Here is a 144,179-nt window from a genome sequence, read left to right as displayed (position 1 = left end):
GGACACAGTACTCCAGGTGAGGTCTGACCAGAGCAGAATACAGTGGCACTATTACTTCCCTTGATCTAGATGCTATACTCCTATTGATGCAGCCCAGAATTGCATTGGCTTTTTAAGCTGCTGCGTCACACTGTTGGCTCATGTCAAGTTTGTGGTCAACCAAGACTCCTAGATCCTTTTCACATGTACTGCTCTCAAGCCAGGTGTCACCCATCTTGTATTTGTGCCTCTCATTTTTTTTGCCCAAGTGCAATACTTTACATTTCTCCCTGTTAAAATTCATCTTGTTTGTTTTGGCCCAGTTCTCTAATCTGTCAAGGTTGTTTTGAAGTGTGATCCTGTCCTCTGGGGTGTTAGCCACCCCTCCCAGTTTGGTGTCATCTGCAAATTTGATCAGGATCCCCTTGAGTCCATCATCCAAGTCGTTGATAAAGATGTTGAATAAGACCGGGCCCAAGACAGAACCCTGTGGCACCCCACTAGTCACTCTTCTCCAGGATGAAGAGGAACCATTGATGAGCACCCTTTGGGTTCGGTCAGTCAGCCAGTTACAAATCCACTGAGTGGCAGCATAGTCAAGACCGCATTTTACCAGCTTCTTTACAAGAATATCATGGGGCACCTTGTCAAATGCCTTGCTGAAATCAAGGTAGGCTACATCCACTGCGTTCCCTTCATCTACCAGGCTTGTAATTCTGTCAAAAAACGAGATCAGGTTAATCTGACATGACTTATTTTTCAGAATTCCATGCTGACTATTGGTGATCACAGCATTCCTTTCTAGGTGCTCACAGACTGTTTGCTTAATGATCTGCTCCAGAATCTTCCCTGGTATTGATGTCAGACTGACTGGGTGGTAATTATTTGGGTCCTCTCTTTCCCCCTTTTTGAAAATAGGGACAACATTTGCCCTCCACCAGTCTGCCGGGACTTCGCCTGTTCTCCAGGAATTCTCAAAGATGACTGCCAGTGGTTCTGAGATCACATCTGCCAGTTCTTTTAATACTCTTGGATGCAGTTCATCTGGCCCTGGAGACTTGAATACATCTAAACTAGCCAAGTATTCTTGTACTATCTCCTTGGTTATTCTGGGCTGTGTTTCCTCTGCTGAATCATTTGCTCCAAATTCTTCAGGTCGGACATTGTTTTCTTTATCGGAGAAGACTGAGGCAAAGAAGGCATTGAGGAGTTCAGCCCTTTCTGTGTCCCCTGTTTGCATTTCACCATCTTCTCCTCTGAGTGACCCCACTGTTTCTTTGTTCTTCCTTTTGCTACGAACATACCCATAAAAGCCTTTTTTGTTGCTTTTAACCTCTCTAGCAAGCCTGAGTTCATTCTGTGCTTTAGCTTTTCTGACTTTGTGTCTACACATGCTGGCTATTTGTTTGAATTCCTCTTTGGTGGTTTCCCCCCTTTTCCATTTTTTGTACACATCCTTTTTAAATCTTAACTCAGTTAAAAGTTCTTTAGATAGCCACCCTGGCTTCTTTGGGCACCTTCCATGTTTCCGTCTCATTGGTATTGCCTGAAGTTGTGCTTTTACTATCTCCCTCTTAACAAACTCCCAGCCATCATGAACTCCCTTTCCTTTTAGTATTACTGTCCATGGGATCTCACCCAGCACTTCCCTAAGTTTTATGAAGTCGGCTTTCTTAAAGTCAAGAAATTGAGTCCTAGTATGCTTGGCTGCTCCTTTCCGCTGTATAGTAAACTTCAGAAGAGCATGATCACTCGCGCCTAATGATCCTTCCACTTCTACCCCACTAACCAGGTCATCAACATTGGTTAGGACCAGATCTAAAATGGCTGTTCCTCTTGTTGCTTCTCCCACTTTCTGGACAATGAAGTTGTCTGCAAGGCCAGTGAGGAATCTGTTTGACCTTATGCTCTTGGCTGAGTTTGACATCCAACAAATATCCGGGTAATTGAAGCCCCCCATTACTACTATCTCCCTTCCTTTTGCATGCTTGGCCATCAGTTCCAGGAAGGCATCATCTATGTCCTCCGTTTGGCTTGGGGATCTATAGTAAACTCCCACAATGAGGTCACTGTTATTCTTCTCTCCCTTAATTTTGACCCAAATGCTCTCACTTTTGCTTTGAGGTTCTAAATCTTGGATCTCTTCACAGGTATACACATCCCTGACATATAACGCCACTCCTCCTCCTTTCTTGTCTGGTCCGTTTCTCTGAAATAGATTGTATCCCTCCATTATTACATTCCAATCGTGGGACTTATCCCACCAGGTTTCAGTGATGCCTATTATGTCATATTTAGTTTGCTGTACCAAGAGCTCAAGCTCATCTTGTTTATTTCCCATGCTTTGCGCATTAGTGTACAGACATTGAAGTCCATTAATCATTCCCCCGTGACTCTTATTTAAGGATTTTTTCCTCCCACCACTAGGTCTGCGTGCTGTTTGCTCCATTTGGTCTATGACATTTGGATGATCATCTTCATCAATTGATAGACTCCTACCTTCAGGAGCACTGTCTCCCTCCCCCACATTAGTCAGTTTAAAGCCCTCCTGATGAGGTTTCTGAGATTTTTGGCAAAAACATTCCTCCCAACCGTTGTGAGGTGCAGCCCATCGCTTGCCAGAAGTCCATCTTCAAGAAACTGCAGTCCGTGATCTAAGAATCCAAACCGTTCCTGTTTACACCATTTGCGAAGCCAGCTGTTCACTTCCACTATTTTTCCTTCTCTCCCTGGGCCACGTCGTTCAACTGGGAGGACAGATGAGATGACAATTTGTGCATTTAATTGTTTCAATTTCCTGCCCAGAGCCTCGTAGTCTCTTTTGATCTTCTGGAGGCTATTGCTTGCAGTGTCATTGGTTCCCACATGAACCAAGAGGAGGGGGTATTTGTCAGTGGGTTTTATGATTCCTTGCAGTCGTTCAGTTACATCTTGGATCTTAGCCCCGGGGAGACAGCACACTTCCCGAGACATCTTGTCAGGCCCACAGATCACTGCTTCTGTTCCCCTCAGTAGGGAATCCCCTATCACCACTACACGCCTCCTCTTAGGTTTGGTCGGGGTTCTTCCGTGAGCTGTCCATTCCAAGGTCGCCTGCACATTCCCTGAGGACTGACTTTGCTGCTCGTCTTCATATACCTGATCGACTGTAATGAGGGAGAGATCCTCAAATGGAGTCTGCTCTTCGTCTTCCATGCTAGGGGAGAGGACCTCAAAGCGATTGTGTATTTCTAAACAATCAGAGCGAACCCTGGGCCTCCTACTTCTTTGAGTCACGTTTCTCCATATATCTGGCTCCTGTGTTGGTGAACTAGCCTTCTCAGGGGAGTCCCCTGTCTCCTCCTTGGTGGAGACGGTGTGCTCTGTTGCTTCCAAGAAGAGCTCCAGCTCTCTAATTCTTTGGAGCATAGCTACACGTTCCTCCAGTTGCTGGACTTTGTCTTCTAAGAGGGCAATCAACATGCAATTGCTGCAGGTAAAGCTGCCTGCAACCTTTGGCAAGATGGCAAACATTGCGCAGGAACCGCAGACGACTGCAGCTGTTCCCTCCCCCTCCATCTTGAGAACGTGTCATTGGGGGTGGCTACAGCGGTCCTCCATCATAAAAAGCGTGAAGACAGGACAAATAACTCCCCCACAAAAAAACCCAACTCCCCCTCAAAAAAAACAAAACACTCTTACTACCTTCAAATCCACCCCTCCTCAAAACACACCTTTCCTGAGAGGCCTTTGGTACAATCCACACATTCCCATGTCCAACGATAACTTGAGCCTATAACAAAGCTATAAGCCCAGTTAACTGAAACAATAAGCTATTGACTCTCTGTTTGCCCCTGTTTTCACTTTCTTCATTCGCAAGCTCCTCACATACAGTCGTACCTTGGTTTTTGAACAGCTTAGTTCTTAAACATTTTGGCTCCCGAATGCTGCAAACCCGGAAGTGACTGCGAACTATTTTTGGAAGCCGAACATCCGATGGGGCTTCCACCGCTTCCAATTGGCTGCAGGAGCTTCCTTCAGCCAATCAGAAGCCGCACTTTGGTTTCTGAATGTTTTGGAAGTCGAACGGACTTCCAGAACGAATTCCATTTAACTTCCAAGGTATGACTATACTCAGTAAAGCACAAACACCAAGCACACCAATAGGTCTATATAAAGAATAAATAATGTTATGAGTCTGGTGGGGTCAGAGCTCAATGGACACAAAAGTCTGACCTGGTATAACAAGGGAGCCAACACACACAAGATACAATTCAGACTTTGCCACCCCTTTGAGCAGGGCTGTTGCAACCATAGCTCAGTTGGTGGAGCATGAGACTTTTAATCTCAAGGCTGTGGGTTCGAGCCCCACGTTGGGTGAAAGATTCCTCATGGTCTCTTCCAGTTCTATGAATCTATGATTCTGTGATTTACATCATAATTCATAATTTACATAATTCATAATTTACATCTATGATTCTGTGATTTACATCATAACTGATTTAAGTTGCCTTTATTTCACTGGGTCTATTCTAAGCATAGCTATGCCTGCATCCAACACTTAATTTCTAGAGCGTGTGTGGGAAACCTGTGGCCCCTCTAGATGTTGCAGGGACTACAACTCACTGCACCCCTCACCACTGGCCACACTTACTGAGGCTGATGGGAATTGGAGTCCAAGAGTATCTGGAGAGCCACAGGTTCCCCACCCCTGTCCTGGAGACCTTGAGTTTGGAATAAGAAGTGTCCACAAAAGCAAAAAACCAAGCGCAACCTGGCATGTCTCCCCAAAACAAGATTGCGACATGACAAGGTCAGAAATTTAACTGAAAAATGAACAGCTGGGGCATATGATATCTCCATGAATTTAATCCTGGTTTATCCCTTATAGAGATCAGACCATTCTGACCCTTGGCAAGGACTTAGATTCCTGAAGATTGTCCTCTCTCTCTCTCTCTCAAGCAATTTCTCTGATTAAAATAATAACTTGGGAAGAATACAGTTTTGTCATATGAAGAATATGGACCGCTTGTGTAGCGATGTCGTGGCTGTGCTAAGTGAAGTAGAGTCGTGTGTGCTCAGATTCTAACGTGGAAGAAACGAGTGCAGTCAGACATGCTGTGGGTTTGTCCATCTTCTTTTATAGAAAAAAAGGAAGCTTTAGAACTCAGCTCGCTGTAGTAAAAGTTGCAGTGTGCACTGCTCAGTCACCTTCACACAAAGATAATACTGAAAATAGCTGTACTTGCTCAAAACCCCACAAAATCAATGACTTCTTGTTAAGATCGGACTCACTCCTTGCTTAAAGTAAAGTGCCACGCTGGAGGGAAGGATCTCCTGATAAAAGTGGTGCCTCCAATCTTTAAACCCCGATTGATGTTGCCCCTCTTCTCCCTCCTGCTGCCTGTAGATAATCCAAGGGTGGTCATGACCTACATGCAGTAATCATTCTGCTAAATTCTTTGCTGTGCCCTCAGTTTAAGTTCAAATCCGTTCCTGATTACAAGACAGTTCTGAGAGTTACCAGGGGCTTACATTTAATCTTCAAGGAGCAGACATAGCTGAGAGATCCAAAAACCCTTCTGTTCACACTCTTCTACCTAGTTCGAACTAACTCAAAGCAGTCACATCCTAGTTCTAGTGCCTGCTGTTGATGTTCAATTTCATTGCACACACACAAGCCATTTAATCCACAAGCAACAAGAATATCTGTTATTTATCACCAGTGTCAACTCCTGTTCAAACATGTTCCCGGCTTGGTTTATATAAAAATACATCAAAACAATGAAATTTACAGATGTCATAGTCAATTCATTTCTGTACTGCATTTTTTTAAAAAAATAAGATTTTATTAAGACTTTCCATAATACTTTACAATAAAAAAACCAAACTAATCTAAACAAAAGTAAAAACAGAAAAACAAAGAAGTATACAAAGTCCTCTCTCATATGGACTGCATTTTCCACAAATACATTGGTGGGGGTTCTCATTAAAAAAAAAAAAGGCAGTCTAAATTCTGTAGAACAATGCAAAAGAATTACTAGGACACACTTTATGCAGGACTGACCTTGTATCAGGTCTGGAAGCTGAAGCTGGTGCAGAATGCAGAGGCCAGACTGCTCAAGGGAGCAGATCTCTGGCAACTCTGCTGTTGAGACAGCTGCACAGGTTGCTGATTCGTCAGTGGGTGAGTTTCAAGGTTCTTGTTTTAATTTACAAAGCCCTAAACAATTTGGGTCAAAAGTACCTCAAAGGCCACCTGATCCCCTTTGCTCCACCTCAGCCACTGATACCCTCAGATGGGGCACTGGCCGCTCTGGGTGGCTCCCAACAGAATATTAAAAACATGATAAAACATCAAGCATTTAGAAAATGTTGTTGTAGTCCAGCAACAGCTAAATTGCAACAGGAGCTCCACTGTTAAAGAAGTATAAAATTGCACCCTGGATGGTTTTGAGCAGTCCATTCAGCATCTAGAATTGTGTATTTTATGAAATATAGTAGAATTGTTTCAACTTTGTAGTGTTTCAATGATGTTGCTTTATCAATAATATTGGGTTTTGCCCCTCCCTGGGCTCTTTTGGGAGGAAGTTTCAATTGGAATAAAGATGGATGGATGGATGGATTGCATAAGTAAATGGACTGCGGTCTTGCATTTGCAAAAGCTGGTAGCCTGAATAAGGTTTTGGACTGGAGGAAAATGCAGAACATGCCTGACCACTGAAAATATGCTCGAGCAGACATTCCCACAACACATGCTCCTGGAAAAAATGCAAGCAAGGAAACCTGACATCCAGATTAGGCGAGGAGTCCGTTTATCTCTTACCCTACTTGGCTTGCTCAAGCTCTGCTGTGTTGCGGAAACTTCTCTGCCAAAGGAGATCAAAAGGTTTTTGGCACCGAAAAACCATTCAAGGAAATAAGTGGCTCAACAAGTACATCGTGAGTCATGTTGATTTATGTTCCGTGCGTGTTTGTTTTTGCAGGCTATTAAGCGAAGGAAAAATGATAACCGGCTACAGTACATCGATCACTGTATGGAACTGCACACAAAGGTAAGCACACGATTCTCAACACTATTTATCACCACCGCTGGAACGTTCACAAAATGTGAATTAAGTTCTCAAAAGGGAGGCCTCTCTTGTGTCATTGCGTGTTCCATTCTTTCTTTCTTTAAATGGGACAAGCCTTCAGATCACTTAAAAGCCAAGGCTCTGCATAAATGAAACCCCGGGGGTTGGCTGACATTGGTGAAATGAATCTGTCTGGCCACTCCTTCCAAGCCCATTTGTATTGTCACTCCGGTGCTATGGCAAGATTTCACTTACTGGCTAAGACCCCTTCTGTCATTAAGGCCACAAGTAAATGTTGCAGAGTGGAGTGATCCCTGTTCAGGATTTCACAATTCCATTCCCTCCTGCCTCACCCAGTTTTCCATCCTTGTCCCCATCAGTCTGTCAGAACTTCATGGCTAGTGTTCAGTTTTCATTGGACCGATTACTGAATTAACTCAGAAGGTGGTGGACTCTGCTTCCTTGGAAGTTGTTAAACAGAGGTTGGATGGCCATCTGCCAGAGATTCATAGAATCACAGAATTGCAGAGTTGGAAGAGACCCCGGGGGTCATCCAGTCCAACTCCCTGCAATGCAGGAATCTCAGCTAAAGCATCCATGACAGATGACCATCCAACCTCTGCTTAAAAACCTTCAAGGAAGTCCACCACCTTCCACTGAAGTCTATTCCACTGTCAGACACCTCTTACCATCAGAGAATTCTTCCAGATGTTTAGTTTGAATCTCCTTTCTTGTAACTTGAAGCCATTGGTTCAGGTCCTAGCCTCCAAGAAGGAGAAAAACAAACAAACAAACAAACAAACAAACAAACAAACAAACAAAATTATTTAGCTGTGATTGCTGCATTGCAAGGAGTTGGACAAGGTTACCCTTGAGATCCATTACAAGCATACAATTCTATGATTCTATTATTCTGGGGCACCCTTCTCCCTTAACTTTTTTCAACAACAACAACTTCCAAACCTGCTGATATCAGTTGACCTCTTGCACCACGGTGGCACAGTTCTGCAACAACACAATGTTGGCTTTTTAATGAACCATCATTCTTATTTGTTTTCAGGCTGGCTGCACCATCAGAAGTGTTGTGCCACACTTTCCAGAGCATCCCCCCCCCCCCACTTTCCTTATTGCAAAAGGTCCACTCTTCTGGCGGAAGCAGGTTGATTCCATCAACTATAACTGCACAACCTGAATTTGCCACCCGAAAATACTGACCATCTGAAAGTGCCCGCAAACTCACTAAAATTATTGTCCTTTTATACCCACCCACTCACCTGCTTCCTTCATATAGAGGAATGGAAGCAAAATAATATATATTCTGACCAGTTTCCAAATGCTCAACATTTCCTTTTAGGATATCAGGTCAAAGTGGGTGGGTGCATTTTGGTGGTGGTTGTTTTGTTGTTAATTAAGAATTTCCTGCTCAATGGACCTGATTTATACTATTTTTTTTCCAGAAGCGTGCATGGTGTTTGGAAGAATTCTGTTCTCTGAGTATTTCAGATATATCATGCTGAGCTACAGAAATTAAAATCCATTCCTCAGCAGTTCCAGTAACTGTTTATAAATAAAACTAAAAGAAATTTCATGGTAATTTATATAAGTTAATTAAATAGGCATACTTATTTATTGTACTTTCATATTCCTTTAAGGTTTTTTTTTTTAAGGTGCTTATCGAGAAAACAGAGGCAGAAGACCTGCAAAACTATTGAATAGGAACTGATTGAAATGCTAACATCCAAAGTCATAGAAGCTTTGCTACTTATATATTTATTTGTATTTTCAACATTTATATCCCATATCATAAACATAGATTTATATTCCCAGAGCAGTTAATAAAGTAGCTTAGCTGTGGGGAACCTTTGACCCTCAGATGCTGCTGAACTACAGCTCCCATCAGCCAGCATGGGCAATGGCCAGGGATGGGGAGAACTGTAGTTCAGCCATATCCGGAGCACCAAAGGTTCACCACAGCAGGACTATGTTATGGACTACAATTCCCATCATCCCTGACCTTTAGATCAACTGGCTGGGGCTGATTGAAGTTGTAGTCCACAACACCTGGAGGGCACCCATTGGCAACCCTTGCTTTAGAGATAAGAGAAAGTGGATGGGGTTCAATGTCATGTTATGCAGGTCTTTGCAAGCATTTCAGGGAAAGATCATATGTGTCATTGCAAGTTGAACTCTCCTTCCTTGGAGGTTTTTAAGCAGAGGTTGGATGGCTCATGGCTGACCTAGCTGAGATTCCTGCATTGCAGGGAGTTGGGCTAGACCACCCTCAGGTTCCCTTCCAACTCCACGATTCTATTATTATATTTTTCTATGTGTATATTGCTTTTTAGGGACACGGGTGGCGCTGTGGGTTAAACCACAGAGCCTAGGACTTGCCGATCAGAAGGTCGGCGGTTCAAATCCCCACGACGGGGTGAGCTGCCATTGCTCAGTCTCTGCTCCTGCCAACCTAGCAGTTCAAAAGCACATCAAAGTGCAAGTAGATAAATCCGGCGGGAAGGTAAACGGTGTTTCCATGTGCTGCTCTGGTTCGCCAGAAGCAGCTTAGTCATGCTGGCCACATGACCCGGAAGCTGTACGCCGGCTCCCTCGGCCAGTAAAGCGAGATGAGCGCCACAACCCCAGAGTCAGCCACGACTGGACCTAATGATCAGGGGTCCCTTTACCTTTACCTATATTGCTTTTTAATGAACAGTCTCCAAGTGATTTACCCTATACATAATGCAGCCAGACATATCAAAACACTGAACAAAATCAATACAGTAAAACACGTCTGAAGGACGCCAGGACCACATCCAAAGCATATGCAGTGGTACCTTGGTTCTTGAACTTAATCTGTTCTGGGAGTCTGTTCGACTCCCGGAACGGTTCGAAAACCAAAGCTCGGTTTCCGATTGGCTGCAGGAGCTTCCTGCACTCAAGCGGAAGGAAGCCACGTTGGACATCCAGCTTCCGAAAAACATTCACAAACTGGAACACTCACTTCCGAGTTTGCGATGTTCAGGAGCCGATTTGTTCGACAACAAAGGCATTTGACAGCCAAGGTACCACTGTATTGAATTCCACATTACACCACTTTACCAGTCATGGTGTCCTCCAAAGCATTCTGGGAAGTGTAGAATGGCTTTTCAATCTATCCCTCTTCCCAGGGAACTCTGGGAAGTTGTAGCTCTGTGAGGGGAACAGAGGTCTGCTAACAACTCCCAGAATTCTCTGGGGGAAACCTCGATGGTTAAAGCAGTATAATCACGCTTTTGATGTATGGGGTGGATTGCAGCCTATGAAGCCTGGATTCTGAAACAAAAGCCTGAGCTAGCGGATTTCTTGACTAGCTCAATATTTAATGTGGTCTGGTGTGATGAGGAGTGCAGGCAGACCAAGCAAGGAGAGCTGCCAGATACTGAAGGCTACCATAAAACCAAGCCAGATTATTATGCAGAGTTGTGAATACAAACAGCTGCTCATGAAGCAGCAGCAAATTACATTAGACGGTTATGGTCCAATTTAAAAATTGCAGCAGCTGAGAGCATTAAGTGGTGAGCCGTGTCCTTGCCCCCACCCAGCTAACTCTCTTTTCAAACTTATTTTGTTAGGAAGGAGGAAAGGTTAGGAACTACCAACAAAAGGCTGGCAGTGGCAGAAACGTCACCCATAATTTTCCTTGCTCCCCAGTAGCTATGGAAGCCTCTGTGCAAACTTAGGCCGTATTCACACCACATGTTCAAAGCACTAGGATACCACTTTTAACAGTCATGGCTCCCCCCGAAGAATTATGAGAGCTTTAGTTCGTTAAGGGTGGTGAGAGTTGTTACGAGGCCCCCTCACAGAGCTACAGTCCTCAGAGTGGCTTAACAATCAATTCCTCTTCATAAGGAACTCTGGGAATCACATTTCTGTGAGGGGAAAAGAGATCTGCTAACAACCCTTAACAAACCACAGCTCCCATAATTCTTTGGGGGAAGACATCACGGCTGTTTAAAGTGGTATCATAGTGCTTTAAATGTATGGCGTGACACATCCATTGCCACGAGGAATCCTGAGGAATATAGTTTTCCATTTAAACCTATAATTCAGCCTTTGCCATGACAACTCCCATTGATCCCAGTATCCCCCAACTCTCAGTAGCAAATTCCGCACGTGGGGTGAGAAAGGAAAGTCCTATTATGTGAGCAGAGGTTTGTTACGCTCTCACAATGGCAGTGTTGGATGCAAGCAAGCGTCTTGTTGCAGCCCTCAGCTCAGTTAGGGTTAGAGAGATGGGATGGTGTGCCACAGGCAAAAGCCATATATAGTGTTTGTTTGTGGTGTAGTGGTTAAGAGCGGTAGACTCGTAATCTGGTGAACCGGGTTTGATTCCCTGCTCCTCCACATGCAGCTGCTGGGTGACCTTGAGCTAGTCACACTTCTCTGAAGTCTCTCAGCCTCACTCACCTCACAGAATGTTTGTTGTGGGGGAGGAAGGGAAAGGAGATTGTTAGCTGGTTTGAGACTCCTTAGGGTAGAAATAAAGCGGGATATCAGATCCAAACTCTTCTTGTTTGTTTGTTTGTTTGTTTGTTTGTTTGTTTGTGACATCAAGTGTTATCTTTGGAGCCCACCCATAAGTGAAACTCTAACAGCTTGAAGATGAAGACAAAAGGGGTGATGACACTGTCTGCAACAAAATACACATTTTCTTTTCCAGTCAGGGCTGTGGCTTAGTGGTTGAGCATCTGCTTTGCATACACAGGGGTCCAGGTTTGATCTCTGGCCTCTTCAGGTAGTTCTGAGAGGAAAACCTAGATGAAATCCTGGAGAACCACTAGCCAATCAGAAAAGACAAAAGATGGACTAGTGATCTGACTCTGCAGTTTCTTATGCTCCTTATTCTATGTATGCCCTCACAAACCATGTTGGATTTGCAAGTAAGCATGAATCTAACTTGGTCATCCCAGGTCTTAAGGCATATGATGGGAAAATGCTTTCCAGCTAACTTGTGGGGATAAAACTGGGAAGTTTCCCAAGTCAGAGGATCTTTAAATACTGGAAAATATCTGAAAGTGGAACTCATGCCCTGTTGCAATGTGCATCTTCATGGCATGTTTGCTTTACTATTTTAAATGGATATGGATGGACTGGATATTGGCGCCAGGATACAATAAAAAGCAGAATAGCTGGATGCCTCATGGGGAAATAAAAAACCAGGCATTTGGTATTGATTTTCTAATTCTAAAAAATAGAGCTTGGATCAGGTGCATAAATATATTGAAAGCAGGCTCTTTGAATTCTAAGTTTGCCAAGATGCAGAATTAATCCAGAAACCATTATTCTCACCATCCCCCCCTCCCATTTCTTTACAGCATCTCATGAGCAACTTGTATGATCTGACATCTCCCTACTTCCTAAAGGCCTTCGTAGCATTACTATTTCAGGTAAAATTCTTCTAGATTCACATTTACAGTGGGACCTCGGGTTAAGTACTTAATTCGTTCCAGAGGTCCGTACTTAACCTGAAACTGTTCTTAACCAGAAGCACCACTTTAGCTAATGGGGCCTCCTGCTGCTGCCGCACCGCCGGAGCACGATTTCTCTTCTCATCCTGAAGCAAAGTTCTTAACCTGAAGCACTATTTCTGGGTTAGCAGAGTCTGTAACCTGATGTGTATGTAACCTGAAGCGTATGTAACCCGAGGTACCACTGTGTTTATTTGTGGATCTGGAGGGGTTGAACATGAACGTCATTGCCATTCTCAGTTGTGATATAACAGCTTGCCTTGAAAGATATTCCTGGTGGTTAGGCTGGCAGATGAGGATGATCTGGATAAAATAATCTACTTCTTGTCTAAGAGATGGAATATCTCACTGCTAGTTCAGTGGCAGCAGGTGTCTGTAAACTCAAATAAAGAATTTTGTTGAACCTGCCCAGGTGCCAATATCCTTGGGTGAGCACTTTCTCTCTGTTCCATCAACACCAGAGGCACAGTTCATGGTGACACAAAAGAGTGAGCCTTTTCTGTGGCTGCTCCCATATTATGGAATTCCCTCCCAAGAGAGATTAGACTGGCTTCCTCTTTGTTACCCTTCCACTGGCAGGCTAAGACCTTATTCAGAAAGGCCTTTGAAAATTAAGGTGCAGATGGTGCTGATCACTTGGTCTCTCTCAGGCCAAACTGCTTTCAACTGCTGGTTTTAAATGCTTTTTGATGCAAGAGAGAGGCATCATGGGTGAGTGGTTTCCATGTCTGAAAAATTGATCAATTGTCTACTCTGGATGGGGTTCCTCTTCCCCCGAAGGAGCAAGTTCGCAGTCTGAGGATGCTTCTGGATCCAGCTGTGTCATTGGAGGCTCCTAGGAGTCAGGGATCATTCTCTGTTCTATTATTATTTGAAGCACTGAGCCCTTTACCCACTCAAGAGCAGAATATGCACATGCAACAACTCACCAAACAATGAAATACTGTCCTGGCACAGTAATGTGTTCTGGATTTAGAGCACATTCTTCCGAGCTAATGATACATTTCTCTTCTCTTTATACATTTGAATTCCAACTATTTTGGTTGAATTATGGTCTTCATTTGGCAATGTGCTTTTGCAGATGAGCGATTCCCAGGCCTTGCATTAAAAGCTTTTAATCATTTTGCATGCTGGCAACAAGAGTGAGCTCCAGGGCTGTCCAGGGGCTTGGAGTATATTCAGCGTAACATAATCATGTTCAAATGAGAGAGTCCTTCCACAATCTGTTAAGGAGCAACTGGCCAAACAAAAACACTTTCATCTGACAGGGTTTCCTTCATTCCTATCTCAATTTCCCATTAAGCATTAATTCTAATGCCTCTTTTTGTAGCTATTATATTAACCTATCACAATAACGTATTATTCTTGTACCAGCTTGATAGCGGTATGAATAAATGATAGCAGCTTCGGAATTACCAAGCTGATGGGCTACTTTGAATAGCTGCAATGAAATATTTACTCCTATTGGCAGTAAAATAAAGCCAGAACGCTTCAAAACTAAAAACCAAGAAAGTGGAACCTCCTTGGAAGTAGAATGGTAAGTGTATGAAGCCAAACACTTCAATTTTATGGATGTTGAAACTACAATTATTTAATTATCATCCTTCATTCTTCTTTTTGAATGTGTTAGTTACTTGTTGCAAAAAAGATCTCCAAAAATGTGCAAAAGTAGTCGCTCCTGCAGGATGGCCACCAAGGATTGGAGAAAAAGACTGTCCATGCCTAATAACGATGATGACTGTGCTCTGCCTCCACAGTCATAGAATCATAAAATCTTAGAGTTGGAAGGGATCCAAGGGTCCTCTAGTCCTACCCCTTGCAATGCAGGAATCTCAGCTAAAGCATCCATGGCAGATGGCCATCCAACCTCTGCTTAAAAGCCTCCAAGGAAGGAGAGTCCATCACCTCTCATGGGAGTCCTTTCCACTGCTGAACAGCTCTTACTGTCAGAAAGTTTTTCTGAATGTTTAGTCGGAATCTCCTTTCTTATAACTTGAAGCCATTGGTTCGAGTCCTACCCTCCAGAGCAGGAGAAAATAAGCATGCTCCCTCTTCAGTATATCTGAAGGAGCATCTCCACCCCCACCGTTCTGCCCAGACACTGAGGTCCAGCACCCAGGGTCTTCTGGTGGTTCCCTCACTGTGAGAAGCCAAGTTACAGGGAATCAGGCAGAGGGCCTTCTTGGTAGTGGCACCTGCCCTTTGGAACACCCTCCCATCAGATGTCAAAGAGAACAACAACTACCAGACTTTTAGAAGACATCTGAAGGCAGCCCTGTTTAGGAAAGCTTTTAATGTTTGATGCATTACTGTATTTTAATATTTTGTTGAAAGCCACCCAGAGTGGCTAGGGAAGCCCAGCCAGATGGGCGGGGTATAAAAAAAATCTTATTCTTATTCTTATTCTTATTCTTATTCTTATTCTTATTCTTATTCTTATTCTTATTCTTATTCCATATGACAGCCCTTAAGGATATTTGAAGATGGCTATCATATCTCCTCTCTGACAAAGGCAGCAATGCTTCTGAATATCTGTTGCTGGAAACCAGAAAAAGGGGGAGGGCTCTCTTTCTCAGATCCATCTTACTGGTTTCCTACAGACTTCTTGTTGGCCACTGGGAGAACAGGACGCAGGACTAGATGGGTCACTGGCCTGATCCAACAGACTCTTATGTTCATAGATGTAAAAGGAGAGACATAAGTAAAAAAACATTATAATGTAAACACATTTACACAAAAAAACCACAAGCAATTCATTAAAAAAAAAATCACAAGGAGCGGCAGAAAAGCTTCACCAGGAAGCAATTAACAGCAAACATCATAGTCCATCAAAACCCTGGAAAGTGGGACTATCAGTTTTTATCTGGCATTGAGAAGATATCAGCGATGGCATCTGGCAGATCTCATTGGGGAGAGTGCTCCACAAATGGGGAGCCGCAAGTGAACAGAAAATGGCTTAACAGTATCAAGTAGGCCAGCTGCTTCACCTTTTCATTTCAACACACACAGAGATCTGTGCCCCTGTTTATCTGTAAAGACCTTAGCAGCCTTGAGAAATGATACTTTAAAACAGGTAAGAATCGCACGGCACTTTGAACACAGAAAAAGAATGACAGACTCAATGATTGAGCAAGACAAATTGACAAAAGCAAATACCATCTTCGGCTCAAGCAACTATCGCTCCGGGCTTTCGGTAAATAAATCTGCCTCGGATCTAGCAGTTTTAGGCAGTGTCGTGCTTACTGTTTTAGCTGCGTAGTTTTTAAATGATGTAGCTACTGTATTTTTATTATGCTGTGCATATAAACACAAAATCATCACCATCATCAATTCTGAGCCTCATATTCAAGGACTCTTTTGCAAGCGCAATTCCGAGGCCCTGAATCCAGTCACTGTTTTGCAAATTCACTTCGCTGAAAAGAGGGCTGTAACTCTTAGCTTACAGCAGAGCTCCATCTAGTGCTTAGTTGCTTTTGGAATTAAGGTTTAGCACACTGACATGTATTATTATTATTATTATTATTATTATTATTATTATTAAAAATAACACCTATTCTTGAAGCTATTACTGACCTTACATTTGCAGTGAGGCTCCAATTGCAAAATGGCCCGCTTAATATGCAATCATAGCTTCTAGGTCATGGCACAGTGATGGCCCTGTTTTATGTGACACAGTGGAAATGAGAAGATCATTGTAATGACGTAGACAAAGGGCCTCTTCTGAAAGTATTTAGGTTTAAATCTGGGCATTAAAAAATGCATTATACTTGTACACTATGGGTTTCCCTTCCCAAGAGAGTCAAAGAAGCTATCAGAAGCAAGAAGGCTTCCTCTAGAACATGGAACCCTTGTCCAAATGAGAACAAAAAAGAACACAAGCGAAAGAAATGCAAGCAGACAGAAAGTCATGTCATAAAAAAGAATTTGAAGAGTGCAAAAACTCTCTGAAGTATGTTGGGATCAGCAACAGTGATTGGGGCAACCAAGGGCAACCAGGAAGCTTTATTGTAACTGAGATTTGAACCTGGAACCTGCCATTCCAAATCCAGAAATCTGAGCACTGCTCCATGCCAGTGTAAGCAAATTATAATTATTATTATATGAATAATTATTCCTATCCTTATGTTAGGAGCCCAAAGACCTGTCCAGCACTCAGAATTCTGGAAACAATATTTAAACTTTTAACTTTTAAAACTAAGCTTGATGAATGTGTGGGGAGATATTTTACTTATTATTATTATTACTACGTTCATATCCTCCCTATTCCACCAAGTATCTAAGGGTGGCACATACAGTTCTCCTTCTCTCTAGTTTTATCATCACCACAACCCAGTGAGGTAAATTAGGCTGAGGGAGAGTGGCTCCATTGAGCTTCCTGAGTGAGTCTGGATTTGAACCCTGGTCTCCAGGTCCTAGCCCAGTACTACTCTAACAACTACACCACACTGTCTCTATTGTAAATATTAAATTAATGTTCCGTGGTTTATGGTGCAATTCTACATGTCTGTGCAGACATGAGTATATAGGATTGCAGCCTTAGCCCACAGAGCTGATGTCCCCATTGCTTTCTCCCTTTTAGAAAACTCAGAGATTATTTTTTTTTAGGCGTTTCAAGTGTAGTGATAGACACTGTCTATCTTGTTTTTTGCCTCAGGTATCTTTGAGCAATGTAGGGCCTTGATTTTCAAGGATTCTACACCATGCAAGGACCCAACCATTGGAGCCAACTCCTAGGAGCTGAGGTCCCTTCGCCACCCCCCCCCAAAAAAAAATTTGAAGAGGCTGGGCCACCCCAACTTTGATGGGCATTGCCATTCAAATGGTGTGTGTGTGGCACTGTGCTCAATTATGTACGGTGGGGGGCTTACCCCCCATATTTTATTCAAGTTGGCACCCCTGGACCCAAAACATTGAGAATATGCTGTCCACAGACAGCTTTCGGGATCAGGTGGCCAGCATGATTAAACTGTTTCTGCTGCAACTGAACACTGTAATGGAAGCCAGAGCACACGGAAATGCTGTTTACCTTCCCGTCGCAGTCGTACTTATTTATCCACTTGTGCTGGTGTGCTTTTGAACTGCTAGGATGACAGGAGCTGGGACAGAGCAATGGGAGCTCATTCTCTCTTGCAGATTTGAACTGCTGACCTTACGATCGGCAAGCCCAAGGGGCTCGGTGGTTTAGAAACCACACCGCCCCCTGTGTCCCTGTGCCTGAAGAGGACTCCATTTTGTCCTCATGTCCTTTTCTGTGCAAGTAACCATTTTCTGGGGTGCTTTCAGAGTGCCACTGTTTTCAGGTGGGATCCACATACCAGCAAATTCAGGTTGCACAATTATAGATGATCAGATGGTTTCATGCAAAAAACTTGTTTCCCCAAAAGGTCAGACTTTCCTGCCAAATAAGGAAAGTGAGGTGGGAACGTACAGTGGTACCTCAGGTTACAGATGCTTCAGGTTACAGACGCTTCAGGTTACAGACTCCGCTAACCCAGAAATAGTACCTCGATTAAGAACTTTGCTTCAGGATGAGAACAGAAATTGTGCAGCGACGGTGGCACGGCAGCAGCGGGAGGCCCCATTAGCTAAAGTGGTACCTCAGGTTAAGAACAGTTTCAGGTTAAGAATGGACCTCTGGAACAAATTAAGTTCTTAACCCGAGGTACCACTGTACTGGAAAACCTGGGACAACACTTGCTCTAACCTCTCCACAAGCAAATAAGAAATACTCCTTACATATAGCCAACACCATCTAACCTTCCAGCAAATGAATCAGGATGAATGCTCAATAAACAGGCTGTCTGGAAGCAGCCCATCAGTTCCACAGCCATTTCACTAAAACTTGCATCGGTTATTCTTCTGCATTTTAAGGGAGTATATTTTACTGGGGGGGGGGGGAGTGGAGAGAGGTAAGAAAAGGGGATTTATCTCTGACTTGTAAAAAAAGGAAACCAACGAGAAGTGCTTTGGATCCCAGTGAGGCTCATGCAGAAATGCTGTGCTATTTCATGAAAGCCGCTCTTGGTTCTTGCATTTGGAATATTTAGACTTCCAGGCAACACTCAGCTGCAAAGTATTTTGGCTTTTGGCAGGGTATACTCTTGTTCCAAACGCACATGTGAAATGCATTCCAGGGTAATCTTTGAGAGAAGTGGGCCAGATGGTAGCAGTCAGAAGTGACCCAATTCTTTTTTAAGCCTGCGCGTTTCAAATGAGGTACCCTGGGAAGGCTTGAGCTCTCTGCTCTGCCTTTCACACACAAATGCACACCATTTTAAGGCTGGTAAACAGCTGGTTTCTTGCCTTTTTTTAAGGTCACAGTAAAGGAAGAGAAAACACACACAAGATCAGAATGAAACCAACCACCAGGCCCTGAGGCCTTTGAGCTTGAAAGGTCTCCCAAATAACAGCTGGACACGAACGCCAGCAAGCAATCCCCAGACCGTTCGCAATTCACTTCCTGAAAGAGAAGGATCAAGGGGGCAGCTGTCAATTCTCCAGCAGTGCTGAGGAAAATAAATACTTTCATAGGGCTTTATTGAAAAAGGAAGCCCCCCCCCCTTTTAATGAAAAAGCCATGATGACTATCAGCTTGAGCTGCCATAAAAGTGTTGGACGGGGGGATTCTCTGAAGGGGAAACTCTGCTTCAAATGTGCCACACTTCCCTGCCTGCCTCTTCTCCCACTGCTGGAGCAACAGCCAGGTAAGGAGGAGTGAGGAGGTCTTTTCCAGTTTGGGTTGCAATCTGAGCTAGGCGAAACTTCTGGAACCATAATGCTCTCCTATGCCAAGGGGAGGAAAACTGAGTGACATCCCTATGCATAACCCAACCAGTTAGTCATGACTAGGGATGGCGGGAAAATCCAGTCCAGTATCCATTTAAAGCGGAATTTATTAAAAATCACATTTTCTGAAACAGTACGAGAACCAAAACACAGCTTTGAAATTTGCACTTCTTCGAATTTTGCGATGCAGTTCGCCAGCCAACCCATGTTTACAAAAGAAAGGATCTCCCCAAATAAGCACATCCATTCAGCTTCCACATGTCGAAGTTGTTGGGCACTAGCATTCAAGAGCCACCAGCAAGTGGAGGAAATCTGCTGCTGAGCATTAAAGAATCATAGAGGGCTGTGAGGATTTCAGCTGTTGCAGCTGGAGAGGGTGCACAGATAAGCTTGGGTGATGTCCTGCTGAGCATGTGGGATCTTTGCCTTGGGAAGCTGCATTAGTGCTATGAATGGAGGGATGGGGGATTTAAATATATATAAAAATTCCTTCCAGTAGCACCTTAGAGACCAACTAAGTTTGTTATTGGTATGAGCTTTCGTGTGCAGGCACACAAAAGCTCATATCAATAACAAACTCAGTTGGTCTCTAAGGTGCTACAGGAAGGAATTTTTTTATTTTGTTTCAACTACGGCAGGCCAGCATGGCTACCTACCTGTAACTATATATATATATGTTATTCTAAGGTAATGACCATTACTAACAACCCAGAGTTGCAGTAACAGGGTACAGTGGTACCTCGGGTTAAGTACTTAATTCGTTCCGGAGGTCCGTTCTTAACCTGAAACTGTTCTTAACCTGAAGCACCACTTTAGCTAATGGGGCCTCCTGCTGCTGCCGCGCCGGAGCACGATTTCTGCTCTCATCCTGAAGCAAAGTTCTTAACCCGAGGTACTATTTCTGGGTTAGTGGAGTCTGTAACCTGAAGCGTATGTAACCTGAAGCATATGTAACCCAAGATACCACTGTATTACATCATACTGTATACAAAGTGAACAAACAATAAATAACTAGTAAGAGGGGAAAATGGTAACAGGCCAATACAATTCAGGACATCCATATATCCCAACCTGTCATGGATGGTGAATGTTGGCCATCTAAGTCCGAAGCCTAAGAAATAAAATCCCTCCAGATGTGTTCTGGATCTCCCATCCCTCTGGAGTCATGAAACTGAGGTGTTATTTTTCCCCCTACAGTAGTCAAAGTCCATAAATTCTTATACCGCAAATACGGATCCACCCCACCCCCCACTTTTTTCATTGCTGGGCTACTGAAATCCTAGATGTGGAAAATTGGATTCATATCGTGTTCAAAGCCAAATTTATCACATTTGCACTCTACGGCGCAATTACGAGAACTGCAGGAGTAAAAGACCCCAGGTCTCAAATCTTAAGCCTGGAATCTTTCTGCTTAAATTTGCTGACAAGTGATGAATGGAAGGGAAGGGGGGAAGAGAACGCACACATGATGAAGGAATTGCAATGTTCTCTGAACTTTTTACTGCAAGCAAATTTTTGGAATGTAACTGCGGAGAACAAAACTGCAAGATAAGCTTTATCTGATGAGCTCAGAACATCTTTGTTCTTTGAAATGGCCTGCCTAAATTCCTTATCTGTAGCAGAACAATGCACAAGTATAAAAATAAATGTAAAAATGCCTGCTTCCTCAGAAGACTTGCTTAAGCAGGACACACTGCTAGTTTCCTGTCTGCTCCTCTCAGTAATATATTGCTTCAGCTGTTTTGCAACCCCAAAATAGTTATTGAAGATTGGTTTTCCTCTACAGAACCAGAAAATGGATCCTTCAAAATTTGCACTTATCTGAATGTTGCGATGCACTTATCTGAACATTGCAATACAGTTCTCCAACAAATGCAGTGTGTCCTCTTCCAGCTCATAGAGAGCAACAGGGATAATAATAATAATAATTTTTATTTATACCCCGCCCTCCCCAGCCAAGGCCGGGCTCAGAGTGGCTTACAAGCAATAATAAAAACAAGTTGAATGAATACAACTTAAAAACAAGATTAAAAGACAACATTAAAATATTGAAACATTAAAATATTAAAATGCAGCCTCATCACAGGAGGAGAAAGGAAAAAGAAAAAAAGAAAGAGGGGGAGGGAATCAAATTGGCTCCAAGCCAAAGGCCAGGCGGAACAACTCTGTCTTAGAGGCCTTGCGGAAAGAAATCAGATCCTGCACGGCCCTGGTCTCATGAGGCAGAGCGTTCCACCAGGCGCCAGTGTTGAAAAGGCCCTGGCTCTGGTTGAAGCTAATCTAACTTCCTTAGGGCCCGGGACCACTAGGGTGTTGCTATTTATGAACCTTGAGGCTCTCCGTGGGGCATACCGGAAGAGGCGGTCCCGTAGGTACGAGGGTCCTAAGCCATGAAGGGCTTTAAAGGTCAAAAGCAGCACCTTAAATCTGACTCTGTACTCCACCGGGAGCCAGTGCAGCTTGAAAAGCACTGGGTGAATATGCTCCCATGGCAGAGACCCCGTGAGGAGCCTTGCTGCAGCATTCTGCACCCGCTGGAGTTTCTGGGACAGCTTCAAGGGCAGCCATAGAGCGAATTACAGTAGTCAAGCCTGGAGGTGACCGTCGCATGGATCACTGTGGCCAGGTCGGGGCAGGAAAGGTAAGGGACCAACTGCTGGGATGGCAGAGCTCACATGTTCAAGCCCAGAACTTGTGTTGCACTTACTTGCAAGTGTAATGCCTGAATACGCCTAGACTTGCTGGATTTAACTGCAGCTTGCATTTGCCCTTATTCAAAAGAACAGTTGCTGCCTTTAGTATTATTGTTCACCGATTAATGATTTGGGAGCTGGCATTTCTTTCACTCCTTTAAATCAAGATCCATCTTCTTCCCACCTCTCTGTCCATGACTTAGTAAAGTCAAAGGAGAAGGCTGATGAAATCTGAATTCACTAATACTGCCAGTGAGCAGACTCTGAAGAGACCATTTTGTTATGTTCATCATATGGAATCAATATGGCAAATGGTAGCTCTCCCAAACATCCTCTCTTCGGGTGGGGAATTATAGGCCTCCAGCGCCAGGCAAGTTGTAGGCGCAGCGAACAACAAATCAATGCGGAGTTATGAAACGCCAACGCCGAGTCGATCAAAAAACCTGCAGCAATCGCACCGAGCATCTGATTTTCATTCTCATATTTATTATATGTAGTAAAATATGAATTTCAGGACAAGACCTGGCATGGAAAATCTGTAATGAAAACATGTGCATATGAAGTATGGGTAGTAGAGCATAGTCCAAGCTTGTCTCCTGTTCAGAATTGTGCAAAATTGCAGAGCAATAAAGAAAACAACCCCTATCTTCATAAAAGGACTATAGGTTATGGGGCATTGCAGATGAATTTTCTCTACAAGCTCTCTATAGCCGGATATAAAATAAATAAATATGTATATAGCTGTGGTCTATATTATTGTGTGCAAGCCACCTACCACCAATACTGCTTTTAGGGGGAAGAGTTATGGAGGAGCAAATGTAAGTGTTCCTGGATGGCACTGGATTATCTAGATTCACGCCTATCTGTGTTTAGCCCAGGTTTGGCCTTAGGAGTTTTGGAGCACAGAGCCATCAGCATGCTGACATGCAGCTCATACTTCCCCATAACATCTGAATTAGGATAGGCTGTACAAGCCCTGGAACAGCACCTTTATGCAGTGGATGAGGGCCAATAAGCAGAGTTTAAACCCTGGGAAGACAGGCACCTTTTGTGGGTGGTGGTGCTGGGGTTTTTGTGCCCAGAAGATCTGCTAGCTGCATGTTCTGGATGGGGCTGGATGTTGTCCTTTGAAGAAGGCAAAATCCTCTTTCCCTTGTGGTTGAGTCCTGCTAAGAGTTAAAAGCAGGCCTGTAAGTTATCAAGCTCTACAGGTCTTCCCAATCACTCTGGAGAAGCTTCTTTCTGAACTGATGGAATATTCTAAGCGCAGGGAGCCCACCCTGTAGTGCTGTGTACAGAGCACATCTTGCTGTAGGAAGAGAAGGGAGAGGGCATTTGACGTATTTTACGTTGGTGAAATACTAATGATTGGGTATCAGCTGTGGGTGAACCCCACATTACAAGGTGGACTGAAGCAATTCGGGGAAGGTTGTGTTGTTCCCGAGTCAGATCACACCATCAACAAGTCTTCTCCAGGCACACCAGGGACTCCATAAGCTTGAGGGCGGCTACATGGCCTTTAGCCCTCACATCTCAGCACCAGAGTTCACTACTGATATAGTTGGTAAACAAAAGATTATTTCATTTGGTCCATGCACGAGCCTCGGAAAGGGCAGTGAACAAGTTACCTCTTCTAAGAGCCGAGAACAGTGGTGCTTAGAGGAACCACAAAATGGCCACCCACTATTTCTTCCCACTTCCTGAAATATGCAGGAAACACATACCTAATGGCCAAGTTAACCTACCAACCACTCTGCTTCCAGACTGGATTTATTGCAATGTGGGGCTGCCTTTGAAGAGGACTCAACTTCAACTAGTCCAAAATGAGCTGGCCAGATTACTGGCTGGGAAGAGCTGCATCACTTGCCAGTTTGTACCTGTGCCCTATTCAAGGTGCTTGTGTTTGTGTTTAAGGTTCTAAAGGACTCAGGGCCCAAATACCTCAGCGACTTGACTCCTTGCCTACAGACCCCCTCACGTGTTAAGATTGACAGAGGCAGACCCCTTGAAAGCTCCACCATCTTCAGACGTTTGCAGGATCTGTGTGTGATGGCAACCAAGGAAAGAGCATACTCTGAGGCAGCTCCTAAGTGTCCCTCTCCACAGAGGTGTGTCTGCCATCTTCATTATGTAGCTTTCATCAGATGCTGAAAACATACTTTTGTTTCCCTGGCATTTTATCCGAGATATATATTATAGGACCCACCCTATTCTCAATTGTTGTACGTTTTAAATATTGTATTGCTAAAAATTGTTTAAACTTGCCCTGGGATCTCATGATGAAGGACAGCTAATACTACTGTTACTAGTAGTAGTATTTCTGCATTCATGAGGTACTATCGCAGCAGCATCTCCACATTCATACGTTGTTCAAGAGGTGTGGTTTCCCCACAGAAGTCAAACTGTATGGGACTCAGCCTGTATGTTATGCCACTTCACAAACATTGTGTCCACACGGCTCACTTTGTTTTTGGAGTTTTTCTGACCCATAAAATGATAGAAGACAAGGGATATATGTGGGAAAGCTGAAGGTAATTCCTAGGGCACCATGCTGTCTACAGACAGGCTTCTCCTGAGACCACTAACATTATTAGTCATTGATGAAAAACTTGGCAGTATTCTCCTTTTTTTGCACTTAGTGAGAAAATAACAGACAGAAACAGCAAATTTTCTGAAAATTTCATTTTCTTTAGAAATTGGCATATTGAGAGTATTTAAAATACTGCTGCTGGAAACCAGGAAGAGAGTCTGCAGAAGCCGCAAAGCTGATCTTGTTCCAAACTTATCTCAGCAAGTGTTCTTGCTGCAACCGACAGAGACTCCAAAATGGAGAGTGTGTGTACTGGAAATGGAGTTCTCCAACCAAGTGGAATGAAAAGCACTTCATGTTCCTTTGTTGCCGCATTATGTAAATAAAACCCAACTGTTCGTTGTTTACAGTTTCAGAGAACTGAAGTCTGAAAGCTGAGCACTAACCAAGATGAAGTTGCTTCTCCCTTTGCAGCATCTCAAACACACCCACCCACTACTTTTCTTCTGGCAATTAGGCAAAAATTCCAGTCAGGGCCTGAGACAAGGCACCACCTGAGGCGAGAGGGACAGCTGCCCTTCCTCACTCTCTCTCACATCCCTTTTTAAGTTTTGCTTCTGCTGCTGATGTGGCAAAAACATGCCTCTCCTTCCTCTCCGGCCTTGCTCTGAGAAAAAGAGAGTCAATCCTCAGAGAGAGGCATTCTGGGGGAAGTGGCTGGGGAGAGTGCCTGCACCACCCGCAATTTTCCAAGGTGGTTAGACACTCGCTTTTCAAACCGCTTAACCATTTTTAAAGGCCCCCTTCCCTTCCCCAGAGAGAAAATGGAGGCATGCTAAGGCAGCAGCAAAATGTTAGGAGCAAGGGAAGCGAGAGAGGTGGTGGCAGACGAGATACCTGACTGGGGTCCCAGGAAACAATAACTGCCCCCCCCCACTGCCTGATGCAATTATTTTGCCAAATGGCTCAGCTGGTTCTGTCTCTAGTTCAGGCATAAGCAAACTCGGACCTCCAGATGTTTTGGGACTACAACTCCCATCATCCCTAGCTAACAGGACCAGCGGCTAGGTATGATGGGAATTGTAGTCTCAAAACATCTGGAGGGCCAAGTTTGCCTATGCCTGCTCTAGTTCATGTCTTGATCATCTCCCACCTTGAGTAACACAAGCTTCTCTTTCATCTATTGTTTCACCTTTATGGGTCCCTGTTGTCATCATTATGTTAGAGCAACAGGTGGTGAAACACATTCTTCCTTAAACCCCAACACTCATTTCCTGTCTGTTCCTAAATGCAGCTCTCTTCTTGCCCCCCCTCCCCACTTTTCCACTCTTCTATTGCAATAGAACTTAGTAAAACCTCCAGATACAGTGGAAGTATACACCAGATTAAACAATTGAAGGCTATTGCCCGGTCCATTCTAGGGACATATGAATGGCATTCTGCAGTGTTTGTGCAAACGAACACAGTTGAGTGGAAGGAGAACATCAGCACCAAGGATGGGTGCAGCTTAGCAATGAACTTGGCCAGAGTGCCTGAGATAAAGGACCCCGGGAACCCCTTATCTGTGAGCAAATGCTTGCCTTTCCCCCATATAAAAAGTAGATTGGATCGTGGAAAGCGCTTATTCTTCAGAATGCCATAATCCGTTCTGCAGCTTCCCCATTCTTTAATGATTAAAGCCCAAGCAAAACATCTGTCACAAATAAAAGACTGAAACAATGAAGTCTCCTCAATCTCGCTTGGAATGTGAACGAGCAAACATCAAGCAATTAAATTCTGTTTTCCATTCAGCTGTTAACTCCTCCAATGCCAAGAAGCCATTGTTTTCAAAGCACTTTGTTGTAAAAAAAAGCAGATGCAATCGTATCTTTTGGTACATTAAGTTATAATCGCAAGGGATGGGGCTTCCATGTTCAAGAGCCTGTAAACATCCCCTTACCAAAATGCCAAGAAGTGGCCATTTCCAGATGAATCTGAAATTCCACAAGCATCTGGCGGAACTACATGGACCTTGGGTCTAGTCCAACACAACTAAGTCGCCACTGAAAGACCAGGCTGGTTGTGGCTCATGGGAACTGGAGTCCAAAAGCACCTTTGGGTGAGATGAGTACACAAAATCCCCCATCCCTGCTCTAGAACAAATGCAGTAGGAATGCTACCTAGTTCTAAAAGCTCATGTCATACTAATTTTAGTGAAACTGGGCTCCATTGGGCAACAATTCTGAACAAGCCAATTAGATAAATCACTGATATATTGCTCCTAATGTTAAAAAACACACAACTCGATTCAAATAAAACAAAACAACCACACCAAATGAGGTGAAAACTATGCACAATAATGTCTTCTTTTCAAAAAGTTGTCTTAAGATGTAACCTTATACGGTTGCTCTGAAAAAGGGTTTTACATGCAAAATTTATTGGGCACACCCCAGCCAATTGTTTCCTAGTCCCTTTTTTGACATTCCTTCTGGCTTGCTCCAGAGTTAAAAGCTGGTTGCTTGGGTGAAGCTATCCCAAAAATGCCTCTCCACCTACAGCAATCTACACAGAGCAGTGATTCCATACCACTAACATTCACTTTGGCCATTCCAAAGAAGAGTCTGTGGAAGACTTGCACTTCTTCTCCTGATGCCTGTGAATTAGTATGGGGATAAAAGGATGAACGCTCTCTCTGTGCAATGGTTGCACAGCTAGCCCACCTAAACTGGAACCAACATTTCAGGTGAGCAGAAGGTGGGTACTTAAAAACACGTGCAAGGTGCAGCCCCAAAGAGAAAAAAGTACCACGTTATTTTGATTCTTTTATTATTTTTTAAATCTTCAATTTTTTTTCTGCCATGAGACAGGAATGCATGATAGAAATGGCTCAAACATCTTCACATGACACTCTTTAAATCATATTTCATTCACAATTTCCCCCTAGAACATCTACAGTTAACATAATCCCACCCATTTCCATCCATTATCACAGATTAAATTATCCATTAAACAGTAGTTGCCAGCAATAGAAAGCTGTAAGGCTTTTTTTTTTTTTTTTTGCATAATAGAAAAACAACAACCCTCCTTTAGACTACAGCATGAGAAAAAAAAATCACGTTAACTCTCTCATTTTACATGGCAACCCCCAGGTAATAGATATTTTCAAAATGAAATGCATTGTTTCATGGTATTCACCGAGGATGAAAAAGAGTTATGCGTCCAATAAGCTTTGAAAAAAACATTACTACATAGTACTTTTTCACCATAAGTGTATTCCTTTTAAAGGAATCCATTACACTAGGATGGGAAACCTGTGGCCATTCACACATGGTTGAACTACAATTCCCATCATCCCTGGCTATTGGCCATGTTGGCTGGAGCTGATGGGAAAGTCCAAGAAACAGCTGGAGCAGCCCAGGTTCTCCATCTGTGCATTACACCTTGACACAACCATCTGCAATCGTCTGCCTTGCCCACTGACATTATTTGGCAAAGCAGCTAATCACACACAAGAGTTCTCCAACACCATTACTATTTAACAGCACAGTTTTAAAATAAAACGAACAGATAAATGGGTTGCTTGGAATCCACGCTTCTCTCCCGTTTGAAGAGAATTATTTTGAGGTTTTCCGGAATGGATGTAAACAAAGAGGAGATATATCTATCTATATATGTATATGCATACATACAAGTGTCCTTTGGGAGTTCATTTGAGTTCTCAATGTTACCAATGATGAATAGATACCTGATCTGCAGTAATTACTCCTGAGAAGATACTAGAAGGGAATGACAGTTCCGATGCACTTTGGAATGGCACAATCACGTAAACGCTTGCACACTTAAGACTTAACAAACTCATCCAAAGTTTCTAAAAACAATTCTAAAAACTAAACTCTAAGATATCAGCACAATAAAAAAGAAGATCCTATTAAATCAAAACATAAAACAACTAGGATTTTTTTTCCAGAAAACTTTTTTTTTAAATGTAGGAAACTCTAGGTAATTAAGAAAAACTTAGCCGACAGGATTTTTTTGTTTTTTTGTTTTTTTAAATGGTACTTTTCCAAATGCATAATAAAATGCCATGGTATCCCATAACTGGCCAGGGTCCAGCCGTCTCAGAGCTGCAAGATTTACAGCAACTGGGCAAGAGGAATAAAACAAGCACAAAAAAACTGTAGCACGCAGAAGAGAAAAAATCCAAAAATATCCTACATAATCCAAGTTAATGTGACATTTACATTAGAGCAATTAAAAAAGGAGGCTGTAAAAAACCCCATTTGAATTTTTCTGATTATGACGGTTTTTGTAAGCAATTGATTTGTTATGTTAATCCCAAGCACCAGATTTCATAACAATGATATTCCTCTAACATTGAGCCTCTTCGCGAGAGAATGAGCTGTATCGTCTGAAGGCCAAGTTTAACTTGAGAATCTGAACTTGTGTCATCATGCAATCAAGTCAGTTCACATCAAGGTCACAGTAGGTGTTCTTGAGTTTCAATATGTCTAGGCAAGTAGCTCCCTGGAAAAGATGTCCTACGGTGCCTGTCAATTAGAAAAACTACGTGAAGGTGGTTGTCTTAAAAGACCCAACTTAAAATCCATTGTCGGGGAAGGAGAAGTGTTCATTAACATGAGTTGCCTTAGAGTTAGCTAGCAGCACCCAGGTGGCTAGGAGGAATTAGTAGTGTTAGAAAATTGCATAGGTGTTAACAAAGAAGGCAGAGGGCATGATGCGCGATCGTGTTGTCCTCTTCGCTTCTTCCTCTCTTTTTAATATAAAAAAAGAAGGAAGAGCTCCCATCAAGAGCTTGCCGTTTTATTGGCTTTGCTGCACCCGGGTTGCATTATGCAGAAGGTATGACTTAGTCCTTCTGGTTGGTGTTAAAAAGTTATTTCACAGGAGGCTTCCCTCCGCCCCTCGGCATACAGCTGGAGCTAATTCCCCCTTCTCCTCTAGCCCCAGGCCATTTGCACCATGCCTCTTTCCAACGGCAATTTCAGAATTACATTTAATCTATGTTTACATCCTACTATCCTGACCAGCTCTTGAACGGAACTGCCAAGACGGGTCCTTACAATAGTTCCATGCAATGAAAACAGAAGATCGGACTAAAGGTCGTCAACTGAAACCCAACAACTTGGGTTGCTCCTAGACTGGAGATGCTTCCCCTTCCCTCTCCCCTTCTTGAACCCTACTCCCTTTTACAAAAGTATGCACACTGAGGGGAATTTTTTCTTCTTCTAAAAAGACCATCTTGAACTTGCAGTTGTTAAGACAACGGAGAGGTTTCCTGCTGGTCTTCCGTAATAGTGGATTCGCTCTGCTCCTCGCTTGTTTCGTTGGATGGTTCTTCACCATTTGGCTCTCCTGGATCCAGACTGCTCCCCTCACTTTGCTCCTCGCTCTGCTCTTCATTGGCTTCCACAGTCTGCTCCAGATTACTCTCCGAGGACGTCGGGGAACCGTCCGTTGCATTTTCGTTGGCTGCCATTCCGTCCAACGGCTGAGCGAGGGGAACGGGGGTACTCGGCTGCACAAAGCTTTCGCTGGCACTAGCGGGCACTTTGGCCGTGCCCATATCTACCGTGATGTCGTTGTGTGGCAGAGTTACTTTCTCCACAAGTCTCCATTGGATGATACTCATGTCTTTGCCTCCAGTTGAAATCAAGTGGCTATCGTTGTGAGTGAAGCTGACGTTAGTCACGTGGCTGCTGTGGGCGCTGTATTTATGACTTGGTGCCTGTTGAAACAAACCAGGAAATGACAGTCTGTGCTACTTGATGAGGATCAGAAGACCAATTGGAATAGCAGTTTCATGCCAGCATTTCAACACTGTGAATATACCCAGGAACAAAAATATGCTTCTTACAAGGCCAATCTAAGAATGTCCCAATTTAGGAGGAAAGTAGGGGTGACTCAGGGGAGATTTTCATAGTCTTGAGTTGGACAGTGCTGTTAACAAGGCATCTCAAGCTGGACTCCTTAGATTCCTGAGTCTGTGGACTTAGGTAAAGGTAAAGGCACCCCTGACCATTAGGTCCAGTCGTGACCGACTCTGGGGTTGTGCGCTCATCTCACTCTATAGGCCGAGGGAGCCAGCGTTTGTCTGCAGACAGCTTCCAGGTCATGTGGCCAGCATGACAAAGCCGCTTCTGGCGAACCAGAGCAGCACACGGAAACGCTGTTTAACTTCCCGCCGGAGCGGTACCTATTTATCTACTTGCGCTTTTGACGTGCTTTCAAACTGCTAGGTTGGCAGGAGTCTGTGGACTTACGTACCCCCAAAATGCTGCATTTTTTAAAAAAATGCAAAGTAAGGCCGACAAAGTTAATACTCTGAGCTCCAGGGGGACGTGGGTTGAGAGGCAAGGGGGATTTTTCATTTTGGACGACAGGTCTAGACTTAATCACACTGTATTATTTCCCCTGGACACTCTAAACCAGTGATTTGGGGAAGCAATGTTGAAACAATCCCCTCCCCCACCTCTCCCATGAAGCCAAATAGCTCTCTTCCCCACCCCCAGCAAAAACAGCTTGCATCCCAAACAAAAACTGGGTTGGGGGGCTAAAGTCCACTTGCACCAATGACCCTGGGAGCAAGAGAATATTTTTATGAGTGGGGAGGAAGGGAGCAGGGGGAGTTGGTGAGCCTTTAGATGTGATACTGGAATAAGTTTACTACCACTCCAGTATGAGCACACACATGGTTCCACACATGCATGTATCACCCTTGCCCCTAAAAATGTGTCATCTAGACATACCTTTGCCTTGGAGCAGGGATACTGAAATAGATGGACTTTACAAAAGTCATCAGCAACTGCGATCACCTTCCTGTTGTGGGACCTGATAAGAGCATTTATGTCTGTCCCGTCTGATCCTTCAGGCCACACTCCTTCAAATAGAGGAAAGCCAACAAATTAGGGTTGTCACCTGCTTGAAGAAATCTTTGCTGATTAGTCACATGAGTGAGCAAGGCAGTTCTGGAGAAAGAGGCACTGTTTAGATGGTGCACAGAATGGAATCCTGCAAGGGAAAGTGGCTGAAGGGTGGGGAAAATGGCCTAAATCACTGTGTGCAAAGAAAAAGTCGAGCAACCTACCCCTTCCACTACCAATTTCGGAAGCAGCTTCTTGAAAAAGAGGGTGGGAGAGGCCATTTTCTTCACACAGACACTTCTTTTTTGCAACATTAGCCTCTGTTGAAAAGCTGCATCCTTGCTTAAATAGTAGAGCTAAGAAAGTGCTCCACAGTTAACACTTAGCTTAGCTTTCCGGAGCACCCCTGATTTAAAATGCAAGAAGGGTCTTCTTTGCTACTCACCAAACACCTGAAATCCCAGTACACAAGTGTACGTCGTCCAATCGATATCCTTACACTCAGAACGATTCCTCATTAGTTTGCAGCCGGCTGGAATGTCCCCTTCAAAAAAAAATGCACAACCCTTATTGGAATCACATAAGCGGCATTTGTTTTAGCTGTTTCTGACATTAAGGGTGTTGCTTTTTCTTTCTTTCTTTGAACAAGCATCCAACTGCATCTTCTAGCATTTTTATAGCTTTAAGGGTATGAACTGAGAACTCATGGGTCTCTTGATGCTGCTGGAGTACGACTCCTGTCCCGGAAACCACTGGCTGTGCTGGTTGGGGGAGTTCAGCAACATCTGCAAGGCCACAAGTCTCCCACACCTGGCCTAAGGCAAGCCTGTCTTTCTCACATGGATATATAAACACTGGCTTACCAGCAGGGCTATACCAAATATTAGGGAGAGAATGTATACAAAGCTACATGCAGCTACCAGCCAAGTACCAGGGTCCCCAAGTATTCAACTTCACCCCATTTTTGGAAACGCAGGAGGTTAATGGAGACCCAGCAAGCTGCTACACTCTGCCGGTGTCCTGCCTTTGGGCAGGCCGAAGGGCCACGAAGCACGTGGCGTTCTAAGGAAAGAATGCTAAATAAATGCCAAGTAGCATTATTCCATTGCTAAAGTGAAGTTTTAAAATGCCAGCAGGTGTCTGCACCAGTAAGTGACACAGGGCTCTAATGAGGCAAGGGTGTGTGTTGTTTTTGAAGCCGAAAACCTGCTTCGTGACACATCACACACCAGCACCACTCTCCCCTATAAACTGTTAAACTGATTGATGTCCCTGCAGAGATGTAAGCTATATTTGGAAGCTCTGTTAGCAAGAAGCAGCTCTGAATAATATCAGAAGGTCAGGTTACAGAAGGTCACGCCAGTATCCCCTGTCAGCAAGCGTTTTGCACCAACAGCTTGACTTGCATCAGATCCCCCCCCCACCTTCCCGCCCCACTGCCTCCCATTATGAATGTTCAGGCACTCCTGTAGGCTGGAGGTAATTACAGCTTTGTACTCACAGTATAGTATTTCATAGTCTCCCGAGTTTGACATTATATACTTATTTTCTGGGGACCAGTCAAGGTGCGTAATATAGCTGGAATGTCCCTAAAACACACACAAACACACACAAAAAGAGAAAACAAGCAAGCTATCAAAATTCCGATCAGCAGAAAGAAGTATTTCCGCCTGCTTCGCTGTTTAATCCCCTTTTGATAAGTTCATAGAAACAAAATGTCACGACTGACTGTAGGAGTAATTTACCAAGTTCTATCGCTTCAGAGAACCCATTCATTTTGATGGAATGCACGTAGAAGCCCATGAATTGAACTTCATAGGGCCTTCTGATTGCACTCCACAGATACAAATGCTTAAGTTCTTCTGCCTGGTTATTATAGATAATTGGATTTTATGCTGTGTTAAAATTTCACCAAATCTTCAACAAAAGCAAGCTGATGGGATGCTAGAAGATATGCAGGAATGCAATGTAACAAAGGACTGTTTGAAGTGTGTGAAGCTAAATTTGTATCTGGCAAATGGTGAGAGAAAGAACAGCACCTTTCGTCTACAGCAGGTTTAGCTTTTGCTGCTTTGAAGTCTCCCCATGACCTGCTATAAGTAGCTATAAGTAGGTTCAGACCATGGTTTAGCCATGTGCTTAGGCTGTCCCTCCTTGTCCTCCTGCATCTCTGATTGCCCTTCTTACTTCTGACTCAGCGGACTCAGCTATACAGATGCAAATAAAACGTTTTAAGTGTGTTGTAAAGTGCAATATACAAATATTACACTAGATGGCGATGGTGAGCTATGGCGAATTCAATATATATTTCAAAACTTTTTTTAAAAAAGCATTTTCACAGTGGGTTTTTTTTATATGAGTGTAGATTCCACCAGTATCAAATCGTAATTTGCCAGCAGGTTAACATTTCAGCAAAACATAATTTGCCTGGTTCTCATGCAACGACAGATTATAATTTACTACTAAATAGGGAGCAAGAAGGGAAACACAGGGTTCATCCACATTATGCCAATCCATGGTCTGGTGTTACACATCTCAGCAGCCATTTACACATTGCAGCAGCCATTTCTGCAATTACTCCAGCTGCAGTTCAAGTGGAAATTGTTGCTGTGAGATTCATCTACGTATAGGCTGGTTCACAACCAAGATTTCCTCATGTGATTCAAAATGCAGGAAGATCTGTCAGGTAGAGGGGGGAAATAAGCAACTGGTTTATTTGAACTAGCTTTTAAAAATGTCCTCAAGTGGTTTGGAAGACATGCACCAGGGTTAAAAAGCAAAAGCTCTCTCTTTCTCTCCCTTCCCCGGCTCCTTTTCCTCATCCCGAATCTTTAAGATGCTGGAAGCTAGAACTGACATGGGGGGAGGTGCGGGGAGAGAGTTAGGACCACCATTTACTACATCCTGCCAGACATTTGGCAGCTGTAAACATTCCGAGGGGAGGCAGAGAATGGGTGGGTGGGGGGGCCAATTGGGAAGGGGCGCTCTGGAGTCGGAAAATCCCTTTGAGCCAGCAACTGCGATGGGAGAGGTCTGGACACCACATTGCTTCAATAGTTGAAATAGCAGAGTTTTGCATTCCGTTCAAAAGGAAAAAACCTCCCCTCGGCAGCGACCACAGTGAGAGACATATTACACTTCGCTTCTGATCTACTGTTCACATAGTGAGAGTAATCACTCCTGGCACCTTTGGCTAGTAAAACTGAGTGAGTGAACAGGGAAGCTCCCTTTCTCATCGCTAACGACAGTCTTCTTGGATACGACAAGGAGAGAGAGAGAGAGAGAGAGAGAGAGAGAAAATGTTAGGAGTTAAGAGTTGTTAGAGTCATTTATGTTGAACGGCCAGACAAGCTTACTCACATTCAAGTACAGTGGTACCTCAGGTTAAGTACTTAATTCATTCCGGAGGTCCGTTCTTAACCTGAAACTGTTCTTAACCTGAAGCCCCACTTTAGCTAATGGGGCCTCCTGCTGCTGCCACGCCGCCAGAGCACAATTTCTGTTCTCATCCTGAAGCAAAGTTATTAACCTGAAGCACTATTTCTCGGTTAGCGGAGTCTGTAACCTGAAGCGCATGTAACCTGAAGCATATGTAAGCCGAGGTACCACTGTATATATGAGCAGAAGCACTCTGAAGTCCTTTCTTACTGCGTGAAGGATGGGGACAAGCAGAGGTACGTAGCACATGCAAGAATGCTGGCGCAGGAATTGTGCATGCAGTCCTGCCCCCTCCACACTTTGAACCTTCGCATGCCCATAAAAATTCCAGAACATGCCTCTCACTCTGCATATATTGTATTATCATACCTATTTAGAGACCACTTCATGGTATAAAGCCATTGACAGCACACAGTAACGCCAAAGCACAAACTCTTAAGAACAATAAAACCATCCATACAGACTCTAAACAGAATGAAGCCATTTCATCAAACACAAAATAATTAGGACTCCACAATGTAAAGACTTTGCTAATACCAAGTTTCTGAAGCAACCACAGGGATACGGTGTCATCTTGTTACATAGTACAAGGACATAGGACATATGGATCTGCGCACAAATGCGTGCTGCACACAACGTGAAGGTAATATCTGAAGGCAGTGTATGGATACAATGCTGTCCTTCTACACAGAAGATACAGTTTAATGCACTAAGGCCATGTCTCCTTCTGGTGCTAGAAATATGAATTATGTACTACTGTAAGTATGGCGCAGTGTTAGAGAGCCCTGACGTCCTCCCTGCCATCTGGACAACATCTGTATGGGCTGACCTCAGGTTTGAACATGGAATGCAAAATTTTATTCTGAATAAGCACGCCAGTTTTCATTTAGATATCCGAGATTGCAAGGGAGATATCACATTGAAGTACATATTTTCCGGACTCCTTTCGGTTCAAAACACAGAAATCTTCAAACTTCCACTCCAATGCCCCATCTTCAAGGGAGATAGCACAGTGCATTGCATTTTGCATTTCCTTCTCCTGGGCGGTGGGTATGTTGAGCTGGTTGGTACCCAAACACGAGGCACACAAAAGAGCCCTAAACACACAGACCAAACCTATTCTGATCAGTGTTTGGAACCAAAGCAGGGATGAGCTAAGCTGAGGCAATTTTACCATGATTCAATATTCAAAATATGCACCCAAAACAATCCCTCTGAACAAGAAAACACTCTCAGAACTAGCAAGTGAAATAATGGAAACTGAAATTCCGGGAGCCTTTTAATTCATTTAAACCAGGAAGAACATAATGCACACCTTTTTTATGAACTGGCACCATTGGACTGTTTGTCTGAATGATTGTCCAAAGCATAGAACATGGGAAGCTGCCTTTAGCAAGTCAGACCTTTGGTCCATCTATCTCAGCACTGCCCACACTGACTAGAAGTGGCTCCCCAAGGTTTCAGAAAGGTGTCTCTCCCAGCCCCTACCTGGAGATGCCAGGGTACCTAAATTCAGGACCTCCTTGCATGCAAAGCATGCGTTCTGCCACTGGGCTGCAGCCCTTTTCCGAGGTGCACAGATCGCCCCACCTGTGACACCGTGTGGCGAAGCTTGGCCCTGATTCCATGTGTTGGAACAAGGGCCCCTGAAGAGGATTGCCTGCACAAGAGCAGCTGATTATGTGTAAGGAGTTAGGCAAAACAAGAGTATCCCGTATCTAAAGCAAGTCTGCACAACACTCAGCCAGCGAAGCTGAATATGGGCCACTGGCCAGCTACTTGATAATTTTGCTGTGTTTGCAGCCTCAGGCAGGCCACAGCACATGTGAGCGACATCAGAAGGCTCAGAGTCTGGGAGGTATGTTTTGGCTGCAACAATAACAGGGCAGAAAGGCAAGAGGGGGCAGCAGCCGTAGAGACCAGGCTGGGAAGGAATTCAAGGCAGATACTGGGGAAAGGGGTCACAGAAGGGACAAGGCTTGGGAAAGGATTAGCAAGTATTTAAACAACGGCAACCCTAAAGCAGGATCAGTGGTGGAGACTTTTGTATGAAAGACTGTCAAGAAATGCCGGGCATCTGTTTGATAAGTCCACTGGCATCCTTCTCTGGCTTTCTTTTTAGTCAGGTGCTGGGAATCTTTAGCTCGCCAGATGTTGCCAAACTACAACTCCCATGATCGTTGGCCAATGGCCATGCATATTAGGGCCGATGGGAGCTGTAGCATTTGGAGGCTGGGACCATGGAGGAAAAATAACAACCAAAGTAGTCTGGCAGTGAATGAGCGCCAATTCCTGACACACACCAGCCACCCCTTCTAGTTCCCACCATGTCAAAGTGGTTGTCGCCAGAGGTGCCAGTGTGACCTGCTATTTTATGACCTTTCTTGATGTCCTAAACAATGTCACTGTGATCTAGTGTCAGCCTACCAGTTTTGACTCTTGTTTCTCTTGGAAATAGCATCTACATAAGTACACCTAATACAGCACTGCAAGGGTAACATAGGATTAAAAATGACCAAAAATCAACCAAACAACCAGGGGAAAGAAAACTTGGAATTCTGTAACAGATGCGCCTGCGATGCATCGTTTGAATGTTTAACAACCATCGGTTCTTTTCACAAATAATTATGTTAAATTAGAAATTCCCCACAAGGGGGCAATAGATTCTACAGATACACAATCCTCACGCGCTGGAACAAGAGGATAAATGCTGTGCGATAAAAGTCCGCATCAACCATTGAAAGCAGCGTGAGTGAAAAGGTTATGTGCATTTCCTGTGTAACTTAGTGGAAGCCTGCCTTTTTGACAAGCTGGAGCCCTGGTCCCAGAGGATGGTCTGAAGGCACATGGTGCAGGAACCTTGCCGAAGCTAAGCAGATCTGCGTCTACTTAGTGCACGGACGGGAGACGACACAGATTGGAACCATATGCATGCTGCCTTGCATCGCTGAAGAAAGCAATTTGGTATTCCTTACTCTGACTAACTAAGGCTCTTCAGAATCTCAGGGGAGAGGCTGCAGCTCAGTGCTAAAGCTTTGCATGCAGAATGCTGCAGGTTCAGTCTCCTGCATGTACAGACAGGGCCAGGTAAGACCTTGTCCAAGACCCTGGAGAGCTGCTTGCAGTCACTGCAGACAAAACTGAGCTAGATGGATCAAAGTCTTGCGCTGTCTTATAAAGCTTTCCTATCCTTGAGTGACACTCCTTCCCTTAAAATTCACATGGCATTCCATCTTTGTAACTGGTAGTCACTGATCCAGAGTTAACTGTAATCTCTGACACCCATGTTCATAACAGTTAATGCACTTAAAAGAGCCCATATTGCATGGGAGGGAAGGACCCGTGCCACTGACCCAAACCACATGCTTCCCGCTTTTTAAAATGAGCACAGCTGAATTGCTACCTTCTGTAGCAACGTATGAAGGGAAAGAGCGGATGGGAAGACCCCAATTTTTCATTGCCTTTTAAAAACCAACACGAATCCTGAAGTTAGCGTGCTGCAATGGATCATGTTATGGTTTTGGATGTGGGTGCACAACATCAGTTCCTCCTACAAACTTTGTTGACATTTACCAGGTAGTGTGAGGGCTGTTTGCTCCCTGCCTGTTGAAATTGTGTGGGGTGTGGATTGTGACTCACAAAAAACCCTTTTGGCATCACAGTACCACAGTGAGCACTTATGGGAGCAGTCAGACTTAAAAAATAAAATAAAATAAAATAAAATGGAATTTGTCTAAGTGACAATTTGGGTTTTTTTGTGGGGGCAGAAGAAACTATTATGGGGGCCCATGTGTTGCAGGTTAGCCATGACTGCTCTAGAGATACATGCTACCCCACCACAGTTTTTAAAGGCATTATTAGGGTTCCTGATCAATATGTGAAAAATTCCACACTGGTTGCCATTATGTTGCATGCAAAATCCTTTTACTGTTACCAATTCATCCTGCATAGGAACTTACAGTGCACTTTCCATATCTACTGTACTTCCTTCCATTTTCTGTCACTGTGTAGAGGTAAATGAAGTTATCGTGGGATCCCACTGCAAGTAAGGTGCCATCTGCAATGAAAATCAGAAACAGACTGTATGTTGTGATATCCACTGCCGACTGGCATACCAAACATATTCCAGATGTGCTGAACAACTCCCTCCCTGTATAACATCATCCAGAGCTCATGTGGTGGCCTCGCTGTTGGCGATGAAGGAGGACTGAAAACAACACATGATGCAAACAGCAGGGATGGGAAACCAGATGTTGTCGGAGACCCAAGCCTCATCATCCCCTCACAACCAGCCACATTTGCTGAGGCTGATTGGAGTTGGGAGTCCGATAACATCTGGAGGACCACGCATTTCCTATCCCTGCTGTACAGGATAGCCTCTCATAATCCATTACCGAATTGGCCCCAGAAAACTGCGAGGAGAAGGAAGATTGCAGATAGCAATTTTCCCAATTCCTTCCCCTGCAACTCCTGAAAGCCATTTCTGGAGGCTGGGTAGAAGTGGACAAATTCAGATGGAGGCACCCAGTTTTCAGCATTCCTCGTTCCATCAACCCACATTTGTTCCCTGCCCCCACCTACTTTCAGGAACCACAATCTGGCCATAGTGCAAAAAACTATGAAAGAATCAGGTTTTGGTTTTGCTTTTTAGCATTCAATTAAAAGTATGTACGTGGTAGGCAAATGCACCAGAATCAGGATTGGCTGGCAAAGCTACTGAGTGTGTGTCTTGTGGCAAACCAAGAGTCATTGCAGTCCACGTGTGAGTCTGCCTCTCCAAAGCAGAGGTTTTCTGACCATTCCCTGCTAATTTAAGCCTGGTTAGCCAATAGAAATCTGGGCTCCCATCCTTTTCTTTTCTTTTTTTTATTTAAAAAACCTCCTGTTATGTTGCTCAGGTGTTGTTTAAGGCTCTGTGGAAGGTTTGTGCTGATTTTTGTAAGCAGTCTCAAAAAACTTTGGAAAGGTGGAATACTGATTTACTGAAGTTTTTTTTTAAAAATTATTCAATGCATAAAAACTCTAAACATGCAGAAAGGCTATTTGGAGTAAGACTAGCATAGATGGGTGTTCCTGCAGAATGCAGGCATTTTTTCACACTTTGCATTCAGCTCAAGAAGCACCTGTGCTAACTGAGAACTCAGTACTTGATTGTGAAAATATTTGTCCATCTGAACGCCTTAATTTAAAACACAATTAGCCATGCTATGGGCTTGGAATATGACAAAGAGTCCTCTGAAGTGTCTGCAAATGATAATGATTTCCAAGTAAGCTGATTCACACAGCAGGAATGGAAGAGCTGTCCGTGTAAAGTGACAATTTGACAGGCTCAGGGGGAAAAGAAGAGACTGTATGTTGACTGCCTCCCACAGAGAATCTCAGCCAAAATCTTACAGCATGCAGAGCTGCATCTGATGGAGCTCCAGTATACCTCTCCTCGCAAATGTAGCCTCTATGCTTGGCGCACTATGACACAGAAAAAAGTTCCTTTTCAGACGAGGAACTCCTAGTTTCCGCTACAGCATGAAAGACCTCCTGTGCAGGCTACTCTCAGTCAGTGTTAGAAAGTTAGAAAGCTAGGAGCTAAATGGCACCTTAAGCCTAGGTTATGGGTGCTCCAATAGAGTGTCTAGGCGTACTTTTCTTATAACAATAATACAAAGCTGAAAATGAATGAACTGCAGCTAAAATATTATGTTCATTTTTCACATGGTCTAGTCCTTCCCCTGCCTGCGCCCCTAATATTCCTAAGAGGGTCTCTTTCCCAGTCTTCAGAGAGTAGCTGGAAGTGGGGAGGCAGAAAAAGGTCCTCCATTCCTTCTACTCTGCAGTTTTAATCTGAAATCTTAGGCGCAGTAGTGCGCCAAGAGATCTGAAACTGCACATGCTAATGAAATTCCCTGTCTCCAAATGCGCCTAGAACAATGGGAGTTTCGAACGCTGCCCTCAGTATTAGCAGGGCCCCACCTGAGGACATGAATGAGCTATCCAGGATCCGGCTCAAAACAAATGGCCTACATGCCTGGCAAATCAATGGGGCACCTGGCATGAAAGCAGCAGAGGAAAAACTTCCATTGATTCTCCTTCCCCCTAAAATATTTTGCAAAAAGCAGGAAATGGCAACTAATAAGAACTGTGCTGCTTCCTGCAGGGGGGGGGGGGGAGCTGCCATTGATTATTGCAGCCATCCCAAGTCATTACCCAGCAATATGAAAATAGGTAAGTACATCAAATTATATCAGAGACTTAAAATATTAAGGGCATAAACAACTTAACAATACACAAAGATTATTGTACTGTTGAGGTTGACCCATTCAGCAGCTGTTTTACATGCTTGGATCATAACTCCATAACAAATTGTCCCATTTTTGTAGGCCTGCCATTGCTTATATACCTGGTGGGTTATATTTTCCATCTGAATTAACATCTCGAAATGCTTTATTTAGCCTGCTATTCATGGAGAGAAGCTGGCAAACAACACTGTTGATTCAGGTGCAGCCAAAACACAAGTGAAATCCTTCATTTCTGCACCTGCTTCACAAATGATCTACTTTGTTAATGCTGGAACGTAATCTGACATGAGTGTTAAAGCCATACTAAGACCTATGTAATGTTACCTTGTTTGTTTGTTTGTTTGTTTGTTTTTTAAACGAGAAATCTAAACATGTGTTTGGAAGGATGCAAACACTGAAATTCAGTGCAGTTTTGCCTACCTACTGTGTAGCGCATCACCGAAAGCTGCTCATTGCCATCTGTATGTATTGAAACCAAATCTCTTGTTTCGGCATCTAGAACGAACCACCTGTTAAGAAGAAACAGAAGGGAAACATTCTAGCAAAAGCTATGACCAATTTTTTTTTAAGACTCTATGGGCTATGATCACATCCCTCTGACGTTACATTCCCAGAGACATGCGATGCTGAAAAATAAATTTTTTGCTAATATGTGTGTGTGTGTAGTATGTGCATATATTTGTGTTATGTTTTTCTGAATATGGCACATTTTTAGTCTTTCCGGGGAGGTTTGCCCGCCACCATCTTTGTGGTCTTTTCAGCATGAAGTGAAGACCTTTCTGTTCAGTTGGGACTTTTACAAAACTTAGGTAGTCTAGGCCTCTGTGTTTGAAACTGGTTTATAACTCTGGGGATGTGTGGAAAGTTCCATTCTATTGTATTAATGTTAATACAAGAGGTCCGGAGGACAGAAACACAAGAACAGGCCTTCTCTGCATTGGCTTCCCATTTGTGGCATGCTCTCCCCAGGGAAGTTCACCTGACACCTTCATTATATACCTTTAGGCGCCAGGCAAAAACATTCCTTTTTAACCAGGCCTTTGATTGATGTGACTGACATCCTGTGCTCTTTTAAAATGTGGGGTATTTTGGGGAGGGGGGTTATTGGGTTGTTTTTATTTTGATTATACATTTTGTGGCTTTATATTTTGATTTTGCTCTGTGAACCGCCCTGGGACCTTCGGGTATAGGGTGGTATATAAATTCAATAAGTAATAATAATACTAAATAATAGTTTTCTTTTTTAATGGTTTGAGGTCTAACTCTGTTTTTAATTGTTTTTTACTTACGTAAACTGCCCCAATAACTTTGTATTAAAGGGTTGTATACAATTGCTGTATATCCACTGAAGGGGGTTGGACTAGATCAGGGGACCCCAAACTAAGGCCCGCGGGCTGGAGAAGGCCTGAGGGACTTGTTTATCTAGCCCGCGGCGACCCCCACCGCCCGCTGCAGCCACCTGCTCTTACCGGCGCTGTGCTGTGCGGCTGCCCACTTCCGGGTCGGAGGAGCACCAGAAATAGCTTGTGTGAATGTGCAAGCATTATTTCCGGTGCACATCCGGGTCAGAGGAGGCCCGTGCACATGTGCACAAGCTATTTCCGGTGCTTCTCCGACCCGGAAGTGCGCTGGAAATAGCCTGTGCGCATATGTATGGGCACACGCTCCCCTGCCCTCCGGCCCGCCACGCAATCAGCGCTGGAGACACCGGCCTGAAGCGTGGTAAGTTTGCTGACCCCTGGACTAGATGACCCTTGGAATCTCTTCTATGAACACAAGATAAAATATATAGAACTGTGATTCTACAGCACACATTGTTACATTTAAAGCATGCATGGAAAACTGAATAGTCATTATAGTTCCAAAGGAACACGAAGGAATGTGATTGACTCAACCTGCCAGTGGCCTGTCATGCTCAAGTTGAGCAAACAAAACTCTCAACTGCAGCAGACAGCGTGGAAGCTGGCAATGTGTAGTGGCTCAATGCAAGTCGCAGCTCGAATTTCACCTTAGTCCCACCTGCAATATCTGAATGATAGTAGTAACAAGTCTGAAACCATGCCTGGGGGGGGGGGAGCACCCCAAGAATGGAAAAAAAAGGAGAAACACTTCTCTTTGTGACTAAGCTCTGCAAAACCTTAGTTAAGACCATCAGAAGAAGAGGTACGTAAAGAAGATAGGCTTCTGGAATAATGCAAAGGGCTAATTTTACAGCTTTGTCCTACAAAAAAGGTATGGTTTCAGAGAACCGGCGCACTGTGTTATTATGACGGAATAACACAGCACTCAACTTATATCCATATGGATTGATTTTCACCACCTGTTGTGTGAAGAAAACTGTATCCCGGTATGCTGCCGCTCATGAACAGGTTGCCAACAAGGAGACCAATTAAAAGTAATCGTTAACATCCCGTTTGCATGCACTAGGATGCACTAAGTTTGCAGGCCACAAAGGTTGGACATTGTAACTGCAGTGCTCTTAAATCTGCAAGGATGCTAAATTTTTCTTGGGCCAGAGGCAGCTGGGACCATTTTACTTAATCTACCAGAGTGCCATCTATAAATAGTGTGCACGAAATTAAAAACATGGGACAGCAAAACAAAATTCATCTTGACATTTTAAAATCCACATCACGGGCAAGGCTACATAGTTAAGTTCTCAAGAAGAAGTCAACCCTCGTTATTTTCAAAAAGCACTCCCAAGTCTGAAAACCAGATATCTGGAAAATGGCCTATTCCAAATGGCTTGGACCCAATTTGTGGTTAAGGGACCACATGAAAGACATAAAACATGAAGCAGCTCAGCATACCACCACAGCTTGTGAATATGCTGTGTGCAAGATGGATGGAACCAGTGGAAAAAGGTGGCTGAAATATTTTCATTGGACAGCAGCAGAAACCACTTTCAATAATATCACGGGGGGCAACGCAAAAATGTAGGTTTCACCTACAGCGAATTTTGTACTGCAGCTGGATGACCGACATGTTTCAGCCTGCTGCTTCTGTTATTCGTGTTAAATCCCGACAGATCTAAAGTAGGGAAGGTGCTAATTCTTTATCGAAGGCACACAAAAGCACCATACATGCAGCTTGTCATCTATTTGGGATCTCTTCTTCGCTTTAAATAATGCAGCAAATATTTAAAAAGGTGAACTTAATGAAGAGAGAATCTAGCAAAGGGTATCCGGAAGAGGAAAACGGTGTCCTTTCCTAAAACTGATTCTACAAATTGTTACGGATGACGACAACTTAATGCTACAGATTTTAAAGTAGTTTTTTGGGGGGAGGCAAGGGAACAGGCCAATCCAGACACCACAGGACTTTAAGCATTAATTTTGCATATCTAAGCAAAGGAAGGCAGGCATGTGCAGATCTGCATTCTTCAGTGAATGGAATGGCATATCCATTATAGTTTAAGGAGCTCTGTGCATGCTCATCGGTGGGTCCACGAGAAGCCACTGATATAGGAAGCATGTGTTACTTTGCACAATCAGTGGCTTGGTTCCGATAGTCAAGATGTGCAGGAGCTTCAGGCACCTGCACACAACCGCTTCATTCTTCATTTTACACGAGTGAACAAGCCAGGAACCAGTTAACCATATCTTCATTCCCAACGGTGAATTAAAATGAATAGTTTCAAAACAAACCAGGATTTCTGGAAGCCAACTTTTACACAATGACTTCATATTCCAGCTTGTTTAGAAGCCATTAATCTTAGTTTCCCAGTTCAGATGCAATAGGTAGCTATGCTTAACTGTGGCTTCCTGGCTTGCTTCACTGGTCATGCAAAGTATCTGCATATGGGTGCATAAAACTTGCCCGTATCTTGGCTTATTAAGCTGAGATCTTGATGGCCTGAATGCAGCCAGTGCAAATCTTTGGATTTTGCAGTATCTGCTCCAGAATTTTAGAGTCTGGTTCATCGCTGCACTGCTTGAGTCTCAAGGAATACAGAGCAACCTGGTTTGGGTGAAGCCAACCTACTGCTTTGCCTCTGGGCACTTCAGTCAAATGCCTAAGGCAAGGGCACAAGGAGCAGCAGGGCTTGGTTATTCTGTGCAACTTGTGGTACCTATCCATCTATCCCGCTATTTTATATTTCTGCACTACCGAAGAAGAGTTTGGATTTGATATCCCGCTTTATCACTACCTGAAGGAGTCTCAAAGCTCCTTTCCCTTCCTCCCCCACAGCAAACACTCTGTGAGGTGAGTGGGGCTGAGAGACTTCAGAGAAGTGTGACTGGCCCAAGGTCACCCAGCAGCTGCATGTGGAGGAGCGGAGACGCGAACCCGGTTCCCCAGATTACGAGACTACCGCTCTTAACCACTACACCACACAGCTCCAAGCTTGCCATTTTACTGCCACTGTGTGCAAATAAAGATTTTGTATTCATTTCTATGGGCACCTGTTGGTTCTTGCCTATTCACCAAAGTAAGCGAGGAAATAATTGATGTTTCTGATGTAACCATGCCCATTACCATAACCTCTGTGCAGTTCACTCCTGTGGACACATATGCAGGATAAGCGTTCACATGTGTGTTTGCACAGACATGGGAGCACGCCTGTGATCTTTACCCCAAACACATAAATCAGTTTGCATTTTGTTACTAGCCAGAGAGGACATTCACTGAGTATGTTGCTCCCATCAATGCAGCATGTTGATTAGTGCCTTCCATACATAGGCATCGCTAATGGAGGAGCATTAACATGAATCTAGATTATGACTGTTGGGCACAGATGAAGTTGCCAGGGTCTCTATGGGTGTTTTGCCTTAAAGTGGGGAGTTCTTTCTTTTTTGCTTATACTGCTATTGTGCTCTTGATGTTACCCCTAGGACAGCACAGAGTATTAACTAGTTATATGGGTGCAATTTCTAGCACAGCTCCCATGATCTTAGCTGCCAGATAATTAATTTTAATCAAGACACTGAAAGAAGCAGCTACGTTTTCCTGTAATAAGCAAGCAGAGAGCGAATTTGGGTGTTAAGTTCACTTGAGGCAGTATTGTTTGCAAACTATTTTTTTTATGAATAGTGTGTGCACGTGCTGTCACAAACCTTTTAAAGAAGTGGGTGGGATAGAAGCATAAGAGAGTAACCCCATGAGATTCATTTGAAAAGAAAACCAACAATCCCTTAGACCCCTGGTCAGCCCTGTTAAAACTTACAAAACTTGGGCTACATGTCTGGCACTGTCCACATACGAGACAATGAATGCCCCAAAGCTCCTACTTTTAACGAAGACTGGTGCTCTTTCATTCACTTGATACACGCATGGAAGGTGTCTGCTTATACAGACCACGACTCCGTGAAATGAATTTCCTGTATATGAAAATCCAGCAGTTCACATGCAAAGCTCCGTTGGAGCTTTTTATTACTACAGCTGGGTTTCGCTTTGGGGAAAATATACATTCCTCGAGGATCTCTCATTTCCAAGTGAAAACGTAGGCAGCAAGCAGATGGTAAACTAGCCCAGTAAAGTTGTAGCAGGCTGTGAAATGTTGGGCTTGGCTGCAAACTAAACATTAATACTTTTGATTGGTAGAAGAAAATGAAGAAGAAGAAAAAAAGCCACTCCATAATTCTCCAAGCAATAACGGAATCGCAGCTCTCTAGGGAAAAAAAATCTCTTGTGCTTGGCCTTGTAGAATTGATGACTCAATTGTTAAGCAGTTGATGGATGTTTGGCAGTTTGAAGGCAGAGCAAGCATGGTAAATGCCTGGAGGGCTGAAACAGGGTAAAAAGACAACATATATAGGTATTGTTGTTTTCTGCAAGGTTCATTGGCTCCCTCTTGACAAAATTTGAATGGGATTGCATTGTAGCATATCACTGTGCTGATCATCACAATACAGCCCTTCCTACCCACTCCCAAGTATTCAGTTCCTCCAGCCTACAGAGAAGACAAAATTTTCTTATGTATCAGCAAAACTGAGTATGGAAAACAGTCCTCTTATTTGGGAGAACATCTGATCTAAGGAGTTTTCCTTATTATTCCAAAATATGTTTGCATTTTACTACCATGAAAAAACAAAGGATGAAAATATGAATACACGAGATCTCTAGCTGGGGTAGGTCAGCTTTGTTTTGCTTGCGTAACGATAAATTCCAGTGGCTTCAAAAATATATATAAACGTGTTAATGTGTCACCATTATATTTTTATGTTCTCTCCCCCCCCCCCCACCTCCCCAGAGGAGGTTACATACCTGATATGTAGGGAAAGGAGAAGACATTGGAGTGAAACAAACAAATTACCAGAACAATTTCCTGAGATATAATAATTGCATTTGCTTCGCTTGAGCAGAGGGACAAAAGCATTTACCTTCCTGAGTGTGTTCCTATCGCTACCACTGTTCCACTTGGATGGAAGTCAGCACAATGTCCTGGTTCCTGAAAGACACATTTTGGTCTTACGATTTAGGCTGAAACCTAGTTAACATTCACACAAAAACAACATATATGCCAAACTGCCTCACCTGGACTGAAAAAAAGGAAAATGGCACAAGCACCACAGTTCTAACTTATAAAGCAAGATGGTCAGGGGTTGCTGCAATATTTATTGTCCTCATGGTAAGATTTGAATCAATTAACTCTTTCCCGCAAAAATAACATTTCTGAATAAATTAGTCACTCAGGTACCCTGATGATATGGAAAGAACTGTACTCCAACTCTCCATGATAAGAGATTCAATAGAAGAATATAGTTTGGGGATGGGGAACCTGTAGTCCTCCAACTGTTGTTGGGTATCAACCCATCAGCTCAGCCAGCGTGGTCAGGGATGGTAGCAGCTGTAGTTCAGCAACATCTGGAGGGCTAGAAAACTTAATCAGGAAAAGGTAAAGGGACCCCTGACCATTAGGTCCAGTCGTGGCCGACTCTGGGGTTGCGGAGCTCATCTCGCTTTAGTGGCCGAGGGAGCCAGCGTACAGCTTCCAGGTCATGTGACCAGCATGACTAAGCCGCTTCTGGCAAACCAGAGCAACACACGGAAACACCGTTTACCTTTCCGCCGGAGCGGTACCTATCTATTTACTTGCACTTTGACATGCTTTCGAACTGCTAGGTTGGCAGGAGCAGGACCGAGCAATGGGAGCTCACCCCGTCGCGGGGATTCGAACCGCCGACCTTCTGATCGGCAAGTCCTAGGCTCTGTGGTTTAACCCACAGCGCCACCCGCGTCCCCTACCTCATGCCTAATTTTGAAGGGGACAATGCAAGAGCGTCTTCACTGTCCCTGATTACTAAAGCACAGTATATGTGTGCAGTGCAAGGAAGATAACAAGCTTACTAGCTGCAATGAAGGGGAACCGTAAGTAAATGCAAAATGAAGAAGAAACTTAGGGTTGCCTTCATCTAAACCCTTACCCAGAGCAGACCCAATGAAACTAATGACCTGAAGTTAGTTCTGTCCATTAATTCCAATAGGTCTATGTCTACAATCCTGAGGTTCCATGTTCAGATGACCACTAACCAGACTATATTAACGCCACACTTTTGTATTGTTCTTAATAACATGCGTACAAAAACACTGCCAACCCTCCTCCACACCAACAAGGCCCAATGACAAAGCACATGTGCTCTACTTCTGAGCTATGCCGCCCCCCCCGACACTGCAAAGGCATTGCCATTGCTTGTTATGAGATATACTAGTACAGGCTGGCTCCACCCCTAAGAGGAAGCTCTACTTGTGTAGGAAGGGAAGCATCCTATGATTACAGCTGACAACTTCAGAAAAAGAAGCTCGCATACCTCCACCAACCTGGTCCATTCAAGTGTGTGGTCCGCTGAGTTCCACATACAAACTTGCCCATCTTGAGCACACGTTAAGAAGAGATCTTTAAAGGGATGTGTCGCCAGGCCCCAGAGCTCATCTGTGTGCCCCTATAATGTAAGCAAAGCAAACCTGAATTACTGGACAGCTATCTATAACCTGTAAAGGTAAAGGGACCCCTGACCATTAGGTCCAGTCGTGCCCGACTCTGGGGTTGCGGCGCTCATCTCGCTTTATTGGCCGAGGGAGCCGGCGTACAGCTTCCGGGTCATGTGGCCAGCATGACTAAGCCGCTTCTGGTGAACCAGAGCAGCGCACGAAAATGCCGTTTACCTTCCCGCCAGAGCGGTACCTATTTATCTACTTGCACTTTGACGTGCTTTCGAACTCCTAGGTTGGCAGGAGCTGGGACGGAGCAACGGGAGCTCACCCCATCATGGGGATTCGAACCGCCAACCTTCTGATCGGCAAGTCCTAGGCTCTGTGGTTTAACCCACAGCGCCACCCGCGTCCCTCTATAACCTGTACCAAACCGATTAAATCTCAATGGTGCAGCTGAAGTAGTGGGTGGATGGGAAAGGGGGTGAAGTGAACTCACCTGTACTTCCACTTGGAAACCGTCATTAAATGTTCCTCGCAAAATAAAATTCCGCGAAGTGCCAAGTAGAAATTGGTCAGCTTTGCCTTCTGCCACAGCTCTGATTGTCCCATATTGATCAGGAACCTAATAAAACAGATTTCCCATAAGCTCAATTATTTTAGTCCTCAGAGCATAACAGTTCTAATTTCTAAAAACAATAGCGTCTTGAAGCACATGCAGAGCTGAGGAGGAATTTGGAAATGGGTCTAAATCGGCACCAAACTATTTTAAATCTAGTGCTCCGCTCATGACATACACTACAATACTTGTAAAGAACACATTGAATGGAGTGGAGTAAGGACAGCTATCAATATTTGCCTAACAGGCTAGTGGTTAGATTTGAGGGACATCCCTGCTGGTTAGACCCTCTGCTGCCAACTTATCCTCCCACTTCTCCCAAAGCAAGGCTTTTCTGGACATGAGGAGGGATTGGCAGGGAAGGTAGAGTGCCCAGAGACAGGAGTGCGAGATCCAGTTTGGAAAATGGGTCTGCTTAAAGGGCAAACTGTGCTCGCCTCAAAAAGAGCTGCTCAAATGAAGGCAGACTCTGTCCCTACTCATCAACAGGAGCAGCCTGGATTATTGAAGCATCAATAGAACGTTTCCTTGGTGCCGATGACAGCAGCATTTAGAAGTGGCTTGCTGGGTTGAGCGTAGCTGCAGTTGCAGTGCTAGTTTCCTGGCAAGGAAAGGAGGGGTGAGCGGGATGGGAGGGGAAGTTGGTGTGGTACAAATGCAACATTGGAGCCAACTTGATCTTCCTGCCTGTGCATTTACACCACACTGACCTCCCCACTTCCTTGCCCCTCCTGGTGTGAAACTGACCTGCCAGGAAGCTAGCATAGTGGCTCCACCACATCTGGCAAGACGCTTCTGGCAACTATGTTTGTAAAGGCCACTTAAAAGGAGCAATCCCACTAAATTTTATAAGTGGTGGGGATGATTCTTAGAATGCACCATTAAGGAGTTGTATTGCACTGCTATCTGATTTCAGAAACACAAGCATCGAAGAAGACTTCAGAATGGATACAAACAAGGAAGAACCTGCTATACTGAATTCTTCGCTGCACACCGTTTTAAGTAGTCTCAATAGAATGAAGGCTTCTCACGCAAGTATGTTAAAGACATCTCTCAACACGTGAGGAACAAGCGTTGGGAGTGATAAAGAATCTTAACATCTGCTGGCTGCTTCCTTACATTTTCTATTTTAAAACGTTCGATTTGCTTGCCTGTCTAATGCCAAGTAGCACTATAAGAGGAAATAAAATGGGGGACGGGGACCTCAAACTAAAAAAATGCAAAGATGTTTATCTAACTACTCTATTTTTCCCAGAAGAGCTGGCAGGATTTTTCAGCATCAAATAACAGCTGTATACAGAGAACATGGCACGTTAACAAAGGGAATAGGATTAGGAGAGATAACAATCTACATCACTCAGGTTGCTGTTTACCAAGTTCAATGGTGATTTATATCCAGTTGGCATCAAACTTGTTGATTTTATTAATTATCTTTTTAAAATGACTCTTTTGAAGCCATTTCCCTTACCCAACAGGTATATTAACAGCCCCAGAGGCTGTGAATTCATCACCGCAAATAGAGATTAAAATGTCATTTTGCTTTTTACTGGGAGTTGCCAAGGCCAGGTGAGGGGCGTGCTGGAGTGGGACTCTGCAATTTTGGGTTCAAGCTGCCGATCACCTGTGGATTTCAAGACAAGCTGCGATGCATCTGTCATGTTTCCCCATTTGTAAACTGGGAGTGGCATTGAACTTGCTTCACAGATAAAACCAAGGGCAGAATTAATCAGCAACATCTCTCTGCAGGGTGTTCAGTAACATGGAGCAGAGCTGCACAGACATCATTTTACACAAGCCCGATTCAATGGGGCTTACCAAGGAACACTTCCCACTGGATTGAGCCCAGAGAAACGTATTGTGGTACAGACATGTGTTAGCGAGAGTCCGCCACGGCAAATGTGGAAAGTGGGCTTGAAGTGAGCAGGCAAAGTTGTATGAATATGACAGAAGGGAAATAGCCACATGTGGGCAGAATAGGCTCAAGGGTCTTGTTCCCTACCAACTCATACAAGCTCACTAGGTGACTGCAGACCTAGACAATCTCTCTGGGTTGTTGTGAAGATAAAAACAGAAGGGGGTGGGAATCTTGTGTACTGTCCTAAGCTCATCAGAGAAATGATGAGGTAAAAACATTAATAATGAAATCAATTGGGGGGGAGGGATGTAAATGAAGTTGTAAGTAGCACAGCAATAACAAGAAGAGCAACAGCAGTACCACAATTGCAATGTGCTTCCATTTCTTTGGTGACAGTAATATGCCTACCTCTATTTCCCTTTCAGGGTTCAAGTCATGATCCCACAGAATTATTTTTCTGTCCTTCCCACCTCCAGTGAGCAGCATCCCATTCCTCATTTGGCAGAGGGTGAACACGCTGCCATTGTGAGCTTTGATTTGCCGACTGATCTGATACACACCTGTGGTCACAGCAGAAAGAGTACTAAGTTGCTATAATGGTTTTGCCAGCTTACACAGAAGAATAATCAGAAAAATGAAAATATTACATTAAAGACAGACACTTTTTTTGGGTGGGTGGGTATTTTTTCCTATGTGGATGGTTTCAACAACACCGTGATTTTCTAGCCTGCCAAAACTGGAACTTAAAAGTTCTTACAAAGTAGCTTCCAATGGTTTCATGATCACTCCTGTTGGGAACTTGGTGGTCAATTTCCTAACAGAGATTCTAGGGGTTCAAGCCTGCCTGAATTTGCAATCTAACTATGCTGTGGAATCTTTTGCCCTAGATCCTAGACTGGCAGAGGCTTCCCACTGCCATTCTGTAGTGACCAAAGTCCTCTCTGAATATTATAACAAAAGCACAAAGTCAGTTTGGATGACCATGTCTCAGTTTAGGAAGCTATGATATGCACAAACATTCTACCTGCACACTCCATGCTTGCGCTACCCCCTTCCATCCTCCTTTCTCAGCAGTAAGTTAGGAAACCATCAGTTAGCTATGATTTCCCATTGCATCTGAACTGGGAAACTAGGGTTTCCAGATTTGGGACAAACTGGAAACTTAAACCACACTCCTGGTTTGGGTGGAACAAGAGACTATAGGCTTGTAAGTTTAACTGTGGTGTGCCAACAAGGAGGGAAATGGCTACATGTGCAGGCATAGGCTTATCTTGGCTTGCTAATGTGATTATCTGAACTGGGCCATGGAATCATAAAGAACTGGAGAATGTCTTGTAGGCCATTTAGTTCAACCACCTGCTTGAGGTAGGAAATCCAGAGCTAAGAGCCTTCCTTTTCCCCCAAGCAATGGTTGGCAAGCTTCTGCTGGAAGAGCAGCAGTGAATAAGAGCCCACAACGCCTCTGGATAACTGGTCCGATTATCAAATTGCTCCAGTAAGAAGTTTCTTCTATTGTTCAAGCAAAAATTGCTCTGCTGTTAATTCAAGTCCATTAAGATCTAGTCCTTTGTTCTGGGGCAGAAAAGAAAAAGAAGAAAACTACTTCTGGAACTAAAACATATTCTAGGGCTAACTGCCTTGGTGAATCATGGTTTGAACAAAACTACATATATGCTTTTAAAAAATGATTTGATGTCTTTTTAACTTTGATAGATAAAATAGAACCTCTAGGCTTGGAGGCAGTAGGATACTGAACGCCAGGTGCTTGGAGGGAGTACGGGATGCTTCCGAGCTCAGAGGCTTCATATAGCTCTCATGACTAGAAGCTATCTGCCCAAATTTTCAAAAACAAGAGGTGTGTCTGCAAGAGGAGTGTGTGTGTGTGTGTGTGTGTGTGTGTGTGTATTGTGGGGGCCAGGGATGTCTAGGGTGGCTTTAGTAAAAGTTGGTAATGCTAATTGGGTTTGCTAATTTTCTACATAAACACTGAAGGATGAATTCAGAAACAAATGTAAAAAACCTCTATAAAACCTGCATTAAGTGCAGCTCAGGCGTGAATTGGATTACTGGTGTAAAGGCTTTGCACGTAACAATGTGCCCAGATATTTTAATTAGAAAACCTTACCAAATAACATTAGTTCATCTGGCTGCTACTGCAAAGGGTTTTTTTTTTGGTTTTTTTTTGTTAATCTTCAAGATTAATTTTTAAAGGGCAGATGCCATTGGGTGTGAACTACCATCTGTTCTAGGATAAAATGTATATATAACAAATGTGTGCCTAGCTTCAAAGCTCTCCATAAAACCCAAGTGAAAGTAAAAGATGCCAACTTTACTTAGCAGGCCATCCCTAGGGAGCAGTTTGCTTTATTTCTCGATGTAAGCACAGAGACACACACACAGACCTAAAACTCTATTAAAGCCATGATAAATTCAACAGCACACATCAGCCATAAAAAGCCCAGCTCAACAAAATCCTGGAACCATTTAAATAATTAATACATTCAACTTTTCATTATGGAATATTTGCTATGACAACTATAGCAAAGAGCCATTTGCTTTAGGCGGGTTATTATGATATTAAATGTACGATCCATTTTATCATTAAATTTTTATTTTATTCTTTTCTTCAGAAAGAAAATTTGCTGAAAATATATATATTTGCAGTTAAAACGTCCTGTTCTGACAGTATGTTTTTTCTGGCATGCCCATTTAAGCCGCAGCATTTTAATTAGCTGCCAAAAACAACAATTATCCTTGGATTTAAGAGCTACCTTAGGGCTCAGCAATGCCAGACCTGCATATGGCTGGTTGCAAATAGTAATTCTTCTTAAAAATTTTAAATTGAAACAAAACGCTGGCCTATAAAGCATGCTTAACTTGAAAGGCAGAAAATTAAAATTAGAGCAAACTCTAATGCCAGTATCTGATACATTACATTTTCTTTACGTATTCCTTTCATGTGTGTGTCAATATTAAAGACCAAATACTGCTATATAAAACTGTATTACGTTAAGACATCTTCTCCAATGTGATACATTACACATTGCAGTTAAGAGGTTTTGCATTGCTCATGCATATTTCTTAGTGTGCCTCATCCTAAGCACTGAGCAACTGCAGAAGCGATTCTTGACAATCTCATAGCCCATATGATGGCGCAGGCAGCCACATGTACCTGCTTGATTCCCTAAGGAAAGGGAATCCAAGTATAGAATATGCTGATATTTAAGATGGGCCAGGCTAGGTAAGCCAAAGGATCCATCTAGTCTAGCTTCCCAGTTTTCACAGTGGAAAGCTGGATGCCTCTGGGAAGCCCGCAAGCAAGAGATGGAAGGCAATTGTTCTTTGCCTCTTCTGCTCCCCCAGCAACTGGCATTCAGTGCCATGGTGTCCCTGAAACTGCTGGAGGTAGCAAATAATCACTGACAGGCCTACCCTCCATGAATTTGTCTAATCTCATCTAAACCAGTGGCTGCCCCCACATACTGCAGCAGCGACTTCCAATAAGCACATGCCATATGAAGAAGTAGCTTCATTTTGCCCGTCCTGAATCCAAGTCCCTTCTGAAGTATACTAGTAAAAATTGTGGTTTTTAACGTTGTTTAAAAATTCTTGCTGAGAAGCATGAATGGGAAAGTTAAGCGCTTGCTGATTTCGGAGCAGCCCGGGAGAAAATTATATGGTTAGCCCGTAATATGAAAGCATGGGGTTTTTTTTTAAATCATTATGGCTACTGCTCCAGTGCGTCAAAATGGGAAGAAAGTTTGCTGGAGGGCAGTTCACTAAGAGTCACCTGGTGTTTTTTCATGGATTGACACAACAGGCTGAAGATGTATGAAACTTGCATGCACTTGAAAATTCCTTTGACTACCTTCGTAATTCCTTGCATTTTATGAATTTTTAAACCTATCTGCCCCTATATACATAAGCCAGTTTAACAAATTGCCATACCTTTCGATCCTTTCCCAGGAGTGGCTTCTACAGCAGTTTTGCTCCATATAAGCATTATCCCACCTGAGTCTCCAGTGAGAACATCTCCGTTTCCTAAAAATGCTAAGCACTGAACAAATTTGGGTTTTTCGTATTTCTAAAAAAAGGAAAGAAGGGAACAACAAAATGCATTTTTTAAAAAAAGTACAAGGCAGACGTACAAAAGCAAAACGGGAACAATCTGGAACATCTCGTTCCCGAGACATTTCCATGGGCTGCTTCAAACATGGTAGCACTCTCTCCATCTCAACCACTGCTTTGGAAAATGTGAGGGATGGCTGCCATTCATTATGCCATAGCACTTGAGTAGAGCAGTAGCAGAACAAGATGCTTAGGCTGGTCTCTCCCGTTTTCTGCTTTCATTGCTGCATCCACCCCACCTCACTCTGTGGAGTTCAAAACCTGCATCTTGGAGACTGAACATGCATTTAGAACTCCACAGGGATGAGGAGAATAGAGGTGCTAGAGAAACCAGAAAAGGTTTTTGAAGAGGGCAGCACAGATGTTCAGCTGAGTATGGGAAACAAGTCCAACAAGATGGATGGAATTGGGTATATTTCACCTGGAGATAAAGGAATACTGAGCAGGGGCATGATAGTGCTCTTCGAATAAATAAAAGGCTGCCACAGAGAAGAAGACAAAGTCTTGATTTCCGTTGCCTATATCTAACAGGCTTGATATCACAGGAGGGAAGACTTTAGTCGAATATTATGAAAAACCTTTCGACAGCAAGAGCGGTTCAACAATGGAAATCGTTACCTAGAAGGGTGGCAAGCTCTCCTTTCCTACAGGTCTTCAAATGGAAGGAGGACAGCTATCTGAGGGGGATACACTCTTTCTCTGGATTCCCTATGTCAAGCTGATGGCTGGGCTAGAAGATGGCCTAGAGAGCTCCACCCTGTTATTGCATGAGGTGGAGACATGATTATGAGTGGGAATATGGCTCACAAGGACAAGGTTTAGTGACCCTGCACCCCCTGCCCAAAATCACTCTCTCGAGGTTCTGCTACGTGCATTTTACATTGGAAGTAGTTAAATGCCTGTCTTTGTGTAGTCACTCGATATATTAGATATGGGACCTATTAGGCAGAACAGTCCTTTCTTCTCCACAACAGTTATCTAAGGATCATCAGTCTGATAAATTCAGATGATCTTGACTACCAAGGAAGGAAGCTTGCCCAGAGAGGAAGAATGCTTACCCCAAAAATCCCTTGCTTCCTTGTCAAAGAATTGCCACTCCAAGTCCAGAAAAAAATATGGGATTTGCCGGATGTTATTATTGTGTCTTTGTCAGTTGGATGGAATGCTACTGCAAGAACAACTTCGTTTGTAGTCTGTTGAAACAACAAAAGGCAGTTACCACGGTTAACATTCCTGCTTGCGCAGATAAGTGGAGACAATTCACCGTTATGCAAACAAATACCACATAATGGGCATGCAAATGAGTATATTTATTAATAGCAGTTCATTCTTGCTACCTGGGGTTCTCCAAGCCACTGTCCCCTGCACATGCCTGCTTTGAATGTACTCCATCTTTGCCATCAGGCCCCTGCACTCTGTCCCATATTTTTAAGGAGGGCTTCCTACTTTGAAAAGAGGCTTTTCCAGAATCACCGAAGAGGGAAGGTGTCAGGGAACTGACATCGGAGCTAGAGGCGGAGGGAAGGCTCTCAAATGATGCTGGAGAAGGGCCCAGCAGGGAGAGAGGCAGCTCAGCAGATGGGGAAGCAAATCAGCGCAACACCAGGGATAAAGGGGGGCAGATGGGGGAATCGGCGAGAGGGCTCCAGGACTCTTCACCGGACACCAGCGGGGAGAGCACGGGTCCTCCGCTACCCACGCCCTCCCTGCGCAGAAGGCTTCCGCACAGGGAGAGTAGGAGGAGACTTGGCGTCAAACAACTTTTATGTTGGAAAAGGTTTAAGAAACGCCCACTGACGGATTCTGCTAGCGACTGAGGCAGCCACGAAGTGAAGGGCTGTCCAGACAGAAAGGTTTAACAAGGCAACATAGCCAGGAGAGGCGGCAACTTACGCACGAGCAACCCATACTCATTACAGAAGGGAAATATGGAAAACCTTCCATCGTGAACTTCCTTCAGTTAATTTATCACAGGATCCAAGCCCTTGTTATCTGGAATACATTCATTTCCCACAGCTAATAACATGAGGCTGAAAGCAGAAGAGATCTAGGGTTTAATCCCACCTATACATTAGCCTCTCTTCAGTTTGCAGATGTGAGAAATGGGGCGAGGGATTGAGAAAATGACATTAGGTTCTTGACACAATGAAAGATCCTTCATAAAGATAACTTCTGTGTCAGAAACCACGTGCGGCTTTGTAAAAGCATCAAATAAACAAAAACAAACATCATATATGCTGAACTCTTGCAAATATTTTGCTCTATGAAGCTCTAAAATAGGCTTTCTAAGATTATCTGACCTACATGGGCTTCTAAGTTTTCCATTCGCATTTCTCAATATCAATCACTGAAGAAGCTGCGGTCTCAGATAACAAACATTTACTACAGTTCACAGCATGTGTATCTGTGTAATGATTTTGTACATATATATATATACAGGATATATATATATTACCTTAATCTCGGCTACTTTTGATCTCTTCTGCCAATCCCAGACAGTCAGCATGTGCTCGTTAGAATCATCGATCACACACAAATGTGTACCTGAGTCCTTAAGAGAAGAAATTAGCAAAGCATGTCGTCATTAGATATAGGCTAAGCTACAAGTCAGATAGAATTCAAAAGGCCTAGTAAGTCAAACAATGATTTATCAAAACAGTGGAGAAGACCTTGCAGTTGCTCCTTCCTAGTGAGGAGAGAGTTTAACCCCAAATCCCAGTTTGGATGACACGATGAGCCAAATATTGCCTTATGGTGCAGCACTAAAAAAGGGCTGAGGAGGAAAAAAATGGCTGCAACGTCACTCCAAGAGCCCACACATTTGCTGGTCTTGGTAAGCCACAGTTTGGCCTACCAAGTCATAAGAAGCAGGCCAATGTGATGTATGCAGATAAAACTTGTACAAATCCATTTCCCTATTATTTTGATGATTATTTGAGGTTATTAATACCTAGCATTCAATATTTCTCTGAACGTGGAAGGAAATTGCCCACAAGTGGCATTCCATAAGGCCAGCTTAATCTTTCTGCTAGACTCTCAAGTTGCTACGTGTAAAGTCTTAGCACACCAGAGCAGCTGCTGCTCATGCTGTGGTGCAGTAGTTGAGAGCGTTGGACTAGACCTGGGAGACCAGGGTTCAAATCCTCACTCAGCTGTGAAGCACACTAGGTGACCCTGAGACAATCACACAGTAACATAAGAATAGAATCGCATCTGGACAGGCTTAGGGTAGATAACATGCCCAACATTAGAAAAGTTTGAAACGTCTTATCGCATCCTAAAAGTCAATCCAAGCAGCTGATTTTCTTTTCTACCTTTGTCTAGTATACTGTCCACTGCCACATATCCCTAAGTACATTAAATGTGCCCAAGATGCAACACATGCACACGTTCCATTGGTGCTAATTTAGATAAAAACCATTATTAAAATCAGGTAGGTCGCCTTTGACCTGAGAAACCTCACACTTGTTTTCTTCTTCTACAAAACCTCACTATTTTGACAAATGTAGGATGCAATGCCATCACCACCCCACCAGAGATGTAGAAATACAAATGTTTATGCTACAAACACTGATATGGCCAATGCTGAAGTACTGAGACTAGACAGTTGCTATTTAAAGAAATGGATAGGGCTAAGCTATTTCTGAAAAGGGCAGAAGTGCAAAGCAAGGGTTTCCTTATTTCCTGTTCTAGGTCAAGTTCAACATCAGAGGGAAAAACAAATCCTTTGTATCAGAGCTTGCCAAAATTTAGCCTTCCTGAACTTCCTTACAAGAAACAAATCTTTCAGCAGGTGTTGAAACAAATACACAATGCAGCCTTCATTTCTATTTCGGGCATTGCTTGCAGACTTTGTGGGGTTCTTTTGTGTGTTGTTGTTCGGTCATCTGTCATGTGTTGCACCATGGAGAGCTATCTACCCTCTAGAGAGCCGCGTTTTAGTAGAATGTACACACCCATCCCCACAGTTCTCAACACTCTTAAGTTGCATGTTAGGTGACTCATTCTGGTTTTTCATTATTTTTCACAATTAGGGCAATTCTGGGGGGGGGGGGATAAAATGTCATAGCATAGACTTGCTGTCAGCAACTGTCAGAACACTAATTGATGGAGATTTCCATAGGATCTGGCTGCTTGAGAACTAAAGTAGGGTTGGGGAAACCCATGGTCCTCTCGATGCTGTCGCATGCAAACTCCAATCAGCCCTAACCAGGCACTGCCAATGGTCACTGGCAGAACCTGGAATACAGTAACATCTGGGAGGCCATGGGTTTCCCATCCCTGAGCTGAAGCACCACAACTCCCATGCCACTGTACTGTGTGCATGTCATGTGTTGATCCAGCGCACCATGCTGCTGTAGGAGGATTGGCTGGAACTGCTAGGCTGACAATAACCTTAGGGCAAAGCTTTGTTGTACAAAGCTACAATGCCCTGGTGCAGTTAACTAGCAAACAAGCAAACAACAAGAAGAATGCACAGAAGCTGCCTCTGAGGATGGCTGCAATTGGACAGGACTGAGTTGGAAACCATGCACCAGCTTCATGAGTACAGTACTCTGCACACAATATGAAGCATATTTTTCCATAGTGGAAATGGAACTGATTAGCAGCATGGATGGGGCAGACTCTCCTACTCCCTTTATCTGCCACTGGATGCAGGTTTACAAACAGGTTAGCACAAGTCATACTGCAAACCCTCAAAGCTACTTAAGTCCCTTAAGTCCACAGAAGTAATGCAATATCAAGTTTGGTGGCTTAACAACAAAATACATACAAATCCACAGGTGTTTCACACAACCTTGCATATAGTAAAGGTAAAGGGACCCCTGACCATTAGGTCCAGTTGTGACCGACTCTGGGGTTGTGGCGCTCATCTCGCTTTTTTGGCCGAGGGAGCCGGCGTACAGTCATGTGGCCAGCATGACTAAGCTGCTTCTGGCGAACCAGAGCAGCGCATGGAAACGCTGTTTACCTTCCCACCGGAGTGGTACCTATTTATCTACTTGCACTTTGACATACTTTCGAACTGCTAGGTGGGCAGGAGCAGGGACCGAGCAACGGGAGCTCACTCCATCGCAGGGATTCGAACCGCCGACGTTCTGATCGGCAAGTCCTAGGCCCACAGCGCCACCCGCGTCCCTGCATATAGTAGCTAGTTCTTTAAAAAGGTGATGTTGTGTGCTATATATGCCTGTCAGCCATTTCCTTGCTGTATCTCACATGACTCTGGTTTGATTGAGAGGGAGGGGGTGATGTTGTAAAATCCAGAACCTTTTTTTTGTTTCGTTTGTTTAAAAATGCATTTCCCTGCTTACCGCTTTTGAAAAATCCAGGCATCCTACTCCACGCTCGAAAGTCCCAAGGCCAATGACTTGCAGAGTTGCCACACTCACCGAATCCCATACTCTAACATGGGGAGGCAAAGACTGAAAATGAAAACAATTTCATGGAAATGGTTACTGAAAGGAGCTGAAAATAGAAACATGCAAAATTAGCCTTACATTAAGCAGTTTAATCTTTTGGTTGAGGTGAACACCACCAATTACTGAGAAAGGAACACCTTGCAACAATACGGGTAACTGAGCATGCTGCTTTTCAGATCAACCTTCAGAAACAGGATTTACAGTGTAATCTTATACGTTTGCTTTAAGGCAAGTTCCAATGTTGCTTGCTCCTAGGCAAGTAGGTATAGGATTTCAGCCTTTCTTGCAAACACCTTGTCACGAGAGGGGGAAAGTGCATTGAAACACCAGTCTGAATAGCAACTAACCAGGCATTTGGTAAAACAATATTTGCAATGGGTGGGATCTAGAGCTGAACAAGCTGAAATCTGTTCACATCACAGGGTTCACCCCCTCCCAAAAAAAGCCTCCCCTGAGGGATTCGTGATAACAGACACAAAAAAAGCTAATAAATCATGAAACTAGCAAAAATGACTGATGCAACAGGCTCTGCAATGAAGATTAATCTGCAATTAATCCAGAATGCAGCAGCTAGATTGGTGACTGGGAGCGGCCACCGGGACCACATAACACCTGTCCTGAGAGATCTGCATTGGCTCCCAGTACGTTTCCGAGCACAATTCAAAGTGTTGGTGCTGACCTTTAAAGCCCTAAACGGCCTCGGTCCTGTATACCTGAAGGAGAGTCTCCATCCCCATTGTTCAGCCCGGACACTGAGATCCAGTGCCGATGGCCTTCTGGCAGTTCCCTCACTGTGAGAAGTGAGGTTACAGGGAACCAGACAGAGGGCCTTCTCGGTAGTGGTGCCCGCCCTGTGGAACGCCCTCGCATCAGATGTCAAGGAAATAAGCAGCTATCCTATTTTTAAAAGACATCTGAAGGCAGCCCTGTTTAGGGAAGTTTTTAATATTTAATGCTGTATTGTTTTTAACACTCAATGGGAGCCGCCCAGATTGGCTGGGGAAACTCAGCCAGATGGGCGGGGTATAAATAATAAATTATTATTATATTATTAGGTCAACTATCAGCTGGTGTAACTACATTTCTTTGGAGTGAATTAGTCAAAACGTGACCTCGGTCAAAGTGTCTCTTCCTCCCAACAGCCAAGTCGTCCATCTATATATACTTTGCAGAGATGAGATTGGCTTTAAGTGCCAATCACAGCTATGCACAGGACTGTTTATGAGTGCTGCCACTTTGCTGTGTGCTCCTGCCGTGCTTTTTGCCAAAGGCTTTGGGTCTTTTGACTAAGGCACGAGGTCATGTTTTGTTTTCCTTGAAACTGTGAGAGCACATGGGTAGCCACAGTGCCATTAAGAGTTGCTCCCCCCACACTTTGGGAAGGGGAGAGAAGAGGGATGGGAAGTCTGGCTAAAATAAATGTTTCAAGAGCCCCGAGGGCCTTCTGCAGGAAATACGCAGCGCACAACGCAAGATTATGCATGGACATGTGCTTTTCGAATTATGCACCAGAGGTGAGCAGAAGTGAAAAGCGGACACTCCACAAGGCCTTCCTGGTTCCCATAAACACAAACCAGCTATTGAGGCAGGATTTCTTTAAAAGCTTACTCTTCCATCTTTATCCACTCCAGCTAGCTGTCCAGTTGCAATCCTGATTTTGTCTGGGTGCACAGCAAGGCTAGAAGACACAATGCCAACAAGGAAGTCACTTGTTGTGGGCCAACATTCATGGTAACAACTTGCTTTTACAAATGCCCTTTCATGGAACCCCTGTTCTGAGAAAAGAAGAGTGTGTCACTGAACAGCTTTTAGCACAACAGCAGCACATTGGTTCTGAGGGTTGTGCGGTCCGTGTGCAGCTTGGAGTGTGCTAAATCTGTTATATGGTGATGAAGGCGAAGATTTCATAAAATCATAGAACTGGCAGGGACAACGAGGGTCATCTAGTCCAGGCAGAGGCAAACTCGGCCCTCCAGATGTTTTGGGACTACAATTTCCATCATCCCTGACCACTGGTCCTGTTGGCTAGGGATCATGGGAGTTGTAGTCCCAAAAAACATCCAGAGGGCCAAGTTTGCCTATGCCTGATCTAGTCCAACAGCCTGCAATGTATTCCTAGGCCTCTATAGCCTTCAGATCTCTCTCCATGCCACAACCCTCACTGAATCTGCCTTGCAGCTGGAGTGCTTTTGCCTGGCTGGAATGTGTCCTTGAACCCTTGTTTGTCTGGACAGAGAGGAGTGTGTGTGAATGTGCCCAGAACCAATCCTGCTCTACAATGGGGGAAGAATGGCATTTGTTGCTCCACCCACTTCTTCCTCTGGCAGAGCCTGCCATTGGTTTGTGGTCCTTGGAAGGTTTCCCAGGAGGAAATGTGGTCTTAAGGCTGAAAAATGTATCCCAAGCACCAGAGAAGAAGACTCCTCTTTCTTCCTCACTAAAAAAACCCCTGTTGCTCTAATCCAGATTCGAATGACCTCGCTACTATTTTCAGCAGATCATTCGTATGCAAAATCTGGTACAAAATATGAATAGTCACATTTGTAAGACATACCATAGAAGCTTCACAACACTAACCATTTAATGCAGTCTGTATGTCCCAAGTAGTGGCGTTGAGTCCTCTCTTCATAGTTAAACAGTACTACCACGGATGCTATGAAATATACTATTTCTCCAGTAGGAAGGAGGTAAACATTGGCTCGACAGTCCCTTCCACGATAGCCGTATCTTTTTTTTTTTTTAGGTCAAGGTTTTTAAAATCCATGAATATTAAAAGAGACTCAATTCCACAAATCTCACACCGTGAAGGTCTGTGGAAATGGGAATGAATAGATCATTCTTTCATAATCTGCCTCAGATGTGAAACACTGTACCTCCGCCATACATATATTTTAACTTTTGGGAACTCAGATTCCCCTTGCTTTTTGGTGTGTGTGTTAAATAAAAGCCACATAGGAAACAAATGTACTGCAAGTTGCGTGAGTATAAAACAAACACACAAAGACTACCCAGAAGTATGAAGATTAAAACAGAGTCAAGTTTGTAAACCTGAAATATGAAATTTTCATTAGGCAATAATAGAAGCCGCTGCACAACCTTTAAGTACCTTAACCTGTTTTGCAGCCACGGAATTGCATCGGACAGCACAGGCCTTCCTATTGCTCCATTCTGGAGAGGAAGTGTATCAGTTCCATTTGGCCTTTTAAAAGAAGTGTGTGAAAATTCCAAAAGCTCCTCGCAAGGTGGCAAGACACTGCTAAGCAATTGCAAAATATTCAGAACCCTTTTTAGGATTACAGCAGGAGAAAAGTAATTTTTAAAAATATGGTGTGAAATAAAACAACTTATGCACAATAGAAACATGAAGAAAATAAATAAAATATTTATCTAACACCTCTCTTTTTAGTTTCTGCTACCTGTCTCTATTTATTATTATATTGTTGGTTTCAGTTGTGAGCTGCCCTGAATTCTGTATACATGACAGACAGGTGGGTTTTTCTTTTCTTTTTTTTTTAATATAAACGAATAAAAGAGGCCCAGGTAAAGAGGAGAGGCAGAGAGATGGGGATGCAGGGCCTCTCCACCTGCTGTGCAGAAAAAACAGCAACTTTTGGCTTCTCCTCTCCTTGAAATCTTTAAACCCCAGCTGCTCATTACAATAATTCTGTCTAGCTGTTGCCATTTTACTTCTTTCCTCCAAATCTCTTTTACCTTTTTGTCTTGCTTTGTGCAGTGACTGTCTGGTTACTGAAATCTGTCAACTACTCTCGGGAATATTTTCTGACTAAAGAGTGGGCTAAAAATGCTTTAAATAAAAACACATAAAACGTAAGGAGATTGGAAGCTAAAATACTCCTACACACCCACCCACCCTTATTATTTCAGGAGATTAACATAGTGGCAGCATCGTATCTGCGCTGGTACCTTCACAAACCATGGTTAGCACTAAGTCACTGGCCTGAATCACATATTATGCTAAGCCAAACCATGGTTTAGCAAGGATGCATCTCCTATAATAATAATTTATTATTTGTACCCCGCCCATCTGGCTGGGTTTCCCCAGCCACTCTGGGCGGCTTCCATAGAAACCAAAAAGATCATGGCTCCTTTGCTGAGCCATGGTTTGGCTTAGTGTGTTGACCAAATCTGGGTTGATGGTTTAGCTCTCTCCAGGCTAACTAAAAGCTACAAAGGTATAGGTGCCTTAATACATCTCGTTGCACTGATATATTTTATTTGGAAACATTTCTGGGGTGTCAGCACTAGATATCCTCTACTGAACTAAATCAATCTTCCCCAATCTTGGCACCCTCTATTCTGCTGGACTCCAGCTTCCACCACCCCAGACAACATGCCTAATGCTCAGGGAGGGATGAAGGGGCAGGAGGTCCAACCAGGTTGAAAAAGATTGGACTAGATGGGCGCTTGGATCTGATGCTGCAAAGAAACTCTTAAATGTTCTCAAACGAAACAGTAACCCAGTGCTTAACTGTGTGGAATGTGCAAAGCATTGGAGGGACTGTGGGAAAACGCCTGTGCCAAGCAAGAAGGAAGAAGTCAACACAAACAGCACCAGGAAACTATGAGTGGTTACGAGATGAAAACCAATAGCCTATTATTTAGTGATCCCAAAATTATTTTTCCCTTAGAGGAAGGACTTTTCTTTTTCTTTACACTACTATTAAATTATGCAGACTTCACAGTGATAAAAGAAAACAGGAAACTAGACAGAAAAAGGAGAGGTGGGGTGGGGAAAGAAAAAAGAAAAAAAACCACTGGAAAAAACAAGTGGGGTTTTGGGGTTGTTTTTTTTTAGGTTTGTGATAAGGATACACCCACTCCAGTTTTAATTTCTCAGAAGGCAGCTCTGTCTTGATTTCGTAATATTTGTCTACCTCCGAAGGAAGAAACATTGTGATTGGTCGTCCACGCATGAACATCTTGATGTACTCTCCTTCTGTCAAAACAAAACAAAAGCATGCACTGTGAGTTTGCTTTTCAAGCAAAAATATTAACAGACCCTGTAAAGAACTACATTTTTAAAAATTGTAAGCTATGGATTTGATACAGATCCTGGTGGGACATCATCAGTACATCTTTTCTGGCTCAGACCTAGTAAGGCGGAACAAATACGTCCTTCTTTCTCACCACCCACCAAGATATGCTTCTGACCATCTTATCAACTTCAAAGCCCGATGGATTCAATCTATGGGCTGCTACCCTCTTACTGAAAGGCACTGAATCTTTGTAAACATTTGCTGCTTCTCCCCACTTCTCCATTCACTTGGTATTCATTTAACAGTTCTACGTGGCCACTCCTAAAATTTCTAAGGATAGCGAGACTGGAACCTCTCTTCTCACAGCCCAAGGCACAACTTAAGAAAAAGCAAAATGTGCAAGTAGCAGGGAGCAAGGACCAATTTTTACAGGTTCAGGAAGAGGCACATTAAGCCATGCCTGGTGGGTGAGATGCCATCCCACTGCTTTTCAGGTTGGCATAACCATCCCATTACCTTTCTCCAACTTTGGGCTCTGGGCCATATAGAAAATTTACTTCCTTTGCGGTTGAGCACAAGACTGTCTCCACTTTGAGATTATTCACCCCCACCCACTGTATGTTGAATGGAAAAGATAGATTAGGGGTCAGCAAACTTTTTCAGCAGGGGGCTGGTCCACTGTCCCTAAGACCTTGTGGGGGGCTGGACTATATTTTGAAGAAAAATAAAAATGAACTATGCCTATGCCCCACAAATAACCCAGAGATGCATTTAAAATAAAAGGCCACATTCTATTCATGTAAAAACACGCTGATTCCTGGACTGACCGTGGGCCGGATTTAGAAGACGATTGGGCCGGATCCGGCCCCCGGGCCTTAGTTTGCCTACCCATGGATTAAGGTAAAGGTAAAGGGACCCCTGACCATTAGGTCCAGGCATGACCGACTCTGGGGTTGCGGCGCTCATCTCACTTTATTGGCTGAGGGAGCCAGCGTACAGCTTCCGGGTCATGTGGCCAGCATGACTAAGCCGCTTCTGGCGAACCAGAGCACCGCACAGAAACGCCGTTTACCTTCCCGCCGGAGCGGCACCTATTTATCTACTTGCACTTTGATGTGCTTTTGAACTGCTAGGTTGGAAGGAGCAGGGACTGAGCAACAGGAGCTCACCCTGTCGCGGGGATTCGAACCGCCGACCTTCCGATCAGCAAGTCCTAGGCTCTGTGGTTTAACCCACAGTGCCACCCGCGAGTCCCACCCATGGATTAGACACACTGAAAAAGTCAAGACGTATGCAGCCTGCAGTGTGAATGACACCACAAACAGAGACCATTACATTTTAGAGCCTAAAAATAAAGTATTTCATAGGAGAGAGAGGTAAGGCCAAGTCTATTAAGAAACTATGTTATTAAAATGAGAGGTAAGGCCTATGCGGTAAATATTATATACACCTCATCCCAATTAAACTCTTAGGAGCAAGCTTTATTCTTCTTCAGGTTTTTTATTGTAATACCTACCAAGGGGGAACTTTTACGCATCTCAACATTATCATCAGACTGATAAACGTTCACTTAAAGCTAACTACAGCTGACTTAAAGGGATTATAGTTTTATTCTATTCAAGGTTTATTAAATCTGCATAAATCATTATTTTTCAAGGGATGGGATCACCTTTCTATTGTCTAAGGCAGCCTTGCTGCAACTCTGGGTCCCCAGAGGTTGTTCCGCTACAGCCCCCATCATCCCCACCTAGTATGGGCAACAGCCAGGGATAATGGGAACTGCAGTCCAACAACTTTTGAATATCAAAGGTTTATGGAGGCTGATACAAGTGTTTTATATTGATTATCTTTTGGCTGACCCGTCTCCTGAGATTACTGCCAAGGAAGCTAGTTTTTGTGTGGTAGCCATAGCTTGTCAGAGCAGGATCTTGTCCTAATTTTAAAATTATTAACACTTAAGTTGTCGCTCATCATTTTAATATACAGTGAGGGGGGAAAGTATTTGACCCCCTGCTAAATTTGCCCGTTTGCCCTCTGACGAAGAAATGGCCAGTCCATAATTTTAATGGTAGGTTTATTGTAGCTGTGAGAGACAGAATAACAACAGGAAAACCCCCAGAAACCCAGAAGACAAAAGTCAGAGATTGATGTGCATTATAATGAGTGAAATAAGTATTTGATCCCTTTGCAAAAGATGACTTAGTACTTGGTGGCAAAAGCCTTGTTGGCAATTACAGAGGTCAGACGTTTCTTGTAGGTGGCCACCAGGTTTGCACACATCTCAGGAGGTATTTCATGCCACTCCTCTTTGCAGATCCTCTCCAAGTCATTAAGATTTTGAGGCTGATGTGTAGCTACTCGAACCTTCAGCTCCCTCCACAGATTTTCAATGGGATTAAGGTCTGGAAACTGGCCAAGCCACTCAAGGACCTTATTGTGCTTCTTCTTGAGCCATTCCTTTGTTGCCTTGGCCATGTGTTTTGGGTCATTGTCATGCTGGAATACCCATCCCTGACCCATTTTCAATGCCCTGGCTGAGGGAAGGAGGTGCTCTCCCAAGATTTGATGATACATGGTCCTGTCCATCATCCCTTCGATGCAGTGAAGGTGTCCTGTCCCCTTAGCAGAAAAACACCCCTAAAGCATAATATGTCCCCCTCCATGCTTGATGGTGGGGATGGTGTTCTTGGGGTCATAAGCAGCATTCCTCCTCCTCCAAACACGGCGAGTTGAGTTGATACCAAAGAGCTTGATTTTGGTTTCATCTGACCACAACGCTTTCACCTAGTTCTCCTCTGGGTCATTCAGATGTGCACTGGCAAACTGCAGATGGGCCTGTACAAGCGCTGTCTTGAGCAAGGCAATATTGCGGGCTCAGTCCTTCACAATGTAGTGTGTTACCAACTGTTTTCCTGGTGACTATGGTCCCAGCTGCCCTGAGATCATTGACAAGTCGTCCCCCCCCCCCCCCGCCGTGTAGTTCTGGGCTGCTTCATCGCCGTTCTCCTGATCACTGCAACTCCACGAGATGAGATCTTGCATTGAGCCCCAGACCGAGGGAGGTTGACAGTTATTTTGTGTTTCTTCCATTTGCGAATTATTGCACCAACTGTTGTCACCTTCTCACCAAGCTGCTTGGCAATAGTCCTGTAGCCCAGTCCAGTCTTGTGCAGGTCTACAATCTTGTCCCTGACATCCTTGGACAGCTCTTTGGTCTTGGTCATGGTGGCTGCTTTGGAATCTGCTGGATTGATTGCTTCTGTTGACAGGTGTCTTTTGTACAGGTACTGTTAACGAGCTGGGATTACAGGTAAGACCTCTCCCTTACAGCAGGTGCTTCTAATCTCAGCTTGTTACATACAGTGAAGATACGAGGTAGCCTGACATCTGGCTGATTGATAGGGGATCAAATACTTATTTCACTCATTATAATGCACATCAACCTTTCCCCCCTCATGGTAATTATTTTATATTTCCTAGTGTTTTGATATTTTACATTGCTTTTAAATTCTATATTTAATATTGTACTTAATGTACCATACTGTGTCTTATGTATTTTGTTTTCTTCTCTCCTTCTCAACTGGTTATTGACTGAAATAAATGAAATGCAATTATTGCCCTAAGTGAACTCAGAAGTGTCACGAGAGAAACAGGAGGTTGAAGTGTAGTGCTGTGGAAGTTCAGGTTATAAATAGCACTGACAAAAGACACCAAGCATCTCTCGTGTTTCTTCACCCCAAAGAAATAACAGGAAAACCAAAGTAGCATTGTTTTCTTCTGCCAGGCTACGCAAACTTCAGAGAACTCACTGAGCGCATTTTCAGACCTTTTTAAATTAAAAAGTCTGTATAAACAAATTTTGTTTGACCTTACATGGGGGCGGTAAAACCTCTCACACACATCCTTGTTTCTCTTTTTGAAATCCAACACTACAAAACGTTCTCTTAGGTATACAAGCCCACAGGGCAATTATAGCATTAATGCAAAACTTTTTTTTGGAAACTGTACAGATAATGGCAGCGTATCAACAAAAGCATTTTTACCAAACAGAAGGTTGTTGCCCAGGGACAAATTCCTGTAAATACAAGCTAGGAGAAGCAGCAGTTGAACTCCCTTTTAATTTATATTAGCTTAATTGCCGTGTTCTAGAACATCAAACTGAACTTTATTGGTCCCCTCCCAAACTGTTTAACTGTGGGGGGTTTTTTAAGGATATAATAAGATGAAGTATTTCATGTGTACCTCAAGCATACTTCCTATACCCTCTTGTCCCCTGCCCTTCTTCGTCCAAATAAGAAAACAAAAGGCCTCGTTTTAGAACAAATAGAACCAAAATGAAAAACAAAACAAAACACCCAAAGCATTTGTAAGAGGAAGGAGACACTGGTTTAATTTTAAATGTCATCATACAGTTGGTGGGAGCCGCAACCTTTGTATTAAGCTCTGTAAATGCAGCATATGGAATGTTTGTAATAAAAAACCTGCTCTGAATTGCTTCAAGATGATACCTTTCATAGCAGGGATGGGAAACCTATGGTCCTTCTCAGGCTTCCTCAGATGTTTTGAGACTACAATTACCATCATCTCTGACCACTGTTCCTGCTAGCTAGGGATCATGGGAGTTGTAGGCCAAAAACATCTAGAGGTCCGAGGCTGAGGAAGCCTGGTCCTTCTGATGTTGGTGAGCTGCAACAGCTGGGTGGGGCTTATGGAAGGGCCACAGGTTGCCCACCCCTGTTTTATGCATATTAAATGGATTGCATGCTATTACACCCATGTACACAGAACTCTTCTTCACATGAAACCAAGACCCGGAGGTTTTCTCTTGTTGCTGCCTGCAGTCATGGAAACCAAAAGCTCGCTACCATAGCATAATTAGAGCAATCAGGAAGAATCTTTTGCAGTTTCTTATTGGTGTCATGTTCAGGGAAGGCTAGTGTTTTCCATGGTGATTCAGCTGCTAATTCAACTATCATGCAATGATAGTTTGAAATGGACCATTCAGTGGTTTAGTTCTGCCGCTGCTGTTAACAGATATGAGCCGGCTGCCATAACGTACTTGGGCATCATGAGGTACGCATGGCAGCAACACACATCACTGGTATCCAAACACCCCACACAGTTCAGCAGTACAAAATGGAAATGCTTCTACATACTGCAGTGGGGGAAAGCCGTCACATAGAGGCAATTCCAAGCAGTCCCTGTATGATTTAAGGCCATGTTGAGATCAACTCTTATTTTCCTAAGGAAAGAGATCCTACTGTTAAAATTCTGATCCAATGGTCTTCTTTTCACTTTGGAAAAACAACGGCACTAATCTGTGGTGTTGTAGTAGCACTTATATGATTTGGCAGTCTTTTCTGCAGGAGGTTTTCCTTCTACAATAATTGCGGAGTTGTCTCCAATGTTTCCTTGCTGCAACTCGCGGCGGAAAAAATAAATGAGGCAACGCAACCAAGTAAGAAATGAGATACGCATCTTTGCAATGCGGAGTAAGTTAGATGTGCATTTAGGAAGAGACCCAGAGATGTTCATCACCTCTATGCTATGGCCACTTTCAATGTGCTATTTTTTAAATTAAAAGAAATCCAAAGGCAGTAATGTATGAACGGGCACATGGTCTTAATTTTTAGAGCTCTTTTAGAACCATTCTGCACTAGGAAGGTAAATTGCAACGTGAGGAATTATAGGAGGTCAGAAAGACCCTTCCTTCAATTTATTCTGTTGGTTTTAAGGAACAAAAATAAATAAATTCCCTACATTAAAAAAGCTCTATGTACAAACTACAAAGTGCTTCAAGAAGAAACCCAGCTTTAGGGAGGGGGTGGGCCTCATAATTTCATACATTCAAATCAGGTACTTAAGCATGTAATCCTGTATCTCATTTCCATCATTATTGCTGAAGGCATCTGCATGTAGAGACCTGCTGCCACTGGCAGCCAAGCATAAAGGCTGTATTTCACGTGCAGCCAAGTTAAAAGCAAAGTCCTTAAAATAGGTACTGGCACACAACTGCATCCTTGATCTAAAGCCAAACATGGCAGAAAATTTATTAAACCGTTAGAACAGATTCTAAAAGTCACGGCATGTTCTAGATGTTAGTTTCAAGGAATTTGTACGCTTTTTAAAAAATGCACGTACACTTGGCTATAGCTGCTGCGAGAGTTGAAGTGGTTTAAAGGGAAGGATGCCCCCATGGGCATGCAAGGGGCATGATGAATTATTTTATTTAAACAGAAGAAATATTTTAAACGATCTTCTGAATTTGAAGGCGACAATTACAAAATGACAGCAGACGCCACGGAGGAAAGGATGCAATTGCCCCTTTGTAACTGCTGTTATTTCTGAAGACCAGAGACTCCTGAAAAACTAGAAGGAATTCAGAGCTGCCGAGTGGCTTGGACTCAACATAGTGGGAGGGCAACAGGAAACATGAGTAACAATAAGATTCCCATCTACATATGTGTTTATAGTGCCCACAGTTGAACTTGTTATAGTTGGATGTGTGAGGCTGTATGTAAACCACCCCCAAATGTAAGAAGGTTGGCATAAGCTTTCATGACCAGAGTCTACCTCATCAGATATCCTCAGTTGGCAAGTACATTTATATACAGGTGCAACGAGAGAAAGTAGACAGCAGGGCCAAACGGCAATAAAATAAAATAAAACCACCAGCTAGCCTATGATAACTCATGCAAACCTTAAATGTGTACACAACTGGCACAATGACCACTTGCAATATCAGTAATTTGTAATTTGTAATTTATTCTAGCACTACTAGTAGGAGAGGAAATAATAATTATGTTATTTATTAAACATGTATAATGCCCTTCATCCGAAGATCACAACATAAAACTACAAAATGAGGACACATAACACATAATGAAAACAAACCAATAACTTGGCCTCCTACAAAACACATATAAAAGGCCATGGATTGGCTGATTAAACGAAGCTCTGGTTACAGACAAACATTTTTGACTGGCACCTAAAGATATGTGATGAAGACCTAAACAAACAGAAATAATACTTGTTGACAAGTTCTAATTCATCAGTTCTACTCTAGAATCTCATTTTGATTTTATTTTTGATTTTTTTATGAGAACAGAAGCTTTCAGGTCACCAGGGGGAAGGGCCATAGCTTAGAAGCTTCTGGTCAGTAGGAGAGGGGGCATGCATTGCTTTTCGGGAAAAGGTTTCATGTTTGATCTCTGGTGTCATCAGGTAAAGAAAAACCTTGGAGACAACAGATTCCGAGCAAAGAATTTTATGTCCAACTTTGGGCAAACTGAGGTCAGTCTTATTTACGGTTTATTGAAACCAATTTCAAATCTTGATTTAGGAAGCTGCCTTGTTTCAAAAGATCATAGACGAACCAGAAGTAACAAGTAAAGGGAAGCACATGAATGGAAGAATCATGTAGGTTCGTTCCCGTTAAGATAACCATAGTCCATCACTTCACTGCAACACAGGATATATATATGAGAGACAGTGCCCCATTAGTTCACACATCTGACAAAGGGGACTCCAGTGCATGACTGCTTATGCCATTGTAAGTGTTACACATTTGAGGTGCCAGAAAAAGGCAGGTAGTTAACCTCCACACACGACATTCAGAGCTCCAAAGCTGGGTTTCACAATGGAATGAGAATTTACAGCTTCGTCCAATATGATTTCTCAACTATACCAGCAAGATTAGGAAAATGCCTGAAGGGCATTATAAAGTCGTAAGGCTACCAGAGAAAGCTCCAACAGGCATAATATGTCAATTACCAAAAGTCATAGCCTTTCAGTTTCACAATTAATCGCACTTTTTTCCTTCTCAACATCTTGCCGTTTGAAACGTATCAGTCTTTACGTAAGAAAATCAGATGAGACACCTTGCGTTGAACTGCTATTCACGTCTGCATCCAAACCAGCTAACCAACAACATTAATTAAGATATTAAGCACACAGTTAAGTAATACAAGACTGAAAAAGCAAGATCTAACAGAAACAGACCCATCAGCACCTGCTCAGACCTATTTTGTACTCCATTATCCCCATTTTGAATTTTGGTTTGTTTGTTCAAATGAGTAAGTCAGTAAGATTGGACCCAAACATGGTCCTAAGTTCTAGGGATAGGGAAACCCACAAGCTCATTAAGGTCTATGCTCTCCTACATATCATATACCCTATATATAATAATCTACATACAGTGTGCCAGAAGAGGAGTGCAGAAGCAAACAAATGACACATTTGCGGAACAGAACAGATAGCTGCTACAAGGCAAGCAAGTGATCCAAGTACAGGGAAAGGAATCCCCAGATTTCTTCCAGCAGGGAATTGTGCAGTCTACAGATTTGTGGAAAGCATAAAGAATAGAATTTGTGTGTGTGTGTGTGTGTTTTTAAAAAATGCAATGGCTATGCTCTATATGACATGCACATGAGCCAACATGCTCCAGGTTTCAAGCTTCATGCTTCAGTGACATTTGCAGATCAAAGCCAGTCATTCTCAATCAGGAATAATATTCTTAGCAGACAGTAACGATACATACACTGTTTTTTCTCTCTCTTTCAACAAGCCAGCAGCAGCCAGACAGAATTTACTGACAGAAACAAACTTTAATCTTTTTTTTTTTAATTGTTACCATAGGAGGATATTTTCTGTTATTTGATTGCATAGTGCACAATTTGTAACCCAGAATACTGAGGGCAAAAAGGATCTTTTAGTTGGCATTTCAGGATACTGTTAGAAGACAATTGCCTGGATAATGTTTAATGTACATGTATATCATGTCCATTCTCGGAAAGAGGAAATTAAGCATATATCAATTAACATTTCAGATTTTGAGGGTGTGGGTTGCAGGGAGGGATATGATGCTTCTTAATTACAATATTGCATTATTTAGGTAAAAAATACAGGAATAGGTTTCTATTGAAATTGAATAGGTTGAACCCATGTGCTTTGGGAGACTAAAAAGCCAAATAAAAGATCAAAAAAGCATTTAACTAGGAAAGCAACCAGCTTGCATAATTTTAATCCTTACCTTGGCTGTTCTTTTCTCGAGTTGACATTTTTGCTGGTTATGGGACAGAAATAAAACAGCTTACAGGTGTCTCCTGCCTTGGGTGAAGTCTACCATTCAAACCCAATCTAGTATTTTTAAAATGCACATGGGAAACAGATATAGCACATCATATACGCATTGTAGATTTTCCTGTTTTTTGGTTTTTTTTTAATGAATAGCATACAACATTCACAAGAGGCAGAATCCTCTTTGCTGAGACAAAGCCAATTTCAAGAGTGCTTGGGAGTTTCTCGCTCTGATCCAGAGCCTCGTGTGAATTATGTGCGCTCTTCAGAGTGTTTGGACATGTGAGAAGCCTCGCTGGTTTATAAGCATGAAGGCAGCAGATACAAACCCACAAAGGAATGTGAATGTGGAGCAGCTTAAATGGGAAACCACTTATAAGCAGGTGGAGCTTCATGCATGCAAAGTTTCTCTGAGACACAGATACTCTTTTCATCTTTATAGGTCTGGAGCCAATAGAGAAATGCCGCTGAATGCAGTATACAGTGGTACCTCGGGTTAAGAACTTAATTCGTTCTGGAGGTCCGTTCTTAACCTGAAACTGTTCTTAATCTGAGGTACCACTTTAACTAATGGGGCCTCCCACTGCCACCGCACAATTTCTGTTCTCATCCTGAAGCAAAGTTCTTAACCCGAGGTGCTATTTCTGGGTTAGCGGAGCATGTAACCTGAAGCATCTGTAACCTGAAGTACCACTGTACTTTGAAGCAAGCCCTAATCATCATATTAAAACATGACTCAGCTTGTAGGTTTATTATAGTTATCTGAACTGGACATAGAAATAGATTTATCAGTCTTAGCAGAAGCAACAAGCTGACCTTGAGTAAAGATCTACTCAAAAACAAATGTTTCCAATTACCTTGGCTGACGATGACATCTTTGTGTCTAGGGAGAGAAATGCAGGTTCAATTAATATATAGATAGATAGATAGATAAACATTAACTTGAAAATGAAAGATGTTATTAAATGTTAGTTTGAGTGCCTAGTCAAGGGTGCCCAAACTTTTTCCAAAGAGGACCAGATTTGATGAAGTGGACATGCATGAGGGCCAGCCAAAGTTGTAAAGTTGTTGCCCCTTTTATTTTTATTTTTTTAAACTGCCACGGGGGCCAGATTAAACTGCCCGGCAGGCCTGATTAGGCTCCCAAAACGGACTTTGGACATGCCTGGCCTAGATGTTATGAAACTATGTTGGGAAAGAAAGCTTTGGAACAGACACCTAACTATAGTGAATAAAATTACATAGTCACCATCTATCTGAAAAGTGAATAAAACACATCTTTTAAAATGGCATTTTACAATTACATAACACATCTAAAAGCTCTAATTAAATAAATTTCTCCTCTTAAAGTAACCTGGTGTATTGTGGAATTCAGGCTAAAACATCCAGTTAAGCAATACCAATCCAATAAAGAGCTGGTTATTCCAAGCCAAGTATTTAAAGAGGGGGGAGTACTTGGTTCCAATTAATTTATTAATTAATTAATTAGTAGGCTGCAATGCATGCAGAGCTTCACCCAACAGACAGAGCTGCATTGTTTGAGCTTTGTTCATACATTGCACTAAACACTGGTGCAAGCTGTCTCTACACATGCCCAAGTTTTTGAGTGAGACAGTATGCAGTTCAAACCACTGGGTACAAGCTCAAACGCTTGTGTACAGATTGTGCACTCACTGAATGCTACACGTGAGTAACTGTATGGGTGTACAGCTTAACTATTTGTGCACACAGGGTTTGTATACTCTGATTGTATACTCATTCAATGTAACACACGAACTGGAAAAGTGGGAAATGCTAATGTTCAGGAGCATCAGTTGTGTACTGAAGAACGACAGGAGTTATAAATCAGGGTGAAGGACCACACAATGATATAATACACATTTTACAGAACTTTAGCATTAACTCGGGAGAAAATGTTCGGCACTGAATCAAGCACTTACTTGTCTGTATTCTTGCCACTTTTTGATATCAATTTGGAGGCAGAGGTTGCCCTCATTAGTTTATTACGACTCTCTTCTGAACTTTCCCATGCACTGTGTGATTTTTCAAGTGTTGATGATCTCTTTACACTAGAAAACAAGCACATTTTATGTCCGATGTTAAAGCAGGAGTGAATGATGCTGCGTAACAATTCGTACTGGAAATACAGCAGCTCAAGCAGCAGCAGATGAAAGAGAGGCCAAGCCAGGACATCCTTCAAGCAAATCCAGAAGACCCCAGAAATAAGGATAAGAGAAAGCGATCTAAATGGATGTTTGAAAACCATCAAAAGGGCAACTTTAAACCTCATCAGTATAATGTTGGAACACTGTCAAGTGCAATGTAAATGCCATTTTTTAAAATTATGCGCTATGCTTTCTCATACTTGGCAATCTGCATTTATTATTATTATTATTATTATTATTATTATTCATGCTAAATGTAACAAAGGCTTTCATGGATGAGTAGTCTGATCATCCAATGCACCATCTGCAATTCTGCAATTCAAAACATGCAGATTTGTTAAAAGCATGTTTCTAATTTGGTTTGGTTTTAGATTCAGGACGGTTATAGGGGAAGATGCTAGTTCACATCACAATTCCACAGTTGCCCAATAGACAGCCTAGCAACTTATCCAGTTAAAACAATTTCCGGAAGGATGGTATGCAAAAGCTACCAACGGCAAGTTTATTTCTGCAAGACCTTCAGAAGCTAAAAAGGGGGGAAAGTGACAAAAAAGTTAGGAAGTCAAACATTACGGAAAAAAGTGCACACAGACATTTCTTTTTGCTTTGGCAGATTAATATGCTAAACCCAAGAACAAATGCCTTCGTACAGCCAAATGCCAGACAGGAGAACAGACCAAAGTCCACTTTAAGTTTGTGCAAGATAACAGAGAGTTTATGAAAGACTTAAACATGCATTAGTTAGGGCTATATCAAACACTATGCTTTTCCTACGCAGGAAGCATTGCCATTGAGAGGAAAAACACACAAGCTGGATGTGTGGCATTTACAAGTTTATCTACTTTGCTATATGTCCAGGTGCCGGGAAATGATGTGTGGCTGCAGCGTCCCAGCAGGTATGCATATGCAGAAAGAGTCACAGGTATACAAAGGCTTCAGTTCAAAGGTGCTCTGGCATAAGCAGACATTTCCACTCATGCAAGATACCCTCTTTATGCTGAAGCCTGCAGGGCCCCATCTCACGCTGCTGGGGGTCCTCAGACCTTCAACACGGGCTTTTCAAGGAATGCAGAATGATGCAATGAGAAGGAAGGGGCAGGAAAGACCAGTATAGTGAGAGGAATTCTGCTTATGTGTCTTAGGAGCCAAGCAGTGTAGGAAAGTTTATAATAATTGAATTAACTTTGAAGTAAGAATTTCTGGAATCTCTCCCCACTCCCCCTTTTGGAAGTATGACTGATGCAACCATCTTCTTGAAATCCTTTGTTAAGGGAGAGTTAAAGTTATTCCCCCCCCCCCTTGATCTTGAAGCACCTTCCACCAAGTTAAATGAATTTTAGAATTTCTGCTTTAATTCATGTAACTCTTATCGTTGTTTTTTGACAACTCTTAACTGCTGATGTGGTTGGTTGTTCTGTGTAAAGCATTTAAGTCTGATTTTTAGCAAGAGATTTCAAGGGTTATTTATCTGGCGCTGCTCTCAGTAACGGACCATATTGCTTTGCGTTTAGAAGGTCCCAGATTCCAATGCCTGGCATCTTTAATTAACATGATTGGGTAGCAATTAATGGAACAAAACTTTGCTTAAGGCCCCTGAGAGCCTATGACACAATACTGGCCGTATACACACCATACACTTAAAGCACACTTATTCCCTCACATAATCTTGGGAACTCAATTTGCTCCTCTCAGAGCTGCAATTCCCAGCACCTTTAATGAACTACAGTTCCCAGGATTCTTTGGCAGGAAAACTGTGTGCTTTAAATTTATGGTGTGTACACAGCAACTAAGGAGATGGTCAGGCAGCTGGTATTTGATTCAATTTGATTCAATTATCCAACTGAACTGGATTCAATTATCCAATTCTGGAGTTATTTTAGGGTACTAAAATTTGATATATTTTGAAGGTAAGGTTTAATAGTCGTGACATGCTATGGGGTTTCTCCCTCTTGAAAAAGAACGGCAAGTTAGAATAACAACAACCACTGTATTTGAATAATTTCGGAGACCGTTCCAACTGCTACTTTCAGTTGCGAAAGGATTATTGTTTCATTTTTATCTTTTATGTATATTTTTTGTTAAAGTTTTTCTTGGTTTAGAAAAGTACATGCATTGTCTTTTTTTCAGGTTGTACAGTCTGTTTCTGTTTATATTCAGTTTATATAGTTATTGCTCAGAAGCACTGAGAATTTTTATTCCAAGGACATAGCAGTTCATTCTTTCCCAGCTTTATTGTTCTCTTCCAGAGAGGTGTGTGCCCCAGAACTACAAATGCACTGGGGGTGCTGCTTGTTGTTTCTGTGCTCTGCCCTAACCTTACTGAGAACCCACTGCTCAGCGATAGATTGCATGCTCTGCCTGAGGGAAATCTCGGGTTCAATCCCCGATATCTCCAGCCAAAAGAGTCTGGTAGCAGGTGATGAGAAAGACTTCTGTCTAAGACTCTGAAGGACCTCTGCCTGGAGAACCAGATACTGGACTAGACAGTCTGACCCAGTTGGTGTAAGAAACTCCCTGTGTTTGTACAGCAGCAAGCAACATCTGAATTTGTAAACTGATGAAAAGGGGATAACAAAAGCCCAGTGCACTGGTCTAGGGGTGCCTCTGCATTGTCCCCGTTCTCCCAGCACCCTGTGAGGAATGGTGCAGGTACTGGCAGAGACTTCAGAAAGGAATTTATATCCCATCTGTCCATTGAACAGTCCTGTGCAGAGGTCCTAATGCACACATCATCCAGCCATGAACTCACTTTCTTATGCTGCTTGGTTTAGCAGTGTGCAATAGCATCCAGTACCACCCTGATGCAGCACTTAAGAGCTGATTTACACACACGCAGAAAGATCGTGGGTGGTTTTGTTACAGGCAGCGCTGTTGCTCAATTCATGAATGGTCTTTGTTCTATTTTCTGGTTTACGGCAGGTGTTTATGTGTGATATTTATATTAATTACCTCAATGGATTGCAGCCTAAAACTTAATGTAATTGCTTGAGATGCAAGGGAGTTCTCCAGGGCGCAAGCCTGGGCAGTGTGCATGGAGGTCCTAGGCTGCCCAGATAACAAGATCCCCCTTCTCAGCCTCGCTAGTGTGGTCCAAAGGAAAGCAGAGCAATATGTTGGGCACCGGCTTGGTTGCCTGAGTTGCCGGAAGGAGGCATACAGTTAATCTAGGTGTAAAGAACTGGATATTGTTGGTGAACAGAGGAAGGGGCCACTGTGCACCCATGCAGAGACTGAAAAAGAAGACAAAGCAACACACTGAACAGCTGTTTGAGAAACAAGGAGCCAAAATTAAAGTTTGCAAACTATACCAAGCAGACCCGAGAGCTATTAGTATGCCATCACGCACAGGCAGCACAAAGTATTAGTTAGATATGTTTACAGAAACTATGGAACGCATTTAGATTCAAATGTAATCTTTGAGGATTTCTGTTATGGTCATAGACGTGAACGCTGGGCTCGAGCTCATTAAATTGAAAGTGTCTCTACCACGTTTACAAGAAAATTGGGTGGTTGGGTAGAGGCTGATACAGTCAGAGTAGGTGGCAGCAGTGGCTGGTGGGACTGCATTGCGGCTTCTTACTAGGATGCAGAGGGGAAAGGCAGCAGCAAGGCAGGCATGATGCCTATGTGCCAGTGGGAGCTCTGGATGGGCTCGGCCAGTATGTTTGCACCATGATGACCTTCCTGCTGTGCCAGCTCTTGCCCTCCACCTCCCCATTAAATGAAGAATTCAGTTGAGTGGCCAAATGCCACTGAGAGTAGGGAGTCCATGCTCAGCAGGGCTGATTGGGTCATCCCCATCACTCTCACAGGAATTTCCCCTTCTCATGCCAGATGCTTCACTGTAGCATAAAGCCCTGGGGGTTGGGGCTCAGAAGTGGACTTGTGGGGGGACCGCTACTCTCTGGCAAACAGTGGAATACCATTCCTTTGAAAAGAGGAAAGGGAATATCTATCCTCATTTGGCTGGTTCACATGTCACTTTAAACCATGGCTTTGAGTTATGCTCACGGCCTGGAATGGGCCTGCTCCATGGGGTCGTTTCTGCCCCCCTCTTGGCTCAGGTTCAAGTGTCATTTTCCACAAAACCTCCCTAGCCATTAGACATGAACCGGGGATTGTGCTTCATCAAAAGCCAGCTTCATAAAGCCACAGTGTGCAGCTAAGCTGTTTTGAAACTGACCAGAGCTTGTCAATAAACCAGGACCTCTGGTTCCAAGAAGCCAGGATTCATGAAAAGTGAACCTAAACTCTGAAGTAGTCCATTTCTCAGGGACTGGAGCTGGGGGCTGCAGAGCGTCATTGTCAGAGAGACAACATGTGAGTCTGAGATTCTCCTAAACCTTCTTCCAGCTCACACATATGCTGTGCCACTAAAAGCATGGCTTAGCACCATGTGCAAACCAACCCGTTATGTTAATCTTTTGGGAAATGGTTTTATAAAAGACATAGGCATGCTTTTAATTGGGAGCAAAGCGCAATGTTAGTATCGTTGCAACCACTTCCTAGCTGTGTACTTGGGTACTTAGGAAACCTTTTGCCTGGAGCAGAGCTCTTGACTTCTGGGGTCTGCCTGTGTGTTGGGAGAGTCTGTGCAGAGGGCTGGGGAGAAGGTGAAGGTGATGCTTGAGTTTGTGGGTTTTGATCATTAGAATGAGAGTCCTCTTTTTTCTCTGTTTGTCCGTGAAGTTTTTCCTTCCTTTTTTCTGTACCACTGAAAAACAAAGTATAAGAAAGAGGTAAAGATTGTATTTTTAAAATGAACGTAAAATGGAGAAAAGCGAAAGGGGAAGAAAACCCAACACAATGAAAACATTTGTGCAAAAGAAATAATATGTCAGGTGAACGGCTACAGAAACCAAATATGCAATTCATTTTCTTCATAAACAGCTTGCTTTGAGATCTTTTATTTATCTACCAAACATAAAAAGTGGCTCTATTTTAGATTACATAAATCATCTGAAACTCACAAGTATAGGTTGTTATGTGCTGTACTGGTGTTCACATATCTTTATTATTATTATTATTTTGCAAAAAGCAAGCAGTTGCAACAGAGTAGTTTTTATGTCTAATATATTTCTAAATCATCAAAATTATATGTCCTCACCTTCTGTAGATGCACATTTAGTGTTCTGAAGAATAAACTAGAGCTTTGGTCTCATTGCTTAAGAAATAAATGCACCCCCAAATTTATCATGCATATTTCTTTTCCTTAAGAATTTTTTGAAGGGTTGAATTCAATGGTTTCCTTTCTGCTGATGGAAGGCTCTTTGATCCAACAGGGATCATCCATCAGCAGAACAGCGAGGAGGAGATTTCTGGCCCTGCAGCCCCCATCCTATTTCCTTAGCTGTTCCCACAGGATACCTGAACCATCTGCAGCAGATTTTGGAAGTCGATGGAAAGCTGCAAGCTGAGAAGGGATTGGCAAAAAAAAATGTCCCTCCCCATTCTGCTGATGGAAGACTCCATTGGACCAAAATACCTTCCATCGGCATAAGCGATACTGTTGGATGCAAGTATAGTTTACATTTTTGAAAAATAAAGTTAAGAAGAAGGGGGGGGGGGTGAACCACTGCTGCAATTAACTTTCAACTTTTTCCAGGATCTCTGACAAAGCAATATTGTATGGAAAAACAAACCGTAGGAAATGTCTTACCACTAGAGAAAACAACTTTGAAGTTTATTATTATGACAGATGTATTGGCAGCCCTTGCTTGCTGGTATTGTGACAGTCATCATGCCAGTTATCCTACAGTGAATCAAATATTGTCTTTCTTTCTTTTTTGTCTCTTCCAGGGTAGTTACATCCTGAATCAAGACTTATTTGGAAGTGACAGCTAGACTTCAAAAGGAACCGCTGATGTTCTGCTTGCTATTAAAATATGTTGCAAATATTGATGATTTAAGCAGCATTTCTACTAATATGGCATATCTCATACTTGATGGGGAATATTAGATTCAGCATGCGTGAGCTAAGATCATTAACTCCTGGGGCAGAGATGGGAAAACTGATCCTCGTGATGTCATTGGACTACAAATCCCACCTTCCTCGATCACTGGCCATTCTGGAAGGCCACAGGTTCCTCATCTCTGCTATACTGCGAAACTATCTTATTCCACCATGGATAGAGCAATGAAATTTCAAAGAACAGCAATTTGGACTTATTTGCACATACAACAACACAGGCCATTCCTGTAGGTCAAAGGCAGAAGGGATTAAGTAAGGGACAGGCTGTATTTAAACCACAAACAATGCAGACATCAAAACAACCATCATCATGCAAATAGGCACATGGCAGATATATGACACAGACCTGCAGAGAAACTGCTTCAGCTTTGTGTCTTTACTAGGAAAAGCCCTGAGATTTTCAAATGCAACAAATAGAAAGCTTTAAAATAAATAAATAAGCCCAGAATACCCAGGACCTATAAATATATCAGAATACCACACAAACATGTTTTTGTTAGCTTCTGGCCATCAGGCAAATGTTTAAGAAAAGTAGTTAACTTCAGCTTCTATTATCCTCCCTATCTTTTTTTGTGCCTTGGGCTTTCGATAAACAAAAATGGAAATAATTGGCCCTAAATCAGGAAGCAGGTGAAACAGAGGCAAAACAAAGGGATAATAAAGGCAGAATAGGCTACAAAGTGATATAGCCAGCCATTTTTAAAAATTTCAAATAATAGTAGTAATACTTGTAATAGCAGTAGTAACAATAACAACAACAACAACAACAATAATAATAATAATACCCATACTGACTATTGACATTCCTTTTTTTTTTTGTGCCTGTGGAATGTAGAAATGTGTTTTAATTTTATCAGTGATTTTATTTATTTTTGGAATGCTATAAACTTTTTTCAATGGTTAATTTTACAGTTTTGTTCTTTTTGTAAACTGCTTTGAGGTTTTTATTACAATCAAGCGGCATATAAATTATTGCAAATTATTCACAAGTGAGGTTCCTGGATGGATAGGGATTTGAACCCTGGTCTGTGAAGTGAGTACACTCTGACTTGTGTTCCACATTTCTCAAGTTTACGTATTTACTGTTTCAAGGACGAGGTATACCTTTTAGCAGCAGACGAAAGTGTTTCTTTTCGGGCTATTGGTATGGAAGGGCTATGGCTAGCTTTTCTGCTTCCTGCACTTCCATTAGTGATGCAGGACAGGGAGATAGCTTCACGGAGGCCCGGCTGACCTACGAGAAACACAGTGAGAAGGTAATTCGTAACAGCCTTCAAAAACATCCCCCACTGACATTCAAATTGAGATTTATCACATTTGAGATTGGCTTTGATAGAACAACAGTGAAGATAAAAAGGCTGCACATCTGGTATATGTGTGGCCGGCTTGTCAGTCAACAACGGTACTTGAGCAGAATCCAAGCAAAACAGCCCTTTGATATCCTTAAAAATCAATAAACCACCATTTGGAAAAACAGTTATAACTTGCTCCCCCCACCCCCGTTTTATACAGGAAGCATTTTTCCTTCACACAAAATAAATATCACTTTTCCGCCCACCCAAGCTTTCAGCATTGTCCTATTCTGGAAAGGTTGTGAAAACTGTAGAAACAAATAATCAAAATAATAATCAAAACTCTATATATGCACAGTTAACAAAACAAGTAACTTGTTGACCAGAACTTGAAGTGCATTTGTTGTTGTATAAAATACTGAAATGGAAATTTTAACTTTAAAGTTTCTTTCTTTTAACTTCAAAGACTATCATTAGGAATAAAAATAAACCAAATACCATCAGGTTGCCAGATGTCATTTGATTGTTTTGGGTTATTATTTTTAAAGGATCCCCCCATACTCTAGATCAGAGAGCAAGATTACAATTAAAGTGAAGTCTAGGAATACAAATACACACACACACACACACACACACACACACACACACTAAATCAGACTAAAACGCAGCTTGCCCAGCACTGTGACTCCATGGAAGACAAGAGTACATTGTCATCTACAGAAAAGATTCCTGGTCTTTGTCATTTTTCCTCTTTTCTGGTAACTTGGCCTTGCAACTTATTCTTCAAAACCCTCCATGGGTTTTGGCCACCAGATGGCTCTTATTTCATGACCACCATCATTAACATACTGCTTCAGTTTAATAAGATGAGCTACTGTCCATAGCAATATTTTCCCACTGCACACCTGATCATGACAGCTCGCCATTACATTTATTTACTTAATATGGTCTGATGACAACGAATACGTAAGAATGTACACTAATAGCTTGTACTGCCCTGTCTGTTGTATAAGGAGATGGCGACAATATCTAATATATTTATATTTAGTAGGGGGTCCCCAAACTTTCTGAGTCTGATGGAACATTTGGCAATCTAACAAACTGCTGTGGGCACCATAAAGTACCAATTTCAAAGAAGAAAGTTTGAAAGAGAGCTCCCCAGCAGGCAGAGCAGCTACACAAAGACACACAAAAAAGGAGGCAACTCCCCCTCCCTGAACTGGAAATTCAGAAAACCATTTAAAAACTGGGAAGGACCAGGGGCATTGCCGGGTGCCAAGGGGGTGTCTGTGGGCATTGTGATGCCCACAGACACCATGTTGAGAATGCCAGGTATGGCGAATGATATTATTCTTTAAATGTCTAAATGTTACCACTGCACATGGAACGTTATGAACATAATTTAACAGCTCTGATGTGCACTCAGTCACTTGGGCTCAGACATTGCTCAATGAGAACAGAAATTGCCCTGGCCACTTCAGAGTGAAAGCAACTTCCTTTTGCACGCAGCAACCTGAGGAAATTTTGGCTGGGTGCCATCGAGTACTATTAACAAAACTATTTCTGAGATCCTTCCCAGGGATCAGAAAGGCAGAAACTATATCTGAGACGCTTCATTCGCCCTTGAACTGTAGGTGAACTCCCTTCCATTCTGCATTACCATAATAGATTAATACCTCAGAGGCTGCCAGTTCTATGGAGTTGTGAATGGGAGGGACACAACTACCACAGCTCTAAATTTCCTGTCAGACAGAAAGAAAGGAAAAACAAACATGCTTTCAAATTTCACAGGAAATATATAAATTCAGAACCGAAACAGGCATTTATCGGATGTTCAAGAGGAATAAAATTGGCTTTGATGAAAGGAAAGAACTGGGGTGGGGGAGATGTCAATGTTGTCCCCTTTCATTTATCCAAAATCACTAGCATCCATATAAACTGAAGAATAAAGGCTTCCTGATTGTGGAGAGGCTTCTAAGGTTGCTCAGCTAAACATGCTTACAAGCCCCCATCTGACCTTTATGTTAAATATGTGAGAGATGGGAATGGAGTGGGAGAGACCAGTAGGAATTATAATTTCGGGAGGAGGAAGGGCTGGTACACGCGCTCCCTGCCTCCCACATCAATTTTCCCCTCACTTGGTCACACTGAATTACCTGAAAAGGGCTAAATTTGTGTTGAAATGATGTTCAACAGAACAAATTGTCCTGGGTGATAGATTTTACTTGCTGGATGCATAAAAGGTAGTGTTGTGTGATTTGTTTGCAAATATTTGTTTATAATTCTAGATGGCCCTTCACCCAAAGGTTTCCAGGAAGGCGCACAACAGGACCATCAAGAAGGTTGGACAAATTCATGGGGGATTAAGGCTATCACAATGGCTTCTAGCCACAATGACTATGTTCCATCTTCATGGTTGGAGTTGCTGGAAACTACAGAAAGGACAGTGAACTCCCACTCAAGTTCTACTTGTAGGCATCTGGATGAACACTATGAGAACAGGATGCTGGAATAGATGAGCCATTGGCTTGATCAACAGACTCCGGATGGAAAGCAGGGAAGCCCTGTTCCAAGATGAGAAGCATGATCCAAGGATGCTGAGACCCAAGTCATTATTCTAAAGGGGATTTTCAGGTAAGAAGGTGCTCTACACCTGGCTAAACTCTGCTGAGTGTCAGCAGCATTTATACAGACAAATAAGCCCTCTGGAATGATATGTTACATGACATAAATCTTACAATGCCTTGGTGACGCTTTCCATTTGCATTAGCCACCACAAATGACCATGTGCATGTATCATAGAACCATAAGTGTTGGAAGGGACGCTGAGGACCCTCTAGTCCCTGCGATGCAGGAATATTGCAGCTGTTCCTTATGAGGATCAAACCTGGAACCTTCACCATGCTCTAAACAACTGAGCAATCCAGCTTGTGTAACCACTTGTGTTTATGAAAGTCCAAACGGAACTTGGTTATCTCAAACAGCCCTAACACAGTAACATTTTTGCACTTACTATACATACAACCATCTGATTTTATGCTGCATGTAAATTGCCAAACCAGAACGAACCATTACAGCTAGACTAGCTCTCGGTGTTATCTTTTGGCTCAGGACAGGAGCCAGATGCAAGCTGAATGTAAAATGAGATCCTGTGTTTGGGCAATGAGGATTAGAGCCAAACTGCTGGAGATCAAAGTAGTGAAAATGTCTTCCACAGATAATGGATTCCATCTCCATTCTGATAATTTTCATAGAATAATATCTGCCAAGCTTGAGAGACCCCTTTCATTAAAAACCTGTCAAGTATGTGTGTGTGAATGAAAGATAACATAGATTTAGACAAAGCCCTCTTTAAACCTTTTATGTTGCTCCTACAGGCACATAATCAGAGAACAGAAATGGCTAGAGAAAGATTAAGGCTAATTTTGTTGCAAGAATGCATGAACATTGCTCTTTGGGAAACAGAACATTTGTAGGTTCCTCTGGGCTTTGCCTTTGTCCTCACAAAAATTCCAGCTTCTCAATTACCTTATAGTTCCTTTAAGCTCTTAAAATTTATTCCACAATGTGCTTTTCCCTACCTGTCCCATTTCCCCTCTCAGTTTAGAAAAGAGTTAACACTGTGCCTGCAATGGCATTTTTAATTATCTGTAGGAAAAGAGGGAATCTTCTCCCCACTCTGCCGGTCTGAAATTTGGCACGGTTGATGCTCTGGAAGGTAAGGCGATCTGAAACGTTCCGTGTCAATAAATGAAAAGCACCAAAAATAACAGACATCATTAGTTGCCTCCCCCTGAAATTGAGTACAAAGAAAAGCAACAAAAAGGAACATTGAAGGCAAATGGAATTTATCATGAAATGAATACAACTGTAAGGAATGAACAATAAAAATAATAAAACTAACAAAACATTCTTTTTCCACAATCCTTTTTGCAAAGATTAAAAAAAAAAAATACTGTTTGTTTGTTTTTCACAGTCTGAACTGACCTGAATCTTACAATCTTCACTCTAGAACAACTTGAGAATGTTTGCACCCAGAGAAGAACCTGCAGGCTACAGGGTGTTATGGGCAGAACTGGTTACCATTAGAGAACAATGGTGAATATGCATTTTTAGATTCACAGAAAAATTACAGACAGGAGGACTACAGGGTACGTTAGAAAGCTACTATGAAAACCCTTGGAAGCTTTAAGACAGCTCAGTGTCACGGGACTGGAAGAAAGATCAAGAAGAGTCGGGATAGAACTGACAGAGATTAAGGGAACCGGGTGGTCATACATAATGAGGGTGAGGCAAGAAAAGGGACATAAAGCTGTCAGTACCTCGTGGCTACACACTAAATGACTTTATTAAAAACCAAACCTCACTTTTCATACCCTAAAACTTCCACTTTGCTACAAATCTGCCATCCAAATCCCTGACTGCCCTGATACGTAACATATGTTATAAATATGGCTATTACTATACTTTAGTAATTCTTTAGCGCCAATGCAAATGCATAATAGTAGCATTGCATTCCTTAATGAAAAACTGCTACACCAAAAGTATATTCGGCGGTGTAAAATGTACTTGTTTGCTTTCCTTAATTAATGTTTACAAATGCACAAACTCAATGCACGGGGTGGGATATCAGATTCTCTAGCTTTATCAAAAAGTAAGTATGACTGTACTGCTCCAGCCTATGATTCATAATTTCCGATATGCTGTCTGCCATGAGTGGCTGATGGACCAACCAATCCCACAGATTAACTAAAAATATTAGCACTGTTCATAAGAAGCACATGTTCCATCAGTGCATGAACAGATCAGCCATACCGACTAACCTTTACTAGCAAATGCTAGCTTGCCTCACCTTCTGATGCCTACATATTTAGCATGTCTGCAGTGAGGAAGCTTTCACGTATACAGCTGTATGCATGACGGTGTCCACAAAATCTGGAACCCTTCTAGATTCCAGAAGACTTTGCACAGATACCTGCACTGTGCACTCAGACATCAGGGGGCACTGTGCGTGACATGTGGTTAAGATAGTTGGCTTGATCCTGTCAGTTGAGAGAGTGAGAGTTTTGTAGGGACAGGGCTATGGTCAGGTCGGTTATTTTATTTGTGACATACTTCACAACACTCAATTTTGTAGGCACATAAACTGTTGATTAACTGGTTTGTTTCATATCATCTCCCCACCCCAACTCCCTATCTGAACTTGATGGCCTCTATATGTGTGTTAATGCAAAACTCATCCTATGAATAATTTTTAAAAACAAAAATCGAAGCATCTTTCACATTTAATCAGAAGTCCATCATTTTACTCATAATTCATACTCACTGAAAAATATAATCAAGGGATTTTTTTTTTATTACGTTCACAAATAATTTCTTCAAAAGGGAAACAAATGTAGGCTCTTCTACATTAAAATAGAAACGGCAGCTGTGAGTAAGTGTGAATGAGAAGCGCTTCCGCTTTTCATACTTCCTGGGCAGTGTCCAAAGCATCTGGTATCCACTTATCTCTCCATGTCATTACAAAAGAAATGCAAAGAGAAGCACTCTGGCACTATCCATCCCATTGCTTCTGGGAGCATCTCTGAAGCCACTAAATGGCCACCGACCTCTAGCATCTAGGAGCAGTTAAGAATAAAATATACTACCAGTAATTCTCCATTGCAAGATCCATTTGCAATGAGTGGCTTTAACCAGCTTCTCAAATCCAACACAGGTCCAATCAAGAAATGCATGCATGAAATCTCCCTGTGCATTCTTTACTGAATTCTTTAGAAAATACTGGGGAGTTTCCAAAAAACTGTGCAAAATCCTTTCTCTCTCATCAATTGAAATGTTAGCTAAATGTTAATTCTGAGTGACTGTTTAGAAAATAATTAAACTCAATGCAGAAGACAACCAGGGGTTCCCCACAAGGGTGAGGAGGTAGGTTCAAGACTCCTCAGTTTCTTCCCTTGTAAACTTTGAGGAAGTTCTATTCTTCATCTGAAACCAGGGTACGCACCCTGGTTAAGAATGAAAACCCTGGTTAGCATTAACCATTGGTACAGCCTTTGTACTGATAAGGCAATGTTAAAGCACATAAAGAAAGGAAACTGAACAACAGGAAGGGGAGAGATCTTCTCATTTTAAAACCGCAATTTGCAAGGGGTAAATCTGTACCACAGATCATTACTCAAAAAATGTTTTGGTTATTTGTCAACATATTCCCCAAATCAACATGTAATGATTCTGTTTCTAGGTGATATTACAGGAAAACCTCTAAAGAAAGAAGGAAAAGAGGGGGGGGGACACATCCAGTTTCAAAGTCGCTACAAAAGTTGTACATTCATTCAAATGTAAACTAAACCCTGGCTGTACTTCTCCTGTAAGACAATTCCATCCAGCTGTGACACACATTTACATCTCCAGAAACGGTGCTTATGTGGGAGATAGATAACATATCACATTCTTATACTCTCCTATTCTCCACGCACACAGAGCGCAAAGAATTTTTCGCCATTAGAGATTCCATCTAAGCCAACTCTCAGCTCTTTGCCTCCACATTCAGCAAGAGAAGCTGGTCCATTTATCTTCCTCTGGGGTCAGATGCATTACGCTAGGCTTTCAGCCTGGAAGCAGCCTTTTCAGAGGGGGCGCAGTAGCCTTCATCTTGCCCTTCAAATGCAGGCTTAATCCAAGCAGTCTCTAACTAGTGCCATTGTGTGTGCTGTGGACATGCACTCCAGGCCTGCAGTCTTATGTTACATATATTTTGACACCCTATGAGGTCCTAATGCATTTCCCAGACACCAGCTGTGGTGCAATCTATCTCGCTGGCAGCCACAAGCGCCAGAGTATACCTTCCTCCTTCTCCTCCTCCGCTGCTTTCAGGTTGTCGTTTTCTGGCATACTACGCAAGTGCCAACATTTTGTAGTGTGAAGGGAAAAATCATGAAATACTGACATTCCGAGACTTTCCAGAAGGCAAAACATCCTAGCAGGAACAAGAGATGCTGCTGATCTTCCTCTCTGTTTGTCCCACTGCGTAATACACACCTGCATGAACCTCTGCTGGTAGGGATATATAGGAACCTATCATGTGTAAATAATTTCTTCATGAAAAAATACTACAAAAGAGTACACCTGTGGAAGGTTGGAGTAAATTTTTTTTATTTCATTTATATCCTGCCTCCTCTCCAAGAAGCTCAAGGGGGCGTTCGCAGTTCTCCTTCTCCTCATTTTATCCTCACAAGAACCCTGTGAGGTAGGTTGGGCTGAGAGGTAGTGACTGATCCAAGGCCCCCAGCAAATTTCAAGAATGAGTGGGGATTCGAACCATGATCTCCCAGCTCCTGTTCCAACACTCTAAAAGCTACAACACACTAGCTCTTAAATACCTATTAAGAGATCACCTTGTGGTTTTAATCTAATTGCGAATTTAGAACATTAAAAGGCACCCCAAATCCAGGATCATTTCCAGATTATAAACTTGATTTTTCAAGGGGATTAACACCCCATCCAAAACAAAGGGTTTAAGCACAAGGACTTCTGTCTGTGCAACAGGACTTCCTCTCCTCCCCAGAATGGGGGGGGGGGGGAGGTATTGGACAAAGAGTGGGAGTCCCATTGCACAGACAGAAATCCTTGCGCTAATTAGTTTTATCCATTAAAAGTCATCCCAAAACAAATCCAGAATCCACCTCTCTTCTAACCAGGAGCACCTGTTGTGTCTGGAATAAGCTTCAAATTATTAGCACTCATTCGGCTCCTTGCCCTCTTCCAAGACACTTCGCTTCCCTGACATAGATGAAAAGGAGTAACAGAGATGCATGTCATCTGCACATTGATAGCAATGTATTTCAATTACACTTACTTAGGCTTATTTGCAAGCTCAGTTACACATTAGGTCTTCGTGGAAAATGTGAAGAAAGCAAGACAGGTGTTCTGGGAGACAGTTCCAAGCAGGCAGCAAGAAAGAGAAGTATGAAGCCTTTTGGCTGAAGAAAGAGATCTTCATCCACTGGAGGATGGTAGAACTGGAGGAGAGAAGCTCAGGTGCAGGGATATATTGGGATGCAAGCGCTGAGAGACTTGGGTCAAGACCATGGAGAACTCTGAAGGCAAGGACATGGGGGATTGTGCTGGATCCAGATGACAGAAATCCAGTGAAGCCATTTAAGACAGTGTGTTGTATGATCAAAGAAAAAAGAGAGGTCTCTGCAAACTGGTTTTTGCAGGACAGCGCTGGATAGAAGGGGAGGGACCAAGATGAAACAATGAAAGAGAATAACAAGGAAAGGAAAAGATTACTTTAGTCTAGGTGCTAGGAAGCCAGAGTTTTTGCTGAGGTGACTGAGAAAAGGGGCCATATTTTAGCAGTGCTGTAAAAGGAAGAAGCTACACGTTTTGGCAACAGACTGGATATGGGTAATAAAAGCAAGAGAGAGAAAGCAATCAAAGCTAATGTCAAGGCTGCGTGCTTGTACCACAGAGTGGATGCCAAGGAATTGATAAAGAATGTGCACAGGATAAGAAAGCTTGGGAGAAACTAAGGGAAGCTCAGTTTTGCACAGATTGCATTTGAGACAACAACAACAAAGCAACAAAGCAGAAATACCAGAGATGCAGAATTGGGGTGAGGGGGATAATTTGGGGAAGTGAAAGAGAGAGCAGTAGACCTGGATGTCAACTGCATGCAGGTGGAACTGAAAAGTCATGGGATTTGAGAAGGACACGGAAGACAAAATATACTTAAACAAACAGAGGGTGAAGACAGATTAATTAAAATTATTTCAGCATAACAAAACAAGACAACTCAGTACTGAAAAAAATCACCCCTAAAGAAACAGACTTTGAGTCTTCAGCATATGATGAAACAATCCTTCAGTGCGAATGAGGAAATAAAACTGAACTTAGCACTTTGTTCCTTCCATATTTGTTTGTTCGTTCCAGTTTAGTACTTCACAGAATGCATACACATCCATTTTAAGGCAACCGATAAAAGGGAAGAAAAGAAACGGAAACTGTAGATTTCTGGCTTGCATATGCAGATTTATGCATCCTTAGGAAACTTGTAGAATGAACAAAACTGTGCAACTGTTGATGCAGTGAAACACAATGTGCTGGAAAAAAATCCACCTTTCACCAACCTGTTGCCTCCAGATGTTGTTGGACTACAATCCCTATAACCTTTGACCATTGCCATGCTGACAGGGACTGATGGGAGTTAGAGTCTTGCAACATATTGAGATCACCAGACTGAGGAAAGGCAATTTAAACCAAGTTTCTGACATTCAGAAATGTGACGCTTGTACATGTGAAATTGACCGTAATTGATGTTCCAACTGGTTGATTGACAAGAGAGAAGTGGGCATTGTAGGTAAAATCATGGAGTACCTGCGGATTACCTTGGGTTGTACAGCCAATCCAAAGAGTGTTGCCCTTGCAATTTTCAGTCAATGAGGTAAACGACTGGTCTAGACTCTAGACAATACACTCAGCCACGATGGTAGCTTGAACTGTGGCCAGGCCACCAAGATTCCCCAAACTGGACTTGGGTAACTGGCTAATCATGCATGAATCACTTTGAAATATTGCTGGACCTAGACTAACTTCTGTGATTTGCCAGACAATTTTCTGGAAGCTCCCCTCCCCTCCAAATTAATGTTCTGTTGCAAGATTTCTGCTTCCAATTTTTTAATATATATTTTCAGTTTAAATGCACAGTGGCTGAAGTGGTTTCCATCGATAATGTGCAAGTAATAACAGCTGCTTCAGAATCTTCAAGTATCTTTCCTGGTCACAGTATTTACACCCTATTTTATTTAGGTACAGTACTGTAAAATCTACACCAATAACTGAATTGACCTTTTATGTTTATAAGTGTTTTCTGAGGTGGAGTGCAGGGAGGGAAGAGGGTATTATCAATTTTGAATCCATTCAGTTTTCTCTAGTTTTCTTCAAATAAATATTGTTTCTACATAAGATGACCCAAAATTCAAAATGACATTTGGATAAATTAAAATGTGCTTGCTTCCAGAAATAATTTTTGCTGCATTGATGCTGCAGAAGATAAAATTCTTCTTTTACTGAGACTTTCAGAAAAAAAACCCATCTGCTTTTTAAGGATCTAATAGAAACAGAATTGTCAGTTCTCTCTTGAACTCTTTTTTCCCCTGAAGGCTTGCCATGAGCATTGCTGGCCACAGGAATTATATTTCTTCCAATCAGCCAAATAGCATGGCTGGTTTTTAAAGCAGTCTGAGATAAAACCTGTCTTCTCTTTTTTTGCTCCTTTGGGCATCATGCCAAACCATGGCAAAGGAATCTTAAGTATGGTGGCCATGACTGACATCTGAACTGACAAACTGTAGACACAGCCACAATTATGTCTCTATGGTACAGCTGTTTCTGCAGGCAGAAGAGCTGAGCAGACGGAAAACCAAAACAGACAAACAGTTCAAAACTCTGGTTTATCTTATAGTTTGGAAATACAAATCATGGTTTGGGTTCTAAACTATGGTTCATGTAAACCATGGCTTGGTGTGACGTCTGAACTGAGCTCTTGTGTCGCTACAAGAAGCTGCCAGCACAAGGGCCATATGCAGAATGAATATAACACGAACAACACGTGAGTGGCTTTGCAAGCAAGGCATTCATGTAAAGACAATTACAGTGGTACCTCAGGTTACATACGCTGCAGGTTACATACGCTTCAGGTTAAAGACCCAGAAATAATGCTTCAGGTTAAGAACTTTGCTTCAGGATGAGAACAGAAATCGTGCTCCGGCGGCACGGCAGCAGAAGGCCCCATTAGCTAAAGTGGTGCTTCAGGTTAAGAACAGTTTCAGGTTAAGAACGGACCTCCAGAACGAATTAAGTACTTAACCTGAGGTACCACTGTACATTTAAAAACCAACACCCAAGTAGCATTCAGCCTTGCATATATTATATATTTTAATTGTGGCCCACACTTTCCACACAAGATTACAATATTGCTTCATGCTACCCATCTAATTCTTAAGACCCTGAAACAGCCTGCTGCTCCTGTAATTAATGGACCAAACATTTATTATGCTTTTCTACTTTGGAATAAGAATTTCTATGTAACTGCTGCCAATAACAAAAGGCACTAGAATGCTGCTAATGGCTCTTAAAACAACAAATTTGCTTTTATAAATGCCATCTTGCTTCATGTACTTGTCATGGATCCTCTTATAATAACATCTTACTTCATCAAAAGCATTTTCTGGGTGGGATTACAGCCTTCAGCCAACTCATTATATTCATTCTGTTTGGCCTGCTTTAAACTAGATGCAAAGTACTTATAAATAACCACCCCTCCCCCACACATAATAGCTTAACTCCTTGATCAACAGAGATACCTTAAATAATGCTGTGACAAAACCCACACATTCATGAAACTGTGAATGGAGGGCTGTTTCCTTCCCTCCCACTTTTGTGAGGGCAGGAGGGCAGAACTACAGTGAAAAGTTTTCAGGGAGGGGTTACTGGAATCATAAAACAGCCTGCTGGATCAGGCCAATGGCCCATCTAGTATCGCATCCTGTTCTCACAGTGGTCCCTCAGGTGCCTGTGGGAAACCGGGAAACTGGATTTGAGGTTTCTCTATTCTTCTTGCCCTTACCTTAAAAACATTATTAAGCCCATAGGAGGACAAGATATCAGGACACCCTTCCATAGGTTTCAAAGAAAGAGTGTCTGGCCAGGAGGTGGCCTACAGAAAGCCAATAAGACCTGGGTGGTTTTTTAACATAAAAGTTACAAGCTTTTAATATAATAAAATTCACCTGGGGCACTCAGGTGCCAAACAGTTTCCAGTGGATCTGTTGATCAGTTCACTAGGCTATATTATGGATGGTGTATCAGCCAATGCATAAATTATAGTACATATAATAAACTGTGGTATGTATGTCCCATGAGTTACAGATGAAATATCAGCTGTCCTCCTACTGATGAATGATGCACAAGAATACAAGATGTGGCCTATATCAGGGTTTCTCAAACTTTCTGCCCCCAGGACCCACCTGAGAAAGATAGAAATTACTGAAGCACACCAGTAACAAAATGGTGGCAGATGGGAGTTAGAATTTGGTGCAACCACCTGGGAATTACTAACTTTTTTTTTTTTTACTGATATTTAATTTATCTTTGGAAATTGCTAACATATTTACTGTAGAGTTTTGCTTGTGGCAAGGAGTTCCATACATTAGCTTTTCTCAAGTTAAGTACAGACATGTGCTCCGGAGGTATTGTGAATCCTCCCCATTTTATGCATCAAAACTACTGCAAAGTTCCAATAGCTGAAACATTTTCATTCGCTTTGGACTGAATAAATATCGCTAATATTTTTTTATTTTATGGGGAGGGAAGAACAAATGCCTACAGGAAGCAGACTTAGTGCTACGACGGTGATGTTTTGTACCATGCCCAAATATGCATTTGATTATTTGCTGGCAAAGTATTTCCTTCATATCCTATCAGTAGAGCCAGATGAATGACCCAAATTAGCAAGTAATGAGGAACTAGCACCTACCTCTGCGGTATAGCTTTCTTGGTGCCGCTAAACCATTTCTGGGAAAAGTTATTAACTGCATCCACAAATGACAATAGACACTTACTGTGGAATACGGCCAATAAATCTTTATAACAATGCAGCATGGCAATTCTTGCCATTGCTAATATTATAGTATGCAGGTGAAGTAACTGCTAATTTGTGGCAAGACTGCAAAAGAAAATTACTGTTTGTTTGTTTAAAAAATCTGCAAATTGCATTTTACAGGTGCTTCTAAAATCCTCCTCACCCCCCAACACGCACACTTTGTTTTCTTCATTGCTAGCGCTAGCTTTTCTCATATTTTTTACGAGGAAGGCACACAACTCAGCAGTAGAGTACATGCTCTGAATGTAAAAGGTCACAAAATCTGCAGGTAGGCTAGGAAAGATGCCTGTATGAGACTCTAGAGAGCCACTAACAGTCACAATAGACAATTCTGAGACAGATGGACAAATATTCTGTCCATATAGAGAGCAGCTTCATACATTTTCAACAGTATCATGTTGAAAACAGCTCACAAACTAGTTCTTACAGCAGTCTTCTCCAGTCTGGTGGTCTCCAAATGTTCTGGACTACAACTCTGATCAGGTCCAACCAGTGCAGCCAAACTGGCTGGGCCTGATGTGAACTGCAGTTCTAAACATCTGGAGGGCACCAGGTTGGGAAAGGTTGTGTTAGAGAAAGCGCGTCTGTGGTTTTCTGAGTCTCTGCCTTGAGGGAACATCCATGCCAACTTGTCTGTGAAGAACCTGCTGGCAAGCTGCCACAGAATTTCGGTGAATTACAGAAGATTCTAAGCCATAGTCTGGCCAATGAACTTAGGATGCTATTCAATGTTACTCATACTCAGCGTAGACCCAGTTAATTCAGTGAGTCTACTCTAAGTAAGCACCTTGGGAAAAGGACCAATTATTATTATTATTATTATTATTATTAACCGTATTTTTCGTCCCATAGGACGCACCTAGATTTTGGGGGGGGGGATAAAGGAAGAAAAAAATTATTTCCCCCCCCCAGGCGCGGGGCTGGCGCAAGGGAAGCCCGAGCTTATCCCGACCCCAGCCCCCAGAACAGGCTGCTGCCTGCAAGCCTTGCGAGCCCAGCGGGACCTCCCGCCGGGTGCGCAGGGCTTGCGGACATCTGCCCGAAACACGGGACGTGCTCCGCAGCACGCCCCGTGCTCCGGGCTGCAGGCTGCCGCTCCAAGCCTTGCGCACCCGGGGGGAGTTCCCGCGGGTGCGCAAGGCTTGCGAACACTTGCCCGCAGCACGGGACATCCTCCGGAGGGCGCCCCGTGCTCCGGGCTGCCGCCCGCAAGCCTTACGAGCCCGTGGGAACTCCCGCGGGGCTTGCAAGGCTTGCGGATAGCTTCCTGAAGCCTGGAGAGCGAGAGGGGTCGGTGCGCACCGATGCCTCTCGCTCTCCAGGCTTCAGCGAAAGCCTGCATTCGCCCCATAGGACGCACACACATTTCCCCTTCATTTTTGGAGGGGAAAAAGTGTGTCCTATAGGGCAAAAAATACGGTATAGCCCACCCATCTGGCTGGGCTTCCCTAGCCACTCTATCAACCCTACCTATGTTAATTCTAAGTGACTGCTATACCAGTAGCCATTAGTACACGTGAAAAGGATCTAGGGATCTTAGCAGACTACAAGCTTAAAATGAGTCAAAACTAATGCTATTCTAGTGTCCAGGTCAAAGTAAGTCATAGTATCGCTCTATTATGGCTTGGTCACACCACATCTGGGGTACAGTGTCCAATTCTGGGCACCACAATTTAAAAAGGATATTGACATGGTGGAATGTGTGCAGGAGGGCAACCAAGATGATCAAGAGTCTGGAAACCAGGCCTTGTGAGGAACAATAGAGGGAGCTGGGTACATTTAGCATGCAAAAGAGGATATTAAGAAGAAATATGATAGCCATCTTCAACTATCTCAAGGGCTGTCACATGGAGGATAGAACAAGTCTGTCTTCTGCTCTGCGGAGTAGGACCCGAACCAATGGCTTCAACTTACAACAAACGAGATTCTGACTAAACTTCAGGAAGAACTTTCTGACAGTAAGAGCTGTTTGACACTGGAAGAGACTCTGCTGGAAGGTGGTAGACTCTGAATCGTTGGAGATTTTTAAGAGGATTGGATGGTCATCTGTCATGGGTGCTTTAGTTAAGATTCCTGCATTGCAGGGGGTTGGACTAGATGACCCTCAGGGTCCCTTGCAACTCTACAATTCTATGATTAACAATTAAGAACATTAATAAAAATGCACTCAGCTTCCCTGAAGAGCTGCTGCCAGTTAGTGCAGACAATACTGAGCTAATAGACCAATGGTCTGACTCTGCATAAGGCAGCCTTTTACATTCCTATGGTGCATTGGGTCAAGATCAATCAGCTTCACTAATCTTCTACAAGAACTGATGGCTGCTTTAGTCTGCTTTTTAGTTTGTTTGTTTGTTTGTTCATTTGTGTGGTTTTCTTTTGCCTTTGCCTTGCTTTATATTTTAATGATTGTTATTAAAATGTGTTCTGTGGATTAGCTTTTCTTTTCCCTTCGTGCTTTTGTACACCACTCTCAAATTCTTTTTAAATCAATAAACATCCCCCAAATGAATGCCAAACCATGTGCACTTGAGGCCTCCCTTACCTTTACTTGGTGCCGATTTTCTCACAGATGCGACATGATCTTCGGAGATGGCAAGGCGCCGCAAAACATCAGCCAAAGCTGCTTTCAGCACTGTGATTTCATCCTCTTGTTGCTGCACTCTCAGTTCAAGAGCCGAAAGGCGGTCTTGGACATCGGATGTACTTGCTGCAGAAATGCTGTCATCTGCCAAGAAAGAAATAATCAGAAGGAAAGTCATGCGACGTTCTAAAGCTCTGTTTGTGCAGGATTTTGAAATAAATGCAAATAAATCATTAGTCATGTTTATACCCCAGCCCCCTTCTATACAAAGTGCCCAAAGTGGAAGGCAGCAAAATCGGCATGAAAAATAACCAGTCCACTTAACACCAATAAGCAATGCCACAGTATAGAATGTAAAGTCAGCAAAAATGCCCGACAGAAGGAAAGGCTCAGAAGCTCAATTCTAACACATTTGGCTTTGTGTTATGACCACCACACAGGGGCAGCTTTAAACAGCTTCACTGCTAATGGACATTTCAGAACTGTTTAGAATTTAGATTTTGCCAATTTCCCTTAGAGCTCCCAGTGCTGGCGGTCCTCTGTCCTTCTGAAGCAGCTTTTCAGGAGGACAGCAGGGCTCTGCAAAAGGAACTGATGAAATCGCCTCTCCCGGCGGACTATCTCATGGGTAGAGTGCCACGCAAATGTGATCCGACACAGTGCTGAGTTGAAGCTGCTCTAAACATCAGACTTAAAATTTTCTTTTAAGGGTGGCTCCTGAACAAGAAAGTGGGATGAACCGTCTATAGAATCTTAATCTTTGGAAATGCAGAATCTCAACTTGAATAGAGCATCGCTATTAACGACAATTTGAGATCTTAGGGGATATCTTATATGAAGTAGACATTCAAAACCTGCCCTTGGAATATGCTGAGGTCACTGGGTCAAAAATACATTGGCTTGTATCCAAAGGACCGCTAAGTAAGTGTTCAATCAGCGCAAGGATTTCTTCTTGCGCAGTGGGAACGGTCCTCCACCTGCCCTGCCCCCTCCCCTAAATCTGCTCCGGGGGGTTGTGTGAACCCCCAAAACGGTTTTAAATGGCGCGCAGTGAGAAGTCCTGTTGCATAAGCAGAAATCCTTGTGTTGACAGGGTTGTTACTTATTGCTAGACTGGATACAAGCCATAGAAAGAAATTAACCACTATTGTTTCATTAATTTGAGGAAGTGAACCCCACCACCACCTGCCTGATCCTTCCTGCTGAACAACATTAATTTCTGGCTCATGCCCCTATTCTCATACCATCCTGCTCCAGTTACAACTGGTGTTCTTCGTGAGCAGAAAATTGAATGTAAATGATGCTAGTGAGCAACACAGAAACACATTTAAAGACACTCCTGTAATAATCAAATGAAAGCACACAAAAACAAACCGAAAGATGAAATTACTCAGGAATCAGTACTTAAAGCGAATCTGCTACCATAGACTCAATTCAAAGTATCACTGGTCTATTTCTAGATTACTCATATTGGTGTATGATTCACATCTCCCACTGTTGATCATTTCAAGATGTTCCACTGCCAGTATTATTTTTAAATTTGGCAATTATCAACTGATTATATTTTTAAGCGATTATGATAGCTGCTCAGCACCTACATCAGCGAGTTAATACAATGGTGACTAAAGAAGAAACAGGCCCGATTTACAAATGCAAAATCAACCAGTAATAATGCAGTTCCACAGATAAGAATCTCAAGAAGTGCTAGCGACTCGTGGCAGAAATGTGACCCCATTGCATGGAAAGTGCTATTTTGGGCTTACTATCAGAAGCAAAATGTGCAAGATGCAAAAGTTACAAGAAGAGTTTCTTTAATATACATTCAGCTCTGCTGAAATACAATGGGCAGTTGGGGGCCACCACACAGACAGAAAGAGCCTGAGCTGGAAAAGCTTTACAGCTGGGGAGTCAGACTAGTCAAGAAGTTGTGGAATCTCTAAAGGTTATTAGCGAGAGGATGAATAACACCTGTTATGTCTAGGGATGTTCTAGAGAATTTGCCCTTCCAACTCCCGATTCTATTTCAACAGGAGCCAGATTCAACAGATACATATTTCTGGCTTCCGTGTATCTTTAAAGGGGATTTAAATAGCTTGCAAACATATGCAAATATCACGCCGTTACGGACATTTCAGAACTGTTTAACATTTTACATCTCACGTGCCAACCCCACCCTCCTGGGGTCTCGAGCAGCTGTACCCCTGGCGACAGAGATACTTGGTGTGTTTTATAAGTGGTAGAAAAAAACTGGTTGTTTTAACAGCAAGTAGAAGATAATACATTGGTAAACCATTAAAAAAAATATTATGGCAACATCTCTCATACATTTCTGACTGTTCAGCAGTGGAACAGACTCTGGCGAAAGGTGGCGGACTCTCTTCCTTGGAGGTTTTTAAACAGAGCTTGGATGGCCATCTGTCATGAATGCTTTAGCTGAGATTCCTGCATTGTAGAGGGTTGGACTAGATGACCATTGGGACCCTTTCCAACTCTATGATTCTATATAGAGTTGCTGTTCCTGGCACATAGCCCACCGAGGTTTAAGTCCTGGGTGAGAAACTACTTGAACTTGCATCTAGTGTTGAATAGAGGAAGAATAGAAGCTAAATTGTCTTTTTTTTCCTCTTCCATGATATTCTTCCCCTCTGCCAAGAGCAACAGTCATGGTTACATCCCCACCGTTCTACCTGGACACTGAGGTCCAGCACCGAGGGCCTTTTGGCGGTTCCCTCACTGTGAGAAGCCAAGTTACAGGGAACCAAGCAAAGGGCCTTCTCAGTAGTGGCACCCGCCCTGTGGAACACCCTCCCACCAGATGTCAAAGAGAAGCAAACTACCAGACTTTTTTAGAAGACATCTGAAGGCAGCCCTGTTTAGGGAAGCTTTTAATGTTTCGTGAATTACTGTACAGTATTTTAGTATTTTGTTGAGAGCTGCCCAGAGTGGCTGGGGAAGCAATCACCCCAGATTACCCCAGAAGCAATCAAATTGGAACATGGGGAAGCTAGTATCTACACATCATCTTAGAAAGATGAACTTCTGGCACCTGCTCATGGAGAAGGGGTCATAACTCAGTGGAAGAAGAGGAGGAGTTTGGATTTGATATCCCACTTTATCACTACCCAAAGGAGTCTCAAAGCGGCTAACATTCTCCTTTCCCTTCCTCACCCACAACAAACACTCTGTGAGGTGAGTGGGGCTGAGAGACTTCAAAGAAGTGTGACTAGCCCAAGGTCACCCAGCAGCTGCATGTGGAGGAGCAGAGACGTGAACTCGGTTCACCAGATTACGAGTCTACCGCTCTTAACCACTAGACCACACTGGCTCTCTTTGCTTTACATGCAAAAGCCCAAAGGGTTAAATCCTGACATCTCCGCTTAGAAGGAACTCAGGTGGCAGGTGTTGGGAAAAGTCCCCTGGGGGTGCAGCTGTCAGTCAAGGAGACAACACTGGGCTGAACGGACGAAGTCATCTTTATATGATTCATGTTCAAGAGAAGACAATTTGCTTCTAAGCTAGGGCTGGGCAATATCTGGTTTTTAACACTGCGACATATCACCACCTAAACATCGCAATATACTGAGATATAATGGTGCCTGAAATAAGGATGGAGTTATGTAGACGCATGGGCTGGCTTCATGTTTTTTCCTGCATTGTGATTTTTGTGATTCACTGCGCCATGCAGGAATCGGCCAGCAGAGTTAACGGGCTGAAGAAATCGAGAAAAGCATTGGCTGGCTTCAAGTGGGGCTAGCAGGAAGTAAAAGCTTTAGAAACATAATGACTGTGAACTAGAAGGACATGAGAAAGAGAATGAATTTTGAATACTGCTTGGGTAAATAGAGTCTATGACTGCATGCTTCAATTGCATGCATCTCTGAGCAATTGTGCCCTGCTTGCACTGTGTGCACATAGCAACTTTTGCTGTAAACTATATTAATCCAAAGTACTGCTAGGAGGTACTCAAACCAGCACAGAAAGCTTTTACAAACCTAGTAAACATGCTTTGCTTATTCCAATAACAAACTTAAACAAATTAAAAAAAAAAAAAAGTTGTGTGGCCTCTGGAACATTTCTGCCCAGAAGCAGAGTTGTGCTGTTTAAACCCATCATTTCCTGATCAATTCTGGAACATTTCAAAGACAGAACAGGAAAAAATATTGAAGTAATTATGCTAGATAATCTAAGACAGCGCACGCTTGACTCTTCATTTATGAACTCATGTTTATTTTATTGTGTCACTGATGTTAGTTTGCAACTATTTGCTCTCCCAATTCAGCGACATGCTTGCAGTCTGAAATTAAGGGAACTTCCTTCCCGAAACAAAGTCACATTTATCTGACAAACCTATACCCCACTTTTCCTCTAGGGAGCTCAAGGAGGAATTCCCAGGTTCTCTTCCTCCCCATTTTAACATAGCACTATGAGGTTTGCTAAGGCTGTGAGTGTGGCTGGCCCAACTCAGCCAGTATGTTTCATGGCTGAGCAGGGGATTTGAACCCTGGTCTCCTGGGTCCTAGTCCAGCACTCTAACCACTACACCACATTGGCACTCTATGGGGAACACTCCCCAATTTTACAATATTCCAACAGGATCTGTATTCTCTTGCAACTTCTACAATAGAAAGCTGGTCCTTTAGAGGAAAGAGCAGGAGTGGTAACTTTGCAGAGGGGAGGAGAGGCAGTAATTACGCTTAACTAATTCGTCGGTTGCAATTTTGCGCTGTCACATACACTGTTAGAAACCGAGATATGAAAGCTAGGAGCTTTAAACCTAGGCTATAGGTGCAACAATGGAAAGTCTAGGTGAGCTTTTTTATAACAAGAATACAAAGCTGAAAATGAATGAGCTGCAGCTAAAATATTATGTTCATTTTTCACATGGTCTAGTCCTTCCCTTGCCCACCCCCTAATATTCTTATGATTCTCCAGTCTTCAGAGAGTAGCTGGAAGTGGGGAGGCAGAAAAAGGTCCTCCTTTCCTTCTACTCTGCAGTTTTAATCTGAAATCTTAGGCGCAATAGTGTGCCCAGAGCTCAGAAACTGCACACGCTAATGAAATTCGCTATCTCAAAATGCACCTAGAACAATTGGAGTTTCAAACACTGGTCACATAACTGAGTTGGCATCAGCTTGAATCTCTACTGCTTGTAGAGGTATTACCATCCAGTTAAGGCTCCTGGCACCATCCATGCAATGTCATATGGCTGAAAACTTCCATGTAACTGAGCCTGGGCATAGACACAGGGGTGAATAACAACACAAAGCTGCCCTTTCATTTCAGTGGGGCTCAACAGCTGTAAGAGTTCTCTGATGGATCATACCCTTTCTTGACATGGTGATGCATGAAAAAATACTTTGAAAAATATATCCAACTTTCATGAATCAGCTACAGCACTACAACACAGTGGGACTAGAATTCTGACCAGGGAGTTCTTGGGCAAATGTGATTTTGCTGCCTCCTTCAGCTGCTGTTGTTTTTCCATGTGTTTCCTTGCCCCCTGCCCCTTATCAGAGTATTAAAGTTTGCTGAGAGGATAGGACTGGGTGCGCCCAGTGGCTAGGAGAGCCTTTCACTAGCTCCAGAGAAGACAACCAGAGCCATTTCTGTTTTGTTTTTTTTAAAAAATATTTATTCCAATTTTAAAAATTACAGAGAAAGAAAAAAGTAGAAAAAGAAAAACAAATCACATACATCTTATACAAAAAATAAACAATACAAAAGAAAAATACAAAAGACAAAAAATCACCATAAAAAGGTAACAAAAAATCAAATTAAACCTTTAAAACCGTTTTCCCATTTACTTATTTCCGTGACTTCCTCTCACCTCTCTGCTTTGTATTCTAGTTTGAATCGTATCTCCAGCAAATCCTTCTAACCTTCTTTCCATTTACTTATTTTAACATTCGAAAGTATTTAATTCTCCTCTATCTTTATTTTACACTTCATATTTACTTATTCCATTATACTCTGTCTGCCAATACGGTCTAATATTCTTCTCCAACCTTTTCTAACATTCTTTTATATTACAGTATTTCTGAAGATATATTTTAAATTTTTTCCAATCTTCTTCCATCGACCCTTCTTCCTGATCTCGAATTCTGCCGGTCATCTCAGCCAGTTCCATATAGTCTATCACTTTTCTCTGCCATTCTTCTCGGGTAGGCAATTCTTGTGTCTTCCAGTATTTCCCAATAAGTATTCTTGCCGCTGCTGTCGCATACATAAAGAAATTCCTGTCTTCCCTTCGCACCAATTGGCCGACCATGCCCAAGAGGAAGGCCTCTGGTTTCTTCAAGAAAGTATATTTCAATACCTTTTTTAGTTCATTATATATCATTTCCCAGAAGGCCTTGATCTTTGGGCACGTCCACCAAAGGTGGAAAAAAGTACCTTCATTTTCTTTACATTTCCAACATTTATTATCAGGCGAATGATAAATTTTTGCTAGCTTGACTGGGGTTAAGTACCACCTGTAAATCATTTTCATTATATTTTCTCTTAAGGCGTTACAAGCCGTAAATTTTATACCTGTGGTCCATAACCATTCCCAGTCAGCAAACATGATATTATGCCCAACATCTTGCGCCCATTTAATCATAGCAGATTTAACCATTTCATCCTGTGTATTCCATTTCAACAGCAGATTATGAACCAGAGCCATTTCTGGACCAGAATGGCCTGAACACAGTAGTCCAAGTAGTCCTTGCAGACCAAATTACCGCAATTACCCCACTGTGTGGGGCTGCCCTTGAGGTTGATCCAGAGGCTGCAGCTAGTGCAAAAGTCAGCAACCCATCTGCTCACTGGGGCAGCGTATTGCCATCATATTATGCTGCTGCTGAAAGAACTACACTGGTTCTCACTTAGCTATCAAGCTAAGTTCCAAGTGCTGCTGGTATAGAATACCTAATGGTCAGTCTCATGCAATATATACACAGCTGATTGCTACGCTCTGCAGGAATGTGCATCTTGAAGATAATAGTTCATCAGGAAGTCCATTTTTCAGAATATAGGAATCAGGTCTACACTTTTGAATTCTCTCTCATTATATATCAATCATGTCCTTATTGTCTTTTAGATGCCTGTTGAAGACTTTTGGTTTTTTTTTATAACAAGCCTTTTAAGTGGGGATATTTATCCCAGGTGGTATCTGGATTGGATTTGAAATTGTTTTTATATACGTAGTTGTTTAATCATTGTTATACATGCAATTGTTTTCTGTATTCTTTTACTGTATTGTGAAACACTACTACTAACAAAAACAACCACCAACTTCATTTCTCAACAACCAACACAGGAGGAGACAAAGAAATATACTTCTGTTCAGACATAAATTTTAAAATGCAAATAGCACAGAACACTCCCACCTCTTCCCATTCAAGGTAGTAAAGCAAGAAAATCCTGCTGTTAAGGAGAAGTCAGCTCAAAAGAAAAATTAATCTGAATCAGCTCTTCCAGCTCTACTTAAAGTTGCTTTTAAAAAGAAAAACAACAAGCATTGTTAAATAAAATTAGCATTGAAAGGTACCAGTGGTATGCTGATGTTAACATCTTGCTGAAATGAACAAGATATAGACAGGTAAGCACTACAAACCCTTGCAGCCTGTGCCACTATTCTGCAGCCAAGTTTTATTCAAGGATCACTAAGCCAGCTTCTCCCCAGCTCCTGCCCCCACTGATGGACTGCAACTCTCATCATTCCTGACCACTTGCCTTGCTGGCTGGAACAGATTGGAGCGGCAGGTTCACCGACGTCTGCAGGGCAATATGTTGAGGAAGTATATTAAGTTATTATACTAGGCATAGGATTGGCTTGAAACTCACCTGCACGTTATCAAACGATGGGTGGGATTCAACAATTGAGTCCCACCGGCAGAAGCCCTGCACAAGGACCTCCATTTGTATGAGGGGGGAGCTTTCCCCCTCCCCTGAAATTGGCTCATGGTGTGTGTGTGCCAGGAGAAATGCCAGAACAGCAAGCAGGTGGAAGGAACAGGGATCATATTCCATCTGGTAAGTGGAAATGCTTTCCCATATGGAATAATCGCCTTAGCACAATGCTGACTGAATTTCTCCCTGGACTTTTTGTTCTCCTAGGTATTAGCTTCTGTGGAACAGCCATGCTAGTAGGTCGCCGCAATGAGTTTAAACACAACGGGCATAGGATGGCGGGATGCCCAAGCCCTAAAGTTACGGTGCCCACTTATCTAAGCAGCAACATTTCTGAACAGCATAATCACAAACACCTGCTAAGAAGGAAGTCTGGTTGATTTCAATGGGACTCATGCATTGCAAGTGGTTCTTCAAAGCTCTTGTTTGATCCCAGCTTCCAGCAGTGTGTGTCATATGAGAAACAACACGGCTTCGAAGGGAATCATGTGGAGAGGCTTCAAGACAGGAAGAGGCATTAAAAGTCAGGCAATCTTTCTGGGAAGCCTGTTCAAAGAACTTTCAGCAAAAGGTAAACTATAGGACCCCCCCCCCCAAAAAAATGCTGCAGGAGTAAGGAAGGGCAGGCAATATTCTGGCGTAAGACTCTTTTTCTTACTTAGTTCAGAACTAGAAGTAAATAGCCAGGCAGGTGTTTTTTCCAAATACTGCCCAAGTACCATTATGAGCTGTTTAAGGGCCAATAATGAGAACTTGATAGTTTAGCAGATTCAGAGTGCTGGGTTGGAATTTGGGCTGGGTTTACACTTCCCCTAAAAGGTACAGATATATAACCCTGGGGATCTCTTCAATACTTGGTACTACTGCTGGATTTAGAAGTAGTGATTGTGGCAGCCCAAAGTACCTTTCACCAACTTTAGCTAGCCAAACTCCTCTCTCAGATTTTGATCTTTTATTTAAGCACCGGTTCCTGTATACTTTAGGCAGAGCAGCTCTTGAAAACGGATTGAAGCCTTCAACTGGTGCAAAATGCACTTGTTCATGTATTGATGAGTGTGAAAAGCCATCTCCCTAGTCTTCGTTTGCACTAACTCCTTATTTCCTTTCAGTAAAACACATTATTATTTGCAAAGGTATTTTTTTTAACCCACTTCTGACTAGTGTAATTTCCCCTTCCTCCACTACTGTGCTTTAGCTCTCTTTCTGTATCCCCCTTTCATAGCTTTTATGACACTTTTCGAATAATTTTAAGTCATCTTGAAAGCCGAAATTTAATTAGAAAAAGAAAAGAAGAAGAAGAAGAAGAGTTTGGATTTGATATCCCGCCTTTCACTCCCTTTAAGGAGTTTCAAAGCGGCTAACATTCTCCTTTCCCTTCCTCCCCCACAACAAACACTCTGTGAGGTGAGTGGGGCTGAGAGACTTCAAGGAAGTGTGACTGGCCCAAGGTCACTCAGCAGCTGCATGTGGAAGAGTGGAGACGCGAACCCGGTTCCCCAGATTACGAGTCCACCGCTCTTAACCACTACACCACACTGGCTCTCCCATGTAGGCTGCACTAGGCACATTGGGTGCACAGGGTGGAGGAGAATAGTTCTTACATGCTCATCCCACTGTACATAGATCTTTATATTATTATTTTTTAGAACTCCCAAAAGAGTGTGTTACAGTGGTACCTTGGGTTACCTTCAGGTTCAGGTTACAGACTCCGCTAACCCATAAATAGTACCTCGGGTTAAGAACTTTGCTTCAGGATGAGAACAGAAATCGCACTGCGGCAGCGGGAGGCCCCATTTCTAGTTATGGCCTGACCTCCAGAACAAATTATGGTTGTAAGTAGAGGTTCCACTGTACAAGGTAAGTCTAACAAAACACTTGAGCAGCAGAAAAAAATAATAACCAGCAAGATGTCCACACAACCACTTAAAACTGACAAAAAACCAAGCAACTCTTTTTGGGGATGAGTTGCTGAGGTTAACCAATACTGAAAACACTCAAATAGAGAACGGTCTTTGCACACGCAATGAATGGTTAGGGAGAGATTCAAGTGAATGTGTTTCAGGCACCACATGCAGAAACAAGTATTGTTTTTAATCCCACAATATTTTGTTTTTCTATTTATTTTATTGAATTTGTATAATGCCCTTTATCCAAAGATGTCACGGCCATTCACAATATTGGAACATGCCACATACATGTGGCAGTAAGGACATATTATGTGCACAGGATCCACAGGTGTTGGATGTAAAGTGGCTTTTGGAATACTCTCCCTCTTATCTCCTCTCCCATGGTGTGATTTTAGCTTTCCAGTCGCAGAAGTAATTAAAATTCTACCTTCCCGAAGAATGGTCACCAAGAGAACCAATTTTGAAGCAAAAGAGGACTCTAAAACTCCGACGAAGTCTGGTCTTGGGAATGAACTTCAGACCAGACTGTTCACATCCTACTACCCTATCATTTCTGCAACAAACGCATGTGAAATGACAACAAGCTGCTCTTGGAACTTCCTGTTCCAACGAGCTCTGCTTTGAAAATAAGTTTTTAAAACCTTTCACTTCTCGATTCCATATGTTGTTGGATGTGTTTTGATAGTACCGTAATCAACAACCCCCCAAAACCCCACCTGCACAATCTTTTTGCATGGGAAAGTTTTACTCAGACCCTTTGGTTAGGATCACATGCAGCAAGAGCACAGCTGCACTGCAGTGGCCTGGACTTCCAGGACGTCTGCTCCCATTATTCCACACAGAGTTCTAATTTAGTCCCACATCATAGACTTGGTATGTTTAGAAGAGCTCCACGTATGGGATCATTTGCATGAATGTGCTATTTATAAATCCTGTTTTACACATCGCTTTTGTTTTTAAATACAGGATGTCATACAAGGCTTTGTTTATGTGGACTAACTGGTACCAGGTGGAGAATAATTTCACCAGCCACGTTTACATACGCTCGTTAAAAACCCTCCATTCCCAGGCCAAGTTAACTGAGCTCCCACTGATCACCCTTACTGCTACAACAGGACCTATTCTTCCTTTTTGGAAATATGCAGCACATGTCCAAAGTTAGAATGTGTGTGTGTGTGTGTGTGTGTGTGTCCTGTCAGGTCTTAAGGGCACGCATTTACACTATTAAATGCACACTTCTCTAAAGGAAAAAAAAACCCTCAGAAACAGGACCTTAGTTATTTTTTTAAAAGGGTGTTTGTGTGTGTGTAGGAGAAAATGTTCACCCAAATCTATAGGCATGCACCACTGCCACTTATTGCAGTGAATGCGCATTTTATAAGTGAAAATCAAACCTAACCTATTACAGTTTCAGTGCCCCAGTTCAGTTGTCAATCTTGCTGTTCTCTCAGATTCCATGCTGTTTCCTGTGAGGTTAAAAAGCACTTTCCAACTGATAAATAGGAGACCCCCTGTAATGGATCTACGTCTATTTTGCTCAAACTGTTGCATACACAAAAACAAACAAACACACGCGCCATAGGTCAGGAGGGAAAACTACAACTGCTCCCAATAGATGCAGTGACGCATGGCCAGAATCACATAGGTACAGTCTAGACTATACTACACTATCCGGCTAAATATTTGTTTATTGTGGAGCTCACATATTTCTAAGTTCCACTATGAAAATGAAGAATGCAAAAACCTAACATTTCACAGAGAATAGCTCAGGTCAAGGATGGAAACGTGAGGTTCTCCAGGAGCAAGGATGGAAACGTGAGGTTCTCCAGCTCCCACCAGCCACAAGCCAAACATGGCCAAGGCAGAGATCATGCTAGTTGTTGTCTAAGTACCCCATCCTTGGTTCAGGATAACCATTGCTCAGTGGAGAAATAAAATGTTGCAATTCCCTCGCATGCAGTCCAATGGAAATACTGTGCCATGAGATTCTGCTGCATGTCTGAATCAGCTGTAAGGAAGTTATCTTCTGCATTTCAGATAGGAATCAGACGTGCTCATTCAATTCCTTGGTGGTCAACCTCACATGGAAGGAGAATTCATCGTTTCTGGTTTACTAAGGTGGCAAACTGGGAACATGGGCATTTTCTGTGAAATTGTGTAAAGAGTATGTAAAAATATGGTGTATATATAATACGGTGTAATAATAAATAGGGAATCTAGGTTATGCACTTTCTTGATTTACAGATACTCATTAAGAATCAATTAACTGCAGAATTACTCTTTCCTAAAACAAAGATTGCTTTAATGTTAAATACTTTTTTGTATATTACTCATTATCATACTCTGATCAACCTCCCTGCTCCTAGTTATTTGGATGAATTATTATGGTCATTACAAAAGGGGAGTGCAAGCAGCACATGATGGATGACTGATGTCACCAGTGTAATTATGACCAGCAGCTTCAAAAAAAAAAAAAAAAAAAAAAATTAACTAATGTTGCCTGGTTGCTCTCTGAGGTTACACAGAGGTAACCCATTATGTAAAGAGAAGTGTGAGAAGGGAACTGTAATTCCTATAATCTCTGCATATTTATCTTATGCAAGTATTAATCTCTTTAATGAAATTACTTCCTGCAGTCAAATACCAAACCATATAGTGGCCTTAGAAACCACACTAAGGCCGGAAGAGCCATAAGTCTCCTCTCCCCCCCAAAAAAGGAGAGCCTTTGTAAGCTACGCATTACATTATCTGGTTTACGCTGCTCAGCTAAACAATCATTTGTTCAGTCTTAAAGGCAGACTTTGCTCATCATTCTGCACAGTGCTGACATAGTCTAGGTTATTCTGGGCACAGCTGGAAAAGGCAAGACATGCTCTGAGGTATCAGTTACCTGAAAAGGGAGACGCAAATCAGAAAAGCATTCAGAGTGTATGTTTAATATAAAAATTGTGGGCCTGATCCAGATAACCCTGAAGAAAAGCAGTTACTAACTTCCCTTCATTTTTCGACACACTGTGGAAACCACAGTTTGCAAAACTTATCTATATGTGCATCTTCTTCACTTATAATGCACAAGCCTAACATATTTGCAGCTGTTTTAAGCTACCTCTCAAGACAGCATTGCAGGTTGGGTCTTTTCTTTCTTTTTTAGAAATTAAAATTAAAACCTCTAGAGGCACAAGTTGTTATTTGCTGCTTTTATTTGCCATTCATTCGCCCAGTTTGCACATAATGCCATAGCTAAGTGTAAACAAGCAACTTTCTTTAGATGACAACCATCCTACCACAATCTTCCTTTCATCCTGTCAGATGAAAATACTGAATCTGGAACTCCAAAAAATAAAAAAATCACCTTCTCAGCTCCTTTGTCAAAATAATCACTTCCACTATTTCTAAAGTTTATGGTGCGGGGGGCATAATTCATGCGGCCAAAATGGCAGCATCAACCCACAAGACAGCGAAATCTTCAGCCCTAGGGGAACTTTAAGGAGGAGAAAAACCTAAGGTGGACAAAATGGCCAAATAGGAACTCGGCAGCCTCAATAAATTTAACCACCACAATCTCAATATCTGTGAAATACTGACTAAATGTTGGGTGAAGAAACCAAACCAAGCAGACTGGAATGGAGCTGGGATCCTAAGCAGGAAGTATTCTACCCTGCAACATATTGTTGCTGGTCCAACTTGGTTTTATTTAATATCAAAGGTATTAATAGGAATAAAGGGGAAATTGTTTTATGAGTTAGGTGTATACCCCACTCTTCCACTGAGGAGCTTAGATCAATTTCCACAGAGTTCGAGAGTTATCCCATCTGGGAACCTTTAGACTCAAGACTCTTTGAACAGCACACTGCACACTTTCTTATGTACCAACTGTAATTCTTTCAGGCATCGGTCCTACACAAGGCCAATTCAGTACTGTTTTGAGGTTTGTTTGTGTGTTTTTACAATCAAAGGGTATATAAATGTTATGGAATAAATACATTTCATGACACCAGGTGAAGCACCTAGGATTATTTTTCAGAATCAAGGACTAAAGTTGAAGATACATAGCACCTGACAGAAAAAACACATTTGTTCTCAAAATCTTGTTGTTTCCTCATCTTTCTCCACTACCCTAACAAACAAGAAGAATGATATCATATGTGAGCAATAGACACTCCTAAAGTCTTTGCGGTAGTATGCTTCATCACTGAAACCTGGGCCACAAAGTTAGACCTGTGATGTGAACCTTACTCTCACGGCTAGTTCTCTTAAAAATAAAATAACAATTAGTATTAAGAGACACAGCAACCATAGTATGCACAATATTCAAATTAAGGCTTGAACACTGGTCTTTGTAGATATTCTTGCTATCATGCCTGGGACTTAAGCAGGAAACATTCCAGGCCACTAGGTACCCGGGGTTCTTATACATGGGGTGTTTAAGTCAAGCAATTTCCAGCCCTACAACATACTGGTGCTTAATTGTGGCAGTAGGGTGAACAGCTGTGAAATATTTTCCTAATCTTGACCTTACACTAAAAATGGCTTTGTTTTGTATTCGGGTTCTATGAAAGATCTGGCGCAAAGAGCACTATCCTCTAGAAGTGGCACCTATAGACAGATTCTTATTGCCTGGTGGATAGTTTTAACAGTAACTTACAGAGAGTAACTGTCACCATCAGGAAAATGATTTTCCATAATATGTATCTGTCCACAGTAAGGCTATAAGGATGTATGGAGTGGACTGTATTAGTTATTTTGCTTTCACCAGTTTGATTTGTAATGTCAGATTGTAATCAAAATTACAGGTTGCATTGCAAACCTCTTTGATCCTGCATTATTAATTTGGCTCAACCACAAATGAATTGATTTTGCACAACATTGATCCACAGATGACCTTTCAGTGTCCTCCCCTACTGTTTCATTAAGTGCAGAAATGTGTGACAGGATGTGGCCCATACTACTTCTATGTTAATTGTGACTACAGCACAAAACATACTTACTTGCAGGGAGTCAAACTGAACTGATAAAAAAGTTTGTTTGTGAACCATAACAGAACCAGAACTTCTATAAAATGTTTTTTCCAACTTTACTCAGACCATAGCCTTAAAATAAAATCAGGTGACCGGTTTAAAATGAATGATCAACTTTGTTTCAAGTGTTAAAAATGAACAACATCCACCAGCTTCCCAAGTAAAATGAAATTGTGAACATGTACAATTAAAGCCCGATAGCTATTTTATGCATTCCTCCCCCACAATTATACAAATGTTGCTTCTGCATAGGCTTCTATATTCTGCCCTGCTAAAAAAGGTCAAAACGACCTTTTATGTTAAGGGTATAACTCACTTTAAATAAAAAAACATGCTACAAATGGAACTATTTTCCCTGTTATTTTCATCTAAAAGTATCCTTTATAATATCTATGGGTTATGTCTGATCTAGTGCTAATGAATTAGGTCACTTAAAAGTTGCTTTGCTCATGAAATGAAACACAACCAGTTACCAAACCTGTACTGGGGTGAACTGGAATAGCATACAAAGCAAGGTTACAGGTGTCAAAATAAATACAAATGCAACGTACATGTCAGTCACAGGCAAACTGGGTTCCCCGCTTGCTTACCTGTAAGCACAAATATTTCAAGGGCTGTAGACCGACATGTGGCATGTGCAACTTAAGCTCCACATTCAACTTTAACCAACCCTTCCCCAAGCCTACCCAACTATGTTTAGTGCTTTTTTTGTTGAAAAACAATAGTCCTTAAAAAGTTGTTACCAAAGCCCACAAATGTAACCCAGTGCCAGCAGTATCAACAGGATTTGGATTTGCAATCTCCAATATGGAACTCAGTGGAAACAAAGAAGGTGAATCTCTTGCCTCCCTCCACTCCATTTCCTGCCACATATCTGCCTAATCCAAGGGAACAAATTTTATCCTGCATGAGAGTACTTAACTTATTGTATTAGCAAGCATTCTAAACCAACAAACTCCAACTAACCCCCACCCCCAACCCAGGATTTCAGCACCTTTGTATTACATATTGTGCTATCATTGTTTTTGTTGTTTTTGCAGCACTGAACATTACTTACAGAATTTATTTTCAAAAGTGTGTTTTTTTCCTACCAATAAAAGTAAGTGTGGAAAGATATAACTTTTTTTGGTGTTCAAAGCAGTTTCTATTTTAACATTTTATATCTTTCTGCAGAAGTCATTTTCTCTTCATCTTAATGCTCTAAAACTGCCCCCCCCCCCCAAAAAAGAGAAAAGAACCTGCCTTTTTTTACACATGTATTAATCTGGACAAATCAGCAAGATGAATATTTCTATACTCACTTATCATTAGGTGCATTTGTAAAATAGGGTTGCATTTGGGGCTCCTCCACATTTTGTTTTGGCTCTGTACTCTTGGCCCAATATTTCTAAACAACCACTGCAAAAACTCTATGAAGCAAGAGCTTCTATAGGCAGCTTTCTGCTATATACACAGATCTAGCTACTGATAATGATGTATGCATATGAAGTTGTGCTGAGATGCTTCAGTAATTGCAGATTAACGATCACAAGAAAGCCAGGAATAAATTGGTCTGGAAAATATCACATGCTGTGCAGAAATACAAACCGTGCTGCGAATGCTCAAGACTGCAGCATACATAATGACTTATTGTGCATAGATGTTTTACGGTACTACTTCCTGAGGGGGCCCCCTATGCAATCCAAAACTTTCCTCTAGGGGTTCAACCTTTCACTGAAAGTTAAGTCTAACTGAAGCATCTTGCACACAAATATGGAAACATGTTTAACACATGCTGAATGTTAAAATTCAATGATCCAACAGGTTCTCCCCCCCCCCTTCCAAGCATGCAATATTCAGATTTATTTCATGGGAGGGGATTTTTCATACCGCAAGAGCAGTCTCACCAAACGAAATTGTTTGGTTTCTGCTTTCCATTGTACATGAAAGGCATTAACTAGCAAAAAAGAGATTTCCTTTAAGGCTAGGAAAGAACTAAGACTGCAAAGAGGTAAATACTTTTCTTCAAACTTTGTATGTATTTGTGAAGGAAGTTGTAGAGGAAGATTTACAAAAAATAAAATAAAAAAACAAGATTTGGGGGGGAAGAGAAGAGAGAGAGATAGTCCTTTCCCCTTGTGGGTTAGCAAGAAACTGTGGTGGTTGTACTGGTGTTCCCAATTAAAGCAGGGGGAGGGAGGGAAAGAAGTTATACTTTACCAGTGCAGAAGTTCATAAGTGCTGATGAATTGCACACCGAAGCAAGGCAAGGCAACGCGTCTTCCATTCCTGCCACCTACGTTACGAGCCGCGAACCAGTTCTGTCTACGTTCCTTGCTTGCTGCCTTTCCCAGAGTTTCACGGCAATCCCGAGTTTTCCAAATCAGACAACATACTTTAAATATTCTGAGGAAATCCTGCCAGTCCAGATGGCCCGCCACAAAAGCACTTATGCAGAGCACAAGCAAGAAGTCCCGACAATCAGCTTTGCTCTTTCCGAGCCCTGGAACTCTACTGAGCAAAAGAGCTTTCTGCGTTTGAAAGCGAGCGTGTGTGTGTGTGTGTGTGTGCTAGAGAGAGAGAGAGGGAGAGAGGCAGAAGGGGGTGGGATACATAAGGGGAGAGGGGGAAGAAAATCTGAGACTGCTGTAAGGAGTGGCTAAACCTTAGACGTCACAAATACACTAATAAAGGCACTTACTAGCACAGACACAACACAGTAATCTGTCTTGCAGCACAAAGTAAGAATTAAAGAGCTCACTAAGGGCTAAAAGTTTGCTTTTCCTTCTTTCTTTTTTTAAAAAGTTGGTGATTAAGCAGGCTATATGATGATATTATTATTATTATTATTATTAATCTAGCAGGCTGAGTTGACTGGGACATAATACAGATCCATCTTTTGTTTAAAGCAACCGAAACAAGAGATTGCATTCTGAGCCCTGAATCTTAAGCTCCTTTTTTTTCTTCACATCAGGCTGAATCGCTGCCACAATTTGCACAGGCAGCTTAACATCTCTACCCATGTGAGCCATCCTGGACCCTGTGATTATCATCAGAGGTTCTTCTGCATCTGCCTCTTCCACAAGAATGGCGGAAACGTGAGAACGGGCCCTTTCCATGGCGGCTCTCTGCTTGTGGAATGCTCTCCCCATGGAGGCTCGCCTGACACCTTCGCTACATATCTTTAGGCGCCAAGCAAAAAACATCCCTCCTTTCCCAGACCTTTGGCTAATTTAACAAACTGTAGCCAATGTGGGGGGGGGTATTGTTTTTGTTTCATACTATGGTATGTATTTTTGGTTTTCTATATTGTAAGCCACCTATGATCCTCAGTATAATTTTTTTTAATGTTGTTCTTGGTGGCATCCTTCTGTCTCAAGAGACAATGGAGTGCGTCTCCAGAGCTGAAATTAAACTGCTGGGAGAATCAGAGAGTCTGCTGCGGCTGCAGAGATCGGTAAATCATTAAGGTTGCCTCCCGCATGGCTTTTGCTGTGTTATCAACACAGGAGTGATGTCTCCGGGGTGCAAGCATGGGCAGTGTGTATGCCCAGATGGCAAGACCCCACTTTCAGCATCGCTGATGTGGTCCAAACTAAAGCAGAACAATACATTTGGCACCACCTTGGCTGCAAAAGTTGCCAGAAAGAGGTGTAATATGATGCTATCCAACCGTCTTAGGTAAATTCCAGATTTGCATAGGGTTTACTACTTAGCCTTTTCTTTTCTCAAAGATGTCCCGCAGAGCAGCGGGTAAGACGTTAAATAAACAAATGAACAAATAACCCAGCGTTCCTGCAGCATCAAAATAAGGAGATGGGCGATTTGGCCCCTTCATTTGTTGGGCATTTTTACTCCTTAGGGTAGGGTAGGGTAGGGTAGGGCAGTGATAAAGCAGGATATCAGATCCAAACTCTTCTTCTATTACGGTCAGAGAACTCATAATTTGATTTATAAAATATATAGTTCTACAATTAGTCACTTCAGGGAAAGATGCAAATAAAGGGTCAATATTTTATTTTTACTTTTAAAAATGAGAAATAAAGTCAAAAGGTATGCCAAGGGAGAGCTGTACTTCCTATAAATGCACCTAGGAAATAAAAAATAAATAGACACTAGTGGTTTGAAATCATGTTAAGTCAATGTTGATAAAAAAAATATTATCATGTGCTTTCTAAAAGCATGACTTGTGGCTTAAACGCTTGAAGTGGCACCTCTTCTGGCCCATTAGCAAGAGAAGCTTTTGGCAAGTGAGCTTCGGGCAGGGGTTTCTTAGTAGTGGTCCTCCAGCTATGCCTTTTTCCTATTTTGCCTCCTTATTGACTAGTATTAGCTACAGTCTCCTTTCTTTGTGCAAGGGTATTGCCAGCCAGGGGTACTGCAGCTGTTGCTGCTGATATAATTATGGTTTTAGTGTTTTGATATTTAGGGATGTTTATGATTATAGCATACCATGCACGTGTCCCAGAAAAAAACAGGACATCCAGGTTTTTCCCCCCAGCGAAAGCACAGTGGTCATTCTGGTGGCCGTGATCTCACACAGCACAGCCCCCCCCCCCCCAAGCACATCTTTGGGGCACCATGATCTCACGCGGGTCACTTGACCCATACAGGAGCACTTATGGGAAGAAGTATGTCACCATTTTGGGAATCAATATGTTGAAGGGTATGGTATAGTTGAATTGTAGTTTGCATACAGCTGTGGCATTTGCTATGTAGCTGCTACTACAAGTAGTCCTGGGACCACTACTGATGAAAGGCAGCCAACAGATCCAACAAATAAGTGATAAAAGAAGATCCACGTTGAAAGATCAATGTGCGTAGCAAACAAGCTGCACCTAAGCAGCTTGCTCACACACATAAACAAAATTATCCAACACAGTCAGTTTGAAAAGGCATTAAGTCTGTAGTTTTACATCTAGTGTGGTTGGACAGAACATTGCAAATGGCTGGAAGAGACCCAAGTTGGAATTCCTACTTAACCATGAAGAAGAACATTGGGCAAACTTTGGTCGATTTCACTCTCTCAATCCGGCCAACCTCACGTAACCATTGTAAGGATGACATGGGATTTCCCCATGTACAAATGCATCAAGGAAGAAAGAGAAGATGCAAATAAGGCTGAATGATACATCTACAGCTGCAGCGTTTTAATTTAGAAGGAGGGGGCAACACATGCACAAACAAGAATTTGCACCGAGTTGGAGAGGCATAGTAACTCCCAACAATTGGTGGGGTGGGAGGGGAAGGAGAGATGCAGGTTTCTCAAGATTATCATTTCATTAAGTGTGTGAGAGAACTCATATTACAACTGCACTACAGTCCATTTAATATGATCATGCTTTTGTCTGACTTGCAAAATTGAGCAGAGCCAGAGGAAAGTTAATGAATGCAACATGTGTTCACTCTTTTGGTAGCCGTGCCTAAAGCCAACTGGCAGAACGATCACAGCAAGATAAATGTCAAAACAAAGCAATCTTACTGTGTGGAGAACTCTCCACCCCCAACATCTCTTAAATATGTTAAAAGAAATTTACATCTCTCCAAGAGCTTAGCCATCGAAATGCAAGATTTTAATCCAAAGAAAAAGGAACCCTAGAAAAGAACTAGCATAATGTTTACTGGCTAACAAAGATACACGTCTTTTTTTATTCATAAATGGGTGTGAAGCATATAATACAGTAGTGAATTAGTGCATTACTGCAGCACTGTTCTCTCACACTTAATATAACTATGCATTTAAAAAAGCCCTCAGTTGTCATCACATTTCAGTGCACTGATTTACTCACTCCAACAGAGCTTACTGGGGATCACTGAATTCTAGAGAGGAAAAATCAGGTTAAACTGGCATTACAGTTAATTACTAATGTTTTACAAGACAGCGATTGTCAGAAAGATAGAGTAAATAAAATGCTTATACTACACTACATGCAACAACAAGAAATGTGCTGCAGAGTTAGAAATACTAAATGGTCATGTTCCACAGTAAGTATCAATTGTCACCTGTGGAAGCAGATAATAACTTTTCCAGTTTTCAAGACTCCCATTGTTCTAGGTGCATTTTGAGACAGGGAATTTCATTAGCACGAGCGGTTTCTGAGCTCTGGGCGCAGTACTACGCCTATGATTTCAGATTAAAACTGCAGAGTGGAAGGAAAGGAAGACCTTTTTCTGCCTCCCCACTTCCAGCTACTCTCTGAAGACTGGAGAAGAGACCTCTATTAAGAATATTAGGGGGTGGGCAGGGGAAGGACTAGAACATAATATTTTAGCTGCAGTTAAATGATTTTCAGCTTTGTACAGTGGACGCTTGGGTTGTGAACGTGATCTGTGTGGGATGCATGTTCGCAAGCCGCAGCGTCCACAACCCACAGCGGCACGTCTGCGCACACGTGGGTTGCGATTCAGCGCTTCTGCACATGCACGACTGCCAAAACCCGGAAGTAACCCGTCCCGGTACTTCCGGGTTTTGGCGGTCCGCAACCCAAAAAAACACAACCTGAAGTGTCTGTAACCCAAGGTATGACTGTATTCTTGTTATAAAAAAGCATACCTAGACATTCCATTGTTGCGCCCATAACCTAGGTTTAAGGTGCCATTTTGATCCTAGTTTTCATGTCTCTAATCTTCCAGAATTTCTTTTTGGAAGCTACAAGAAGCAACAGTAGGGAAGGCCCCTACTGTGCATATAGCCTCCTACTCACTTAAGTCTTGGTCCAACACTTTATCCTTGAAATTCCAATGGCACTCCCTTCACCCTTCACCCATAAATTACAAGTTCAAATGTGGGCAAGTTTTGTGCACTCTGTGGCTGTCCAACGCTGTCTCCTTCGTAGGTGTGTGTGTGTGTTTGTGCACGCGCGCATGCACTTGTGTGTGTTTGTGTGTGTGAATGAGTAAACCACAAATATATCTGCTTAAAGTAATGAACCTTATTCACATCTTTTCTGCCTCTCTTTGCCCCACCCTCCAGGGTATATATTGGCTTGCAATCCTCCCCCCCCCCCCCCAGCAGTTAGGTTTATTGCAGGATGCGTAAACAAAATAGCTCTACCAAACCATTTCCTTTAGATAAGTTTAAATGTTCCTGTTTATGGAGGTATGAGGCATACACCCACGCCAAAACAAACCACTATCTCCCGTAACTCATGAATGTAACTGTTCTATCTGAACCCCTATAGCAACAAAACTTATTCCCCTACTATGTTTCCATGAGGTTCTTTTCTTGTCTTTGCAAGCATTTTATGACAAGGAGTTGAGTAAATAGATTTAATGTCAACTAATTTAATGACAGAGGCGAGGATTTCTTAATATTTGAGAGTATTGATTTAGTATGATGCTTCTGGATTTGCATTTTCAGGAGGAGGCGAAAATTCAGATCTGAAAAATAAAATAAAAATCAAAGAATGATTTTTAACTTTTTTTAAAGGAGCGGGTTTATGAACCGACTATTCAGTGCAATTTTGTATAAGAAATGCACAGCCAGCTTGTAATTAAACTGTGTGCATTATCTTTAATACTAATGTAATTTTTCTAACAGAATATTGCCATTGTTCTGTTGAGGTTAATTGAACTTTCTGTAGACTATTTTGCCCCCTCATGATTTACTTCATCTTTCTTAGATAGAGGAAATCTGCTTTGATTCATGAGCAACTGGAAGTGCTACATAGAAATATTTATACTTAGGTGGCTGCTGTTGATAGTTTGATAAAGTCAAAATTCTGAGGGGTTATGATGGAATTTTGAGTGAAGATAGACAATATTTCTTCCTGAATGACACTTGCATCACATCCCATATTGTTGGGCATCTTAATTTAACTGCACTGCTGCCTCTGGTCAAACAGAGTTTGAAAGGTTTCGGAACAATACCCAAAAACCGCCCCTTTAACAAGAGGCAAAATTGGGATGTGTCTGAGGTGCCGCAGCAAAGGAAAGTCACCCTAAAGCTGGTAAATTTATTTTAGCACCCGACACAGAAAAATCCCACAGGTGCCTCCTGGGAGTAAAAATTTGACAATAAGCTATTCTTTATTACTATTTATTAAATTTCTGCACTGCCCTTCACCCAAGGAAAACAGGACGGTTTACAATTAAAAAAAACCAAAAATACATAACATTGTTGTTGTTGTTTAGTCGTTTAGTCGTGTCCGACTCTTCGTGACCCCATGGACCAGAGCACGCCAGGCACTTCTGTCCTCCACTGCCTCCCGCAGTTTGATCAAACTCATGCTGGTAGCTTCAAGAACACTATCCAACCATCTCATTCTCTGCCGTCCCCTTCTCCTTGTGCCCTCCATCTTTCCCAACATCAGGGTCTTTTCCAGGGAGTCTTCTCTTCTCATGAGGTGGCCAAAGTATTGGAGCCTCAGCTTCATGATCTGTCCTTCTAGTGAGCACTCAGGGCTGATTTCCTTCAGAATGGAGAGGTTTGATCTTCTTGCAGTCCATGGGACTCTCAAGAGTCTCCTCCAGCACCATAATTCAAAAGCATCAATTCTTCGGCGATCAGCCTTCTTTATGGTCCAGCTCTCACTTCCAAACAAACAATAACCCTCCTCATGATAACTAACCATTTGCTGCCTTTTCATGGCACCGAAAACCACCTCCCTCACACAATAGCTATGGGACTTTGGCAAAAAGGGTGAGAGTTAAAAGAGAAGGTTCTCCACAGTGTGTCTGTTGTGGGACCGTGTTGCCCTCTAGGAATTCTTTTCCACAAGAGTCTTGCTTTAAAAGAGCTTCAAAGTCCCAAGTAATGCACTTAAATCAGCCTATGCTTTTCGGTTCAGAAATGGCCCTGCCTCAGGCTTCAGTCATATAGGATTAAATTTATTTTGTTCAAGGTATATATTTAAAATGTTGGGAGCGGGGGCTCATAGTACAATTTAAAACGTAATAACCACTCTAGGAGAGCAGCACAAAAATATAGGCAACAAAATTCAAAATCAATAAAACGGAAAAAGTGGAAAAAGTCAAACAACAGGGATTGTTTACAAATATGAATGTTTAGCATGCCAGAGAGAATGAAAACATTGTAAGCTGGTGCATATAAGATGGTTAAATGGATACTGGGTGGCTGTGATGCCTTGAGCGTTTTATCTATGTCTTTTGGTTTCTTTGTGAACTTGCCCTAGACTTTCTTCCTTTCTGTGAACTAGCTATCAGTAACCCCAACATACAGCCTGTATGCTCTGCAGCTTCTAAGCTGAACTTCATGAATATTCTTCTGAGAAATTGCAACCTCCATTTTACAGCCTGGAGTCTTAAAAACTTACTTTATTAATTACTTACTTATTTGCAATGTCTAGTAGCGTGGCAGTGGCTGCATCTTGTCCAAATATATATTTGATTTCTTTTATTTGCATCAGTATCTGTTTCCTGATGCAGAATACTAATGCATGGCCCAAACTAATTATAATGAGGAACTACCTCCTGTGGTATAGCTTTCTTAGAGCTGTTAAAGACTTTCTGGGAAAAATTCAGTGTTTGAAACTGAGATATGAAAGCTAGGAGCTAAATGGCACCTTAAACCTAGGTTATGGCCACAACAAGAGAATGTCTAGGCACACTTTTTTATAACAAGAATAGAAAGCTGAAAATGAATGAGCTGCAGTTAAAATATTATGTTCATTTATCACATGGTCTAGTCTTTCCCCTGCCCACCCCCCTAATATTCTTAAGAGAGGTCTCTTCTCCAGTCTTCTGAGAGCAGCTAGAAGTGGGGAGGCAGAAAGGGGTCTTCCTTTTCTTCCACTCTGCAGTTTTAATCTGAAATCTGAGGCACAGTACTGCGCCCAGAGCTCAGGAACTGCTCATGCTAATGAAATTCCCTGTCTCAAAATGCACCTAGAACACTGGGAGTTCCGAACACTGGAAAAGTTATTAGTTGCTTCCACACCTGACAACTGATACTGTGGAACATGACCATTTAGTATTTCTAACTCTGCAGCACATTTCTGGTTGTGAAGTATAAGCATTTTTATCTACTCTATCTTACTCCAGCATTTCTGACAATCACTCCTCAGTTTTAATCTGAAATCTGAGGCACAGTACTGCGCCCAGAGCTCAGGAACTGCTCACGCTAATGAAATTCCCTGTCTCAAAACGCAACAACGGAAGTTTCGAACACTGGGTTCGAGACACCTCCAGAACAGCTGGTGTGTGGCATGCAAGGAGCTCTGCCTGATTTCTAGTCACTCCCCTTTTTACTGCAGCCTCTCCCACAATATTTTGAAAGGGTCCCCGGACCTCTTTCGGAAACAACAGGGGACAAGAAAACCACACCATGCTCACAGCTCGGGAACTAACCCAAGGTCTTTTATAATAGTGCTAATTGGGGAAGGGGGGTATTTAGTTCACATGTGAAGCCAGATGGTTAAATTTGCACTTTCTGAAACAATACAAGAACCAAAATAAAAGCAAATGAATTGGAAAACAATAAAAAGGAGACAGAGACACCCGCGGCAGAGAGCTATATATCCCAACTGGGGAAGTTTGCCTGAACAAAATGTCTTCATTTGTTTCTGGGAAAATGCAGATAGTGGCCTGCCTGTCGTATCTCAACAGGAATGCTATGCCACAGAAAAGAAACAGTTGTAAGCATAGGAAGTTTACTGGGTTTTCAGATGCCAATGCTAGTTAGCCGACTGATACTGTAAGACACAGGAAAGTTGGAAGCCCTACTTTTTAAAATGTTAGATTCAGAAGTACCCTTTGCATGGCAAATAAAATCAGGGATGGAGACCCTATGGCCCTCCTGAATTTGTTGTACTGCAACTTCCATCAGCCCATTCACTATACCACTGGTAAAGGATGAGAGTTATAGTCCAATAACATGTGCAAGGCCACAGGTTCCCCACTCCTGAGTCAGCATTGACTTGGAAGCGGAAAACCTAAGACAGAACCAGGGAAGATTCACATACTTGGGATGACAAAAGTATTTTCTTTTACTTTCCCTACCACAGAAATGGGAGAAGTCCTGCATTTTGTGCAAATTAAGGAAAGAAGGACAGAATTAGAAACTCTATTGGTGCAATGTAAAAAAACAAACAAAAAACAACAACCCTTCTCTATATATAGTTGCTGAAAATCAGTATTTAATAGTAGCTTTAGGAAAGAGTTGAAGATTGAGCCCTTTTGATTGTGGAAATGGAATTCAATATTTTGTTTTCTAGGCCTGCTTAAATTCGAAATGGAATACATTTTGTCCCCTTCCTCACCCTGGCTGATGTTTAACATGGAGGTTCTAGTTTAGCATTTCGCTCAATAAGAACATACCTAAAAAAATTAAAATAATCAAAACTTAAGTTGTTAACGTTTACTACAGTATGATTACTAAATAAACAAACAAACATGTCTACCAGTCAAACTTCAGATCTGCGCATTCAGCCCATTCGCTTACAACTTTTCCCACTACTAATAAATTGCTAACTTAGTATCTGAGCTGCTCAAGAGCTGGCTTTGAAGGTGACAATTTTCCTTTGGCACAAAGGCAGTCCATATGCCTCACACCTGTTAAGTTTTTCACATTCAGGAACATAGATGCATACGCCACAGGAGCAGATATGCCTGCAGCCATCTCCCCCCAGTGCCTACCCACCTGTCACCAATCTCATGTTCTGTATATGAGCAGCCCACTTTGGGTTCTACCCTTATGCTAGCAAGAATTACAGATTTCAAAAAACTTCTAGCAGCTCCAAATAGTTGGCTTGCAACTAAGCTGGCACAGTGTTTCCAGCTAATATCAGTTGGGGATGGGGATGGGGAGGAAGGAACTCACTCGCCTGCTGCTTCCCCTTCTAACTCCCAATCTTACATCGATGTCAGAAAAAAAAATAGCATGTAAAGTCACCTGGTTCAACAGACACTCTGTTATCACCACAGCTCTCAAGCCCTGCAATTATGCCATAGACTGTGTTTAAAGAACTGCTCCATCAACAAGCTCCTGGGCCAGCCAGTGACCACAGTCAGATGTCATTAGAATCTCAAGAAGCCAAGAATGGTTGTGTGGTCAGCAGGGCAGTGCAGATTCTCCTGCTGCTCCCGGCTCTGACTGTAAGCCTCTCCCAACAGAAAGGCAGGCTTGTTTCCTACCGCATCCCCAAGATTAATGTGCGAGTCCTTCCTAATGCTGAAACTACAAAGCTTTTGACGCTTGGGGCATAGTAATTCACTGGTTCAAGTTCAGTTTTACACTCAAAGGGTTGTATCTAAAGTCATACTCAATGCAGACTCACTGAAATTAATGGACACAGTGGAACCGCAAAGGCAGACTGCGATGTGAACCCAATGAATTACATTCATCAAGACTACCAATGCCAAGTTACAAGATTCAAGTTACAAGACAGACGATTCCGACTAAACACCAGGAAGATCTTTCTGACAGTAAGAGATGTTCAACAGTGGAGCACACTCCCTTGGGAGTTTGTGGACTCTCCTTCCTTGGAGGTTCTTAAGCAGAGATGGCCATCTGTCATGGATGATATAGTTGAGATTCCTGCATTGCAGGGGGCTGGACTAGACGACCCTTGGGATCCCTTCCAACTCTACTATTCTATGATTCATCACTTGTGGACTGAAGCAGGACAATGGATTTTTATCACATTACATGTGTGAATTGGTCTGCCAGTTCCAATATGTTAAGTGCTACCAGCTGTTTTTGGAGGAACAGCTACTGCTTAGCATCCAATGATGTGGTTCCATTAGTGGAAGCATTTCGATTTGTGTAACAAAATTTGCCTCCTTTTGATGTTCACAGTCTGTTGCTGCCACCACTCGTGGCTTCCAAAAGAGTGTGTGTGCATATACCAAAATAAATTTGATAGGTTTTATTAGTGCCACAAGACTCTTGTTTTGGTGCCCTCTGGAAACTCCCAAGTGACCTAGTCACAAGTTAACTAGCAAGTCAGAGAACTAGCAATGGAATAAAAGATGTGAATAGGAGTCCAAAACAATAGGGAAACCACAAAGCCTGCTATCCCAGTGCTAAAGTAGATGCTACTCATCATATAAGCACAACAGTCCATTTCGAGACTTGACCTTTTTTCAAGTTTGTTAATAGCCAGGTGGTAATTTTAGATTTTGGAATTTTTATGGTGCAATAAAAATTATACAAAGAATAGTGTAAACGGATATCTTGCTTGTTTAAAATACACCAGCAATTTTGAAAAGAACATTTTTAGTCTGTATGTAAAATACTGTTTAGATTTAGGTTTGCTACCTGGCTGGTGTTACACTACACTTACAGAAAAAGTGTTCCCAGTCAGGCTTTGGAAGGCAAAGACATTTGGGGATATTTATATGTGTGTGTTTATTTGAATCTAAAGAAGTGAGCTATCTTACCTGAACGTTATGATTTGTTTTAAAATATTCATATACCATCTTTCACTGAAATCACAAGGTGATATATACAGGTAGTAGAAAGCACAATGCAAAATAAAACAGGACAGGACAGGAAATCCTGTTTTGTTCCAAACTGAGAGATAAAAGGTATGCAATCACTGGTAACACACTGGTTAGCCAGCAACCAGGGTTTGGGGCCATTCTCCAAGATTAGGTACCCATCGTTAATCAAGTGAATGGACTTGGGACAGAGTTCCAGCATGGTTTCATCAAGATCAGAAGTCTTCCAGAAGCAGTAAATTTTAATTCGTACCCTTCAAAGTCAGACACATTTTCAACTCAGAATGATTCTAAATTCCAGAGCACACTTGACAAAGCTACCAAAGATGCAGAGCACTATAGAAGCGGAGATTGTGTTCTTAAAGGGTATGTTTTGTTAATTTTATGTTCTCTCTAAGGAGCTGACGAACACAGAGGGGGACACATTTTTTTTAAGTGTTTAAGTTCCATTGACAATCTGTGTGTAAACTCTGAATACCAAACACCATGATTTAACCAGTGCTCTAAAACATGCACTTTCATAGCTATTGGGATAATTTTGAAAGTGTACATGGTCTACCATTTACTACAGAAGGCATATCACTATACGGCAGTAAAACATCTAACGCAGTTGGCCACACAAGCAATTCTTCTTGCACAAGCAAGAGCTGACAATCCCATGATTTGTAGTACATGCAATTTTCCAACAAGGCTTCCGTGTTCAAGTTCCAACAGAACACTGAAACACCTTCTTTTTAAACTCTTTCCGAACAATGGATCAAATGGAACAAAACTGCAATTAACGCCACCTGAAAGGGATGTGGTGTATTTACCATGCTGTAAAGTAATTGTGTCATGAGTACATTTCAAATACCTGGCAAGATAAGGCATCATGTAGCTTGAATTATGGAAGAGAGACGGAAGGAATCTGACCAAGGACAATGATGTGTCAGATTTCAGTGAAATTAGGAAGGCTCAATTTAACCTTGTTAACATTTCTACCATGGGGGAAAAAATCCAACAACTTTTATTTCATTTTTTTTTTTTTAAAGAAACAATTCAGATAACTTTTTGTCACCCTGGAATATGGTGGCATAAGGTGAGTTAAGTGTGCTTTAATGACTGTAATTGGGATTTTACTTTAAAAGTTAATTACCCACCCTGAAGCCTTTAGAAAGAGCGAGATTTAAATACAAATGTTATAGATCCAATTATTGGTAGCACAGACTGAATGCAGAAACCACAATAAAAAGAACCAACATTTTTTAAGGAGTTCCACAAAGGAATGCATAGTTTTCGCATTTTGCTAGGGCAGCAGTATCTATTTTTCACTCTGTAACTATTTATTCCTAAGCACACCACAGAAGTTTCAGCTCCTGGTTTCCTTATCCAAAATCAGTGCATTAAAAATATACACATTAACTTCAATCCAGTCAACAATGAGAAGGAGAAAATGCAGAAAAGCTATTCCATGAATATGCAGTGCAGCACCACTAAATATGAGGGGTTGCATTATAGCATAAGAAACAGTTAATAAAATGCATATACTGCAGACCGTCGTGCATTTTAACCCAAGTGGATCATAAAAAGTTCTTTAGAATGAGCTTATCAAGGCCTTACAGAAGAATTTGCACAAACACAGTAACTCATCTGCATCTGGAGTCACTTTTCTCATGCAACACTCTTCAATCAAGTCTGAAGGAGCTCTTACTTTAATAGAAGAGCTTTTCCTGAATCCAATCTGATATGCAGAAGAGGCTGAAAATTGGTACACATTTCTCCTTAATTTCAAAGCCTGCTCCAAAACCAGTTAAGATGCTTTTACACCCCACAGAAAGCCGAAGTTTGCTATGCATGTAGTACAAAACACTGCAATTCCTGTTCAAGTAAAAAAAACCACCATACTTCTAACAGCTAAAACTCGGAATATCATGTTTGCCTCACAGTATTTGAAATTATATTTGCATCCCACACTTCATTTTAAAAATTCATGAATGTTCTCCTGTTCCCCCACCCACCCAATTTTATCTTTATAGCCATTTGGTGTTCCATGTTAAGCAGAGGGGGGGAATGAACAGCCCAAATCACTCAGTAAGCTTCAAGGCAAAGCTGAGGCTTCTCTGGTCTACGTCCTGCCACAATACCACAATTTAGAGGACGCAGCAGGCAAAATCACACATGGGACAAAATGCTAGTCTGCTGCAGCTCAGTTTTCATTCGCACACTCCAGTCTTCCTTTGGGTGGGTGAGTACGGAGAGAATTATAAATCAGAAATATGTGCTTATGCTTTCAAAAAGCAAGCTTCATTTATAAAAAAATGGAGCATGAGAATGAATACACACACACACACACACACACACACACACACCCCCTCAGAATGACAGATGTTTCAAAAGTATGTCGTTGTTGCTTTAGGCACAATAAATACAGTTTTCATTTGCTTATAAAAGCAGAATGTTTTCACTATTTTCGTTTCTGTGCCAAGAACAAGAACGCCAAATTTGAGTTCGACAGATCTTTTTCACGTAAAAGGAGATATATGGCTCTCATGACGATTAATCTGAAAAGGGATCAAAGAGAGAAAACTGTGTCAACCAGGCAAGGTTAGCACGCGAGATTCTTGCCAGTAGGCATCTCCTACTTTTCAGCACCTCACATTCCACAGACCAGTACCAGTTAATGCTTTATCCACAGTAGTGAAACTTTTCAGTTTCACATAATAGAATATAAATGGTCAGAATAACCACTTGCTACCTACCCTGTCTCTACATAACTGTACAATACTGTTACACAGGCTGCCGGTCCAAAATATATAAAACTGTCCCATTAATCAGAGAAAACTCATCTGTGTTAGTAGCAGCTAGTCTGCTCCAGGGATGGATTTTGTATCCGCAGAAATCCCCAAGCAATAGGAATATTGCACCACTCCAAGGCTGCAGTCACTCCCGAGAACCAAATGAGTTTGAGGCCACTGAGGCAGATATAAATTCCTTCTTAGGGAAACTCATTCTCACCAAGCTTATGAAAAGGGTCAGCAGTTCATTTGCTGCAAGTCTGAATCTTGAATTATTTGAGATACACACACACACACACACACACACACAGAGAGAGAGAGAGAGAGAGAGAGACGTGTGCACGCATGAAATATTATAATTTCATTTCTATACTAATTCATTTTTTTAAGAAAAAAATCTTGAAGCAGTTTACAACCTACATTGAAACATCAAACAACCCAGAAGTAAGTCAAAAATAAAGCATACATTCAAATTAACAGGAATCCAAAATATGTTAATTATTTTCAAAAGAAAACATTACAAAGGCCAACTACAGAATGCACCTTTAACACAGCAGTTTAAAAAAAAAATTCAGAGAAAACATTACTAAAGGTAGTTAAATATAAACTGAATACTTAATGCTGCACAATTAGCAAAAGAATAAATTTTATGCACAGACCATACCGTATTTACTCAAATGTAATGTGCACCTTTTTTTGGCCAAATTACGCTGTGAAAATTAGGGGGCACATTAGATACGATGGCGCATTTACATTCGCCAGTAAATACTTTTATTGTTTCTAGGTTTTCAAAACTGAGGTGCGCATTAGGTTTGATGCTGCATGAGATTCGCATAAATATAGTATCTGCTGCTGTTGCTGCCAGTCCTGCCAATGGTGGTTCATGGTGAGCAACAGCTGTGAAAGCTCAAGCTGGAAGACCTGGGACTGCAGGAAGAGACCCCAAGAGGTACAGATGTCTACTCCTGCTCTAGCATTCCCCACAACAGAAACAGATCAGCCAGTTATCTACACCAGTCATACAAATATGCTTATGCAGCTCTGGAATATCAAATCCTGTGTCCTGGAGGATTCTCCAAGATATTAATATTTTAATATCTTTAATAGTTTTAAGCGTTCAGTGCATTTCACAGATATTCTATACATAATCTTTGCAATAGCAATGTTGTTGTTTATTTATACACCTTATGCCTTTCTGCCAACACACTCAAAGCAGCTTCTGTTTAATAAGGATTTACAGTCTATGATACATGAACTCTTTTCTTGAAAGATTGGGGGGGGGGACCCCATACACAACACTGTCTTTTGGATTTTCTGCTAATGCCCCTAAAATCGAACATGCAGCAAGGAAGGAAAAACTGCATCTATGAGAACATATCCATCGATCGACCAACCAACCAACCAATCTAGGTTCTGTGTCCAAAGGTCCCAGAAGATCCTTCATCACCATTAGTCATTAGTTCCACAGGCATTTCAGACCAATACAAAATTTCCAGAAGAAGGGGTAGTAGACATTTGAGAGTTTCTTTGAGAACAGTTTTGGGATTTTAAAAAAATGTTACAAAGATTAAAAAGTGTGCATGTGTGTTTAAAAGAAGAAGAAAAATGAGAAGTATACAGAAGATTGCTAATTAAGTTCTGCTTGGCATAGAATTAATGAATATGACTCACTTAGGTCCATTAATTTCAGTGGGTCTACACTGAAAACTTGGCTGGATAAAAACCCTTGGTATGATCCCTGCATACACAAGCCATCTGGTCCCCAGTTCCTTTTTTTCTTAACATGATCAGAATAGAAGCAGCAAGCAGTAAATTGTCTTGACCCAGTGAACATTCTGTGAATTTTTATTGTGCAGTGGTGACTCAGAGAAAGGGCAAGTCTGAAACATACTTCAATAAGTTGTTATGCAGGATGTAGCACTTGTCTCCCAGTGTGACCCACTTCCCTTTCCTCCCAAGTCAAAAAGCTAAACACTGTAAATCAAAACCAACTTGTTACAAATCCAACTGAGCCCCGCTGGGTCCCGAGGGCTATTGCTATCATCTTTCCCACCTACCCTCTGAGTCTCCCTGCTGTTTTGCCTGAAGATTATTATTATTATTTCTGCATAGCAAATCACTCAGGCTTGGAGGAGAATTCATGAAACATTTTCCAAAGCACTATAGAGAGCAGCATGGTGGATTGGCAGTCCAGGGCCTGACTAACTTTGCCATTTCTTTTCAGGCATTGCATCTGCATATCTACCTACACCATCATCATCATCATCATCATCATCATTATTATTATTATTATTATTATTATCATCATCATCATCATTCTTATGTATGCCAAAAATGCCCCAAGAGAACGTACAGTAGGCAATATTTTTTTAAAAAAAGCAAAAAACTAATACAGCATAATTTTATAACTTGCATACAGGAGCAACAAAAAATGGCAATGCACTAAATTTATAAAAAAGAAAGAAAGAAACTTCGCAAACTCAACATGATCCCCATAAATATAACCAAGCTAGCAGATAGTCCCAAAGCTACAGAGAAGCTTGAAAGATCAACAAACAAATACCAAGGATCCAGTTACAGATAGGTAGCCGTGTTGGTCTGCCATAGTCAAAATAAAAAAAATCCTTCCAGTAGCACCTTTAAGACCAACTAAGTTAGTTCTTGGTATGAGCTTTCGTGTGCAAGCACACTTCTTCAGATACACTGAAACAGAAGTTGCCAGATCCTTCTATATAGTGAGAAGGTGGGGAGGGGTATTACTCAGAAGGGTGGTGGGAATGGGAGATTGGCAGATAGCTGGGATGAGCCTGCTGACGACTCTTAACGACTGTAATGGGTCTTACAGGAAAAGGCAAGGGGTGAGAAGGTGAGAAATGGCTTAGTCATGTATAATGGGATAAGAATCCAATGTCTTTGTTCAAACCAGGTTTCTCCATGGTTTTAAGTTTGGTAATGAGTTGCAATTCAGCAGCTTCTCTTTCCAGTCTATTTCTGAAATTCCTTTGTAGTAAAACAGCTACTTTGAGATCTAAGGATCTCAAAGTAGCTGTTTTACTACAAAGGAATTTCAGAAATAGACTGGAAAGAGAAGCTGCTGAATTGCAACTCATTACCAAACTTAAAACCATGGAGAAACCTGGTTTGAACAAAGACATTGGATTCTTATCCCATTATACATGACTAAGCTATTTCTCACCTTCTCACCCCTTGCCTTTTCCTGTAAGACCCATTACAGTCGTTAAGAGTCGTCAGCAGGCTCATCCCAGCTATCTGCCAATCTCCCATTCCCACCACCCTTCTGAGTAATACCCCTCCCCACCTTCTCACTATATAGAAGGATCTGGCAACTTCTGTTTCAGTGTATCTGAAGAAGTGTGCTTGCACACGAAAGCTCATACCAAGAACTAACTTAGTTGGTCTTAAAGGTGCTACTGGAAGGATTTTTTTTAAATACCAAGGAGAAAAAGAAAGTCTGGTGTAGGTGCCAAAAAGATGGCAATGACAGCACTAAGCAGACAGGGTTAAAGTGTTCGATCTATATATTTCTAAGGGCACCAAAGGCCAGATTCAATTAACAAGTTCTGCGAGGGGAAGTCCGCACAAGGGCCTCTGCTAGTGCTTTCCCTTCCTCCCAAACTGAATCGGGGAGGGGGTCAGGAGAACCACCACCCCCAAAAAACCCCAGCATGCATGCAGGGAGAGAAGGGGGGTGTCTTTCCATCCGGCAATTTGAAAAGCTTTACTGACAGAACAAATACCGCAGCGCTATGTTGAATTCTTCCAACAGAGATCAAGAAAAGAAATAGTGCTCCTACAGGCTTGTTGAACCCATCACCAGGGAGATGGAGACAGGAGAGGGGAGAGAGAGAGAAAGCTCTAAAACTGCAAAGGAACATCTCTTTCAGCGCCACATTTGCTGATGAGGAAAGGGCCAAAGGGGTCGTGTCAAGAGAATGTGCAGACAGAATGTCAAGAGGCATCACTGCAAATTCCTCTGCTGAATCCTTATGTCTCTCAGCGCAGGAAAGTCTATCCAGTCCAGTGAAGCCAGCTCAGAGCTTCAGCAAAAAAGAGGGATAAAGAAGCAAGAAGTGTGCTAGTTGGACAAATAACATATGGAGGGATCCAGACTCTTACAAGGGTCTTTAAAGAGGAGCAATACTGTTGCTGCAATTATCAAGGAATGGCAGCGTTAAATTTCAGTTTCCAAGGAGGCCTGAAAGCTGTGTTAGCTTGCATTATGAAGACTGATTAACTTGGTTCAAAAGGAATGTGAAACATAGACCAGGAGAGGTCATGATAGTCCAAGTCAGGAGTGAGTCTTGAGAGGTTTTAGCTATCTGACAGACCAGTTTGACCTACAAGATGATAAGCAGGCTATTCAGCACTTATAGCATTGGAGAAAACGTAAGATCTCCATGAGGGCAGGGGCCATAGCTCTGCTTTGTATAAAGCAAAGTTCTAGGTTCAATCCCCAGCATATCGAGCTGGAAGAGATCCCAGTCTGAAAGCATGGAATGCAGTTGCCAGTCAGTGTAGACAGTGATCAGCTACATGGAATAACTGACTGACTCAGCATAATGCAGCTTCCCATCTTCCTGATGTCATTTGTTGGCAGCAAGAATTTGTTCATAGAAACAAAGAAGCACAGAGGCAATAGCCATCTTCATTTGCTCAAAGAGTTTGTGTCCAAAAGTCCAATGCATAAGCTACAGTCCAGGATAAAAGGTAAAGGGACCCCTGACCATTAGGTCCAGTCATGACCAACTCTGGGGTTGCGGCGCTCATCTCGCGTTATTGGCCGAGGGAGCCGGCGTACAGCTTCCGGGTCATGTGGCCAGCATGACTAAGCCACTTCTGGCGAACCAGAGCAGCACACGGAAATGCCGTTTACCTTCCCGCCGGAGCGGTACCTATTTATCTACTTACACTTTGACGTGCTTTCGAACTGCTAGGTGGGCAGGAGCAGGGACTGAGCAACGGGAGTTCACCCCGTCACGGGGATTCGAACCGCCGACCTTCTGATCGGCAAGTTCTAGGCTCTGTGGTTTAACCCACAGCGCCACCCACACCCAGTCCAGGATGCCTTAGGGCTTTGTCGTTTGAAGTTTGATCTCTGGTCATTTTTATCCTACATTTCCAAAACTCAGGACTTCTCATATCTCAGTTGAATCCACTTCAAAAAATATATATAATCAAAACCTTTACATACGAAAGACTAACATTCACAGTATAAAACCGACATTCGCATATGCTCGAAGTGCAGGTAGGAGGAACAGCATGTCAGTGGCTGACCTCAGCCCCCGACCTCCATATACTGGGGCAAAGGCATGAATGGGCTTCTATAGGCATTGACAATTCCATGCAACTAGGGACACCCGTCAGCCAAGGTTACCAAACATGTGAAAGGCTGGAGTGTGCACACAGAAGCATCCTTCTAAAACTTCACATCAATATGCTTTGATTGTAGCCAGCAAGCACAATTCCACTCCTTGGCTCCATGCATGGTGAATCCAAGGCTGGAGTCAACTTATACACAGCAGGTGGGAGAAGAGGCCACAGCAGAATCCTAATACCCAACTTTCCAAGTCCAAATGAAACAGATGTTGCATTATGTGCTGCTTTAAAAGACAAAGGAAATAAGTGGGCATTGGACACCTCTTCCAGGAGTGTGTCCCACTGCAGTGGGGCCGGTTACGTTCTCTTGGAAACATGTAGTCCCGTGAATGTAGCCTCCAATCACCTGCCTAATGCATGTTAGAGATTTCCCCCAGCGCACTATATGCTAAGCTGCAATTGGGAGCTGGAGTCAAAGAGAGTACATTAAACAAATCATATATTATATTTATTTCCTGCCCTTCTGGTGTTAAAGCACTACTCAGAATAGCACGCAACATTTAAATTTACAATTTTCATAAAATATAAAACAATCCACCAAGGAAATAGGATTCATGGAACACAGAATGCTCTCCTCCCCACAAAATCATGGTTCAATATTAAGCCTCAAAGTCGGTAACTGAATTTGATTTTAAGTATATTAGGCAAAATAATTTTTTTGCCCTTCCTCTGGTTCTCATCCTCTTCAGTTGCTCTAAGCAGGATACTAATACAGGAAGGAAGGCAAAATACTTGCACAAATGAGGAAGTGAATGTAACAGTAAGCATGTTTGTGGGTAGGTGATAAAAGGGCCAAACTGTGAACAGGAAAAGGTCAAAGGAAAACTAAAGAATAATGCTAATTTCCAAGTCCAAGGCTACTTAAAGAGGTAGATGAATGCCCAGTTATAGAAAATATAGTAATAAAGTGTTTAAAATGAAAAATAAGGGTTGGAAAAGCACTGAAAAGATTTGTGAAGTTTCAGGCTTCGTAAAGACGAATGGAGCAGAAATATGTGTGCACATATACCTATAAATCACAAGCAGGGAGAGTGCTGCTGAATTCAGGTCCTGCTTGCAGGGTTTACATAGGTATCTGGCTGGCCACTGTGAAGTGGTGCAGAAATAAAATGGCTAGCACATCTGCAAAGCTAAGCAGTGTCTGGTATGGTTTCAAATGTGGATGGGGAACCACATGTTGGGATTCCTGCATTCAGTGGGTTCCTTGGGATCCCTTCCAGCTCTACAATTCTATGATTTTAAAACAGAGTGGTAATTCAACAAGGCTTACCTGTTACTGAGAATACATCTGATGATGCGGATTACAGTCCACAAAGGCGTATGCCATAATGAATTTCTTATATAGCAATACTAACCTGACTGGGCAACAGCAAGGGATGGTGCATCCACAAAGCCACTGCCACATTATCAGCCCTGGTACTCACACTGGCCAGGGGCAGATGCTACTTGGAGCTTGCAGCCTGAAGTGATGGAACTGGGGTGGCTTGGAATCCAGTGGTGCCAGGTCAGGTCAGCCTCTCACCACTCTGCTTTGGGGCTTTCCACAGGCTACCCCAGAATCCCAGTGGTTTCCAGGGTTAGGATTGCACTTTTGTCAGCCAAAACAAGGTGGTCCACACCAGAGGAGTCATGCCAGCATCACTCTGAGGGCAGAAGCTGGTGGAGCTTCTGCTGGTGGAAGGCCTCCACTCCATTCAACCCAACTCCATCCCCGCCCAACAAGGTGGATTGGAGATTTGGAATGCAGCTTCAGCCTTTAGGATGCCATAGAACACTTTGCGTTCATTGCTGCAACACGGACTACCACAGTTCCCCCTCTGAAAATTAGTAAAAATGATCAGACCTGTGTGAATCTTCGATCTGCATATACTCAAATGCTTGTGAATACTCTTTGAGCGCAGAAGTTTTCCTACCGATGTCAATTCACTGAGCACACCCGTGAGGAATATACATCTGGAATGACTTCCTCAGTTGCCTCTAGTAAAGAAGCTATCCCAAACATGAGAACAATCTGCATGCACTGGAGCCTTCCAAAGGACATCACTGGATAATGCCAACATTCCTAGGTCTTGGTTAAAAACAACTGCCAAGTACTGGAACAGTATAATGCTTTTCACATACCTCTGGATCAAGTATTCAAGACTGAAGCATTTTGTAAATGTATAAAAACCACGAGTCTGTCTTTAAACTAAAATCCCCTTAAACAAATGAATTCTGCACTATTGTGCAATCTGTTAAAAAAAAAAGCAAAAGACAAAAGGCAATTCTGCATGCATAATGACTTTCACCCCAAGTTTCAAAGGGACGTCCTTTGTTTCAAAAAGGCTATCCCTTTATCCCAGCACATCAGCTTGTCATAAAACATAATGCGTACTGCTTATTTTAGAAAACCAGAACTCTGGCATCTAAAGAACAGATGCTATACCTCTGCGGTGTCATCTTTGATCAGGCAAATTTCCATAGCTGATTCTTAGTGGAAACCCAATAGTCCCCTTGACGGTTCTGACTCCTGACGTTTCTGAGAAGTCATAAATGTACTGTTCTTTAGGAGAAAAATATCTCCCAGGATAAATTTAGCTCTTCCATTGACATTTTATCAGATGCATGGTGTGCTCCCTGCTGCTACTCTATTCTTGTTCTTAGAACATGCAAATCAAATACTATCTGGACAAGATGTTCAGTAACAGGTGGGCATGGCAGACTTTTAACAACAAAAATATTGAGCATTTTCCACATCAAAATTTTGCAAACAATAAAAGCAAGTGAACACACTAGGTACCTAATAATAGTTATCTTCAGGCTTCTTCAGATTAACATTTCATCCTGGGGAAAATTGACTCTGGCTTACAATGTTCGTCCAGGAGTGGATACAAAATGAGACCTAATTAACTTTATTATGTGCACAAATCTCTTGTACACTTTAAGCAGATTTGGAAATACAGAGTCCTCTCACTCTTCAGTATACAGTGGTACCTCTGGTTAAGAACTTAATTCGTTCTGGAGGTCTGTTCTTAACCTGAAACTGTTCTTAACCTGAGGTACCACTTTAGCTAATGGGGCCTCCCACTGCTGCCGTGCAGCCAGAGCACGATTTCTGTTCTCATCCTGAAGCAAAGTTCTTAACCTGAGGTACTATTTCTGCGTTAGTGGAGTCTGTAACCTGAAGCATCTGTAACCCGAGGTACCACTGTACTTCTTCATCTTGCATTAGCGTAAGGCTGATTTTGCAACCCAGTGTAAATTGGAAAAATTTACGGTTTAATTTGATCCAAGACTCCCAGTTGGCAATTAAACTTTAATTAGAAATTGCCTGGTATGCTAAAGATAGATTTCGAGAACACTAGTCAACAACTGCAGACCTTTCCACAAGCAGTTGCAATAAGGTGAGCGAGCACAAAGAGGAGGGAGATGCACTTCCTAAAATGTATTTGAGGCTGCTGCAGATATCCTCATTCCTCCTAACAAAAATCATCATCAATGTTGATATTCTCTGGACCAGAGTAGACATGTCCCAGATCTTCTCCTTTAGTGAGGCTAAATAGGTCCACCTTAGACAAAGGCAGGAAATGGCTTGAGCAAAGACAGGAATGTTAATTTACCAAAGATACAGTGCCCACAAATTTCATAGTTCTATAGGGATCCAGCAAGGAGGACAGTTACTACAGGCAATCAGTTAAACAAAAGGAGGGGTTGAGGAGCCATTGCCAGGTATCTACCCATACTACAAAGCTAAGCATTTCATCTGAACATGATCTACAGGGCATGAAGATAGATAGCTTTCCAATAACTTGGGACAGTCTTTACCAATCTGGTGCCCTCCAGATGTTTTGATCTACAACTCCCTTCAGCCCCAGCCAGCAGCCCTATGTTGGAAGTCGTAGTCCAAAATGACTTTGGAGGATACCAGGTTGGCAAAGGCTGGCTTAGGGATTAGACTCACCAGCAAAAAGCTGAAGAACCAGAACATTTGGGCTATAAAAATAAACTGTAAAGTCATTAAGATGCAAGCAGGTACATCTGCATGCTCAGGCATATCCTGAGGCCTATAATTATTTGCAGAGTAGTGCAAAAGTCAACGCTGAAAGCAATTTCACAATAGTAGATTGTGTCGGCTTGTTTTTCCTTGATCGTATAAATCTTTCACTGCTCAATTTTATGTTGCAAAGGTCCATGCAATCATGATCATCATCTTAGGGCTTGTGTAGACCACAATTATCTGGTTTCGGCATAATCAGCTGCTGATATTCATGTGAAAGGGTACAATCTACAGCTAGAAAGAACCTTACTAGTTAAGGTGCACTTCCAAGAAGAAGAGTTTGGATTTGATATCCCGCTTTATCACTACCCTAAGGAGTCTCAAAGTGGCTAACATTCTCCTTTCCCTTCCTCCCCTACAACAAACACTCTGTGAGGTGAGTGGGGCTGAGAGACTTCAAAGAAGTGTAACTGGCCCAAGGTCACCCAGCAGCTGCATGTGGACGAGCGGGGAAGCGAACCCGGTTCACCAGATTACGAGACTACCACTCTTAACCACTACACCACACAGGCTCCTCTCCTAACTTTTATGTACGTCATTAAAGAGCGTAGATGCATCTCCCTATCCCTAGTCACTGTCCAAGTTATTGTCTTTCACTAGTGGAGCATTTCTTATGTGTCAATTTCTACTCTGCAACTTGATTTGGATGCATTTCCAGATAAAAAGTTCCAGTAGCAAGCAAAGAGCAAGATTTTTTACCCAAGACCCCGGAGAGCTGCTGCCACTCAAAGTAGACAAATTGACTAATAGCCTCACCTAAGGAACTGAATTTTTCACCCATTAGGACCAAAAGCAAGGCTCATGTCAATGAGGAGCTGTGCCTTCAGTGCTGTGTGGCCACCTTTGTGGAAGTCCTTCCCAACAGAAGTTCCAATGGGCACCATCCCTGCTGAGTTAAAACCATTTTATTTCAGGAGGCCTTTATGTGATGAATGCTTTTCTGATGTTTTAAAACAGGTTTCCTCAACCTTGGCCCTCCGGATGTTTTTGGCCTACAACTCCCATGATCCCTAGCTAGCAGGACCAGTGGTCAGGGATGATGGAAATTGTAGTTTCAAAACATCTGGAGGGCCGAGATTGAGGAAGCCTGTTTTTAAAGTTTCTAGCGTTCTTTATTTACATTTCTGAGACCTTAAATTTCTGTTGTTCAAGTTATGTTTTAAATATTTTACATTTTTGTATATTTCTTATTGTTCTAAGCCCCTTTGAGACCTGGGTGGTAAAAAGCTGGATATTTAAAAATAAATAAATAAATAAAATACATAAACATTACAAGTGCATTGTATTATCATCCTGATATGCTTCTCTTAACCTCCTAGAGATTCAACAGCACAATAGAAGGTTTAAAGAAATGTTAGGATAGCCACTAGAGTGAAGGCCTTTTAGGAATGGCACAAAAACTACTTCTCTGGCTGAGAACATACGTTAATGGGAAACACATACAGATTCATTAAATAAAAATGCAAAGCAGAATGATCAAAAATGAGATGTTCTTCACAATTTTTACAACACCTGTAAAGATGGCTATCATTAATTCAAGCAAACATTATGTATAGGCATGTTTGGAGAAAAAGGATTAATCATGAACTTGGCAAAGAAGTATTTGCCGCTGGGGTCCAAATTTTCAAAGTGTTTGAATGGGAAAATTCAACTGTTCTGATATGCAAACTACACATTTGTTTATATCTGTGTGGACTGCTGCAGGCATAAAGGGGCGCATATTCTTTTGAAGGCCTGTTTTAACCACAAATTTAGCAAATAGGGAATTCCCCCCCCCCTTTAAATTAGATTGCTAAAATCACAGAATTCTAGAGTTGGAAGGGACCCTGTGGATTACCTAGTCCAAGCCCCTGCAATGCAGCAATATGCAGCTGTCCCATATAGGGATCAAACCTGCAACCTTGGTGCACCATACGCCAACCAACTCAGCTAATGAAAATACTATCTACATTTTTATAACAATCCCAGATAGAGATGTGAAGTGGTGTGTGACCATAATGCAAGAGAAGACGTTCTGAACATGCAATGCTCAAGCAAACAATTCACTGTTGCAAAGGGAAATATGCAGTTCTGGTGTTCCACATATACTTCAGCTTGTACAAGCGGGGATTACCTTTCTCCTTCCCATAGCCTCCTGTGCGTGACCAAAATCTGCTCCAGCGAGTTGGGTACCTTCTGGAGCAGATGAGGGGGAGTGCAGGGGTCTCAAAAGGAATGGGAAGCCCTATCATATTCACTAATGTTCTAGCACAATAAGAATATATCAGACTTTGGGGGCAATGTCTCTTCATAAACCGATTTCCATCAACCAGAGAACAGAATATATACATATACATACATACATATATCCACACACACACACACACACACACACTCAATTTATATATGGTTTTAATCCTATTAATGTTTAATTTTTTTAAAAGTTTGTTTTTTCCCAATTTTTTAAACTGTTCTTATTTTATCTGTAAGCCACCTTGAGTCTCTGATAGGAAATTAATTAATTAATTAATGTGACTCAAGGCTGAGAAAGGCTTCTCTAGAGGAAACGAAGTAACTCTGGAAACTAGTCCTATAATACTAAAGCTAATTCACGGAGTGCTTATTGTTATGTACTGCTATCCATGCAATAAGGAGAGGTTATCAGAAATATGGAATATTAAGTGGTTTATAAAGGTTTTTAAATAAAATAAAATTTAATAAAATTAAATCCATAGGCTTGGGGGACATCAAGGTTTGAAAAAAAATACAGGTACCTGAGGGTGTGTGAGCTTAGGTGGGAGAGGTAACTCAATGAAGACTGAGCATACACACAGTGTTTGAAATTTTGCACCTGGCTTTTGATCACTTGAGACCAAATGAAGATGCCTGGATGCCAAAATGGCACGTGACATCTCAACTGTCTGGAGTTACATGCCTAGGGACAATTGGGTCTGCACTGTTTTCACACATGAATACCCCGTCCTGTAGAATTCTATCAAGTTATATTTAATCTGCACAATCAGAATGGATTTCTGGAACCAAAATGATTTTTTTTTGTGCAGCCTGAGCAACAGCAGGCACCATTAGGAAAAAGAGGTCAGAATGGGCCAAAATATGTCTCTGGATCAAGTGACTATTCTTCTCAAAGCTCTTAACTCAAGGTAGTCATCTGAACTAGCCAGATGTTTAACTGAGAATCAAATCAAAGTCAGTCCATCATTTGAAATACTGTATAAGACTTCAGAGCCGCCTCCTTGCCCCAAAATGGCAACTAGACATTTGGTGACTGTAACATTGGTTTAAGGAGCCATTTGGCTCCTAGCTTATATATCTGAGTTTCTAACAGTGTGGCCACAGATTGCTGTGTATCTTTGGCAGCACAGGGAGATTAAATAAAGAAGAATGGTTAAATGAGCATTCAGTCCACATGGCATCCTTTCAGGGCAGGCACCACTCAATTTTACATCTGTGTAAAACAGATGTTACCAGTGCCTAATATGTTCATGCAGTCAGTTCCAAACTATTGCTTGAGGGGAGGGAACTTGAAGTCCACTTTACTACCTCAATAAAGCATCTGCAAAAGGTCAAAGTGCTGCCAAAGTTGCCATAGACAGTACTCTGTACTAAAAGCCACCTACCAGAATCCATCAAACTCTGCTGCTGCCCAACTGCAACTGAATACAATTAGCAAACAAAGCCTGCCAGCAAAACTGTGCTCACTTGAAGGAATTTTACAACTTCCAGCACCGCTCCAGAAGAATGGATGTTAATACGCTTCAGCTGTCGCTTTACTCCAATAGATACAAGCACCAGATATTATTATAAGGAAAGGACAAAGATTACAAGAAAGACCTGAAGGCAGCTTCAAAGGGGTGTGGTTGTTAAAACCCTACATGGCCCAAGTCAAAAGAGAATTAATTTTGGCACACTCGGCTTCCTGTCTTCAAAGAAAACCTGACAAGGCTACCTTTTCTTACAGTAATAAACAGTTATTGGGACTAATTTGCATTCA

At 42.3% G+C, this 144,179-nt stretch overlaps 1 protein-coding gene across 2 annotated transcripts; it reads right to left on the bottom strand.

Moving 5' to 3' along the window:
- Positions 1–27,335: 27,335 nt before the first annotated feature.
- On the bottom strand, positions 27,336–117,159 carry EML4 (EMAP like 4). Of its 2 annotated transcripts, XM_081000500.1 has the most exons (24): positions 116,801–117,159; positions 99,745–99,927; positions 84,351–84,480; positions 81,810–81,989; positions 77,051–77,179; positions 75,968–75,993; positions 75,064–75,096; positions 65,869–65,992; positions 63,613–63,762; positions 62,644–62,713; positions 60,928–61,038; positions 58,068–58,163; positions 56,671–56,805; positions 55,433–55,568; positions 51,893–52,044; positions 49,510–49,635; positions 48,890–49,021; positions 47,462–47,529; positions 41,559–41,647; positions 38,805–38,902; positions 32,909–32,996; positions 31,853–31,951; positions 31,294–31,424; positions 27,336–30,272 (listed from the first exon to the last, which is right to left on the bottom strand). In XM_081000500.1, the coding sequence occupies exons 1-24, from the start codon at positions 116,865–116,867 to the stop codon at positions 29,802–29,804; spliced, it is 3,024 nt and encodes a 1,007-aa protein (XP_080856626.1). In that variant the 5' UTR covers positions 116,868–117,159; the 3' UTR covers positions 27,336–29,801. The 2 variants fall into 2 exon arrangements, with proteins under 2 accessions (XP_080856626.1, XP_080856627.1); XM_081000501.1 differs by lacking the exon at positions 81,810–81,989.
- Positions 117,160–144,179: the final 27,020 nt, after the last annotated feature.

This window comes from Podarcis pityusensis, assembly GCF_964106645.2.
Source record: "Podarcis pityusensis genome assembly, chromosome: 3".
In the NCBI taxonomy this organism is placed as follows: domain Eukaryota; kingdom Metazoa; phylum Chordata; class Lepidosauria; order Squamata; family Lacertidae; genus Podarcis; species Podarcis pityusensis.
This window is presented reverse-complemented; position numbering and strand designations above follow the sequence as displayed.

Excerpts from the sequence above, each read along its gene's own strand:
- EML4 (XM_081000500.1), bottom strand. The coding sequence starts at position 116,867 with ATGGAAGACGCGTTGCCTTGCCTTGCTTCGGTGTGCAATTCATCAGCA. Across the intron at positions 52,045-55,432 it reads TCCTGGGAAAGGATCGAAAG|GTGTGTATCAGATCAGTCGG; the intron begins GTATGGCAATTT and ends CTGTGACCACAG. Across the intron at positions 38,903-41,558 it reads GGTGATGCGCTACACAGTAG|ATGGCACCTTACTTGCAGTG; the intron begins GTAGGCAAAACT and ends TTTTCATTGCAG.